The 144179-nt window shown below is 40.9% G+C and overlaps 2 protein-coding genes across 2 annotated transcripts; one reads left to right on the top strand and one right to left on the bottom strand.

Annotated features, from left to right (window-relative positions):
- Nucleotides 1-17699: 17699 nt before the first annotated feature.
- FOXA1 (forkhead box A1) lies at nt 17700-21521 on the bottom strand. The gene is made up of 2 exons (XM_075031096.1): nt 21450-21521; nt 17700-18962 (listed from the first exon to the last, which is right to left on the bottom strand). The coding sequence occupies exons 1-2, from the start codon at nt 21519-21521 to the stop codon at nt 17700-17702; spliced, it is 1335 nt and encodes a 444-aa protein (XP_074887197.1).
- Nucleotides 21522-34376: 12855 nt separating this feature from the next.
- On the top strand, nt 34377-97219 carry TTC6 (tetratricopeptide repeat domain 6). The gene is made up of 28 exons (XM_075031009.1): nt 34377-35189; nt 41331-41399; nt 42105-42197; nt 46490-46620; nt 58622-58781; nt 60389-60502; nt 63442-63869; nt 65563-66046; nt 67678-67807; nt 69253-69428; nt 69859-69995; nt 72641-72810; nt 73853-73973; nt 75301-75451; nt 76862-76944; nt 78049-78130; nt 79029-79172; nt 81232-81366; nt 82681-82830; nt 83093-83233; nt 83875-83988; nt 85532-85651; nt 88125-88198; nt 90062-90272; nt 93556-93708; nt 93912-94082; nt 95514-95739; nt 97083-97219. The coding sequence occupies exons 1-28, from the start codon at nt 34377-34379 to the stop codon at nt 97217-97219; spliced, it is 5118 nt and encodes a 1705-aa protein (XP_074887110.1).
- Nucleotides 97220-144179: the final 46960 nt, after the last annotated feature.

Raw genomic sequence — 144179 nt, 5'->3', positions numbered from 1 at the left:
TCAAAGGATGGTAAGAATAGTGGCTGGGTAGAGGTTAGTGGAATGTGAATGGAAAGAAGTGATTTGGGGGGCAGATCTGATGGGCAGGAATATTGCTGCGCTCCCGGGGAGGGGGTGAGGCTGTTCTTGGCATGAGCATGACAGGGAGCAGTGCCAAGAGGCGGGCAGGGCTGGCAGCGAGGGATGACAGCCGCTGAGCAGGAAGAGTGATACTGTACTGATCATGAAAAGGGGGTGAGAAACACTGCACCGATGCTGGTTAAGAGGGAGGAGGTCAAAAGCGGGACTCAAAGATGTAAGGAAGGATGTCACAGGAACAGAACTGCAGAGCTGAATGCCAGCACTGAGCATCCACCCTCCCTGGCAGGCACTTCACAACATCGACAAGACTGAACCTTGAATTAGCTTGAGGGTTTTTTGCCCTGCCTGACAACAGTGTCTGCCCCTCACGGCTAGAGGGGTATCCAGCTCGTAACTTAGCTTTCACGTCCATCAGTAATGGCTGCATTCAATCATCAGCTGTGGCACTGATGGACCCTAGATTACTGCTGTTTGATTAAGCCATGCTATCAGAGCTGTGTGCTCTGCAACACTTAGATGTTATTTAGGTAGACCGGCATGGAGTAGCAGTAGTTTTTGACCAAAGTATTCCTAGGAATGTTAACACTTCAGTTGAAATACACCTAGCACAGCTACCTTGGACTGCAAAGCCATGTAAGACACATCAAGCAATCATTCTTAAGTCCGTGCTGCAGCCTTCTTATGGTAATGAGGAGCTACTGAGGGTCAATATTAAGAGCACTCATTTTACCCATGGGGCAAAATATTTTATTTTGATGGGGAAAAAGAGACAAAGCTCAGAAAAGAAAGGCTGGGGTTTTGTGTTTCTGTAGGATGTACTGTGTATGTGGCAGACAAGTCTTATTACTAAGGGGGAAATGGCAGTTTGTGCTGGCATATAACATATTTTGATGTCTTGTGTATCTTAAAAGACAAAAGCAGTCGTAGGGATGACGAATGGCCCTAAGCATGGCGGAGCTGACTGCACCCCTCTAGTTAGAGAGCAGTGGGTGGGTGGAGGTCCTGTGGACTCCTTTGAAAGCCAAGAACTCCCTTGTAGCAAACTCGTACTATCTCATGGGATCAAGACCACAGATTTCCCCTTTGATTTTCAAGAGCTCTTGTCATACCAAAGAAAAGCCAGCATTAAATGTGTGCCACCTTTGCCCCTGCACTTTGGGGAGCTCTTATCACAGGAGAGACCGCATGACTGCTTTCAGATTTTGGAAGGACACAGAATCTATTGCACATTCTTACAGTGCCCTGGAACATTGGCTCTAAAGCAGAAAACTAATGATGGACAGGTTGCAAAACAAATTCTATGAAGTTTGCTTTGTGAAGAAGCTGATCCAACATTTTTTTCTTTTTTTTTTCTCCCCCCTGCCCCCCCCCAACAAAAGCAGGTCTCAGAGTAGCTAGCTGGAAGCCTCGTTGCCTTCTTCCTTTAGATACAACACCAAATTTTGTCAATTTAATAGCAAAATTCATATTCTATTTCCTTCTGTTATATACTCACATAGATGAGATTTTAATTTGTCCTTTTTCCAAGGGTAAAGGTATGGATTTCCAAGCCATACAAAGTAAGAACTGTGCCATTTTAGTAAAAATTACTTGAATTCTGTGTATTATTTTCATAATCCCATTTTCCACTCCTATATATCAGCATTTTCTCTGTATAGACTCTGTGGCTTGTATGTGGTCTTGTTTTTTCTACAGCCGTTTCTTGACAGCAGGATCAATCCTGCTCCTGCCAGGTGCTGAAACTGCTGAACTGGCTTTGGCTGAATAAAAGCTGTGGGTGCGACACCAGCAGCTCTTAGCTCCCCTCTGTGGAATGCTACATTTGTATTAACATGTATCTTTCTTTGTGACTTTTTTTTTTTAAACTGAAAATGATGCCCTTCAAAACCTCTTCCTGGAGAAAAAAAAAAAAAAAAAAAAGAAGAAAAAAACCCCCACACTCCCGTTGGAATTTAACCTTAATTTGAACCAAGATCAGTGAAAGAAAAGCACTTTCGTGCATTGTTCACCAGCTCCACCCAGCCAGCCCCTTATCTAACCCGAGCCTCTATTGCTTATAGCTTTGTAACTTTTGCAGTAGTACGCTCCACATGCTCTTACATGCTTTAAACTAACCTGGAGACACTGTGACATTATAATACCAAGAAACACCTAATGATCCTATCTTGCAAGTCCTTAGGCTGCACCGTGCGGCGGCAGCAGGGACTGACTGTCCTTCCACGGGTTTATAAAGGGCCTAGTGCGTACTGCGAATAAACAGCCGTGGTTATTCCTGACCCCTGGCAAAGGTGACAGCAGGTTCTGAAACCCCCGAGTCAGCCGCTCCCTACACCCCAAACCAGGGGATATTTAAACATTACTAACTCTTCATTTTAACCTGATTCCTTGGGTTTCTTTTGCCTTTAGAGGGAAGCAGTCAACCCTTGATTTGCATGACGTCAGCTCGGGGTCAAAATTCAACCTTAAACACACACATAAAAAAGCAAGCTTCCTTGTTTGCTGTTCAGAGGCGGACTTCCACTGTACGTCTCCTATCACCTGCACTGGGGGGAACAGCCAGCAGATTGCTTTCCTATTACTTTTCACTTCCTAGAAAAGGCAGTCAGCTGCTCCAGGTGTGGTCCACCTTCATGCTGTCCCCTATCAGCCACCTGCTCCCTGCAGCCAGCTCCCTTTCCCAGCATCCTCCAGCTTCTCCTGACGTGTGACCACTTGGTCCGCTTTCCCCCGCTTACTGCCGGCTTTATACCCCTTCCTTCCACATCCTCAATCTTCCCTCCAAGCCCTCGTCGCTCGTTATTCCCGTCCCTGCTTCCCTCGCGCTCCACAGCCACAGGCCTTCTCCCTGGTTCTCCGGGGTCTGGCTTCCCCAAGCCCACGGCCCTTTTTGCGAAGCGCTGGCTCCCTTCACCTGCAGGCAGATGTGGCAGACAGCTGGCAGAGGGCAGCCGGTGGTGCCACTCCAGCTAGCAAAAATGGTGTCCGTCACCTGGGGAACAAACTTCTTAAAACTGAAGGCAGGAATCGGCTGTTCACAACGACTGCTCAAAATAAAGACCAAATATCGTGCGGCTCGGAAGGAAAGAGAGGATACTATTAAATGCACCAGTGGCTTGCCGTGTAACCTCCCCTTTTTTAACAACGGCCGGCTGCTTTTCTTTTAAAGAGGTGTTTTGCGAAATGCCATTTATTTTCATTCTAGGTAGCCTAGTAATAAAACCCTTCAAGGAAATACTGCATATAGCATTGTTCTTACACTCCTCGAGTGTTTGAAGGACCCCTTGGAATGAGTGTGCACCAGGAGACAAGAGGGAGGAAGCAGGAAAAATCGAAATAAGAAATATCAAGGAGACACAGTCAAGCATGAATCATTTTGGTCTTTCGGTTGAAGCCGAAGCAAGATCAGATTTCACATCCACCCTCGACGGGGCTGATGTTTTCACACACATTGCAACCCTGATGGCATGGAGGTGGCTTGATTTCATGGTTATTACAGGGCCCGCTGGCATATATTTAGGCCCGACTTAGGGGGGAGGGAGGGTGTTCCAGGTTTTTTTTAAGAAAACCGCAGATGAGAAGAACAGTTACTTGCGCCTAAAAAAATGAATAAAGAAATAACCTTTCGGACAGGTAGGCGGTTTTAGTAGGTGCCCGCCCGGCGGGGAGCTGCGGCCCAGGCGCCTCAGCGGTGGCTGGAAGCGCCACTGACCCCACGGAGGAGTGGAGGCGGCTGCAGCCCCGCCGAGGGATCGCGGGCGCGGGGGGACGGGGCGGCCCTGCGCCCCCGGAGCCGCCGCCGGGTGCCTCTGCCCCAGCTCGCTCCGGGGCTCGGCCGGCAGCAGGAAGAGGGGCAGCAGCAGGAGGAGGAGGCGGAGGAGGAGGAGGAGGGGGAGGAAATCCCCCGACCCGCGGGAGCGCTCCGGCCGCTGCCGGCCCCGCGGGGGCTCCGCGGCCGCCGCCTGCGGCCATGTGCCGGAGCTGGCGCAGCAGCCGGGGCTGGCGGGGCGGGGGGCACGAAGCCCTTGTTTTTAGGAGCTCGGGGGGGGCGGGGGGGGAGTTTTCAGCCCGGTCACAGGCTGACGAATAGGCCAGATCCCCGGCCAGGCCCGGCAGCGGAGAGGCCCCGCCGCCCCCCCCGCCCCTCGCCGCGCAAGGAGAGGCTCCCGGCCCGCTCCCGCTCCCGCGCCCGCGCCCGCTCCCGCTCCCGCTCCCTGTCCGCAGCCTCCCCGCCCCCACCGCTCCGGGACCGATAATCCCTCTGCCGCCGGCGCAGCCCACACACCCGGGACGGCTGCGCGCCTGCGGGGCGGGGCAGGGACGGGGGAAGGGGGAAATCCCCGCGCGGTGCTGGGGTCCCCCCGCCCGGCGCTCCGCGGCCGCGGCCGTGACCGCCTGGGGCGGCGGAGCCGGCGGCAACGCCGGCAGCAGCCGGCCGGGGAGCCCCTCCGCCCCCCGAAGGGAGGCGAAGCCCCGCTGACCGCTCTGAAACCGGCGGGGCGAGGAGGGCGCCGGGCAAACCAGGCTGTTACCGCGGGACGGCTAACGCCTTTCGGCGGCCCGAGCTTTAGTTCCCCCTGCGATCGTCTCGAGGCGCCCCCGTGTTTAGGAAACCGAGCAAGAATTCTGTAGTTAAACCAGTGTTATTTTGGAAAAAACCCTTTCCTTCCCTTTTCTCTTCTCTCTTTTCTCCTTTTTTCTCTTTTCTCTTTTCTTTCCTCTTCTTTTCTTTCCTCTTTTCTTTTCTCTTTCCTTTCCTCTTCTCTTCTCTTTTCTTTTCCTTTCCTTTTCCCTTTCATTTTCCTTTTCCTTTCCTTTCCTTTTCCTTTCCTTTCCTTTTCCTTTCCTTTCTTTTCCTTTCCTTTCCTTTCCTTTCCTTTCCTTTCCTTTCCTTTCCTTTCCTTTCCTTTCCTTTCCTTTCCTTTCCTTTCCTTTCCTTTCCTTTCCTTTCCTTTCCTTTCCTTTCTTCTTCTTTTTTTTTTTTTTCCCACATAGGTCTTTAATTTCTAAGTATCCTGCTCTGCTCATACTGGCTCAGGCGTGTTTCATGTGCCAAACCACAAAGCCTATAGAGCACAGGTCCTTGCAGATGAGGAGAGCTCCAGCTTGTGCCTTTGGTAAATTAAAGAGCTCTGTGTCTTCGTGTGTCTGTATATTGACTATTTTCATAGGGGTTTAGCTGTGGTTAGCAGCTCAATATTGAAAGGCGTTATTGATACTTCCAGGGAAAAACTGAGAAAAAGATTTTATTTTTTTTTTAAGTATAATGACAGCTGATGTTTTCTCTGTGGTTTTCCCGCTTCGATTTTTTTTTCCTTACTAAGGTTAGTGGCATGGGAACAGGACTGTTGTACTTCACGACTTCATTGACACATGCTGCATATTTGCTGCAGTCTGGAGGATCTGACTGTTAAGAAGTATTCGATCCAAAATTTATATATTGATTGTTTGGTCTTAGATTACCCTGCCACAAACAATCTACCTGGTTAAGTATAGTGACATTCCTTCTTCTGAAATTACAAATTTGAAAAGGAACGACTCCTTTTGACGAATGTATTTTCTGATTAATACATACTGTAGCTTTTATTCTATTCCAGTAGTTCTAGAATGGAGACAATATATACAATGGGAACATTCTTATGCCTTAAAAAAACATTTTAATTCATATTAAAGTCTTGCACATCACCGGAAACTTAAAGGTATTGGCAAATCTGCCAGTACATTAGACTGAAATGTTGTCGTTTCTCAGATGAACATGTATTTGCCAAAAAGTTCGGAACTACCATGCGAAGAACCCCTGTTATCAGACAATATGTAAAAAATACTGTATTATTTCTTTATTTTTAGTGAAAGAAACATATTTTCACAGCATCAAGGTGAGTCTGGAAACACATACAGTTTTTCCAAGCTTTAAAAATCCAAACTACTGTTAAAAAATATTGAGTAGCTCTTGCAGTTCCATCCTGCAAAGTGCCGTGCATCTCTTACAGGCACTTAGAATTGCTAGTATTTAATTAGGTCTTATTTATTTATTACATTCCAGTAACCTATGGATTATAACATGCTCTGTAACAGAGTGAAACAACGGTCCTTGTTTTAAAGGGCTGATAACCAAAGGTTGGAAGTACCTCCGAAGGCCCCCTGCTTCTGCCACTAAGGTATTTCCAGCCTGCATTTGGCTTGAGCACGGCAAGGCCCACGCAGTTGGCTCCCCGTGGACCTGCATTAAGCAGCTGACCTCTCAGTGCAGCTCTCCCCTTGGGATGCTTTGAGTCCAGTCCTGTGTGTGTGTGTGTGTGTGTGAGTGAGAGAGACTGAGTAACAATGAGGAAGAAACTCATCAGTAGGTCAGTCTCTCCCAGATTCCTAGAAGCAGCAGCAGGAAACCCATCAGCTAATGTACACTGCTGATAATGGAAGAGTAGAAACTGTCTGCAGCCCACAGTCCTCCCAGCCATCCTTGGGCATCCTTAAACACCTATTTCCCTTGCTTAGTAATGTTAGGCAGGTGATCTCGGATGGCTTCATTCTTGAAGTAGGAGTCAATAAAAGATAGTGTCGATGGAAGGGGAAGCATTTGGAGATTGCTTTCATTCAGCAGGGCTTTGCCATGTATCTCTTGACTCTCTCTCCTATCCATCTTGTTTGTCAAGTGGCTTTGACCTAGTGGCTTGCACTCATACAGGCATGCAAAAGTTTTTTCCTGCATCAACTTCTATGTCCCTCATTTGTAGTTATTTAATTTTTGAGGAGATCGTGGTCTGAGCGAGCCATTCCCACCTTCACTGTTGTCAAAGGGCACCAATAACCAAGAAAGACAAGGGGAAAAACAGGAGCATCTAGGGGTGAAGGAGCCGGGCTGAGGCTGCCCACAAGTCTCTCCACAGTGCCCACCCCCTGAGGGCAGCAGTGGGACCCCACGGGACATCCTCACCCCCCCCAAGCCCCAAGGTTTGAGGCCGCCTGTCACAGACGATGGCCAGACTGGTTTCAGGACAGGCTGAAGCTGGTGGGTCGGAGCTCAGGATCCGTTTGTCACTGGGTTTGTTTCCAAAGCTGAAAATGTTCCGAGTGGCTTCGCCCACCGCATGTGCACAGGTTGTCCCCTCCACTGAAACACCCATGGAAACTCAGAAACAAGGTGTGTGTCCCCTGGCCACCCGCCGTCCTGCAGAGGTGAGGGTTGAGGGTCGGGCCACTGGGATGCTCTGCCTGTGCCCAGCCACTGGACAGGAAAGACGGTCTCCATCTTAAACCTGGTTTGTTTTTACAATTTCTACCTGAACTTGGGATACGCTGGTGATCACAGGGAAAAAAAAATAATCAGCCATCAGTCCAAATGCAAGTGATACTTTTAAATCCAATCACCTTTGTACTGGTTTCACAGGAGATATGGAAGGCTAAAAATTAAATCCACAGAGCTGCCTTCGACTTCTGCCTGTTAAATCATGATTTATTTTTTTTTAATGGAATTCTGTTTAATTTGGCAAATTTCTTCTGTTTATTTTTACTTAGCACTGCATAGCATCACATGCAACTTTTGGCCCTAGAAGGGATGAAGGATGGAAAACCCTGGACAGTTTTAAACCAGAAAGAAATGCAGGGTAACAAATGTCTGACTGGTCCAGTGAGCTGGAGATGGTGCCGTGTCCTGCTTTTTACTAGAAAGAAATCTGGCGTGAAAGCAGGATCTTTGTTGCCTAGGAATTAAGTTGTTGCTGCTGCTTATTCCTTACCTGAACTCCTAATCCTCTGTTTGTGCTACGGCACAAACCAAATTATTTCTCATAGACCAAAGGGCTGCCTTGTAACAATTAAAGTCTATTGTGTAAAAGCATAAATGGCACATTGATCGTTAAGGTAAGCTGACTTGTAAAAAGTAATTCTTGGACATGAAGTATGTGGTCATCTAATGTATACTTTGGAGAAGTCATTATGCACGGGGAGGTAAACTACAAACAGTAAAATGCTCAGCCAGTTAACACGTATGCTCGGTCTGAACAGACCTCAACGTGAGGTTCGCTCCTGCTTCTGCAGAAGACAAGAGTATTTTGATACTGCTTTCCCTGGGAACAACCACCTTATTCTATGCGTTTTTTTAATTTCTTGAACAAATAAGCAGCCCCCTCCCCTCAAATAAAAATAAACCCCTAAAGCACTTTACAAAGTAGGAAATACCCTGAAATCCTTGAACCTCGGACTCTGCTGAGGGTAGCGCAATCTCGGTCCACACATTAGGGAAAGAAAAAAGAAAAAAACCTCCTCCTGCCCAGGGAGTGTTTAAAAGGAGGAGCGTGGATCCACAGAAACCAGTCCCGTCAAGGTCAGCTTTGTCTTGTGAGAGGAAAAGGCGACGGGGTCAGCGTTATTGCACATGAGGAAAGGAACCCCCCCCGGGGGCTGGAAGAGGTCGTCTCTCTCCTGTCTCCCCCGTTGGCCGATGTGTCCCTTGTGGGGGCAACCCTCCCACCGAAGGCGACGGGATTTCTTGTTCCCAGAGGCAATTCCTCCGCTGGCCAGTTTAGGGTTCCCGGCTCCCAGTTTAGGTGGGGTGGGAGGACTCCTGCTCCCCGGCGCGTAGTTTGACTCTGGGGAAGCGGGGTGTCCCCCTGCCCCCCCGGGAACAGCCAGGAGGTCCCTGGGTGACCGATACGCTTTGCTGGGCCCTTTCCGTGTGGCTGCCAACGCCTAAAGGGCATTGTCTCGGAAAAACGGTTCGGAAGACACCGTTGGCAAGGTGTGGCAAACACCCGGGGCGTGAGGCTGCGGCTCCGCGCCTTTCCCTGGGGCCCCCCGGGCGCAGCTCCGGCCGCTCCCCCTTGGTCTTCCGCGCCGGCGGAAACTCCGCGGGGGGCCGTGCCGTGGGCGCTGGGGAGTTGGGGCGGCACAAGGGGGTTCTGCGGTGGGATGGATGAGCGTGTGCGTGCCGGTGCGCGGAGACACGGGAGACACGGAGGTGTGCAGCTCCAGCCCACCTCGCCGCCGCCCCGCGTGCCTGCGGACACGCGTGTGACACGCACCCGCACAGGGGCCCGTAACCGCCCGTCACGCGTGCGATGCCTTTAACCGCTCGTCGCTGTATTTTGCTTGGCTTTGAAAATTAGCCTGTTTGGATAGCACCCGGTAGAAAACATTTACGCTAGGAGCCAAACAGGCAAATATTTTAATCTCTCATATTAACACAGCGGTTTTCCAATCGGTTGATTTTTGTGCTCGAATATTTATTTATTTATGTGTGCGTTATTCATTCATTCGCTCCGTTCGCTCGTTCGTGCGTTCATTCATTCAATCGCTCGACCATTCATTCATTCCTCCCTCTCTTGCCCTCCACCGACGGGACCGAATCCGCGGCATCCCGGGCTGCGCCTGCTGCCACCGGAGGCGGTAACCCCCGGGGGGGTCCGTTTGCACACCCATCGCGACACCCTGGACGGTGCCGGGGTGGGACGGTGCTGAGAGCCCCGGTCCCGAGCCCTGCCAGGAGAGCCTTCTGGGGGTCCCTGGAGGTGGCGGGCGGGCGGCAGGGGAGGGGGGCGTTTGCCTGCTTGGCTGCTCTGTGCTTGCGGCCGTTCCCCATCGCCGCTTCGCCTCCGCCACGCCAGCGTGAGCCCGCGGGGACCGCAGGTGCTGCGGCCGCACCCGGGCAAGGGCCGGCGGCCCAAGGCAGGGAGGCCCCCCCCGCCTGCAGCCCGGCTGCCACGGGGACGGGCGCCGGGGGGCGCCGGGGCAGGTCGCGGAGCGGCGGGGCCCGCCGGCCCCGGGGCCGTCCCGGGGAGGGAAATGTCAAGAAGCTCCACCGCAGCCGGTGCCGGCTCGGCCGGCGGAGGGAGGAATGCGCAGTCAGACCACCAACGCGCCTTGAGCCGTACAATGCGCCACTTAATACACTTCTGTAATTTAAACTTCTGGGGACCCCCTCCTTCCAAGCCGATTTTCGATATAGGTGTTTTCTCATTTCCACCCCCCCCCTTTTCCTTTGAAATGCCCCCACCCCCCTCACCCTCCCGCTCCCTTTCTTCTGAGCCCCGCTCTCTAATTCTAGATGAGTATTACTTTGCTCTTTTCGTTGGCCAAGCACAATTGTGTTATTGGAGATAATGAATTCAATCCCCATCAAAGAGTATTAGGAGCGCCTTGGCCCTGTAGTGCCTTTTTTCAAACCGGGAATGAAAGGCAGAGAGAAAATTCTCTGGGTAGCCTCCGCGATGGCAGCTTTTGAAGTGAAGGGAGGCGGGCATTGTTGTTCACATTTTTGTCCATACGGCTGAAGAAAGACCGGCGGCTTTTGATGAGAAGATGAGAACCGCCTCGTAAGTTGAGCAACAAGTTAGATGGCGAAGTCTTACCGCTGCCTACTGCCTGTGGATAACATATGTCCCGCATTAATAGGGGCTCAAGGGAACAATTGCCCGGGGGGGCGGGGTGGGGGAGAGCTCTGCTCTGCGCCGGCCAGCGGCTCTTTTTTCCCCCGTCCTCTGGACACCGATGCCCCGATGGGGGTGTTTTTAAGGGAGACCCCAGGAGATGCTCCGTGGCTCTTGGCTCGCTCGAGGGTCCGCGGGGCCAAGCGGCGGGAAGGCGGGGTGCGCCCGGCACCCGGGAGGGGGGACAGGGGCAGCCCGGTGGCCGGGTGGGGATGGATGTGCGGGGTCCCCTCCGCTCACAGTTTCTGATGGTTCTGCCAGGGCTCCTGGTGGCCGGGGCCTGATGTTAGGTCGGCTGCCATGTATCTGGAGGCCAGAGCATTCCCCCTCTCTAAACAGAAATCTTTCTCTGTTACTGGTTTTTTTCCACTAAATGTGCGGTCGGGGCTTGGGTTTGTTGGCTTTTTTTTTTTGGTTCCCTTTCCATTTCATATAACGTAATGCCATACCTGAAGTTTGTAAAGTACTTCCTTAGATAGAGCAACCAGGCAAGGAAAAAAAGACGAGGGAAAACGTCTGTTGGTCACATCAGATAACCTTAGAACTAGAAAACTTGTTGCATACATTTGAATAAGTTCAGACATGCTCTTATTCCAATCTCCTGTCCCGCAGTTCAAAGATTCCCCGCCCCCGGGGCTTTATTATGCTAAAGAGGTCATTACTGAGAGTCACTATGGAGAGACCTCGGTTTGCAGAATGAGGCCCACCTCCTAGTTACCAACATGTTTACATTTTCCGCCGGTCATAACCGGAGGAAACGTGTGTTAGCAACCCGCCGGGCAGGCTCGGAGAAGAGAAGGAATAAAGGGGAAAATATATTTCAGCTGCTGCGCAGTAGATCGCAGATGTAGATGATTCATTAGGGAGCACTTAGAGAGAGGTCTCGGGCACAAAGGCGGCGTTTGCCGTAGAAGGGGTTGCTGCGAGAGGGCCAGATCCTGCTGCCGGGGCCGGCGGCTCTGCGCCTCGGTGCCCGGGCTGGCTGGGAGCGAGGTGAGAGCCCGCTGCGGGCCGGCCGGGCCCCCGGAGCGCGCCCGCCCCCCCCGTGCCGTGCCCCGCTAGCGCGGCGTGGGGCGCAGTCACGCGGGCCCCCCTCTCAGCGGCGTGGGGCAGCTCCCGGAGCCCTCCAGGAGCGGGTGCCAGCCCTGGGGGGGGGGGCACCCTGGGACTGCTCACGGCCAAGGGGTGCCCCGTCCGTGAAGGGGATGCCCCCGCCCCAGCTGGCGGGGGTGGGTTTTCCCCCGGACGACGGCGGGCTCGGCCCCCTCTCGCTGCCTAGAGGGGGGCGAACGGGCCCCATTTCGGAAGCAGAAACGCGGCCACCCGAAACACGTCCAGCCGGCCACCCCCGCCCCCCGCTGTTCCCCGCGGGGACCCCAGGAAGGCGAAGGACGGGGGTCGCAAACCCAGAGCTGGGCTGGACCGCAGGTGGGCAACGCCTCCCGCCGGGGAAGGCTCGGGCCACCGGGGCCGGGCGGGAGGCCGGGGCGGTGGGGGAGGGCGCCCGCCCGCGCCCACGCCGCCTCCGCGCCGCTTCCGAGAACCCCCCGCTGCCGGGGGGGACCGCCGAGGAGCGCCCAGGGCAGCGGGGGCACGGCGATGCTCAGGTTCAGCGCGTGTTCCGCCTGCTGGCTGGAATAATAATTAATAACGATGATAATGATAATGTTTCCCATTCTGCCGGTAGCTCCCCCTTGGAATAACGAGCAGGTGTATGAACATTTCATGGGAAAAATTAGATTTCCGACAGTAGAACAGTAGCAGCAAAATAACGACGAGCTTCCCCTAAAATAACCCGCCTGGGCAAAACCCGTTCGAGCAATGCTCCCGCAGCGGAGGCGCCATTCCGGGAAATGATCGTTTCAATGAATTCAACTAAATGTAGGAGTTTTGGGGTGGAGGGAAGAGAGGAGACTGCAATTTTTTCCCCTCGTAGAGACAAATGGATTCTGCCATGAGGCTACATATGTTTTAAATCCTAATGACTGGAGACAAAGGTGAGAGCTGGCAGTTTGATCTGTCCAAAGTTCAAAGATCTGAAATCTCAATGAGTTTCTGTTTGAGGTGAAGGGGAGAAACACAAACACCGTGGCACGGCTTGGGCCAGAAAGTTGCACGGTTTGGGAGTGAAATGAGAGGTTATTTACACTAATCTATCCTTAACTGCTACTTTGTCACAATAGGCAGAATAATTAGTAGAAAATAACCAGAGAGAACAAAGGCAGGTTTTCTTCTTATCGCCTCCCGTTTTCCACTCTTCTCTTCCCTCGATTATTTTCTCCCGCTGAAAAAGACCTTTCCACACTGCAAATCGCAGAAAACGTTCAATCTGGTGAGGGTTTTTTTGTTTTTTTTGGGGTTGTTTGGTTTTTTTTGTTTTTTTTTTTTAGTTATTACTCTGCATTTGCTAGTAGCTGAGAAACCTGGGTTTGCATTAGGAGAAAAAAAAATGACCCATTTTGCAGCACCGCCCTTGACATTTAAATAATCAGACTAATTGCGTTTTTATTTTAGCTATTAACCATTCTCCTATATTTCCTAACACGATATTGTAGCGTGGGAGTTTTGCGAGGACTTACGTGTACATTCCGTATCCCGGTCACTCTGTGTGCACTATTGTGGTGTGATTTTCGCCTGGTCATTGTGTGTTGTGTATATTTCCACTTGTCTCCCCTGGAAACAAATACATATTAATTATATGTATGTTAATATATACAAAGTATGCATCGATATGCCTCCCGAGAGAACTTTCTCTCCCATGTTTATGTGAGGATAATTTGCTTCTTCGCGAATTAAAATCATCACGAAAATGCACGCGAAAAGTAGATGTTTATTGAGTCTCTGGTTTAAAAATATTTTTTGGAAGTGCTTAATCACATATGGTCACACATATATGCCTAGACCCCGTTTTATCATAACAGAAAAGAAATAATAGAAGGTGCATTGTTATCGCAATCAAGCGTTTTATCTACAATACCACTGTAAAATTAAAACCGAGTGAATTGCTCTTTTAAAGGCTAGTTGGCGTTACAGCAAGGGAATTAATTTATTTCGGGCTTCTGTTGACGGACCAGTAACCATTCAACTATTCAATATCTACTCAACATTTCAAAACAATTTTTTGAAGGTATGCCAACGGCTGAAGTGTTTTCTCGCGCCCTTCCTTTACGCTTTACTTGTATTTTATTGACACGACTAAGTTTCAGAGGGAAAAACTGACCGGGAAATATTTTTTCGCATCTTTCAGTCCCGCACATTTCAAATGAATTCCTTCCAATAAACGTACACCCTCCGACTGTTTGCCGATGTAGATGTCAGTGTTGTCCATTCGCACTCGGAAAACAACCCGGGAGGTACTTGTGATTTTATTTCTCCCCCCTGATTTGGGCGGCTGAAGTTGCTTTGATTCCATCGGCTCGTCCCTTCTCCGGGGGGGGAGTGCTGTCCGCAGGTGCTCCGAGGAGGTGCCACGGGTGAGGCCCCCATCCCGCCCGCCTTGCCGGGGGAGGCAGGGCCGCCGGACCCCGCGGCAGAGGAGGGTCCCGCTGTGCCAGGGCAGGACCCGCCGCAGCTCCTCGCCCCCGGCACCGGGGGCTGCCCCTGCCCAGCCCCGCGGAGTGGCGGCCGGACCCGCCGCGCCGCCTCGACGGCCCCTGCCAACGCGCCCGACATCCCCCCCCCGCGACACCCCCCGCTCCCCCCCGCCCCGGGCCGGGCCGGGGGCCTCCTCACCGCCCAAACTCCGCGTAAATCTTTACAGAGATCCCCCGCCGCCCTGAATTACTCCCCGCTTGTATTTAATGACGTTAAATGAGCCGGTTTCGCTCCCTCGCACGTGGCCGGTGGGAGATAATTGCCGTGTAGGAAAAGGCGAAGTTCCCCTATAAATTGCGGCGACGGCCGGAGCCCGCAGCCTGGCGGGCCCCCGCTTCGCCTGTGCCCCGGACGCGGGGCTGAGAGAGCACCTCCGGCACGGGCAAAAAAACCCGCACCCGCCAGCTCCTTCCCTCCCGGCGCAGAGCGAGCGGTCCGCCTGGAAGGAGAGATGCTCGTAAGCTGCCCTCTACACATTGCGGGGCGGGGGGATGCACCCTCTTCCTGCGGAGCCTACTTCTAGTTTATTTTTGCGGTGTGGCTGGGGGCTTCTTGAGCACGGGATTAAAGCAGCAGCAGGGCAGCTGGGAGCGGGACGGAAAAGAGGGGACTCTTCTCCCCTCTGGTGACTTCCAAGTCAGCAGCTCTCTGCGCCGCGTACGCGCATTTTTAACGTGCTCCGCATCCTTGTTATGTCGGTGGACCATTGCCCACCGCAGCCCCCGTTTGCCTACGAGAAGAAAGGGAAGGAGTATAATCCTGATGGCGAGTGGCGAAGGGGCACGGGCTGTAGCGGTGACAGGCTCCGCTCCTTATCTACGAGAGGTTTGGAGCCGCGTCGGTCCGCTTAGACCTTTTTATTACCCACGCCCCGAATATTTCCATTACACACGGTCTGTGCTCCTCAGCTGATATGTGAAACCTGCTGCCTTATCGCTGTCGGTCGATTGATATTTTCTGTGTACAAGCCCAAGGCATTAAATCAATGTCTCCACTCTGCAGTGGCATATTCTCTATAGGCTAGTCTGTGGGAGACAAGTGAAGTCCTGCTGCAAACGGCCTTCGTCCTGTCTCGATCCGCACGAAGCTCCTTTTGGCAGAAGAAGCGGGACTTTAAACAGGAGCCACCTGCCCGGACTCGGTGCCGAGCAACCCCGAGCTTGCAGCCCTCGGTGTCGGCCGGTTCAGGAAACGCAGAGGGCGAAGGGGCCGCACGGCCCGTTCAGGGGGTACCCGGCCGAACCCGGCGTCCCGGGCACGAACCCCCGCTCCCTCCCGCTGCAGGACCCGCATGCGGCAGCCCGGCGGCACCCGCGGTAAATCTCCGCCGGGCCGAGCGCATCCGCGTAGCGCAACGCTGGGAGCGCCGCGCCCGCATCTCGGCCCCTCGCCGCCGGGCTGCCCGCGGCCGGGCCGGCCACACCTGCAAAGCCCAGGGCGGAGGGGCTCCCCGATATTTATTTTTTTTTTTCTCTCGTTTTTCGCTGGGCAGTAGCGCTGGAGGAATTTGGTGAGATTTCTGGTGCGCTGGCTTGGCTTGGCTTTCCTAAATCGACCCTTAAATTTAGGTCGTCGCTGCCGTCCCTAACCCGTCAGGGGCCAATTATGTGACAATTATGAGAATTACACGGTTCTTTTATCCGGCGGCCGTGCACGAAGGGGGCTGAGCACAGCGAAATCTGTTCACGTTTAACACGCACCCCCCACACCACCCCCCCGCGTCGATGCCGCTTGCTGGGGACCAGCGCTCGCCAGCGCGGCTGCTGTTATTACCGATGGGAGCCAGGGCTGCAAAGCGGGAGTCGGGCTGGGAGCCCGGCCCGGCCTTCCCAGAGGCCCGGGCGAGGTGGAGCAGGGCTAGGGATGGTCCCCTCGGGCGCCGTCCCGTCCGGCGGGGAAACGCCGGGTCTGGCTGCCCCTGGCCACAAAGCACCCGGGAGGTTACACCGCCTCGGGTGGCTTTTTCCCTCCCCCTACGTCGTGAACTAAAAAAAAAAAAAAAACAAACCCCAAACAAAACAAAAAACCCCATGCACACCCGCACACGCCGGCGGGACCGCAGCGCGGCACCCCGCACACACACCCTGCGGGCGCTTCCCCTTCCTTCCCTCCGCATGGGCTTGGCCGTACACATCGTTCCTCTTCACGTCCACGCTTTAGCGCTAGGTTTGTTTTTCTGGCGGCTGGCTCCGTCCTCCGTAACCCGCCCCAGAAATTTTGAAAGAAAACAGCAGAAATCTTGCATTGTTAACATTTGATTTATTTAAAGTCCTTAACTGCAAATGATCAAAAACATACTTCACGCATTAAATTCTCAGTTATCGTTTTAAATCAAAATATTTTTTCAATTACAATCACATTTATAAAATTAACAAAATTTCTTAAATTCACGTGTAATTCTTTTTTTACTGTCATTTAAAGCAATTTCCAGCTGTAGAGAAAGAAAAAAAATATAAACCATGCAATAAATTAAGAACATTGAGACAGCGAACAGGAATAATAATAAAACCCGTCTGGCTATGCTAACACCGTGTAAAACTGTGGAAAGTGCATTAACACTGGATGAAACAAGCTGACGATGGCGATAATTAAACGGCCACAAAAAAAAATTGGATGTGGAATTTATTAAACAAGTTGGAAAAGGGGAGAGAGACAGAGCTCTCCTCTTTTCCTTGCATCGGTGTAATAGTCAAAGTTTCCAGGGGAAGGGGGAAAATAACCTTGTTATAGATACACGGTTCTAGCTGGTACACGATGAAGACACTTAAATTAAATAAGCATGTCATCCAAATGTTGATGAGAGTTCCTGATGAACGAGAATCTTCAGTAACAGATGGGAAGGAAAAAAAAAAAATCCGACTGGTTGTGACCTCTTGTAACTTTATATTACATCCCAAGACAGGTAACACTTGGAAAAAAATAAGGGTCGCATCCTGCACTCCAAAGCTCCAGTTGGTCCCCGCGGGAGTGCAGGATCCGGCCCACAGCATCTGGGTGTATGCCGGTTGTACTAGCCGAAGGTTTATTTTGCAAGTATCAAAAGGATGATCCGAGAAAGTAAATAGTCCTCTTGTTGCTTAGAGATTCTCTTAGTGTTTTGCTACTTCACAGCAGTATTGTCCTTCAAAGCCTTTTTAATTAAAAAAAGTCTTAAATGTCTACTCACTTCTTCATCTCCGTATTGTTAAAGTATTGCCACATACCTGTAAACTTACATGAGATTATAGAGCACAGAAGGGGGGAGATGAGGGGGCCAGAAAGCACAAACAAGTAGTTTACAAGCTCAACAATTTTTCTTCTTTTTAATAACACCCTGCAAAGGTTAGGGGGGATCTCCAGGGAGAGGGGCTGGGCGGGGGGGACGGGGAGATGGGAGGGGGTATATGTACAAGCGGGACGCGGCCGGCTTTGCAGGAGGTCATGGTGGATCATAACAACACACAACGCGTTGCGAGACAATTAAAAAGTAACAGTCCTTTGTACGCAGCGGGCGGAAACACCTCGGTTGCTCTCAGGGAGAGGGAAAGGGGGGAGAGAAGCCAGGAAAGGGGCTTGGGGGGGGGGAGAGGGACAGGGGCTCACCCCGGCGGTGGGGGTGCAAAGCTAGGAGGTGTTTAGCACGGGTCTGGAATACACACCTTGGTAGTAGGAAGGCTCTAGGGCCGAGGGCTCGATGCTGCTCCGGCCCGCCATGGAAGCGCTGCCCAGGGGCAGCCCGCCAGGGATGCTGGCCCCGTAGGAGGAATATTGCAGCGCCTGCTCGTAGGCTTTGAAGTCCAGCTTGTGCTGCTGCTCCGAGGAGGACATGAGGTTGTTGATGGAAAAAGGGTGGTTGAAGGAGTAGTGGGGATCGCCCTTGAGGTGGAGCTGGGATTCGTGGGCTAAGGAGTGAGGGGGGTGCGGGACGGAGGCCAAGGCGGGGACGGAGCTGATGGTGGAGGAGGCGGCCGAAGCCGAGGTCTTTAGCTCCGTGCTCGATCCGCTGTGGTCCATAGACTGGGGGCTGGTGGACGGGTTGGAGCTAGAGAGGGAGGTGGCGGTGTCCAGCTGCGCCGGTTTATTGTGGCCTCTGTGCAGGGGGGAGTTGGAGCTGGAACTGGAGGCCCCGGCCTGATCTTTCCTTCCCTCCTGAGGGGCTTTGCTGTTCGCTGGCTTCTCGCACTTGAAGCGCTTTTGCCGGCGGAGGTAGCAGCCGTTTTCAAACATGTTGCCGGAGTCGGGATGCAGGGTCCAGTAGGAGCCCTTGCCAGGCTTGTCAGGGGACCGGGCCACTTTGACGAAGCAGTCGTTGAAGGAGAGCGAGTGGCGGATGCTGTTCTGCCAGCGCTGCTGGTTCTGCCGGTAGTAGGGGAAAAGGTCCATGATCCACTGGTAGATCTCGCTCAGCGTCAGCATCTTGCTGGGTGCCTGCTGGATGGCCATGGTGATGAGGGAGATGTAGGAGTAGGGCGGCTTGGCGTGGGGGTAGCTCCGCTTGAATGTCTTGGCGTCCCGCGTCCTGCTGAGGTTGGACTGGGTGTAGGCCATGGGGCTCATGCAGGGGTTCATGCCGCCGTAGGGGCTCAGCCCATTCATGGGGGCTGGCTGGGCAGACATGGCGTTGATGCCACCGGGGCTCAGCGCCGTGCCCATGGCGGCCACGCTGGCCGGCATGCCGTTCACCGGCCCTGCCGAGCCCGCCGGCATGCCGGCCACGGCGCCAGGGCTCAGCCCGGCCCCCAGCCCCGTGTTGGCGTAGGACATGTTGAAGGAGCTGGAGGTCATGTTGCCACTCGTCGTCATGGTGTTCATGGTCATGTAGGTGTTCATGGTGTTCATGGAGCCCAGCCCCGAGTTCATGTTGCTCACGGGCACCGAGGAATAGGCCTAGGGCAGCGAGACGGAAAGAGGGGGTTAGAGGGGAGAGAGGCGCGGGCAGGACCCCGGCGGGGCCGGATCCACCCGTCCTGCCCGCACTGCCCAGCGAGCCGGGCGACCGTCCCGCCGCGGGACGCCGTCTGCTTCCCCGACCCCCGGGAAAGCGCTTTCCAAAAGCCACACGGAAAGGCCTCCGGCTCGATGAAAAGCTCTAATTCACATTTATACGTGTTTATAAACAGACACGGAAGAGGGGGGGCTCGCTCCCGACGCGCTCCCGTTCTACCGGCGTGCCGTAGCTTGCGCCGGGATCACCGGGGCGCGCGGACCGACGGCCTTCCCGGCGCAGCTCCGCACCCCCGCAGAGCCGGGCTGCGGGCTTTATCTGCCCCGGGAGGAGGTTTTCTCCCGGAGTATTCCCGTGGTTTTGCTGATTTTGTGTCCCGTCTCGCTAGCTAAACATTTAAACTCATCGGATTATTGAAATTTACGGGCGCACGCTGACTGCGCCAAGGAGAAATTCAGCTGCCTGCACTTTCTCAGAATAATCTCATGCATCTCTCCCACCCTGCACTGATTTAAATTTCTATTCTTACATAAGATGCGATAATGTCTTGTCGCAAAAAAAAACCCCACAAAACCCCCAACAACCCAAAAAAACAAACCCCAACCCAAAACCCCCAAACCCAACAGCTCACGTCCACGCATTTTATCTGCAGAAAGCTTCCCCCTTGTCTGCATTTTCTATCAAGTCAGTCTTTAAATTAAAGTTAAAAAAAAAAACAAACCAAACTTTCCCAAAGTACGAAAAGCCTGAACTTTCCCTGCCTGAGATTTTCTACAATTGCCCGACGCGCAGAAATTGTAGCACCCTACCGCATAACACAACTCTTAAAAAAAGAAGAACCGGAGAGCCTGAAATCGTGCTTTCCAGTACGGCATCTGATTTAACAGGAGGGAGAAAGACGTTCCCCGTTTACCTCGAACAAAGGCAATACGGCTAAGAAAAGGAGGTTTGGGCGACGGTTAAATGTATAAAATTCATTACTGTTCACTACGAATTCCACGAGCTTCTAAATGAGCTTTTAATTTAGAGGATCACGTTAATTCTTTGAGATGGTAGAACGCAGATGGGCTCCTCACCTTGCATCCGCGCAGTGATTCAAATTAAATAGCAGGAGAGGAGAAAAGATTGAGGCTAAAAACCAGCAAAAAGCCAAGGTCGCTTAACTTTATGTTTGTGGATAACGAGTAGGGCGAGGATAAACGGAGTCTGGAAACGGCACGTAATTAGGATGACCCTTATTTGCCCTTAGCCGACTTTCCTCTATTAAATGCGATGCCAGCAGGGTGACACGTATCTGCCTGTGCCCGCGTGGCCCTACGGGCGCTGTGTGCCAGCTCCGGGGTGCAGGGACGAGGCGTGGGGACCGCGGAGCCCTGTGTCCGGGTGTGCTGATGCAATGCCCGGCTGCGCACACCTAGGTGCCCGCCTCGCTACCACACTTCCTTAAAGCGGCTCCTTCCCAGGCGGGAATCCGAGGGGCTGCTGGCGGAGCCGCTGGGCGCCGGCGTCTCCCGGAGACGGCCGCTGCAGAGCCGCAGCGGCACGGTGCGACCCGCGGGCCCCCGCAGGGCCGAGGCGCGCCGCGGGGAGGGCTCCGGGCGCTTCCCCGGCTCTCTCCTCCGCCGTAGGTGTCGGCGCTTGGGCCGCCTCTCCCCCTTCCTTTGCACCGTGTTGCCAAACGAGCGCGGGGGGCGGAAGCGCCTCCCGCGGTGCCGCGGGCCGGGCCGGACCGGGCCGGGCCGGGGCGGCGGGGCCGGGTGCGGGCCCCCGCTCCCGCTCCGGCGCCCGGGGCCGCTCTCGGCAGCGCCGCCCGCCGGCCCGCGGCAGCAGCGCACGCCGCAGGCAGCCCCTCTTGCGAAGTACGAACGAACGGCTATCTTCTGCCCCCCCCCCCGCCTTTCTTCTCGCTCGGCTTTAACAGGTGAGGCCCCCGGCGACGGCGAGCGGAGAGGCCGGCGGGGCCGCCGAGGAGCCCGGGGAAGGCGCTGCCCCCGCCCCGGGACGCGCTGGCGGCCGGCTCTCTCGCCCCTGCCATCTGCCGGGAAGGAGCCGGGGGCCGGCAGCGCGGCGAGTCCTCTGCCCCGAGCCAGGAGTTTTCGGGGCGCTTTTGTGCGCGCCGCCAGCGGAGATTACGCCTTTTAGACGAGATCGAGGGCTGCCCCCGGCCCCCCGGCCCTCCCGGCGGGTCCGCAGCCCCCCCGGTGTCCCTCCGAGGCCCGCCGGGGCTCTCGGAAGCCGTGTTTTCCTCGGGGAAGACTGGCCGGCTTCAGCGCCGGAGGGAGGGGGGGAGGCACGTTTGCGCTGGCAGGATCTGGAGCGCAAACCGATTCCTCCGGTTGCTGCCCCCCTCCAGACCCCCAGCCCTCCCCCGGCCCCCCCTCCCCCTTGCAGAGGGGCAGCAGCGGAGCCAGACCCTGGGATTGACTCACCTCCTGAGTGTCGGCGTAGTAGCTGTTCCAGTCGCTGGTTTCATGCCCTTCCATTTTCACAGTCCCTAACATTATGGAGCCAACCTGCCCGGTGTAACCATCCAGCCCTCTTGCAAGTGAGCGACGGGCAGCAGGAAAAGAGCCCGAAAGCCCGACCTAGCAGGAAGCCAGCTCTCAGGAGGGGCGGGGGGTGCTGAATTCTCCTCTATAACCAGCCAAAAAGGAGGCAGGGAGCGGTGTGGGGCGAGACAGTTGAGAAAGTGAGGAAGTGCCGGCTGGGATGTGAGTGGAGTTGAGCTGATGTGTATCTTACGTCGCAGAAGTACCCACCTCCTCCTCCTCCTCTCCCCATTTGTCCGCCGCACAAAGGCGTTCGCACCTACAAAGCCGGAGATGCACCTGCAAACAAGGCAGTTCCCCTCGCCTGCAACTCCCCCCGGGGCGGCACTTTATTTGCAAAGCGGCGTAATTGGTTTAAGCTTGTGGGGAAAGAAGGAGAGACAGAGGTGGGAGAGGGGGAGAGAGCAGGAAAAGGAGGGGGGGACGACCCACCCTTTCAGATGGACAGGACGAATGCTAGGAGGGATGGGTGGAAATGAAATGAGGTAGATAAGGGCAGGGCAGGCCCCTCTGTTTGAAGAGAATGCGAAAGGCCATCCAGCCTTAAACCCCTGAGATTAGGGGCAATATTTACTGAAGTCCAGTAGATGCTCTTTTAACTTGGTGGCCCGGACGTGCTCCAAAGTCCCGAGTCCTGCAGTCCACAGGCTCCCCCCCGCTCCCGCCCCTCACTTCAAAGCTGGTTACCGCGCAGGTACCTCTGCGCCCCCCCCGGCCCGGCCGCGGCCCCCCCCCCGTTCCCAGCGCCCTCGGGGCGGGGGACCGGCCTCGGCGCTCCGGGCTGCGAGCAGGAGGGCTCGGCTCCCCGCTCCCCAAAGCCCCCCGGCCCCCCCCCCCCCCCCGGGCTAAACCTAGACCTTCAAACGGGGCTGCCGTCCTATGTAGGTTGGTGATGGTGATAGTTCTTTTCTGGTGCCTTACGTTTAGAAACCATGTGAGTCACCGCGCTGAGACATAACACTAGAGGCACCCAATAAATGCGGACAGAGGCTTGAATGCGGATCCACCGATATTAACCTCCACTTGGCAAACATCAGGTGAGTCACTGGAACCATTTTATATCTTTACTGTAGAAAGCCTCCAGGCCAGAAGGCTCCCTTGGAAAGCTCCAGGCACCCAGGAGCAGCAATAATAAATAGCGGGTATCTCATTACCGACTTCTTCCCCATTAACCTGATTTCTCGCAAAGAACAGGGGAGGAGGAATCTACACGGGCTGGTAAAAGGTAAAAAAGGGCAACACCGATAAAAAAATTGACATTGGACAACATTATTATGGAGGGAATCTCTCAGTCTCTGCAGACGGATCGAACGTCCTCTGTTTCTGCTCCTGCCCTGTCCGACTCTTCGAGCTTATGTCAAGATCATAGACTTTTCTTGGGTTTCTCTGCTCTATCCTTTATGAAGTTGCTCCTGCCGAGCTACCAGCACTTTATCACCTGATAGTAAAAAAACAGACAACCCCAAAAAACCCCACCCACCAACCAACCAGCCAACCCCCCCCCAAACCCAAATAACTTCTCGGGCAATGGGAATTTGAAGGTGAAATAAAGTTTCTTGGGATTTTGCAAAAGGCTTGCGTATCATACCACACAAACTAAAATACACATCTGGGTCTGAATTTCTGCCTGGCATGTTTATCGTCCAGCAGGATCACAGTTGCTTCCACAGTGATTTGTCCTCGAGTGATCTGCGAAAACATCACCCTCACAAACACGATTTTAAAGTTCCTTATACAGAGACCCAGGATTCAAACGAAGAGGTACAGCATATCTCCACTTCCACAAATACGTTTTAACTTGTCCTCTAAATGTGTTTGCTGTTATCCCTTTCTTTGTTCTTTCCCTCCTCGTCCTTCTTTCTTTAAATCTGGCAACAGAATCAAGTCAAATCCTCGAAACAAACAAAACTCTGGAATCAGCAGACGACAACAAGGGATGAAAATGTGTCTTGAAGGAAATAAAATAGATAAAAGCACTGGATTAAACCCCTACTTTCTCAAACGGTCAAACTGCACCCACGGAAATTGGAACAAACCCCAGTGGAAAACCTAAGAGGTGTTAAAATTGCGGTCTTCATGTATGCACCCTCCCTCTTTCACTAATGGCAGGGGTCTGTACGTCTGAAAACAGAGACCCTTCGGTGGTGGCTTGTTCATTTCAGTGCTTGAGGTCCCCACAGAAGTACGGCTGCGTGCGGCGAGGCCGGGAGGGGTGCCGCGGTCCCAGGGGCCCCGCTGGCGGCACCTCCCCGCCGGATGACCTCGGGGCGGTGCTGTCCCGCTTCCCAGAGCCCAACCCCGCGGGAGCAACACCCGCCGGGACGCCGGGCGGCCCACGCAGGGCTCGCTCCGTCCCTGGAAAAAAAGAGCAGGCACGAAGCCGGCCCCGCTCCTCGGATGCTGCTCCGAACCTTGGAGGCGTTTCGCCGGGCGGAGCAGACGTGGCGCCCGGCACAGCCGCTCTCCGCGCCGGCCGGCCCCTCGGGACGCCCCCGCCGGGATGCCCGCCGGCCGGGCCGGGCCGGGCGGGGAGGGGAGGTCGGGGGTTGTGCAAAGTCGCAGCGCCTCCTGTTGTCCGGTTGCGGCTCGGGCTCGGCTCCCTCTTCCCAAGGGTGCTCCCAGAGGTGAGAGCAGAGGCGGGCTCCTGCCTGCAACCTTAGAGAGCCTTTCGGCTCGGTGTGCAAACCGGCAAGCCCCAGGCAGAGTTAGCCGTTCCTGGAACTCCTTTCAGCCCGGGTTGCTGTGTTGCAGCCCCGGTGGAGAAAAGCCTTCCTTGCGTGAAGAGGAGGGTCATGAGGGCTCTGCCCACCACCACGGGAAAAAGAGGGTATTTCGGTAGTTGCCCTTGCCCTGCACTTGAGCCTCTGCGAAACTCTAGTGTGGGATGCTCCGAGAGTCCAGCGCGATTTGTCCGTACCCTTTGCAGCAGGCTCAGCGGGAAGGGAGAGACTCTCCTAGGATGGATAGCAGCCGGGAGCTCTCCACACGCGTTTAGCTGCTTATGTGTTTTCTAGACTTGACGACGGCAGCCCTGGCCCGATTTACAGAGAGCCTTTCCCCAGCTCTGGTTAGAGTAGCGCCAGTTTCTGATCAAGCTGTACACTGGCTTTTTTCTTTTTTTCTTTTTTTTTTTTTTTTTCGGGGGAGCTGTTTGTGCAGCCTGGAGAAAAGCGCCGGCTGAGGTGAGCTGTATTTTCCCTGCCTAAACGGGAGCAGGGTCTCAGCTCCTGGCTCCACCGGTGCGCGCTGCCAAGGAGGCAAACAGAATAACTGACCTAAAAGAGGAAAGTATGCGTGTGTGGTTTGGGTGTGTGCGGAGCGGGGGGAGGACGTCCACGGGAGCCCGTGTTACCAGCTCTGGCAGTGAGAGCTGGGCCCCGCAGAGGCCATGCAGCAAGCGGCCACTTTTTGGGAAGCGCATCGCTGCGGGGTCCCGGCTGTCAGGCAGGGCCGAGGGGCCTCGCCCGTGGGAAGGGGCCTCCGGCAGCGCCGCCGGTACCGGAGCCGGCACCAGCGCGGCGCTGCCCACGCGGGGAGCCGCCACGGCCCGGGAGCTGCGCCCCTTGCCCAGAGCTGCTCGTGAGCGCCGCCCGCAGGTACTGTCCCACGCGTGGGGCGGGCGGCCGTAGGAATCGGCGGGGGCTTCAATTTTAACTGTGGAGCGCTGTTCCAGTTGGCTCTGGCGTAAGAGCTACTTTTCCCCTGGCAGGGGCAGGGCCTGCCGGCCACCCCTTCGGTTTAATTTGCAGGGTCTAAATTGATTTTGCCCGTCTCCTGGCCGGGAATCTCTGGCAGTGCTTGTGCGGGAAAGCTCGGGAAGGAGCCGCGAGGTTCCCTCTGCATCAGGGTGCCTTCCCTGCTCCTCACTGCACAGCCTTCTTTTCTTTTCCCCCGATCCGTCTCCTGCAGAGGGTCGCTGGTACCCGGCTTTCCGGGAGGGCCCGACCCTGCGCAGCGGGTCACCTCAAACGCCGTGGGACCCCTCAGCCTCTCCCTGTCCTTACTCATCCACCCCTCCCGACGGTGGGAAAACCCTCTTCCCGTCTGCTTCCGACCCGAAATCCTCCCCCACCCAAGCGGGCAAACAGTAACGGGGTGGGAACGTGCCGCTGCCCAGAACCGAGTCCTTCGGACGGGGTGGGAGCCCGGGCAGTCCTGGGCCGCCCCGGGAGCGGGGTCCGTGGCGGGCAGGAGCGCCCCTCGCTCCGAAGGGAGCCCATCGAGAAGGCGGCGGAGTCGGGGGCTCCTTGCCCTCCCTCACACTGGCAGAGCCGCCCCGGCTCTGCGCTCCGGCCGCGGAGCCCTCATCGAGAAGAGCCGGCGGGCCCCCCTCCCACCGCCCCGCCCGGGCTCCCGCTGCCCGGAGGCCCCCCCCGGCCCCGGCCCCCGGAGTTCACCGGCCGGTGCCACGCGATAAGGCGGCGTTTTCCTTCCTCCCTCTCGGGAGCAGCGCCCGGGCAGGTGAGGGCACGGCGTGGGGTCAACACCTGCTTCGGAGCCTTTGCTGCGTGAACTTTTCTTATCTCCGGCCGTGACGGCCAAGCGACCCCCTTCCCCCGACCGACCCGAGGTAGGAGGGGGGCACCCCCTGCCCCAGACTTGCGCGACACTCTTGACATAAAATGTAATACCGCACCCGCCCCAAAATACTCATGTATCAGACCAGCTGAAGAGGCACAAATAACGAAATGAAAAACTACGGATAAGTTAATATCCGATGATTGCAGTGATGAGAGTAAGGAAGCCTCCGTGTTTTTTTGTTTACTTTAGTGTAACAAAATAGTTCTTAACTAGGCAAATCATGACCCATTGTATACAATCACTTTATTTTTGCTAATACGGTTAGATGTGTGTGTGCTGTTCGCAGAACTCCAGCTGGCAGGATGCCCACGCTGCAGTGTGTGATTGGCCAAGTGTGTTTTACTTACTTTATGTAAAAATAAATGCACTTGATATTTCTCATTTGATTCAAGAGCAGCCATGTAGGTATTTATTTCAATTACTGGGTGTTTCATTTACGTTATGATTTACTGAAACATAAACAGAAATGCTTCTGTTGTGCATTTCAATCAGTGTGCCAATTCTTATGCAATTACTCGATATATTTCTGAAAGTTTTGTTTGTTTTAAAGGGTGTTTTGTTTTAAACTAGCTGCACTACTATGGCATGGAAGAAACAGTATCAGATGAGATGGGAATTCGATTATGCACAGAGATAAACACATGTACATCAATGGCACCCACTTTGTAGAATCTCACCCAAATTGCAAAAGTGCTATTTCAGGACATATACAGATTTTTGTAGTACACATATAAGGAAGCAAGAAAGCAAACTAAGGCAGTGAGTGCAGTTAATCTAAATAAACTGGTATAAGAAACAAAGCTTGGTAGGAGAGACACCTTTGCATGAATCCTAGAATTACTTTTTTGTTAAAGTCGCCCAAGTGACTTAATGGACCAAAGTCTGCCCTTCCCCTCCCCCCCAACAATATCTGCTACTTGAACAAAAGGTATTTCCACTCTCCATGAGTCTTGCTTCTCCAAAACCTGCAGTGAGTTCTCTGTGAGAACATCTGTTTTACTGATGTAAACCAAATATTGCAGTATTGGACAACAGATGCAGAGCTGGTCAACTCTTTGTAATCATGTCAGTGTAATACTCCAGTTCCTCTGCAAACTGACCTTCCTATGCAGAAGGTGGACTTGGTTTGGTACCTTGGATTTTGAGTGATGGAGAGTGGAGGAATGCTACTCTTCTTTCACTGCATAGCACCATATTTTCAAATTGTTTGCTCTGTTCCCCTTTACCTGCAAAGAATTATTCATCTCCCTGTCTCTGTCTCTGCAGCAGTTTTACAGAAAAGCATTGGGAGACACCAGCATCCATCATAAATGGCTTTCTTGGCTGGCTTCAGCTCTGAAGAATCAAATGTACAAAATCAAGGCTGGCTTACTTAAACTCCTCCCCAGGGAGCAGTTCCACAGCTTTACCCAGCTTGCCGTTCCTAGAGCATAAATGAATTCAGGCTGCATTAACTGCACATTTTCTTGAGCTGTATCAATATGGACAGTGAGCAATTGTGCGGTATGTGGCAGCATGATCACACATAGAGAAACACTGGCCATTTACTCCATCAGAGGACATACACTAACCTGCATATAGGAAAATGATGTTTGTCCTGGAAGAGGATGCCCAGAGGCCCTATGTAACACGTCCTGTAGTTTTACATTGAAATATGAGAATGTGAGTATCAACTGGTAACACCCTAAAATCATAAACAAGACCCATAAAATAGGATAGACAACTAGGGTCTATGGGAAAGAAGAGGAAGGTCTGGATTTGGTAACATTTTAGGACTCCTCAGGGGCAGCAGCTGTTCAGTATTTTGGAGAGTGGTTGGTCCTCCCAGCAGTTGGCCTAAGCTTCTGCTGCTGCTTTAAGCATTTCAAGGGTGAATCTCCCTGCTGAGCAGTTTTAAGGGAATGACATCAGAAAGGTCACTTAGGTCACCATGTGCCTTCCCTTCTGCCATCACGTGGGCTCAGTTCCTTGTGCAGCTACTGGTGAGACAAGGAAGAATCAGATTTAATTCATTCCTCCTCCACCCCTCCCCAGCCAACAAGGCAGCTGCCTAGGTACTTCTGCAGTGCATGTAGTTTCAGGTTTACTCTTTAGGTAGTGACTTAAGTTGAGATGATTGGGAGAGAATCCAACACCTGACCTTTCCTTCAGTTCCTCCAAAAGACAGAGATCCTCTCTTCCATCCCAACAATTTCATAGCTCATCAGGTGGCTTTCCTACTACCCATTGAACAAAAAATCATTTTCCCCTTTTCAGGATCAATATCTAGGAATATTTACTTCACCATCCATCCTATGCCAGAAATCCTTTAATCTTTTTTAACATTACCCTTAGAGGTAGCTGGAACTTCAGCCTCTGGAGATGCCTTTCCTCACCCTTTGCAGGGCATTTCCTTTTGCTGAAGAAACTGATCAGATGTGAAGATTTTTCTTGTGATTAAATGAGATTCCTGTGTCCCCCAACACTGAGTCTTCAGCTGTGAAACCTATGAGATCTACAAAAACACACATATATATCTACATCTATATATCCACAGTCAAGCTGTTGTCCTAAGAGAACAGAAGAGTTGAACTGGAATAGCTGACTGGAAAATCTGCTGTATTAACTGAAAGACAACGGAGAGCAGAGATAATATGATCAAATTTTAAAACTAAAGCAAGTAAAGGGCTGAGCCCAGCAAAGACTTTGGCAGGTGTTTAGCTATAATTTCTCCATTTATTGCTCACAGCCTTCTTCAAAGACAGGAGTGTCTCTGACCTTGTGGCTATAATAAAGGCTATGTGTGATAGGCTTCAAGAAGTAACTAACGTTATTTCTCTTGGGCTATGTAATAAAATGGCACATATCTGGAAATGTGACAGTTACATCATACTAAAAAATAAATCTGGCATTCATGATCACTCAAAATGACCAAATGATTCTCTCCTTGTAATGATTTTCTTATTATAAATATGGTTTTAAATAAAAGGGCTCCACCTTGTTTCCAACTTTTAATTTATTTTTATCTTGAATTATAAAGGAAATGCCATTATTTAAATAATGTGTTTCAATTGGGAGAGGAAAAAAAAGCAAAGCCCAAAATCATAGGAGGAAGAAAAATTTTAACTATTTCTGCTGGCATAGTAGTGGCAAATGCAGATATCTCACAATCATAATGGAGATTAGTAGACCTGGGTGTGCATATTTGTTATGGATCAAAGATAGGATATAGTGATTAGAAGAATGACAATGCTTTCAACACTCACAAAGGGATTGAATGTGTGATTTACAATACTAATTCCACAAAACCTTTCTATGGCTGCTTACTGCACAAAGCATTCAATACGGATTGATCACCAAAAAAACCCCAAAAACGTATTTCCTTCAGCTCAGCTGGATCAAACCCTTGCAACTAACCAAAAAGCTTTTCATTATTGACACTCTCAGATTTAAGAGATTATTTCCCCCCTACCTGTTTACTCCACTTTTCTGCTACAGATTACTGGCCCCACAGTGTAACTGTCAGAGAAGTTTGTGTGCTACATTCCCAGCAGCCATACTTCACAGTTCAGTATTTTAGCTTATAATTAATTGATTTTCTCTGAGAATTTATGGCCATTTTATATATATTTATATGTGGCAGGCATATTAAACCAAAGATGTTGATGCCCTGAAAGAGCAAACAATAGCCTGTAGCCTGAAGATAAATACCTTTGATTTTCTATTTACTAGCAGTCAGAAGCACAAACTCAGTTACGAATCTGCCGCTTGTTCTACTAGGGGACTTTGGAAAGTCATTCAGACTCTCTTTGTTCTAGCTCCTGGCCTCTAAAATGGGATAATGCTACTTGGGCACCATGGTAAAACTATTTGCAAATACGCTGTTACTCTTGCTAGAGCTATTGCATTGGTGAATAGTTTTGAGCAAGTGTACTTGCCATTTTGAGGCAGACTAGACTAGTGCTTTGGCTGTAGCACACCAAAAGGGAAAGAGTAGTATCCCCCAGCAGGGCTGGGGGGGCCTTTGGACTATTTTATGGGAAAAGAGTTTCACAGCCAGATGGAAAAGGATACCAAGGTGAGGCTTAGCATCTAGTGGCAAACTAGACGTAAGCCACAGAAGAACTAGCAAAGTAGTTATGCTCTTACTTTTCTTTTTCCTTTAAGTAATTGCTATTCAACTCTCAAAGGACTCCTTCTGGCATTTTCTGGAGAGCCCATACCAGGCTGTACATATTTTTGTATGTACCACACTGTCCTCATTCCTGATTGCCTAGATGAAGGTGACTATTGGCATCACCATTAATTCCTCCTGACTGTGCCCCAGTTTCTACCCAAAGCCTGTGGGGGCACTATGTGCATCTTGGTCTCATTCCAGCATGAACTTGGATCATGGCAACAATGTGCGCTGGGGGTGGGACAATTTAGAAGAAAAGAAACTGCATATTTTACTTTCTTCAACCAACTGAACAATTTTTTAATTTTCTTTCTTTCTAAAAAGGAAAAAACCCTTCCTTGTAACATTAATAGGCTAATAACTTAGATGATACAATTTATGTGATATTAGAAAGCTTAGTGCTCTGGTGAGGCCTAATTAAGAAAAATGATAATGTGTACCCAGGGACTGAACTTGCACAAGGTTTTCCAAATCTAGATCCATTTGCTAAGTATAAGGATTCATCTACTGATTAAATTTTAGACTTTGCAAGCTACAGAGATAGGGCTTAACCTGTTTAACTAAATACTTAATAAAAAAACACCTTCAGGCTTCAAGCATCACTGTGATCATTAAGAGAGGGGCACATGCTAATAATACATGGGGAAAGAGGAAAAAGCTTTCCCTGTTTTCCTGTGTATCAGAGACAAGAATCTCTGCAGCTGTCATCTCTGGAGCTCAAGCTGAGGATCTAGAGGATGTATCAGCAACACTTACTCCTGGAATGACTGCTAAGCAATGTGTGTGGCTTAGTAGGGGAAAAATACAGCATTTGGGATTTAGCTTGACATCAGGTCTCCTTGGGTGCTTACTCCCTTTGCTTACAAGACCTAGTGTCTAAATGCTGTAAACCAGGAAACATTTATGAACCAAGGCTTGAACCTTTCTTGCAAGCTAACTACATTCTCCAGGAGTCATCCCCTGGTCTGCTGCAAGCAGAACTGACAGACAACAGATGCAGGAAGATAACACAGCATACTCATTTTCCATTTTACCACAACTATTAACCTAAAGAAGAAACCCATGTCTAAGGATTTTTTCCTTCTTCCTAAGATTTTTTTGATGCAAATCCTTCTTGCCATTCAGCAGCTTCTTACTGGAACTTCCTGATGCAAATACCTCTTCACATGCAGGGCCTTTTCTTCCACATCCCACTGTGACTCCTGCAGAGAGGAACTGTTCTAGGTAAACACAATTGTTGAGGCTTTACTTACTGTTTAACTATTTTGAAATGAATCTGTTCTCTAGGCTTACAACTGCATTAAACTGCTAATGGGATTCATCTTCAATGAGGCAATCGAACACTTCATTCCTGTTCTGAACTGCTGTAATGGCCTGGACAGCTGACGGGAATCCTTCAACACAGATCAACTACTTCATATTTCACCTTCTGCTCCTCCAACTACTCTCGGATTCCTGCTAGAGAGAGGAAGAAGCAAATTAGACACCAAATAGATAGGCTTCCTAGGGCGCATTGCAGGGCTTTAATCAGTTATCTTGCTATCAGAAGAAGAAAACCTGCTATTGATTGGGATGTAATGCGACCCGTAATGAATTTTTCATCTTCACCAAGTTTTTCATTGCATTAGAAGTTGGCCATCTAGCCTGGCGTAAGAAGCACTGTTTGCAAGAAGTACACTGGCTACCTCTTTGAACTCCAGGAATACAATTAGGTGGGAAAAAAAAAGCTACAAAGCTGTAGCTGAAAGCTACAAAGAAAGGAGAGGATAATAGAAGACATTTGCCTGTGAGATCAGTGGAGCCTTTAAATCAGTCGAGTGTCATATTTGAATCCAATATGTGCAGTTAGGACCCTACAGTTCCTTGTTATCACATGGGTGTTTGGGGACCCAAACTGAAAAAAACCTTTATTTTTACCCACCATAAGAGACTTCAGTGGATTACAGCTGTAATTTTGTAAACTGCTGCAGCCCAGAGATTCATGGAAATTCCAGTGCTCTGAGTTCAGATGATATACAGGACACCCCCCCCTTACTGCTATAACCTGCTTCTCTTTGCCTGTGTTCTAGACAACCAGCCTTCTTGGGATCCTGGTCAATGTGACCTTGCGGGTTTCTGCCATAGTTATGACCATCTTGATAGATTCACTTTGACTTTTCACATATTCTTTTAATTTATATGTTCATTTTTTTATTTATTTCCTGAAGTTTGATGATTTTTGGCACATGTTATCATCCCTACATTTGCTGGCCACTGAAATGGTCATGTATTTTCTTGGTCCACTTATACTTCATGCTTCATGTGTGAAAAGAACTACTGTTAAAATTTAACTTTCACCAGGCAGCTGTCACATATATTTGACGCCTCTGTTCTCTGAAGGTCAGGCTAGTAAAACTCCAAGACACGGGGTCAGGACTCCTCTTGAGAGAATTGTTTCCAGGCTCTGCTCGTGTTAATACTGCAAAGCTGGTTGGTTTATGGGGTCCGAGATGGAGTCTGTCCCGTTGCAGGCAATCCCTAGTACTGCACATAACAGAAACTTTATTGACGGTGATAAACGTGTCACACACTGCTGGGTCGGGCTTTCCTCTCCAAGCTGACTCTCCGACCATTAGGAAAATCAGACTGGAAAACCGCACCTGTAGTTAGGGCTCGCAGCGGCTGCGCGGCAGGCCGCACCGATCCCCCGCAGCGCCGCTCGTCCGTCTGGCCTTCAGGGCCAAACTGCGACGAGCCGCTGACTGACAGCGGAAGGAGGGGGGCCACGCGCGGGGGGCAGACGAGGCTAAAGCGGCGCCACCGAGCCGGCCCGTCCGGCGGCCCGCGGTGCCCGCGGTGCGGCTCCGACCTTCCCAGCCACGTCTCGGCCTGACGCGACGCCTGCGGGCCCCCGCGCGCGAGCTCACTCGACGCAGTGAACGCGCCCGCCCCCGTCGCGGACCTCGCGCCCCCGCCGCCCGCGCGCAAGGAGGGTGGGCGGGCGCTGCCCGCCTGCGGCGCGCGCGGGCTGGCCCCGACCGAGCCCTCCCCGCCGGCAGGGGGCGCTCGCTAGGGGCCGGCAGCCGGCGCTCTCCGCTCTCTCCCCCAGGGGGAGCCTCGTCGCTGGGTTACGGAGCGCGTCCTTCCCCCGCCCGCCTCCTCAAGTGGGAGCGGCGGCGGCGGCTCCTTCTGCTCCTGCTGCTGCTCCTGGGGCTGCGGGCCCGGCTCGTTGTCGTCCCCGAGGCCGTGCGGGGGGACACTAGTAGGCCTCCTGCGCGGGGCCTGTGTCCGTGCGTGGCGGGGTCGCTGGCCCGTGCCGTGCCTCTCCTGCCGGCGGCCCGGCTGTGGGCGCTGTCGGGCTGTGAGGTACTTTTCTGAGAGGAGGGAGGAGGACCTTTGCCTGCTCGAGGGGGAGAAAGGGGGCTTGGAGGGGCTCGAGGTCACTGTTTTTTGTAGGTGGAAAGCTTCTTGTGGTTACTTCGAGAAAGTGTTGAGCTTTATCCTTTCTCTTTTTTTTTTTTTTCTCGGGAGCTTCTGTCCAGCTCCCAGTTTATGCTCCCAGAGATAGAAATGGTTCACTTGTTTCCTCAAGTAAAATGCTGATAGCCATTGCCAGTGCTTAATTATACATGTTCAGAACAGTCTTGTTAAAATCAATGGGACCCTTAGCAAAATGAAGTAGTCTTTGTAAGACTGGGTTCTGTGTTGGTATATGAAATACAAAAACTCATTTCTGTTTGAATTTACAGGTTGCATACAGTAGCAGAAAATTGCTAGAAAGCATGAGCACTTTGGACTGAGTTATGTGGAAGAGCTGAATATGATTAAGGAACATGACACTATATGCACGGAATCTCAGTGGGATAGTCTGAAGATCAAATAAGCAATAGTTACTGCTCCTAGAAACGTGAGCATTTAGCCCTTATTGGAAGATTTAACGCTGGATCAATCGCACCAGTTAAGAACATTATCCTCCCCAGAGGTCAAAGAGTCCACATAAGCCTGTCATGAATATAAATAAAAATATTCGTAATTAATTCATTGGGTGTTCTGAAGTTCACAGAAAGTAAGGATCTTCTGAAATAAGAGACATGAAAAAGCAAACTCCTGATCTCAGGGTGATGACTCAAAGAAATAAATCTGTGGAAGAAGATATTACTGACAAAAATCAGAGAAGTTGCTCTGAAAAAGTTAACAGAGAAAATGCCACTTGTAGTCATGAAAGTACAGTTGTAAAACTGCCAGTAATAGCATCATTTGCAGGTACCACTAAAAAAATTGTAATGCTCAAGCACCCAGCACCACCTCAGAAGCCAAGTTACTGCAGGTCTAATTTTCATGTTAATAGCTCCCCAATCCCATTAGAAAAGACAAAAGCTGTTAGTAAAGTAAAGGATAGAGTGTGTATGCTAAAGATGGATCTCCAGAATTTAAACAGAGATAAAACTGAAGAAATAGGTACTGTGATTAAAGGTAGTGATGAATTTTGCTCTACAGATTCTGATAAAACCAAAAGTATTTCAAGAAAGGGAAAAATAACCAGGGAAAGCTGTAAGAAGAGAAGCAGAGTGATTTCAAAAGCAAAGCAACAAGATTTAGGTGTTGAATCGGGAAGAGTGCTGAGAAAAGGAAGCAAGCAGCCAAGTGTGAGGTCTGCTCGAGAACAGTTGGAGGAGGCAAGAGATGTGACTAGACCAGACACTTCAAAAATATATGAGAAGAACTTCCAGCAGAGCAAACCTGAAGAGCCTATTTCCACACCAGCATTGCCTGTGAAAGTGGTTGCAAGGTCTATTGGTGAAATAATTGCTTCCCTGCAGTCTACTTCTCCATCTCCCTCAGACCAGACGATCAAAGAACTCCTGGAGAGTGTTCTTGGCCAGAACTACAACATAAAAATGGAAGTAGGTGAACCAGAACAAGAGCAATATTTTTCTCTTGGGTAAATATTACTTTTATAAGAGTTGTATATTTTTTTTCCAGCTCCTACAATGTGTTACAACACGGAAGCCAGACAAAACAAATGGATAAAGACACTAATGTATCACAGAATATTCTTCACTGTTTCTTCTGCCGGTTTTTTTTTGATGTCCCTTAAAAATGAAAATGAGCCAGTATAAAAATATATTAAAACATAAACTCTTGTGGGATATTATTTTTATTATACTGCTTATAGTTTAATACACCTTTTTCTTTACTCTCCTTTCCCTTTTTTAAGGTTACATATTCCAGTCTGACAGATGAAAAAGTGCATTAAATGCATTTGGGATATTGTTGGAAGTATTGCTTCTTTTAGTTATTGTTTAGGTTGTGAAGTCTTGATAAGACAAATTCTTTATTTTCACAGTTAGGTAGATTGTGTAAGCAGCTGTAAGAGAGTCCCTTCAATTAATTACAGCAGTAGATATCAGTAGTAGTAGGCATCAGGTAGATGCTACAGAAAACTTTCCCACACTTTCACCAGAGGGTTGCTGATTAATTTGTTAACAAGACTAGTAACTTACTATCAGATGGCTCTGTGAACTCTCTTAGCAAGACTGATAGTTTTGTTCTAGTTCCAAGAGGGCTGAAACTTATGTCACAAAAATCACTATCACGCTTGGTATTCATGCTAGCACTTGTTAGGGATGCCATGGAATGAATAGACCCATGGAGGGTGAACTACTCCTTTTCAGCAGCAACTGCCTCTGCAAGGAAGTGTGGAAGACTGATGAAAAGCATATGAACCTGTGTTTTAGGAGGTGATAACATTATTTCCCACAACTATCAAAATGCTACCTTTTATGATCATAGAGTATCTCTCGTAGAAAGTAAGTGTAGTACCTTATATTACCTTAATGTGAGATTGACTGTCTTTTGATTAAATACAAAAATTAGGAGAAAAAAGAATCCTGAACTGAGTTAATTTAAATGTGTAAGTCCATGAGCAGCAATAGTCTGAAACTGCATTTCTACTAGATTTATGTCCTCTGATTTGATTTTCTTCTGAGAGCTGTTTGTGTGGTTGAGGCATTCACAGTGTGTCCCACTCTCTGTATATTTTCTGGTGTATTTCAATTGGGATTGAAATCAGAGAAGACTTTCCTCAGTGTGGCAGCATTGAGATGACCCCTCTTCATTGCTTGACTTGTATTTTAGGAATGTAATTATTTGGGACTATTCTCTTTGGCTGAAATTCGCCATTTGGTTACAAAAATACTTCAGGCAGATGGGAAGAGGGCTAGAGAAGAACCTGGACCTGGAAAACCATTTCTTGTTCAACTTGCCAGAAATAATTATTAGTGGTCGGTAATGTGCTGAGTTGCATGGTTTTTCTTACTCTTTTATAAACATGTCTTATGTTCTAGGTAAGATTTTTCAAAATTTGGCCTTTAGCAAGTCCTGATATTCTAAAATTGAAGAGAACTGATTTTCTGTTGTTTGTAGTGGGAGCTCCTGGGCTCTGAGCTTTGAAAATCTGACCTCTGGAGTACTGTGATGTTTAATTCTTTATTTCTAAAACTTACATCAATCAGGTTCAAAGTAAAATGAAAATTTGAACTTGGTGATGACTTTCTGGTCTGGTTGTTTGTTGTTTAATGTTTTTTTTAGGTGTGGACATATGGACATCAGTGAGGATGAATGAGACCCTTGCTGATTACATTTTTTTTTTTAATCCAAGGCATTTGCAGCAGGTGTCTTTTGAACTTCTGTGACCTCATAAATAGGATGAAGACGCTAGCAATTCTTTATTATTATTATGCATGGTTTATTTACTTTACACTGAGCTTCAAGGCTTGCCTTCTCTAATGAAGTAAGAAATGCATTCTTTTAAATGAAATAGAAATACCTAGGAAAAGAACAGAACTACTAAAATGAAAAAAGCTCTCAGAATTAAATGTGTTTTTCATTTCTTACAAAAAAAATATTCTGTTCTCGTTATCTTATTCTTGAACTTGCATTAATGACTTGTTAGCACTGATAGCTTATGATATTGCTGTGGAGGCTGAGCGCTGTTTCCCCCTCCCCATTGAAAAGAGCATTATCTGGGGAATGGAATGCCAGCTCGGTGGGACGTTAGTACTTAGCCCTGTTTCCTTTGTGGGAAATCAGTTATGAATAATGATTCCTACCACATTTTCTGTTAAAAAGTAGAATTTTTATTATAAGTATAATATAATTTCCAATGCCCGGAGTAATTTAGTTGCCTTGAGGCTTGTTGCTACCCCTGAAGTATATTGAGTTATTAAGTTACATGTTGGATTTAGTATCCGTAGGAGGGTGTTTATATTCATTTCGGAAATGCATTTTCTTGGTATTCAGCTTGATGTGCAGCTTTCTTGGTGATGAACCTGCAGCTCATCTTTAGTTAGTTACTGTTTTCAGCAGATCAGTTCTTTGGTACCTCAGATGAGCTTGTGAGGGTGGTAACTAAATGAACAACATTTTTGTTCACAAAAAATAACATCAAATTTGAATACTTCTATTAAACAAGGACTACACAGTGCACCATACTAGCAGCAAGCCAACATAAAATGTACTGTACTGTTAAAAAAACATTTCTAGCTCTTGTCAGTTAATCTCAATAGTGAGGCCTTGAGAAGATTTTCTCTGTAATGCATTAATACTCTCCCTAAAGTGGTTTGATGGAGACTAATTACTGTTAAAATTCAGGAAGAGATAGACTTGTATTTGCTTTCTATCTATCGGCAAATACAAACAAGTATTTGCTCATAACTTTGCAGTATCTCACTTATTATTTGCTCTATATGTTCTTTATATTTTAGCTAATATGAAAATTATGCAACAGATCATCTACTGCTTTCTGATAAACAGGTTATCTACTGCTTTCTGATAAAACTAGTTTTAAGAGGCTTATTGAAAATATTTATTTTTTTTTCCCCTTAGGTGCTATAAGGTGTATTCTTAGTGTCATGGAAATGAACAAGAGACTTCAATTTATTTCATTTAGTTATCTTTAAGTGGTGAAAACCTTAAGTCTTCCTATTGTTTTTCTTATTTTCTGCTTACAGGTGGCTTGTGGAATGTTCTTCTCACAGTCTTAGCATCCATTAAAATGTAGCTAAATCAAGACCATGATGCTTTTTATTATTAGTTTGCTATTACATTGCTATTTCAGGAAGTACACGTTATAAGGTTAGTCATGGCAAAGGCTATGGCACTTCCTGCCACTTGCTGAAGGGAGCTGCTCAGTCTTCAGGAGTGGACACTACCACTCCTGGATACATTAAAATTTTTTTCTAGAACAGTTAACTTGTATTACTTTAGATTTATTTTTTTTTAAGATGTTTTATTTTCATAATGTTGCAAGAAACTGCCTAGAGAGAGATGTTGGGTAGATGGTTTACATGTGTGGACTTCTAAAATCTCTATTTCTTCAAAGTTACCAGTGCAACTAATTAAGAACAATCCAGTTGCGCAGTTTGTTACATTTTATCAACAATCACTTTCCAGTTCCTTATGATCTTTAGGCCCACATCATTTATACTTGTCTTAAAAAATGCTACAGGCTTTATGGGGCAAGGACTATCTTGCCCTGAAGTCTAACAAAATGGGAGACTAATCTTCAGTAGATCAGTAAGCTGCTGTATAATATGAGAACAAATTGTTTTTTATCGGATAGATTGTAATCTCCCAGAATTTCAAGCTTTGTCAAAGGGGTACAGGGTGATTAGCTATGTTTGTGTATAAATAACTTGTATAAATTCACCATGTTAAAACAATGTTTTAAAATATTTGTATGTTCACACATGTAGATTGACTTTGTTTTGTCATTTGTCAGGGTCTTTTCTGCACTGATGATAGAGACTTGTCAGAACAGAGAGGAAAATAATTTATTCTAATAGCATGTAACTATCAAATGAGGAATCAAAGAAATACCAGATGAAAATATTTAAATACAACAACAACAACAACTTAATTTTCTGTATGTCAGGACTCGCAATGAATCTTTTCAGCTACAAAGGATACCACAGACATACCAAAATGACTGAAAATGTTAAAATAGTTTCTAGTGAATTATCAAGGTGCTTGGGTACCTAAATAGTTTTCTACACCTGCAGGAGGAAGCCTATGGCTAATAAAGCTTTAAAAAGGCACAGTAGAATTTTCCATCACAAGGTTAAAATATCAGTGCAGGAAACAGCTTCCTCAAGAATGGGCAGAACACTCAAGAACAGATTTCCACTGGAATTAAGAGTTGCCACAGTTCTCAAAACTTTTGTTTTCCAAAGTTAGATCACACCTCTTTGGCATTGTTTTTGTTAATGCAAACACACAGCCCACAGTACATATATAGACAGTACACATAATTTTATTAAAATAACAGAATGGCATTGTGCCTGTGATTCTCCCTTGGAGAGTGGACAAAAGAGAAAACACTGCACCCAACAAAGGAAAGCAATCACATAACATGTACAGATGTCTAAAATGAAATTAAGATAATATTTGCTCATATAATTCTGTTGGTTTTGACAGAACAGGAAAATTAGTATGTAAAATTGTAATTTACATATTATGCAATAGTTTAGAAAAGTAAGTTGATCCAGTCTGGTTCAATGAAAGGCTTTGTGAAAATTTCTCTCTGATTCCATGAATTGGATAATAAATTGCATGGGAAAAGAATTACAGGTGACTAAGATGGACTGTAATAATTAATAGTGCATGGTAATCACCATGTTTGAAAATATGCACGTGTTGCAAAGAGGAGGAAGGTTGTTTGGTATAGCTTGAGAAGATAATGCTGAATCTGTTCCTTTTAGTCTCAGTTGTTACTACATTCCTCTATTTTAGTTCCTTGCTGTCATGGTGATGAAAAAAAAATGTAATATGAATTGTATTTTTCTTAAGCTGTCTTTTCTGTCAAAGGTAAATAAATTACTAAGGCTTTGGTTAAAAGCAAAACATCAACATGTACAATCTTCTGCAAGGCTGTAGCTTTTTATTGCTTTATAGTTTACATTTTTGCGGTAGTATGTACATTTATCACTTTGTGTTGTCCTGGAGACTCCTTTTTTTTTCCCTTTTAATTTTCTAATATGTAAGGAAAAAATTGTTGCAGCTCAGAGTATGCTTCTTACGTGGTATTAAAGTTAAATGCAAAAAGTCCTAGGCATTAAAAAAAATTAATATTTTTAGATTGTTAGGTGGACAATACACTCAAAGGAATAAAAATTCTACTGTGTAGAAGATTCTTACATTAAAAGAGCAAATGGACATTTGCAGTGCCAGCAAAGGATTTTTTTCATGACGTGACAGACTGTTTCTAACACGTATTCAACTGATACCTTTAATCCATTCTTGCATCAACTTGTGGCTCTGAAATATTTTCCCTAGAAATATTTAACATTTCTGTACCAGTTTTAAAGAACTCTATTCTAAAGTGAAATGTACTTTAGATGTGATACTTCTGTTTATTAGTGTTTTATTTAAAACTTGGTTCCTCAAGCCAGTGTGTGGCACATATGGTAAAGTACATGTGTGCTGGATTACGTACATGTATGCTAACTAGGTGCTTAGAAAGCACACTGTCCTTAAAACTACCATCTATTTAGAGAGTTGTTGCTGCGTTTTATTTCTGCTTTTTTTTTTGTATGGATATACTGTAACCAAAGGGGACTTGTTGAACTGTTCCTTTGACGAGGAAGAATAGTATGTCTGGGAACTAAGAACGATTTCAAATTTTGCAGTAACTTTTCTGCAAGTGAAGCAATTATAATTTTCTCCTGTGAAGAAAATGATTAACTGAAAATTGCACTCAGCTGTTAAACTTCTCTACTATAAGTAGTTCCATGGAGAAGTTATTTATAGTAAAGAGTTAAGCATGTGCGTAAATGTTTGCGTAAAAAAAGATGAGCCTAAGATCATTTGTCTCTGAATGTACTTGTTGCTCTCAGACTAATTTGTGTAATGAAGACCCAAACTTTAATTTATGCATATATATTGTTTTGATGTTGTTTTGTTCTGTAAGGTAGTATGAATAATTTTTTTTCTTTTTTTTTGCATTCTTGTTTGACACTAGTTTTCTTCTCTTGCTTATACAACAGGCACCAATTGAACATGAGGAAATAAAAACTGAATCTCAAGTCTTGCCAAGTTTTCACCAAGCAAGCCTGGTAACATTCTGCATTATCTAGGAATGTTAAAATATAATAAGTTAATAGTGCTTCTATTTGCTTGCAGAGTTGTTAAGATAGGTAGTTCATATTTTAAACTGATAAAACTGGGAAGGAAATGAAATAGTCCTTAAAAACATTTTGGTACTTCATAAATCACAAGTATACCTTTATTTTTCTCTTTTTCCCTTTTGTGTCTTATTCATTCCTTTTCTTATGGGATTTGATTCTCCAACTGTTGGATATAATAAATTTAACTTTTGTTAAGTAGCATGCTGATTAGGGCAATGGAATTGTAAGACATTGATCTATAGTCACATGTATTAGTGCCCATCATTCTATGCCTTTCATTCAAACTGATTTTAAAATTTAAATATTTAAACTTAGATATGTTTGGGGGATTGCTTAATGTTTAGAGGCATTAATGATTTATTTGCTTTAAAGGCTCATAGATCTCTTGATATAAATTTCTGAGGTCCTTTGCCTATTACTATATTTATTTTTGGAAATGTAGTTAGCTGTTGAGGAAATATTTGGCTTAAGAGAAAATTGATACAGTGTTCTAGGTGCTTCATAAAATGCATGGATGATGAAAGAATAATTGCATATAATAAATATTGTACTGAATTACCTTTCAGGGAGCACAAAAGTGTCTAAAAAAATGTTGTACATTCACCTTTTACATTTTTTCCCTCTTTCCCTCAGAAGACACCAGTAGTTCAGGAAGAATCTCAAGCAGCAAAAAATGAATCTCAGCCTAAAGATGAGCTGTTAACATATAATAAGCAGGTGAAGCAGGTAAGCAGGTTTAGTACTATTGTGAGATAGTATTAGTTTTCCCATGCTTAAGGTTTTGATGCTTTAGAGCATACAGAGGTCTGCAAGCTGCTTCTTTACCACCTGCCCTTTAAAAGAAGATTTTCTATAAAACAGGTCTTCATACTGGTCTTGCAGCTTAAGGTTAGAGGAAAAAACAAATTAAGGTTCATTCGGTCAGATGTTGGGTTAGGCTTTTCTTTATGAGATTGGAAAGAAGATTACAAAGGAAACAATGTATAAATAGAATCCTAATCTACATTTAACAAGTGGATGCCTTCCTGGAAAATGGCATAATGCTCAATATCCTTTTGGTTTTGTGATATTTCACACATGACAAAAACTGTCATTAAAATATCAACTCTATAAAGCTTAGATTTTCAATAGTGAACATGTATCGAGTTTATAGAGACTACCACAGAGGAAAAATTTGTTGCTAAGACCAAATAATGTCTTTTCCCATATGTTGTCAGTTTCTAGCATTCTGGTATTGCAAGGCTATAACCAGATACTGAAATAAAATGCTAACCTTGTTCCTTCTGCAGCTTCAATGTAAATGATTACTTTGCCTTAAAGTTATTATATATGCTTATCATAAAACAGAATAACACTATTTGTGTTTACAATGGTATAATGAGAAGGACAACCAAAAATGGGATATATTTCCACGAGGCAGTGTTATGTGCAGAGGTACCAGATAGCCTTGGCCTAAACTTGAATAAAGGAGATCATCTTAAGGTTGGATAAGCTGCATGGGAAGACAGATACAGGTGTTGAAAATAAGGAGTTAAAGCGACTGAAATGAAAAGAGAATGAGAGACACCCATTGAGATGTTTGTTGATGGCCCGATATTTGCGAGTATGTTACTTCAAGGTCTAGTCATCATAACCCAGAGGTCTAGCCAAAATAAGAAACCTTCTGAATGTCTAAGGGCCTTGCTTCAGCTGCTTCTTCAGCTCCTCCTACTAACTGTAGTTTGGCCCTGATTGTGTCCCTTCAAGCTGCATGGAGAAAGGAATAGAGAGAGGTAGGCACACGCCTAGAATTCCAGAACATTAGCAACCAACTTTCCTGATCAATTTTAGGATAGCCAAGAACCAAAGATGCACACAGCTTACCCTGAAGGGCTAAGGGACAGGGGATCTCTGGGAATGAGTCACAGGGAGGTGACAGAAACTCCCCATCAGTCCTCGCACTGCATTCTGCAATGGGTCTACAGTGGACGTGAAGTAGAGCCCTAAGTGGCCTGGTGATGCTGGCCTGAGCAGTTCCAGTTGGCAGGCATTCTTCTATGGCTAAGAATTCATATTTCCTAGCAACTTTTGTGGTAGCAAAATGATTTCTGTTAGATGGGTTAGAGTTCTGTTGAAGAAAATGGATGAAAATGAAATTATATTACTTTTTAAAAATTCTGCTAAATTAGAAAAAATATTGTGTTTTGAATTTTTCCTTATGATATTTGTCTGTCTGTAGTTTAGAAATATTTCTAATCCTTTGGTAACTGAAATCTCATGTGCCATCTGTACTTGGCTATAATGTTTTATATAATTAATATTAATAATGGTGTTTGCAGGTAGTTTTAAGAGTATACTCTGCAACATCAGTTGATCTGTTGGTTACTAAACTAAATATGCTAAATGATGTGTAAACAATACACAGCACAATGTCACTGATGGTAATTTTTATAATGTTCCAGAATATAGTAAGATTATTTATTACTTCTAATTTATATACTATTTCCAACAGTTTCCCAGTTATTTAAACAGTACTGGGGTACTGTGATGATGTTTTTTAGATATTTTAGTATTATTTTGGGCGGCATGCCATTTCTGTAATGCACTGGTGGTATTGTTGCAATGACACCCATCAGTGGTGTTCAGTGATCTTACCACAAAGTAGTTTGCAAGACTGGCACCTGAAAAGCTAACATATATTTGGTTCCATTTAACACATGTACTACGCAATTTAAATATATTTAATTTGAAAGTGCATGCTTTCACTTTTACACATGGAAAAAATAATGGAGACAAAATTTTAGAAAAGGAAAGAGGAATGGTTTTAAGAACCCATATGTATTAGCTAAATGCTCTATCACATCCTTAGCAGAAGTATTTCTATACAGAGTAACAGCAATGTACTGTATATTAGTATTTCTATAGAACACTATTCTTTGGCATGTTTTTGTGACAACTTTTGCTTTGCTTAGTGGGCTGCAGGGCCCATGCAACTTCAAGATAAATTGATTGACCGGGCAGATGAACTTGCAAATTTGGTGACACACAAAGCAGTTAGATGAAAAAAAAGTGTTGTTGAGTATCTTCTGTTACTTTGGATATCATTTACATGGCATTTTTTCCAAATTATTCGAGTATCTGGGCATTCCAAAAGCTGGTAATGGCAATGCATCCAATCAGGCTACTTTTTTTCTTTAAACTGGACAAGAGATCATGCCAGAAACATTTACCTGACATTCAAAAGCAAAAAATCATAGTCTTACATTTGACTCATTTTAATGGTACATTTTCAGGTAGACATATTACTTTCAGACTTTTCTGTATTCCTTATTTTTGTTAGCCTATTTCCTCTATGTAAAATTTTGATTGACTTCCAGTTTCTTTGGTAAATATCAAATTTACCATATTTTTTCATGGATGTGCTGATATAAAGAGTGGTGTTGGTTTCAAAAATAAACTAACAATATATGAAACCATTTTAATTTTGAGTAAGCCTTTTTGGAAGGTAGTGACTCATGTAGGTATCTTCTGCAGTTCTTAGTATCTTTTACTTGATGATTAATATGCTTGTTGATGAACTATAAACTTCCATGATTTTTTTATGCAGTGATTTTTTCTAAGAACTTAAATACTGCTGAAGTTATCAATAGACATAAACATTGTGCCCACTTATATTCTGGGATAAATAAAGCATGTGAGTGAACAAAGAAGAGTAAAATCTTATGCCTTTGTGATTCATTTAACCAGATATGTGATGGAAAATCTTAATTAGAAAAGCATTTGGTTACAACAATTGTATTATTTGGGTTCCTATAAACTAAGCTAGCCAGTCTTACAGAAGTAATTACCATGCTGTATCAGGAAGAGCTGGGCAAAAAAGTGGACTTACTTTTCATATTTAGAGAGAAAATTTTTTCAAGACAAAGCACTTTAAAATTTGTTTTCCCCACTGTGTTGTTCTGTTTCTGTCTGTGTTATGTTGTGATTATACTTTAATTTGTGGAACGTGCTTTGTTGTGTTATGTATGCAAGCTTTTAAGTGGAGTTCAGAAGAATCCTTTTTGTTGATGGCACTTCTAGTCTGTTTTAGGAAGATGTTTAACAGTTTCCAGGAAACAGAATTGTGGAATGGTTGAGGTTGGAAGGGACCTCTGGAGGTCATCGCGGTATGGAAAACGCAGCACAAGGGTATAGATTCTGAAGCTGAGTTTGTGAAGCAGATGCAGACACTTTGGCAGCAATGATGACTTTGGTAGTTCCTTTTCCTTGCTGTTTGCTCACTCCTGGATTACAGTGAGCTGTGCCCGACAAGATTTCTATGTAGGAACTCTCTACAAAGGGAATCGGAGATCTAGATTAATTTCTACCTTCCCTCCATGCATTTTTTTAACTTTTTTTTCAATGTGGATCAGTTTTCTGATCTATTTCGCAGTGTGAAAAACAATTTTTGGCACAACTAAGCAGGTGGTGCTCTAATAAATAGGAATGAGCAGCTGTGCTTGGAAACAGTAGGAATTCCTTACATTTGTATTCCTGCTGAAGTTCCTGTATTTAATAAACATAGCCTTGAAGAAACTTTTGTAAAAATGTCATCCTTTAAACTATATGTATCTGTTAGAATTTGCTTAAAAATACAATACAAATTTTAGATGTATTCATGCTCTTCTAAGTTTAATAGTTCTGAATAGTAATATGATTTTTATGCTTTTTTGATTATTCTCTTTGTAATATATTGACATACACTTATCTTATACACTATTCAGAAATGCAGCTTAGGTAGGGCACATTGGAAATTTATTTTTATCACACTTTTCTGCTTATTCTATATCCTGAATAGCTGTGGGCGCTGCTGTGATCTGTGTAGTGACAGCAGTTCTAAAGTACTCTAGTTTAATTGAATTGTTTTCTGGTGGTCAGAGTTGCTTGTGTGCCATTGCTCCTTGTTCTACTCTAGAGTGGGATATCCATATAACAATAATATCCATATAATTTATCAGTTTGTAACACTGTGTTTATCTTCTGTTCATTAACATTTTCAGGCTCCAGCCTCGGATGCGCTACAGGTGGAAGGAAAAGCAATATCAAAAATTAAACCAGATGAAGTTCAGAAAGAGCTACAAGAGGAACACGACTTGCAACAATCTTTGCTTCCTCAGGCCTCAAATGTCAAGTAATTTTTTAATCTTCTTTCACTATTATAAGAAAAGTACTGAAAATATATTATTAGTGCATAGCATGAGAGGTAAGTTTGGAGAAGAAATAATGCCATCCCCCCAAATTTGGATCTGAACACTTGCAATTTCTCATCTAAATTATCAAGTTTAGTTTGGTATCTCTAGTTTTAATTTTCTATTTATCTCCTTGAAATAGTTCTGATTTATGGTTTTTAAAATCTAGAGGGCCTATTCAGTCCTGCTGTATGCAGATGAAACTTCTCTTGACTGCAGCAGAAACTGAAGTTGCTTATGTGGGGGTTGAATTTGTCCATGCAATTCCAAGCATAATCTAATCAAAATAATTAAAAACAAACAATGGAAAATACCACAAATTTAATATAAGCAATGCCAGCTGTAAGTCATCATCTTTAAATAGAGAAGATGTATTAAAAATTCATTAACTTGAATTTGTATTACAGTCAGTGCTTGTCTGAAATTCAGGAGATTTTACATGGAGAGCTGTAATTTAAGGACAACTGCTTATTACCTTGCTCTTGTCATAGATTGTATCTGTCATTCTGTAGTAGAAGTGCAGATTACAAAAGTAGTACAGACTGTGTCCTAATTTAACTGATCTTGTCCATCCCATGTGAAGTGAGACTCTTCAGTTTTATGGTCTTCACTGCTAATAAGATCTTTATAGATAGCTTTGTTTAGATGTACCATAGGTTGCTTCTTCACTTCTCTATTGAGAAAAGGGGGGAAAAAAAAGAAGCTTTAATTATTAGCTTTTGTTGTTCTTAGGGTCCTGAAAGGTCTATTGGATACAGAAGAGAGCCTTTTTATGGCAGGCCTAAAGTTTGTAAATGGATAATACTTTCAATTAAGTAGCTGAGAATAGTCATGGGAAAAGAATGCTTAAGTTTATGAAACAGTCAAATTGGCATTTAAGTGACCCTTTGCATGCCATTGCTTATCTGCATTGCTTAAAGATCATTTGGTTAGCAAGATTATATATTAAAACAAATAGTGTCAACAGACAATGAGTGTTTTACCTTCAATAAATACTTACTGTCAGATTATCAATGGTGCAGAAACTGCACGATTTTCTAAAACCCCCATATTTAGTGCATTAAGTGAAGGTAATGTAGGCCACACACATAGTATTGTTTTTTCATGTCCCCTTTTTTCAAAGAATGATAAATAGTCTGTTTTAGGAGAGTGTGTGCTGTAAAAACATTCACCTTTACCTGCAGCATGCCCCAAATATTTCAGTTTACATTGATAAAGCATTCAGTTAGTTCATTCAATGAAATGATAAACGTCTATACAAGAGCAGTAATGATAATGCAATAAAAATAACATTCAAATTGTTTTTATTTATTTAAATTAAATGACAAACTTAAGAAAAAAGTTCCTACAGAATTTTAGAATTATTTTGCCTGCCATCATTTACAGAAATCACTCCAAAAGTTGTAAGTTCAAAGTTAAGCTGTTTGCCCTCTATTTTTGTTTGTTTGTTTGTTTTAATTGTGTGGTAATTGCATTGCAGAGAAAGTGAACTGTATTAGAGCATCCTGAGGTAAACTACTAAGAACATTTATGAAGATTATATACTCTCTATCAAGTTAAAAAGCAGTGTGAAATATTTATTTCTAATTTTAAATTAATGTGATCTACTTATTAAAGCACTGATCTCTGATTTGACACTCCAAAACAGTTACTTACTTCCATTTATGCTGTAAATATATTCAATTAGTTAAAAAAAAAATAATCCTTTGCATTAAATGGGGTTGCTGTAAGCATGCCTTAAATCCTAATCTGTCTCATGGATTGTGTGACTGAGTTGCTTTTCAAACTGGATATTTAATTTTTATGTTTAACTTTCACTTTTTATTTCATTGACCCTGTTCTCATTCAGGCAAAAATGCCACTGATTTCAGTAGAGACTGGATTGTAAGATCTGGTGAAACTGTTTTGTTGAAGCATGAATTAACTAGGCTCTTTTCTGTATATTAAAGTTGTATGACTTGAAAAAAATTATTTTGACCAGTTTTAATTAAAATAAAGATTTATTGGCACTCTTTCCTGTTGGGTTGTCATGTGCCTATAAACTTAGGGACTCAAACTATATTAATGCAACAGAGATATATCTGGTATATACTTGATGTGATAATTTCTTGAATGTTAGTCAAATTTCTGTTATATTACACTTATTTTCATTTTTTTTCTTTACATGTGTGATTTTTATAATTTACTTTTTTGCTGTCATTATTTTTCAGAAAACTTAAGCAAATATAAAATACTATTTTTGTAACTTGAATATGTATTGCATGATGAATCAATCTTGTGTTTTTCCTTACTTCATTTTGTAGTTCTCGCTGATTTCCCCTTTATAATATCTGTTCATACAGTAAGGCATAGTTCTCAGTAAAACAAAAAACCAAGTTGTTGAAAGTGTCATTGTCTCATGAAAACATCAGAAAAATAGTTAAACCTGAAAACTATTCAGTGTAATTTCAAAGTGGAATTTTAAGTATTTTAATTTGGGATTTTCTCTTAAAATATGAAGGCACTTATGAACTTTAATTAAAAGTAGCATATATTTGGGGAGCCATTTCTGAGTTTTTTACTTCTCAGACGTTTTCCGTATACTGCTCTTCACGTTGTAACTGTCTGCCCGTTAGACATTTATTAACTTTTTAAAGCTCATACAGTAGCTGGAGACTGTTTTTAGAATTTGATCCATGGCCTATGGAAATCAGTAGTCTTTCATTATCTTCAGTACAACTTAGATGGGAGGGTCAAATGGTAGAATTTTTAGTTTTCAAACATAGTCAAAGACCCGGTGTTTCCTCTAAATCAACAGCTGAATTGAAAAGCTAGGAAGAAGTTCAACTGATAGCATATCATAAAACTAATTCAAAGTTTCAAGGGTATTTACAAGGTACTCTGTCATGGGAGAGAATTTGCAGATGAACATGTGTAACATTTTAACATAACATTTATTCACATACCCAATTTAAGCTGTAAATCTTCATTACTTGGTTTAAGTCTTCAGTGCACCAAGTGAAAGCTCTACTTAAATTGGGAAAGTAAAATTGTGACTACGGTACTTATTTTTTACTTCAAAATTATTACCAACATTTTAGCTTTTACCTGTTTTTCTTTTCTAAATAATGTGATCTCTACTTTTAGTAGAAATCACCAGGCACTTTATACCAAGTATTTATGCTAGCAATTTATACACTATGGTCTGATGTATGTCATGATGTAGTATTTGATAAACTATGTACTTTAGTATATAGAGAATGGATATTAAGGTTCTTGATTTCTTTGTTTTCCTTTCTAGAGGTCAACATTATCCAAGCATTCATCGTCTATGTACAGCTTTTCCTAGTTTTATATTGCCTCCTTATTTACAACTGGTTTCTTGAGTTTATCATACGTTAGACAGAAGAGGTCACAATATCTTATTTACAGCAGAGGACACGGACAATAAGGAGGAAGAACCAATGTGTTCCAAATGTATTTATTTGAAAGAGCAAGCTGAAAGGAAAAGGTATGAACTTACTTATTTTCAGTTACTATGGTTTAATTAATTTTGTAAGTTAAAGGATTATATGTTGAGAAATAACTCATGGTGTTTCAGTATTTAGTAGTTTTAAAGAGGTGGCAAAGAAAAAGATTTGAAAAAAATTGCCTTATTTGGTAGATGTGTTTTAAAATAATTAGAACAAGGGTACTAAAAGGCTTGTAGCTTGCTTAGACTGTAAAATGTATTATTTGCTTTTAAAATAAATTGCATTTTACAGACTTCTTTTAAGTTATATGTCACAATTCAGGTTATAAATATATGAAGTTTTATACTTCATTCTACTCACGAGAGGTCCCATTGAAATAACAAGAAACACTGAGCAAATAGAGTAGGCTGTGAATATAAAATTCTGCAACAGTAAAAGGTTTAAAGTACACACCCACTAGCCCTTTATCACAGAGTCAATCTTACCTCAGTCCTGATTCTACAAGGAACAAACATAACTTTAAGTAATGGAGTGTAGTTCTGTTGAGCTCAACACATGCACAAAGTTAAGCACATACAGAACTGGGACCTAGATAAACTTGTAGTCAAAAGTATTCATTGCATATGTAAAAGGTAGTCATGTGATAACTGCAGGATTCTGCATCTTTAATGAATGAGGAGCTGAAGTAGAACAAAATGCATAATAGTTAATTTTTCTGAGGTTGATGCAGCATGTAAAAAGAGATCTGTCAAAAAAAAGTTGTTCTATAAGAAGTAGTGAGGACATGTAGATGGATTTTGCAATAAGCCTACTGAGTTTTATCATGTTATTATATTACCAATTTTTATATTTAATGGTAGTGAATTCCTAAATCTTTGGTTTTTTCTTTTTTTTTTTTTTTTGACGTGTTTTGCACTAAAATATTGTGCATAGGAATGAATATGAAGCGTATTCTTTTTTTCATTGCTTATTACTTTGGTTACATTTTTGCTTTTTTGTGCTTTTCTAGTTTATATAGTAACATCAGAAAATTCAGAATTGGAGCCTTAATACTCCAAGTTTTCTCTGATGGTTTTTCAGACTGGCCATTTGCTACTTGTAGTTTCTGTGTATCACCAGCTCCAGAAATATAAAATTATTGCTCATAAAGTCTGTAGTGATCTAAAGAATGGTAGAGTGGTAAATAAGGATAAGGCTAGGTCAGTTTTACAGGGCAATTTGTGTAGCTTGTTAACCTGGGCTCACTTGAAAAACATGCGTTTTAGTGCAGCCAAATGCAAGGTCATAAGGATAAGAATAGAGAATTAGGGTCATCCTTTGTAGGAGGGGAGATTGCATCCTGAAAAGCAGTAACTCTGAAAGGAGCTTTACAGTCTTGAAAGATAAGCAACAGAAGATGGCTGTGTAATACTCTCTGAACTTTAAATTAAACATGTTTACCTTAAAATAAAGAAGGTGAGACCTTAGCAATAATATAGAAAAAAAGTTTTGGGATTAGAAATATTATACAGAGCTTTTCTGTTCCAAGTTAGGTGCTCTAACAACTGAGATAGTCATGTCACCACTTGTTCTGTCTCTTGGCTGCATGACTTTTGCATTCTTTTCTGCTCAACGGCTCAACTTCCTGTACTCAGAATGGTCATATAATCTAATGGTGAGTGAGGTTTGAATCCTCAGATAAGCAATGAATTTTCATTTCCTGGCTCTCTGTTTCAGTAATGAATTATCATAGAGAGGTGGAAATCACCACTCTGGTTTTTTTCCCTGTCTTATAAAAAAAAAAAATAAAAAATCACCTTGCCCTTCCTTGAAAGAATGGATGCATCCACCCTTAGAAGAAGGCTCTGTATTCTCGATTTGAAATGGAGGGAAAATTCTGCCTGCAGCCCCTGAAAAAAATCTAAGTTCCAGAGAGGGCCAGCAGATTTCCTGTTGGCTAAATCCGTGATTCTTCTTCCATATGAAGGTTTGTAGGAATGTTGTGCACTTAATGCACTTAACAGAGTGTTCCAAATACCATTCTAGGGGAGCAACCACAAGTGTTGATTCTTGTATGTGATCTCTCTTTTTCTTGAATACCAGTTCTGTATTAAGACATTTTAAAAGATCATCATGTTGGTTTTACACAAGAGATGGTTTGAATATGTTACCTGCATGGTATAGTTTCTGACGCAAAAGGATTTGCTGAACAAAAACATAACAGATCCAGTAGTTGACGTTTCAGTCTAGACAAATTGAGAGTAGCTATAAGATTTCAGTGTATAGCAATGAAAGTAGGAGGTGATAAAATTATCCATTACTTACAGCCTTTAAATCAAAGCTGGATTTCTTTCTGAGGTATATCCTGAGTTTCATCCAGCAAATTGTGAGCTTGATGCAGGAGTACTGATGAAATTTTATTATCTGTATTATTTAGAAGGTTGGGTTGGGTAATCATGATGCTTCTTTTCTGACCTTAAAATGTGAATCCATAGATTACCTTATGAAAATTTTTAGTCATTGAATTCTTTTGATGTAGTCAAGATTATCCTAACCATCAAGGATGGCATTATTTCAGTGTATACGATTAGGCCCTGATGTTTTCCTTTGGTTTTTGTGAGCTTCTGCTTCTGTCAGGAATTTGGGTAGCATATGAATATCATTCATGGCCATAACTGAAGTCTTTGCTTTTGATTCAGCAGCATTTTCTGTCTGTTGGACAGATACAGACAGAGAATATAAGGACTCCGTGAGAATAAGAACACTGATCAGCATTGTAAGCAGGGGTTTCAGCATACCAGTAACCCAGCCATTAACTGTTTTGCAGGTCATGGTGGAAGAGGATTTAAGGAAACTTTGAGAGAATAAATCGATGGCTGTAGTGAGCTTTTCTCAGGTGTGAGAGGCAACAAGAGGGTGGGCAAAAAGGTTTTCAAAAAGGAAAAAACCTCAAACTTAGGAAACTGGCGATGGAGTCAGAAGTCAGTGTTGGAGTTAGAAGTCACAAAAACAGAAGTTATCGCTTTACTGATCTAGAGAGAAAAAAGGAAAGGCTGTGAAAGCTTTGAAAGCAGAGGAGCATCTTATATTTGAATGAGCTTCTCTTTTTCTATTACTTCAAAGAATGGGATAACGTTCAAAGCAAGCAACTATGATCTTTGCAGTAGTGCTTTGAATGAATGTGAACAGAACAAGGTGATGCTTGTATAGGCTAAAGAAATGGATGCTGCAGCAAGCAAGATATGAAATTAGATACCAGACTTTAGCTTTGTAGAGAGATTAGAAAAATACTTTTAGAATGCTGTGAATGATACCTGTGTTCTGAGTCTGTGTAAATGATGGGATTCTAGTGATAGTGATGAAGAAAGTAAGTCGTGGGGAGGCCATGAAGGTTGAAAAGGGAAAGGCTCATAAGATTCTTATCTTTCAGCGTTGCTGAACTAGCACTGGCAGCTTCACATCCCTAAGAGGAAGATCATCTGATTTTTTGTTGGTGCAGAACACAGTGACGAATCACGCTCTGATTCATTACCATGGAGAGGAAACTGCACATGGTCTTTGACTAGAACATTACTAGAAATAGAGGAAGAAGAGAAGAGAGTAAGGGACAGAACCTCTTGAAATACTCTGGAAGTGTAAGGAATTAGATGGGAGTGGGACCAGGAGAGATGAACTGTAGAAACTGGGAGGATGGGATTTGAAGAAGAGGAAGGTTTGGTTTTCAAAGAAGTAGCCAACAGGTTGAGGAAATTGAGGGTGAGTCTGAGCTTTATGAATCAGTAGAAGTTTTTGGGAAGAAATTTTTACATTGAGAGCTACATTCCCTGGAGATGAAGAGAGTTAAAGTTTAAAAAGAAGCCCATACCAAAATTCCTTGCTGAATTTGTTTAGTCCTCGAAATCTAGAAAACTAAATTCTTTGGAGCACTGCCATCTAGTGGCACCATCCTCTACCATCCTCTTCTGTTTTTAATTTTTAAACCTCGTTGCCTTATGTGAGCCTTGAAGGTCAAAGGTGTCATTTACCTGACACTAATTTAGGTCCGTTTAAGCTGTTCACATTTCACTACTGACCTATTCCCTGCATTTAGCTAATTTCACAAATGCAAATGATCTATGTAGGGGTAAGCATGTGTCCTAGTTTCAGCTGGGATAGAGTTAACTGTCTTCCTAGTAGCTGGTACAGTGCTATGTTTTGAGTTCAGTATATGAAGTATGTTGATAACGCTGATGTTTTCAGTTGTTGCTCAGTAGTGTTTAGACTAATGTCAAGGATTTTTCAGCTTCTCATGCCCAGCCAGCGAGAAAGCTGGAGGGGCACAAGAAGTTGGCACAGGACACAGCCAGGGCACCTGACCCAAACTGGCCAATGGGGTATTCCATACCATGGGACGTCCCATCTAGTATAGGAACTGGGGAGTGGGGGCGGGGAATCGCTGCTTAGGGACTAGCTGGGTGTTGGTCGGCAGGTGGTGAGCAATTGCACTGTGCATCATTTGTACGTTCCAATCCTTTATTATTGCTGTTGTCATCTTATTAGTGTTATCATTATCATTATTAGTTTCTTCTTTTCTGTTCTATTAAACTGTTCTTATCTCAACCCAAGGGTTTTGCTTCTTTTTCCCGATTTTCTCCCCCATCCCACTGGGCGGCGGGGGGAGTGAGTAAGCAGCTGCATGGTGCTTAGTTGCTGGCTGGGGTTAAACCACGACAGCATGATTTCTGTGTTGTGGATAGTAAAACTCAAATGACTGTCAACTGTTTAAATAGCAATAGATCTATCTTTATTTTTTTTTACTAGTTCTTAGTTCTTCTGTGAAAGAATCTTGTTTGACTGTAACAAAGTCCAAAGAAGCCTACAGTGGTAGGGTTTTATGGTAGATCAGATCAAGAAAGCAATAATTTTCTTGCTTTAAAGTCTTGTCTTCACTATGAAAAATATCTACAGGCTTAAAAATAGATATAACTTTTCATTGATGTCTGCAAAAAACGTCTTGTGGAGCAGGATGTATCAATTTATCAAGATGTAAACTTCCCAAGGTCAGGTACAACTCTCTCCTGGGACTGACTGTATTAAGTTTATTTCATCAGAGAGCAAAAATGCCTTGCTTTTGCACTCCTGTTTAATCTTGGTATACTTGGCAGGCATTAGTTATCTGAGAATTAAAAAAGCTACTTTTCTAGCCATGAAGACAAGTATTAAGCTAAATATATTTTTATGAAAGGTATATATGGATAGTCAAACCTGTTCCTGGCAGATATCCTACAAAAAATTTAACAGGATTTGTAGCTTCATGTTATGTTTGTTAAGATTCCTTCATTCAGGAATGCCTGCATCTCCCTGAGACATTCTGATTTTACAGTTTTTTACCAGCAGATGGAAACATAACGATTATATCAGTATTATTATTACTTGGAGCTTTCCTCCATGATGCATCTCTCTTCCAGAAATGAAAAGTCTGAATGTTGTTTTGCATCAAATCACAGTTGATTACTTAGTTTTCAATTCAAGGAGTTTATACTATTTATGGCAAAAGTGCCCTAAAAGAGGGCTCTTTTTATGTTTTTCACTTAAAACACTCTTAACCACCAAATGTTAAGGAATATTTTGATTGCTTTACCTTTTTGTATCTTGTATAACTTCACTTGACATTCCTGTGTGGAGACACCCACCTTGAAGAGTCAGAACCACCTGGGGTGGGTTGACCCTCTCTGGATGCCAGGTGCCCACCAAAGCCTCTCTATCACTGCCCCTCCTTGGCTGGACAGGGGAGAGAAAATAGAATGAAAGGCTCGTGAGTCGAGATAAGGACAAGGAGAGATCATTGACCAATTACTATCACAGGCAAAACAGGCTCGACTTGGGGAAATTAATTTATTACCAGTCAAATCAGAGTAGGATAATGAGAAATAAAACCAAATGGTAAAAACACATTCCCTTCACGCCTCTCTTCTTCCCGGGCTTAACTTCACTCCTTAATTCTCTACCTCCCCCCCCCCCCAGCAGCACAGGGGGGACGGGGAATGGGGCTTGTGGTCAGTTCATCACACGTCTCTGCCACTCCTTCCTCCTCAGGGGGAGGACTCCTCACGCTCTTCCCCTGCTCCAGCATGGAGTCCCTCCCACGGGATACAGTCCTCCATGAACTTCTTCAATGTGGGTCCTTCCCACAGGTTGCTGTTCTTCATGAACTGCTCCAGCATGGGTCCTTTCCATGGAGTGCAGTCCTTCAGGAACAGACTGCTCCAATGTGGGTCACCTGCGGGGTCACAAGTCCTGCCAGCAAACCTGCTCCAGCGTGGGCTCCTCTCTCCACAGATCCATGGGTCCTGCCAGGAGCCTTCTCCAGTGCAGGCTTCCCACAGGTTCACAGCCTCCTTCGGGCACCCACTTGCTCCGGCCTGGGGTCCTCCACGGGCTGCTGGTGTGTATCTGTTCCACTGTGAACCTCCCTGGGCTGCAGGGGGACAGCCTGCCTCACCAGGGTCTTCCCCACGGGCTGCAGGGGAATCTCTGTTCCGGCACCTGGAGCACCTCCTCCCCCTCCTTCTTCACGGACCTTGGTGTCTGCAGGTTTGTTTTTCTCAGATATTCCCACTCGTCTCTCTCTTTGGTTGCAGTTGCGCAGTTTCCACCCCCCCCGCCCCAAGAGGCACTATTACTGTCACTGATGGGCTCGGTCTTGGCCAGTGGTGAGTCCGTCTTGGAGCCGGCTGGCATTGGCTCCATGGGACATAGGGGAAGCTCCTCGCAGCTTCTCACAGAAGTCACCCCTGTAGCCCCCCCACTACCAAAACCTTGCCATGGAAGCCCAATTCACCACCAAATACTTAGATGTAAAGAAAAACTAGGAAGGCTAAACACTTGTCAAAAGTTAGGTTTTCAGTTCCTGTTTTTCTTCTCTTTAAGAAATAGTTTTTTTGTCAAAGCTTCCACTTGAAGAAAGGAACATTCCAGAAAGAGTTCAAGAACTACTCCCAGATCTATAATCTTTCTCTCTGTATGAGAACTACAGCTTCTGGGCTAGTGCTACTTTTTAAGGATTCCTTTTTAACCTCCAAATGTACTTCAGAAGGCATTTTGTTTGCTAAATCAAACGGCTGGTTCTCAGTTATGTTGAGACACCCCCCCCCTCCCCCCCCCCCCGTTTATACAGTATTCTGATAATTTACATAGGTCTTAAAATGGAAGTACATTGAAATTAGCATAAATGAGAATCAGTATAGCAGATATACGTCTGACAGTGAAATTGCAAGTAACAGAAGTTACACACTTTAGTTCCATGAATGCACAGAGAAACTTCATTGTTTAGTGTTTGCAGAAAAACTACCCCAAACCTGACTAACACCAGTAGATGTCAGTGTTGACATATGCCAATGTGTTGAGAAAAGTGTGTTCCATGTAATGTGCATTTTAATTTACATACTTATATGGATACCTGAATATATGAAATTAAGTGTTTTTTCTTGTTCTTTTGTATATACATTACATATTTCACCATTTATTGCATTTTGTGCTTGTAATTGGTAGTACAGTAAGAACTATATAAGTGAGAACTTAATTCTTGTATTATAAAACAAGCTACAAGAAGAATAGCAAAAAATATAAATGTAACCTTCTCTCCGTTAAATAAAAACATTCATTTATAATTTTATATATAAATCCTATAAAATATCTGTTCAAGTGATAATGTTAATAGTTGTTGCTACTAATACCTAAAATAGTTTTGCCAGCTTGGTAGTAGTAATAGATCCTTCAAATCTGAATTTCCCTTTAGAGGTGTCAGGAGCAAAGGAAATAGAGGTAGAACAGTTATTACAGGATTTTTATATATATATATATATGCACATGCATATATAAACATACTTATGAGTTACTGTGTTGTATAAAAGTGTTCACTGTTTTTGGAAATTGAAACTGTAGATAGATAGGAAATTGGGATGTATAATTACTTCAAACTACAGCTTTCTGAAGTGAAATATTCCTTTTGTGAGGTGTTTGCCATAGGTAGATTTATTTAAAAAAAGGACAAAAAAAAAAAATCAGAATCCAATCCCCAAGTAATCACATAAGGTGCTGTTCAAAACCAGCCAGACATTCCTGGTGAAATCAGTTCTTTTTGGCATTTAAGTATATCTGAGTTTAAGCACAGAACTTGTGTGGTGTATTTGCCATGCATGAAGTTATGCATGTAATGCATTTTGTACTAATTTAGAGCTTAGTGTTATATTTTTCTTGTGACTTCTATAATACACACCATGGACCTGATCATGAAAGTCTTCTTAAAATTATTTGGTGTGTGACTAAAAAAATTACAAGCTTGGCACCAGGTTTCCATTGTATAGTATGTAATTTCAATCTTTAGTTTATAAAACAAAGTTTTATTCATAATTTATTTCTAATTTGATTTAAACTTTACCTAATTTTTTTTGTATTTAACAACTAAGCTATTTCTGTACTGTTATTATCTCACATAATCAGAGTAATTTATTCATCTTTTATGTTCCTGCAGAATTTGTTATGAAGGAGTTCCTATTTCAGAGCAATTCCAGAATAATCGGACAGATGGGATTCACTTTCTTCCCCCTCATATATCAAAAAGTCTAACGGAATGCCCAAAAATTGCTGAATATTGTCTTAAAAAGCCACAACTGCAACTGTTAGGAGAGAAAGTAAGAAATAATTTTAATAAATGTGTGCTGTATATGCACAGTCCTACAAATGAAGACACAAAATCTAGGGGAAAAAAAATTATGTTTTTTTTTTTTAATTGTCATGCAACAAAAGAACAGAACACCTTGGAAATAAAGTTCTGCTGATTTTTTAACATTTGACAATATGCAATATTAAAATGTATATGGAGTTTTTTATCAATGAGGAGGTTTGTTCTGAAATCTCATGTCTCAGTTCTTAATTCCTTCTCTGAAGTAATAGAAATAGAATATGCTAATGTGCTGATTAATAACAAACAAAAACACTAAAAGAGCAAACCAGGTAGTTAATTCAGGCTGTGGAGCCCTATACCTCATAGGATTTCATTATATTTGGTGGGGTTGTTTTTGACAAAACCATGTTTAGCAGAAAACAGCATTTCATCACCTAATAGTTCAGATTCAGTACAGACATTTATAAACTGGGTTTATGTTAGTTGATAACTGCATTGTATTGGTTTTGAAGGTTTCCATTTATCCAGAAGCTTTAAAAATGTTTTGGGCTCCAGCTCCACCAAAATTCTCTGCTCCAATTTCTTCATTAAAGGAAATTTTATTTCCTACGTATAAGGTAAATATTTAAAAGTATTTTTAGTGTTCCCATCTTTTGCAGAAATATACATCTTTTTCTAACATTATATTTGTTAACTGTAACAGTTGTATTTTATGCTGCTATCTTATTAGCACTCTTGTGTTTGTGTATTGTAATCACAGTATATAAGTCATTGTACAATTTGTAATAGTATGTATTGATTAGTATTGTTTCATTTTCTGCAATAATAAAGTTTCTGGTAGTAATTATTCTTAATTACCATGTGCTATTATGTTATCTTGCTTAATGTCTTTACATTTATGTTGAAAGATACTTTTGCATAGTTTTTCTTCTGCTATGCTATGCTGGCAGTGATTTCTATTAAAATGTAATAAAATATTTGTTATATTTAACAAAGTCCATTTTAGAAAATGCCAACAATTTTGAGTTTTGAAATGTTTTGAATGTAAAATCTCCACTGTGATTACATTATTGCGAGAGATGAGCCATTCATGTAAAAGAGCATGCCTATTGTGTGCCTGTATTTGTAGCACTCTGCACCTTCATATGGCAAAGGTTACAGAGAAACTAGCATTTCATGACCAGTTCACACTCCTGTGCAAGAGATAAAGCACACTTATGCATGGATTAATTGATGGCAGGAATAGACCTGATATAGTTCCCCATCTCTTAGCCTTACAATGACCAAATTGAGAGCTGTGGTTATTACTGTATGGACTACTGCGACCTGACATAAATTACCAAAGCTAAAGATAAAAACTTTAGAGAATCAGGTAGCAATAATCAGTTTCCTCAGGTCTCTGCCCCTTTTGCACCATGTAATTCTTGATCACATTAAAGAATGTGTTCCATCAGAAGCCTAGGATAAATGGCTTCTGTGATGTTGGTCTTGCTCATCATTAATCTTTAGCTCAAATACGTTATAGGCTTTATTTATCTGTTACTATGTTTTCTATAGCTGACTAAAATAATAGTATTGCACATACTCAAATATGCAAATATATTAATATTTCAGAGCAATGCTATTGAGGATGTTGTATTTGAAGGCTTTTTCACTGATCATGATGAAGAGTTAGAAGCTGAGCAAGATGATCATGATTTCTATGATTATGGGCTGGTGTGTATTATGGTACAATTTTTTTTAATGTAGTACTGAAAAATAAGATTAGCAAAACAATTCATAGTTTGAAGATCTAGTCATAAGACAAAACATTTCTATGTAGTTGACTTCTAGAAACAATTTTATGTTAGGTATGGTATTTGGTCATTTTTTAATAGTTAGAAAATGCTAAATCTCACTTTCTGAAACTTGAAACTGTGCTTGGAAGGCGTCATTGCATATTTTAAAGATGCTTCTTATTTTGCATTATTATAGCACTAGGTGATGATTTAGGGGAGGGCCTGTGATTATAAATAACAGGTTTTGAGTAATATGACATATCTCAATGAAGCGGCTTACGGGATGTTCCACTATGCCCAGACATCTAAAAAGCTGCAAAAGTCAAGAAGCAGAATAGGGGTAAAGAGATGTTTCCAAGTGTGTGATTTTTTTTTAATCTAGAATTTCTCTGAATGTAATATTAAAGGATAGGCAAACAATTCTATGCAGGTGATTTGCAAGTGAAAGATTGAAGTGTGGCTCTAAGTTGCAGTGTGGGTCTTTCCAGTTACAGAATGTTCATTGGAAAGACCTCTCCATACAGGCAGTAAATTCACAAGGTGTTCAACAGTATGGCATGTTCACAGTGTGTTCTGAGATTGGAGCATCTACAGCACTGGACCATCTATGTCCACTGACTGCTTGCTCTTTAGCATTAATTTATATGAGCATGTTGAATGTGTCTCAGATTTTTGGCCATCTGGCAGTGGAATGGTCTTAAGATATCCAGAAATCCAGGAAAATGCAGTCCTCACTTCACTCTGGCAAAGGCGGGGTTGTTTTTTTTGGTGAAAATACAGATTTGTTTGGACATTAGCTCTATTTTCATCAGTCCCTGCTTTTAAAAGCAGAATGTATCTGAAAGCTTTATTCATATTAGGCTCAGGCTAATTCAGACTTATTTTGCTTTTTGTTTTATCTATAGACAAAAAGTTTATTGAGAAGATGCCAATCCTTGCCTGACTTTTCTGACAGTGAGAGCTCAGAGGTATTATTTTATATTTACTTGTATTTGTTCCTGAACTGTGATTTTGTGGAAGAAATTCTTCCACTGAACTGAATTGAACTTAATATTTTCCTACTAAATGCAAAAGTGAAAGTCTCAGAGGTCTTTTTCAGGTGGATTGGTTACATTAAATAGGAGAACGTAGCTCTGCAATGAGAACCCCTGTTAACTTTACAGGCATTTGGATAGAGATAAGTGTGAGTACTCTGTACTCTAGCTAACCTGAAATGAGTGGGACAACATATCTGAGTAAAGATTTGCAGTATCAGGTCCTTGGATTTCAGATGTATCAGGGCATCAATGTTGTCAAGTTTCCAATCTGTAAAGTGCTATGTACTTTTATGGCTATTGAAGTTATGTTAGCTGTTTCACAAAATACATAAAGCAGCAATAAACCATGTAAATTTTACAGCTATGCAAAGATGACCTTGGTAGCATTATACAAGTAATATTTTATTAACAAATTTGATTTTGAGTAAGAATTTGAGGAGTATGTATTTATTTAAAACTTCTATATAGTCCATAAAGTCCTGCTTAAAATGTTGTGACCATGTTGTTTTAAAGACGGACATGAAGCATGGCAGCAGTTTATATGCAATGATAAATACAATTATGATTTAAACACCAGATTTGCAACTTGAACTAAGCATTGATGCTTGATTTTTAAAATACTAGTTTCATGTTCAAATAGAAGTAGTCTTGTTGAATTCAGCTAGCCATCCTTTAGCAAAACTATGCATAGTTCATGAAAAGAATTTATCAAGTAACAATTCAATATTTATGCAATTTGCAATCAAACTATTTGATTTGGTGGTGACAGCTAATGATGGATACATGTAGTGATAAATGATAGCTTTACATTGAGTTAGCTTTTAAATAGATCAGTATGAAGCTTAGATTTAAAATATATATAATTTTCCTAAACAAAAGTGGCACACTTGTGACATTATTTTTTTTTATCTTTTCAAAACTCCACAGCGTATAATGCATTACCACAAGGCTGATGCGGTGTCTTTCTAATGAATATACAAATTAAATAATTCTTAGCAGATGTCTGTAACCAAGCATTGAAAAAGTGCTTCTTTGAGTCTAATTAAAAATTATTCAACATTTTTAATGCTTCATTTATTTTTTCATTTATTTTATTTATTACTAACAAGTGTTTCTCTCTGTAAATTTCAGGCAGTGGACATCAAATTGCATTTTATTTTCTCTGACAAAGATGTGTTATGCCTAGTATTATAGTGCAAGTTAGTGAACTGGAATTAACAGAAAGACTAAGCAGCAATACATTTGTTATCGCAGATAGTATTTGCTTAGTAATTAATAACAATTAAACACCAGAGGATCATAGTTATTCTTTTGGTTTTGATTTCATCAGACAATTCAGGGATGGGGGCACAAGGTATGAGGGTGCATAATTCCGTTCAGATATTAACTGTGTTTCCATGTAATACAGTTGTATTTCCAAACATTATACAGAGTCCTCCTGTCTTTTCTTCTGAGTTCATGAATATGTCTCAGTTCATCTTTTTGTAAATGTCACCACCAGTGACATATGTTTTTGATTTTAAAATTTAACTTTCCTACAAGGACTAGGGGTATTTAATTCAAATTTCTTGTGATACTTTTTAGAGAAGATTGATTTTAGCCCTTCATGAGCTTCAAATAACTTTGGATTAATATTTCAGATCTCTTTGCTTTGACACATATCCTGAGATATGCAGATCTTTTTTCCCATTAAATACTATAATTTTTTTCAGCAGTGTAGTCCCCGTGTTGCTCTTTTTTTTCCTTTCAATTTTATACAAAATAAAATCCAGTCTGTTACAACTAAGGAAATGTGCTATATAAATCTTATTTCAAGTGAACATCTAAATAAATTGTTTCCTTTTTTTAACAGACAAGTTTGATTAAAAGATCAGTCTCAGCTCTGGAGATGACTCCTTTCAAAGATGAAACTACATTAAATATGTCAGCTAATTTCAAAACCAGCATGAAAGAGTTGAAAGTTATGAAGCAACAGATAGCTGAGTCAGAGGCTGAGACAGAGATCGGGAAAAGGTCCCCTACCAAGCATCTGTTGAATGAAATCTGTGACGATCCTCAGTCAATGCAGACAGACATGCCAGGAGAAAAAACGCCTGCTTTGACTGGACAAGAGGATAATGAGAATGACATTGTTCTTGTGGAGCGGTCTCAAAAGGCTGGGATTAAATACACTGTTTTCCCAAGAAGAAAGAAAACAAAGAAATCAAAGAAAATAATAAACCCTAGAAAATTAGAAGCTGTGATTAAGAAATTAAGTCAACCCCCAAAGATTCTTAAAAGGTTTTCTTTAATTAGCATATTGCCTTTTTAAAGAATGTATTTTAATTTGTAGCCGTATTATCTAATTACAGGTTTTATCTTTTTTTTTAATATTAAATATTGCTCTGAAATTAAGTAATAATAGTTTAATTATTTAGGAATAATATACTTTTTTTAATGCAAAGGAAAAATACTGCTCAGGTATCTTTAGAACATTTAGTATGTATTATACTTTAAATGGAAATGGTGTTGCTTCATGCAACAACAGAAAAAGTTTTATCTAAGTATAAATGCATGATTAAATTGTCAAGCTTCTGAAAAACAAGTGGAAAATTCTAAGTTCTTAGGAAACCAAAATGCTAGGCTGGACTAACCTCCTTTGTACCATGAAATTTGTAGATTACATCAAACAAGTAGTTTGCTTTTTACCTTTTGTTTTCGTGTATCACTCTAAATATTTTCCTAGTGAATGTTTACTATTTACATACTTCAGATATGGGTTGCCTTAGAAAATATTCAAGTATTTAAAAAAAAAGAAAAGAAATTAATATTCTTGCTAGATTTTTGATATTTCTTAAATACTTATGCTTGAAGTGTGACCTGCAAAAAAACCCCAAATGTTGTCTATTTTTGTGTACAGTCATATGTGTCCACATTGTACTTACACTGATGCTCAGGCCTGGTCCTTCAGGCCAGCTTTCTATTCAGCTGCTTCTTTTTTCAGCTTTTAGGCACCTTTCAGTAGGTTTATTCTTAAGAAAATCAAAGATACTTAAATGGTGTGAAATACTTTTATAGTGAGCTGTGACTAAGGCAGAAGGTATCCTCTTTCCAAAGTCTTGTTTTAGACTGGGGTACTGTATGTTCTTTGCTGTCTAAGGCTTTGATATCAGTTTTGCTAAACCAAGGAGATTTCATCTTTGTACTATTTTGCATGTCTCTCATGCATGGACCTGCTACATTTTTTATTTAATTTCCTTTATTTTCTGGTAGGATCCTTATGTGCAAAATATTATAAATATTAGGTACACAATATTATAAATATATATATATGTATAAAATATTTTCTCTGTATTCCCTTCTGGTATTCTCTCTGTGTTAGCAAGGCTAGTATTGTTGGTGATAAAGATTTAGTGTTTCTGTTAAAGTCTTCAGTTTCTTTCACTTTGATATCTCAGAGCAGATGTTGATACTGAACATTTGTGAAGGTTCTCATCTTGGAAGCTACGAATTTTCCCAGATTATAATTTTGGAAATGTCCTTGTAAACTCAAGTGCTTGCTTTCACCTCTGGGTAGTGCTTCTGCTTATATTCTCATGGCCTCTTCCTAATATCATTGGGATCTGTCATTGATATATTCATCCATCTAGGATTTATCATCATTTAGCCAGGCTGATAACTGTCCACTATGAAATATCATCCTTTCTTAGGTTTAGTATTGTCCTCGTAAACCTAAATTAGAAGCTTTTGGAGGAAATAAGCATGCAACTGCAAATAAGTGCTGAACATTCTGGGGACATGAGTGATTCAGAACAATTCTGCTTACCTGCGGCTTCAGTAATGGTTTTTGATAAATGGCTGAAAAGTTAAAATATTATCATTAACAAGAGAGCTAGCAACAGGTTTTTGAATAGTTGTTGACTGGCAGATTGCAATTTGATATCGTTAGTATATCTGGGAAACTTTAGTTAATTGTTAATATATTTTTCCCTAGATCCGTGTCTCTGGGAAGGCTTTCTATTCGTGATAAATTCAGTACCAAGGTGTCTTCAGCAATCAAACAATATCAGAGCCCCAGCATCCCTTGTTTGTTAGATTTTGAAAAGTTTGCAAAAGTGAGGGGTGGAATTCCAGAAGAAACTTCTGCTCGCATGTGGGTCAGTGGAATATGGAACTGCTGGTTTGATGAAACTTTCCCTCCTAGTGGGACTGCTTCTGAGGAGAAGGATACTGAATTACTAAAAGGAACTGAGATGGTGGACTCTCAAGAAGCAAATGTACAAATAGAACTAGTTGACTCAATACAGCCTGTTCTTGAAGGAGCAACAGTTAGTATTGAAGATTTAGAAAAAGAAGTAACAAGACTGTCTGAGCTAATAGAAAAGGAAGAGCATCCTTCAGCTTTTCACCACTGCAGGCGTGGAGCAATACAAAGAAAGTTAGGCAAGTTAAAGTCAGCTATGGATGACTTGGAAAAAGTAAGTTTAATGCCAAGTTTTACTTCTATCAAGCACTTTTTTTTTTTAAATTGAGTTTCTGAGTCCTTCAACAGGTGAAGAACTAGAAGCAGGAGAGCTGATAACTAGCCGAATGCTGCCACCTTTTACCTCTGTATGATAGCATGATCCAAGTTTAGTCCCACAAGAATGAAGGCTCTTAATAAACTGTGTTTATTTACCCCAGTATTCTCCAAGCACCATAATGTTTCTTTGGAGACCCTTGCTCAGGATACAACAGTCCTAAATAGAGTTGTAGGTAGGATAGATAAAAAGGACAGAAAGTCTTTTGCTTCAAGTTTTGTTGCTGGCAAAGCTGACAAATATTTTTTTTAATATCTGCAAAAGCATAGTAAGCAAATAAATTTGAAAGTTGTGTATTTCCTGTTTAAATTATCATTTGACAATAAGATTTTATACAATACTACTAGTGTTTTTCTATGTATGCTTATTTTTTCAACACTTTTAAGTTCCCTTTATAGTGCTACAAACCTGCCATTACTTCCACCCAATACCCTGCACAACTAGAAAGAAACAACCAAAACAATAAAAATGTTGCTGAGAAAAACAGAAATAAAAAGAAGATTTTTAAAGTCTATAATTTAAACTTGGAAGCTGTAAAAGCTTTCAAAGGCATTCTTTAAGCAAAGGTATAGTTCTGTATGTTTGTGAAACCTGGGTAGAGAAGTCATGTGTTGTACTTTCGGTATAGTATTTTCATTGTCATTTAACATTTTTATTACACACAGCTAGTCATAAGCAGATTGGGACGCCAAAGTACTTTGTCCTATATATAATGTTGTAGAGCAAAAGGTGTGCTTCTTTCCTTAACCAACATCTCGGCTTTTAACATAGCATTTGATGTTTGGAGAGGCAGTCCTCAGCAGCTGCTTTGGGGTTCAGAATCCTTGTACTGGAGTGCTTGATAATGCAAGATTTAACCAGATCTTTCATGTTGATATTACTCTGTGGGAGTTATTACTGCTCGGGAACTAACTGGGCATTGGTTGGTGAGTGGTGAGCAATTGCATTATGCATCGCTTGTTTTGTATATTCCAATCCTTTCATTATTACTGTAATTTTATTATTGTTATTACTATCATTATTATTTTCTTCCTTTCAGTCCTATTAAACTGTTCTTATCTCAACCCATGAGTTTTACCTTTTTCCTTCTGATTCTTTCCCCCATCCCACTGGGTGGGGGGGAGTGAGTGAGCAGCTGCGTGGTGCTTAGTTGCTGGCTGGGGTTAAACCACCACACTTTCAAATAGAAGAATTCTGATTTCTAGAAATAGTTCAGATAACTATTTTAAAGAAATCATCAAACATGGTAATATCCCAGCTGATTAATATTTTGTGCTGAATATTCTGGTAGCTTGGACTCTGATTCTGCATATGCGTAAGTACATGATTCTTTTAAAGAAACAAGTGACATTAGTAAAATTTTTCAGATTTTTAGGTTAAATTAAAGTTTGTCAGTCTAGAAATTTTCTTAAAAAATAGTAATAACAATTTCAGTGCAAAAATTTTCTCATTTCCTATGTACTGTTGTTAGCACATTTGACAAGTTCCTTATGCAATATAAAAAAAATATTTACTTATTTTGTTTATAGGCTATAAGCCTAGAACCACTGCTGCTTGATGCTTACTGGCATAGACATTTGATTTACCTCTTTCAAGACAGAATTTCTGCTGCTTTTGATGACCTGAATTTTATAACTAAATGGAGCAAAAATAAAGCAGGTAAGTAGCTACTGAAGTGTAACTTAACAGTTAATTTTTCATAGTGTTTTTTCTCTAGTTGCATTTGGCCTTAGTTCTGCAAATGTTTTTGTATGTCTTTAACCTTGTCAGTTGTTTTATCCATGTTATATAAAGCAGACATGAATCTTCAAAGGCTTGGAACATAAGTTGGGTTTCTAAGGCAAAAAAAAGTACTTAATTTTAGTGTGTTTTTAAAAAATGCAAAAACAAAAAGAAAAAAGGAAGACTGATGAAAATTGTATCCATTAATTTAATGGGGAAAGCTGATAACAAGCCTGTAATGGAGACAGTGTGCTGATGTGCTTCAGGTCAGCCCAGTTCTGCCATACTCTTTAAAGTGGGAAGGAGGAGCTTAAAAGGGGAAGATACCACCTGGTTGACAGAGCAGACCCTGCAGGTCGGGAAAGTGCTTCCCAGGTTGTGATGCTGCACCTCCAATACTTGTCCAGTTTTGGAACCCCTGGTACGAGAGAGGCAAGCTGGAGAGAGTCCATTAGAAATCCATTAAGATGGTCAGTGGTCTGGAGCCTAAGTTCTATAAGGAAAGGCTGAGGGAGAGGAGTTACTTAGCCGGGAGAAGGTAAGGCTAAGAGGGAAATCTGTTCTCAGCTGCATAATTCATGGTAACAGAGAAGACAGAGTCAGACTCTTCAGAGGGATGCACAGCTAAACAGGAGGCAATGGTCATAGGTTGCAACAACGGAAATTTTGATTGGACATGGACTTGGAAGAAACCTTCCCCCACCCCCCTTCTTCCTTTTTTTTTTTTTTTTTTTTTTATGCTGAGCATGATGTTATATGGTATGGAATATCCCTTTGGCCTACTTAGGTCAGCTATCTCAGCTGTGTCCCCTCCCATCTTCTTGCCCACCCCCAGCTTACTTGCTGGGGAGAGGGCAGAGTGGGGGAAAAAGAAAAAGAAAGCCTTGCTACTGTGCAAGCTTTGTTCAGCAAGAACTAAAACGTTGTATAATCAACACTATTTTAGTCACAAATCTGGAACACAGCACCTTATGGGTGGTTATAAAGAAAGTTAACTCTATCCTGACCAGACCCAATACAGCGGGATAAGTATTGCGTGGGCCCATTTAAGCTAAATCTCTTTATATTTGTTTGTGGTCAACACTAAATGGCTTGATGGGCCATTTCTACAGAGCTCTACAGAGAGCAAAGATTTTTAGTACCCATGAATCTAGCAAGAGCTATCAGTTTACAGCTGCACAGGCTCCACAATTGAGTACACAGCTATAGCTCTAAACTTCTGAGTTCTGTTGCTCAGATTAAAGCAGGGCTTCTTTTTTTTCTTTTTTTTATAATCTACTGTTCTATTTCTACTGCTTGTGTTAATTACCCTGTAAAGAAGAAATGACTTATTGTTCTGGACTGCTGAATAGTGCCTTTTATATTTTGGGTGGTTGTTTCAGATACATACCTGTCAATGGCTGAAATTTACAGGAAACAAGGTGATAATACATTGGCAATCATCAGTTATAGCTCTGCAATACAATGCAGCCCTACAGATGATGACATTTATTTTAGGAGAGCTGAGTTGTATTTTGAGGAAAATCAATTGTTATTGGCCATGGATGATTATGCCAAAGTAAGTTCACTTTTTGTGTTGTTACAATAATGTAGTAACTTTGTGTAGCCTTAGTAAAAGTAAACTGTATTTGGATATATCTGGTAAGTAGCTTGAAGAACAGATATCCTTTCAAATAAATTATGTTTAAAAAAAATCAGTGCTATGGAAATAAATAAATAATTTCTGTTACTCCTGCCAGCTAATTCAATAAATTACTGAATGTCTACAAATTATCAGCCATTAATAAGCTTGCATCACTACTTTTTTATTTCACTTTACAGCTAATGGAAATGAAAATAGACATTAAAGGACAAAGGCATAAAAAAAGAAAATCTGAGAATAAAATCATATGTTATTTTTATGCTTGGTTAAGACTTCTAGTCATTAGAAATAAGAAGGAGGAGGAGTAACATAATGTACTATTTTTCATTATAATTTTTCATTATAGTGTTTTCAGTGTAACCCTAAAAGAACAGATGCACTTATGAAACATGGAATACATTTCTTTCACTGTTCAGTTTTGCCTACAGCTATTCAGGATTTTACAGCTGTGATCAAGGAAGACCCCAGCAATGCTCAGGCAAGGTAGAATATATAGTTTGACAAAAGTATTTGAATTTTAAGTGGATTATTAAAAGAATATAAATATGTAAAAGACTGAATATGCATTAAACAATAATAAAGCACTTGCATTTCCGAAGAGGTGTCTAATAGAAATAGAATAAGACTTCTAGGCCATGATATTCATTGGGGAATCTTTGTATTGCTTTTAATGACTTTGGATTAGTCCCTAGACCTTAATTTAACTAGGCACAGAACCATGTGCTTAGATCTCACTGGAGTAATGCAAATATAGAGTAAGTTGGACTTAAGCACGTGCATATGTGCTTTGCTCTAAAGAACTGGATTGAAATACATGCTCAAAGTGAAGAATGTCCTTAAGAATTATGTAGTTCTATGCCTAATTTCCATCGGTTGCCTTGACACTTCTAGTTTTAGCATTATGCTGAATTAATGTTTTCTGTGAAAAAAATTGAACTATCGATGAGAAGCATCTTTATTTTTGAATTATAACAATGATTTTGAGGTTTGACTTACTGTCGTGGTTTAACCCCAGCCAGCAACTAAGCACCACGCAGCCGCTCACTCACTCCCCCCTATCCCGCTGGATGGGGGAGAAAATCGGGAAAAGAAGTAAAACTCATGGGTTGAGATAAGAACGGTTTAATAGAACAGAAAAGAAGAAACTAATAATGATAATAATAACACTAATGAAATGACAACAGTAGTAATAAAAGGATTGGAATGTACAAATGATGCGCAGGGCAATTGCTCACCACCCGCTGACCGACACCCAGCCAGTCCCCGAGCGGTGATTCCCTGTCCCCCCTTCCCAGTTCCTAAACTAGATGGGACGTCCCATGGTATGGAATACCCTGTTGGCCAGTTTGGGTCAGGTGCCCTGGCTGGGCATGAGAAGCTGAAAAATCCTTGACTATAGTCTAAACACTACTAAGCAACAACTGAAAACATCAGTATTATCAACATTCTTCACATACTGAACTCAAAACATAGCACCATACCAGCTACTAGGAAGACAGTTAACTCTATCCCAGCTGAAACCAGGACACTTACAAAGACCAAAAAAAAATTATATGATTTCCCTACTAGAAAATGTGACTTCTACTTAATACCATTCCTGCAAAGATCTACATTCTTTTTATACTCTATTCTGGATTCATGAAAATAGAGGTAAAATAAAAATAAAAGCAGATATTCAATGCCAGATTATGATACCAGAATTTAGGTGTCAGCTTGCTGTATCCATGGGATGTAGGTGTCTAAGCAGCCATTATCACCAAGGAGTGTAATCAATACAGTTAGTAGACTTTAGGTAGACTGAATATAGACTCTTCTATAAGGCCTGGAGATCTGTTCAGCTAAACAGAGAGTAAGTGTATATTTTTGGATGAACTGAACTGCTCTCATCTCCTTGGATTGTATTGACTAGATCTCTGTCAACTGTAGTGGAAAGTCAGACACCTAACATATGTTGCAGACATCTACAAATTGACACCTAAGTTCAGATGTCTTATTCTGGAACTGATCCCCATCCAAACTGAATAGAAATGGCTAGGGGAGCATTCCCCCATGTGTATCTTCTACCTGTCAGCACGTTTCCTTCATCACAGGGAACCACAGCATCATGCAAAGCTTTCTTATGACATTAGGTTCCTGTGCTACTAAAGTAATTTACAGATGTTCCTTAAGACTCTGACTTTGAAATAAAATCTTGAAGCAACATAAAGCTGCATTTGGCTTCCTGAAATCCACTAGTTCATTGAGGCTTACATGTTGATGTGTGGGCTCTGTGAATAGTCCTAGTGAGTATAAGTGCCTTGTGTTTGTGTTAAACACGTCATTTAAATTCTTGAGGAACTGACTTTACTGTGTTAGATTGAAAAAGGATTAGTATATATTTTGCAAGATAACTCTACATAGAAGTGGGATGTGGCATAAGACCTGCTTAATATGTGAAAGCTATCTTCAGTAATACAAAAAGATAAGTTTTATATATTACATTTTGCAATGATAAAATAATTTGACAGCCATTGCTGTCTATTCACACTTTTTCACCTGTACTTGTGATTTATCTTGTTTAAATATATTGCTAGCTTCCTGAATTTGAGGGATGAATAGTGTAAAATAGTAGGATCTGATTTTGTTAACTTGTCTGTTTGAAAGAAATATTGAAGAATAGAGTGGATGTTTTCAGAAAGCTTTAAGAGTAATGAGGGCAGGTTTTTTTTTTCTTTTAAATCAGATTTAACAAAATCTGATATTTCCCATACAGGAACTGCTGCATGAATAGACCATGGAACTTGGAGAGTTCCATTCAACTCTGTGATGTCCAAAGCTGATACAGGGTTCTATTATATTGAACTTGGTTTATGCAAGTGCAGTGATCTGCCTATACGGTATAGATTACCAGGGTTTGTTACTTCAGACTTGCTTTATTAAATTCAGAAATAAAATTGAATGTTTATTCTATATTTCTACAGTTTTTTCCTGAATAATTACTTGAAGGTAGCATGACAAAAACAGTGGAAGAAATCTTGATATTAAGTTGACTCAACCTGTTAATATTACAAATAATAGTCTATGACTTCACATTGTGACTTAATTTCTAAGGGAAATTATATTTAAAGAGAAACTTTCTTCCTTATTAGGCTTTATCGAGGAAGAGCATATGCTAAGCAGCAACAGTACAGAAATGCAATACAGGACTTAGCAGCAGCGGTTCATCTAGACCCTTCTTGTTGGTTAGCATTCTACTATAGAGGTTGCATACTACGACAAATTGATCCAAAAAAAGCTGTGCAGGACTTCAGTGTTTCTGGTATTGTTTGTTTCTTTTAATGGTGTGTATGTTTATCATTAAAAAGAAGAATGACAATTCACTAGTAGTTACTGTACTGCAATGTAACACAGGTATTTCATGTTGCAAACATTGAAATGTATGGTTGTCATTCAGTGTTTGGTAATAACTTGCTCTTCGTCATTTCTATTAAGTTTGCTCTTAGACATTGTGGTAGGTTGACCCTGGCTGGGTGCCAGGTGCCCACCAAAGCTGCTCTATCACTCCCCCTCCTCAGCTGGACAGGGGAGAGAAAATATAACAAAGAGCTTGTGGGTCAAGATAAGGACAGTTTAATAAAGTGAAAGCAAAGAAAAACAAATGATGTTATTCTCTACTTCCCATCAGCAGGCAATGTCTGGCCGCTTCCTGGGAAGCGGGGCTTCAGTACGCGTAGTGGTTGCTCCAGAAAACAAAAATGGCTCCTTTCTGTCTCCCTTTACTTAGCTTTTATATCTGAGCTGACGTCATATGGTATAGAATATCTGTTTGGTTAGTTTAGGTCAGCTGTCCTGGCTATGTCCCCTCCCAAGATCTTGCCCAGCCCCAGCCTGCCATTGAGGGGGGCAAAAATGTTGGAGAGACAGCCTTGATGCTGTGCCAGCACTGCTCAGAAGTAGCCAAAACACTGGTGTGTTACCGACATCTTTCTAGCTACGGATGCAGAGTACAGCACTATGAGGGCTGCTGTGGGGAGAATTAACTCCATCTCAGCCAGACCCAATACAGACATTGACTCTTGCTGCTTGTTTTTCTTCAGTTATTTTGCCTCTGCTTCCTAAGCTTTCCTGCTTCACTTGTAACAATTCAAGTGGGTGTAACTAAGAATTACAAATATGTCTTGAAGGTATTTCGTGCCACAGTTTCTGTTGTGATCTAATATGTTTTGTTATGGTTTATCTATGATATTTTATAAAACTCTAGGAAAACTAGAGTAAGAAGTAATGTGCAAATAAGTTGCATGGAGTAACTGAAATATATGTGAATATCTGAACAGCTGATTTTTATTCTCCCTCTCCCACAGTACTCATCAATGACACTCAGGAAAATTTCTGTTCTTTTCTTCATCGTGGGATTGTTTACTCAGAACAGTGTCAATGGTCCCTGGCAATCTGTGACTTTGAAAGTGTCCTAGCTTTGGACAGGTGATTGGACTTGAGAATTTTAATATATGTTGTTTGTATTCTGATTATCTGGGGGGCATAAAAGTACTAGTAAAGGAAAGTAGAATCAGAACCATTATTCAGCAAATAGACTGGAATTAAACCACACAAAACCATAATGTCTGCTTTTAGTATCTTTTGCCTCATTTACTATGGTCCGAGTATAATAAAAATAATTATTAATATATTTAAAAATTAAATTTTATTTTGCCTTACATGGCAACTTGCCAAATAAATTATTCAGGTCTGGCAGACAAAAGATGAAACTGAAGTCCTAAGTAAAGTTGACTACTCATGCCAATAATAATTTCGTTAGTCTTTTGGGACGGAATATGTCTACAATGCAGGTAAAAAGTCAAACTACTTTTTTTTTCCCAAAAGAAAATGCCACAATGTTTTCTTTAGCAAAAGCTAGTAAATGGTGTCCCTGAACTAAAATTTTTAAAAATGCTGTTTGTTGTCCTTGATAGTTGATGACTGAAGCTGATGTTGTTTGTCTGAATTGTATTTCTTCCTACCACTTAAAAATACTTCAGAAACAGATTATATCTGTAGCAGCCCTGCCATGCAAATGGCATTACAATATGCAACAAGCCTCCCATACCAGTTAGCTGCATTAATTGCCTTACTCTGAAGGTACTGAGTTCTTGTTCAGTCTTGGGCAACCTCAACAGTCCTGTCTTGAGCAAAGGCTTCCATTCTAATCTGTGGCAGGCCTAAAGACTCCTCAGCTCTTCCTTTGTCTTGGTTCTGCTATAGGAAGTCTTGAACTTTGCCTAAAAACAGTCTGCAAGAGTGGGCTGCACAAGATATTGCAGATCTTGGAAACCCAGGTCTCCCTAGCAGCTAGCCAAGTGAAATGATAGAAAATAAGGGACAGGCTAGATGGCAAATGTGTAAGCTTTGTCAGTCTTTTAAAACTACAATGTGTTTTTAGTGTTGAAGAATTCAGTATTTCTCGGTCTATTCAGTATATACAAAATTACCAGCTAGCTCTATTTCTAGTCCAGCTTCTACGACAGAGACTTGTCATCATTTCTTCACAATTCACATTTGGAATGCTTTTTTTGGTGATCAGGGAGCCTCTACTGAAGCTTTCAAGCTTTCTAGCTTTCAAGCTACTAAAATGGTGGTTTTTTTTTAATGAGCTATCATCTCCTCTGCTGGCAATTACAGTTCTTTAGCTCAGTGTGATCACAAAATAGATGTGTGGTAAATGTCATAAAAGTAGATGAAGCTGGTGTAAGCTGTGGTTAATACAATGACATATTTTGTGCAATAACAAAAGGAAAGAAAATTCTGTTTTTAGGTCTGTCATCTTTGCTTACCTAAATATTGGTTTGATACTGCTGTTGCATCTTGATCAATGCTATGAAGCTATTCGACAGTTTACTAATGCCATTGAAATTGATCCTCTCAATGTTCAAGCCTATGTATGCAGAGCGCAAGCATATCATAAGGTAATAAATTCCTTTTGCTTTTGTTTGCCACTTAATATAGCTTTATTTATATTTATTGTTGTTGTGGGGATTTTAATACTCATGCCTTGGTGTTATACAGGTGTTAGAACCTGCTTATAGCTATATGTTTCAAGTAGTCCTTGTCAGCATAATGGAATTACATGCATTGCAATTGTAGAATATTGTTGCCATGTAATGCAATGACACAAAATATTTCAAGTGTCATTTTATCTTTTCTACATCAGTGTACATCTAATCTGAGCTTTAATAAATTTTTTTGAAATAGATTTCAAAACTTTTTTTTTTTAAAATATAACCCCCCACATTTTGAAATACGGTGTTTTCTAAACAGAATTTTCTTGAGAATACTTATTTTTCAGGAAACTCAAATTTTCTTCCCCATAAATGGGAGTGAAAACATCTTCAGTATTTTAATTTACTGTGAAACAGAGTGTATTCTACTTCTGAATGGGATGTGAGAATAATTTGTGCTAGCAGTTGGGTTTTTGAGACCCTCTCAGGAGTACAAGGAATGGAGTATTCAATGTGACCTAAGTTGTGTAGATTTCATTGGCAGAATTCAAACAACTGTTGTATCTCACAGTGCTTAGTTTGTGTTCAAAATGTTTTGAGAAATTGCTCATACTGTTCTTTTTCTCCCACAACTAAAGGAAACGGCTTTTAACTCAGAGTCTAAGTGGATTAATGATATTCTTTTTTTTGATATTGTCTTTTAAGAACTTGTGCCTGGTAGTTTATATTGGAGGTCATCCACTAATGCTTAGGTTGCTTTTGTAGGGTTTTATTTTTGTGTGTGGTTTTTTTTTTTGTGGGGGTTTTTTTTGGCTTTTTTTTTTTTCTTTTTAAATTTCAATGTAAAGCAGTAAATTAAAGCTCAGTACATGCCTTCCATCAATGCTGTTCTTTAATGAGAGTTTGAGTTAGCAGCTATCCTAGCTGGATGAATCAGTCCTTGGGATCTTCACTGTAATGATCTCCTTTCTCCTCAGCTTCTGATGCATGCTGAATGGGACCACATGCACAGACACTTGAAAAAATAAATACAAATTCATTACAGCAATGAAGATTCATCAGGACATATGTGCATGTGGATCTCATGACCTAGTCTCCTTCCCAATAGTCCAGACTCTTCTTTGGATTTTGGAAAAGTAAAGAAACTGTCTGGAGTTTGGATTTACGCTGTGGGAAAGTATGGAAATTTGTAGCGTAAATGTTTCAGACCTTTATTAAAAACATGTTGAGCTCCTTTATATAGGGCATATGTGCCTTGTGAGTTGTTACTATGTGAGCATTGCATCCTGCAGAACTACATTTATATAAATAGTAATTGTGTTTCCGAATTGTGTTCATATTAGCAATTGAATTGCTGTTTGTTTTTATAAATTGCAGATTCATAATTTACCAAATGCTGTGAAGGATATAAACCGAGCCATTCATCTTTATCCAAATAAATCACAACTTTGCATATTAAGGTAGGAAAGTGATTAGCTGAGAACTGCACGGATACCTCACTTCTAAAAAAAAATTCCATTTAGAATGCTCTTGGGACATACCCTTGTATTCTTTGAAACCTGCTCTGAATGGGTTTAAAAAAATGTAGTATTTTCATAGCATTTCCAGACCTGAAGAACTTAAGCTGCATAGTGTCACCCAACTATCGTAATCGTTACCTTGGAGGGAGGAACCTTGTTTCATATACAGGATTCTGCTCTTTGAGGTACATGTAGTTTCTGGGGAAAAAGAAGTAAATAGGTGTTGTGACAAAAAAAGCAAGTCTGAACCTTTAAAAATTTAATAATTTTAAATGTTTTCCCCAAGTGGATGGGTCCTTCACTGATTTGTCTGCAGAATCCACCTAATGGAAAGAATGTGGAGGATTAAATTCAGGCCAATTTAGGTTTGAACTATTCTTCTTCCCCATCTTCAGCCCAGTGAGAAGTAGTGACCTTTACCAAGACTAAAAAATAAATTACTAGATAAACCTGTTTCCTCCCCTGAAAAGCTGTAAGAACTAAGGAGGAAATGCTAGGATATTATTCCTCAGGTGTATTAGGAGAATTAGTTACTATGTTCCAGTCAATAATACTGTATTTTCCCAGTTTTAAGAGTGGGTTTGCTCAGCTTGTCTCTCAGTGTGGTTTGGCTAGCATAACCTCTTATACTGATGCCGATATCTGAAGAGACAAAAAATTGTCCTTGAAAACAGAATGTATCTATCAGCTATCAGTCTGTGGTGGATTTTACAAACAGTATTATTAAGATTATTATTGCCATTCTTGAGATTGTAAGGACTACTATCTGTGGAATCCAAAGAAAATGTATTTTTTATCTCCTATAGTCTGAAGAGAGGTAAGCATATAATTTCTTGGTACTGTGATGTGAGAGAAAAAATTAAATTTTTTTCAGATATTTCTGATTAAAAAAAGGGAAAAACTTTGGATGTTTTTATTGGAAGGCATTATTTTTCCTTTTTCTCTTTTTATACTAGTGAAAACATATTTCAGTAGTATTTGCACTTTGAAAGAAATGCCTCGAAATAGTTTTACTAATTACATCCAACAAATATTGCATTGCAGGGGACAATATTTAATGGAGTTGAAGAAAGATGAGCTGGCAAGTTTATGTATTCACCAACTTGCAGAAATGGATGAAGGTAATGTCAATTTCCATCAATTTTCTTAGGTAGTTGTGAACCATGGCAACAGTCTGTAACCAAGGAATTGTTCAAAAAAATTAAGTTCAAGCATGCAAATAGGTTAGTTACTATGAATCAGCTAAAATATAGGAACTTATTATCTAGAGTATTTCGTTTGCATGTCTGAAGCCTTTAAAGGTAATAATGGTGTACACTATTGCCTGTGTTATCACCTGTGATTTCAGAATTTCCTTTATCTTTTGAGTTCGTGGTTTTTATTTCTACCTTTCAATATTGGTAATTTCTGCTTTAAAGGAATATTGAGTAAGGATTCTGTTCTGTTGTTATGTACAGTCTTTCCTAACAAAATATCAAATAGCTTTGGAACTGAACCTTCCCAACGTGTTTGAACAGTAATAATGTTGCAGTATAGTAGTTTCTTGTTATGTTCTGGGCATAAAATGGCAGTGTTCAGTGCATCCCGAAGCTCTTGGTGATCCATATGAATAGCCATACTGTATAAGATTAATTTCCTGTCTCTGGTAGTGACCAAGAGTGGATACACAGGGCACACAAGAATATAAAAACAAAGCAGGCATATGGTGATACTTCCGCAGAGCAAAGCCTTCTTAGATGTGGGGAAAGGGAGGTAAATATTTGCAGATGTTTAGCAATCAAACTACACTCGTTGATAAACTTGATAAACATTGATAAACTTCAACTTCAGACTTTTGTAGGAATTTTGTTTACATTTGTATTTTTATGGATGTTAAAACAATCTTTGATACTCCAAATATTTTAATAGTATTTTAAAGTTTGCATATCATTTAAAGGTATTTTATACTGGAAAACATATAGGTTGAAGTAAAAGAGATTATTGTTTTTCATGGTGGTTTCCTTCCAGAATCCTTTATGTCTCAGCCTGTTCAGCAAGCACTCATTCAGTCATTTTGTCAAAATCACAATAAGGCCATAGAGTGCTTACATGAAGCTGCTGCAACTCAACCTGAGCCTTCGATGTTTGTTATTTTAGGAAAAATACAAATGAAAGCCAAGAAAACTAAGGTTAGAAAAGTTTACATTATATATATGCCAAGCAAGACAATGTTTTTCTTTCTGTATTCTTTTAAGATTTTATGAAATGTGCTAATAGATAAATAAACCTTCAGAGTACCTCATTGTTTAAATTATAAGAAGACCTGAGTAAGAATTTTCAACAACAGCACTAATAGTTCAGCATAAATTAGACAATTTTAGTTTTAAAACATTTAAGGTGATCAATTAAAAGATACAATTATGTAGATTGAGGTCCATTATATGTAATGATTTTGCTTCTTTTGAAATAAAATAATACAGAAATATGTCTAGCACTTTTTGTCTAATAAAATGCAGTACAAAAGTTTAATTCAGGTATGTGAACTGAATGTATAATGTATAGTTACAGGTGTTTTCTCAGCTTTGTGAATATTCATATGTTGTAGGGTTTAACCAATATTGTCGCTACTCTGAGTCCTGCAGTTAACCAATATTTGAGGCCTGCAGAATAGTTGAAATTGGGAGTATGGATTAGCTGTTTCTTTTTGTACAGTCCTATTTGTTTATACAAAATGTCCAGAGTCCTGTTTCCCTAAACACAATAACAGCAAGCAACAGGTAGATTCATAAAACCTTGAATCTACCTTTCTATTGAGTTCTGTGTTTGAAAGGCATAGTCCTTCTGTTTCCTCTTAGCCTCATGTTTGCAGGTTCTTTTTAAGTGAAAAGGCGTTCACTTTGCAAAAATTATGCTCCTGCTCCCTGGGCTTGTACTAGATAAAACCTCTTGATCCATTCAGCTTTTTTCATTAGGCATGGGTTTTTTATTTGTCTGAAACCATAATGGGACATTACTAGTTTTGCTGTTACAGAAAGAATGCTAAGTCAAAGACAGTGATCATGAGTACGCTCCAATACAACCCATTTCAGTTGTCGTGGTTAAGAGGATGTGTGTTAGAGTCATTCCCTGATTTCTCAGAGTGCTTCACCCAGAGGTGAGGACTTGCATTGCTACCTCTTCTGGAGAGGAATAACACAATACTCTCAATATAGGAAAATGATCAGACTTCAGGCTATAGTGCCCTGCTGTGCCTTTAGAATAATATGTGAGTGAGTTCAAGTATCTGCAGTTCCTTTTCCTTTTAAAATATGAGTATTTTTGGATGTAGGTATAGAGAAAAAATGATTTTTAAATAGCAGTGAATGCAGACCTGTTTCGTTTAAAACTTCTACTACCCTGACAACTTAGGGAGACAGGTGTAGTATTTGCAGACAGCCCTATGGGCACTGGTATTTCATACTGATTTTTCTAAACAAATACTTCTTCAGCTCGAAAGACTCGCTTAAGAAACAAAATGCTGTAATTCTTTTACTCTCCTTGATATTGAAACTTTCAACTGTGGTCCCTTCATAATCCTCAAAGGCTAAGGAATGTCTTATCTTGAACTGTTCTTAATTTTTTTGATTGTTCTCCTTACACTCTTCTTTAAACCAAAACATTATTAAATATGCATAAATTACTGCCCAGATCTATGAGACATGGTAAAATTCTGAGAGGCTATTCACTTAAGTTCCTTCAATACCTATACAGGATTGATCCTTTTGATATATTTCTTAATGGTTATTAAATTTAGTGTGTTGTCTATGGAATAAATAGTTTGTCATTATTTACATAAAGAAACCTGTAACAAGTACTTCATTATTGTCAGACTCCATCAAAGGGTATACCTCTTCTTCCCGAGGAAATAAATATAAGTAAAATTAATAAATAATTATAATTAAATATGTACCTAAATAATGGTATAAATGAACTGGATGTTATTTCTAGATCATGTACATTAGCTACTTTGTCATATATAAATAAAACTCAGCAATATTTCTGTTTTTCTAATCAGTTATTAATATGAACCATTCAGAGATCAAGAGTGTGTCCAACTCCAGCAACATCAAACAACACTAGACTAGTCATTTTTACCATAACGTTCCAAAGAAAGACTAAAAAAAAAAATAAAAAAATTTAAAATGTCTAAAAAATCTTGCAGATTTTCAGTTAAGTGCTTTACAACTATTAATGTTCTCTGTATTGCAGGATGCTGTGAGGAGTTTTAAAAAAGCTATGAAGCTCCTGATGACCTCAGCAAAAATCCTGCCTAATACATTTGAGACTGCAGAAATCTATTATCTCACAGGCCTGTGTTACATGGAGCAAAAAAGTTTATTACGGGTTGGTGTTAATTATATAGAATACATTAGTCTTTGACTCCACTGCTTGTAAACAACCACCATGATAACTGAGCGAATTATTTCAATATTTTTAAACAGCCTCCACTGCCTTTAGCAATTTTCTTTTGAATTCATGATGTACATTAGACGTTGTCTTGCAAACTTGTGAGTCATTTTTCCAGCACTAATGTTATGATCTTTTTTAATGTATGTCATTAATTGCCATTCTGATGGAATAAAGAACGTGAATTTCTTTTGTGTTTATCAATGTCTTCACAGATCTTACAGACAAACAACACTCATGTAGGAGTATTGGTGGCTTAGTGAATTGGTAGAAAACTTGGACAAAGGAATTCCTAGTTTATTGTATTATGGAGTTGTTTGTAATTTGTTAATGGTTTTCTATATTACTGTAGCTCATAACACCCCTAACTAACTGGTTCTCTTTGGCACTTACGTATGACACTTAAGAAATAAACTACATTACCTAAGAAAAATATACTTCCCTTCTTTCAACAAATCAATACTTTTAACTGTATTAGAGACTTTGTTGAAAACTATTGAAAACTTACCAGTGAGCTTTGTGGCAGGCCTAGTGTGAGTTCATGCAAATGTTTTCTGTGTTGATATTTTAATAAATGTTTCAGTTTTTGATTTGCAAAAAGGCTCAAGAAAGAAACTAGAAACATTTGAAATAAAATTTCACAGGGAAGAGAACAATTTCTTGCCTTGTCTGCTTCCAACCCCATTTGTCAAAAGTGATATTCTTTTGGAAGAAGGCTGTCAAAATTGTCTGAAATATCTAATGTGGTAATACATGACAATTGCAAAATGTGACTTTCTGTGTCAACGTACATCTGATATTACAGCTGTAGATCCTGGAAAAGCCCATGACTTTGTAACCTAATGTAAAATGTAGAGGAAAAAAGTATCTGGATGTATTTTAAAGGAGTTGCATGCTAGCCATGTTAATCCATTGTCCATCAAAATAAACAACTTCACTACTTCATCTCTTAGAGACAGAAGACTATGTGCGTGGTTAAACTTTCGCAGTCTCACTGAAGAAATGAGATTATTAAATGAGTTAGATTGTGCCTCCTTGAGGTTATGATTGCATTAGGTAGGGTGTTAAATGTTACAAAATTTTAAGTAGCAGTAAATGGATGAAAGTGATAAAAAACAATGCAGGTACACGGTGGGTTCCAACTGCAAAAATAGGTCATATCTAGCTGTAAAAAAGAATCAGGTAGTTAGGCTATGGTTTCAGCTGAACAAACAGACCGTATTTAACCCTGATGATATGTCATCCTTTTAGGCCCGTGATGCTTTTAGTATGGCTATCAGACTACATTCAAGTTACCCTGATGCTTTTTATCAGCGAGGGCTGTGTAGAATGCAGCTCAGACAAGCTACGTGCATCCGAGATTTCAATCGAGCACTTGCTCTTTGTCCATCACATTTCCAGGTAATATAAAGACTCCTGATAGTTTGGTTCTGTGGGAGATTTTTTGGATGGGTTCAAAGACTGAAAGGTTTTGCATTTATGGGTGTATTGCCTTGTAATCTGCCAGCAAGCACATGGCAAGCATTGAATAAAAGAAATTACAAGCTTTGTAAAATGTATGTTTTTATAAACTTGTAATTTCTGTCTTCTATTTAACCTTTGTTTTATAATGCTAAACAAATCTGTTTTCTACCATGTCGTCATTCTGTCTTCATCTCTACAGGCTTATATGAGTCGTGCTGCTTACTATGGAAGTAAAGGTAGATACTCTAAGGCAATTCTGAATTGCAATGAGGCGATCAAAATTCTGCCTAGCAGTGTGCGAGCTTATTTTTACCGAGGAACTTTAAAGTATCAGAATAAGGTGGGACTGTCTTTGTTGTTGTACCTTTGAATTCTCCCTTAAAACCTATAATGTGCCTTACTTGACACTTGACAATGGTGAAATAATGGTAGAAGTGTTGCTAATGGAAACCAGGAATTCCACCTGATTATTATACTTCCCATTCCCCATTGAAGCTACTCTCTGGTTGTTCTGTGTAACTGAAAATGATTGATGGGTTGGAGAAGCTACTGGAAATCTATCTGGTTATTCTCCTCTTAAGTTCCATGGAATAGATTCTTACTTAGTGATAGACAGAAGTACCAAAACTCCACAAAAGATACCTTCTATGTTAGGTTAAGATATAAAATGTAAGCTAGTAAAATTAAGGATCGATTATGTATTGCAGTATATGGATGTGATGTAAGAAAACACTAAGAATGTTTGTTTGCCCAGTCTTTGCACAAATAGAGCTTCTGAAGAAGTACTCCCACTGCCGTAAGGACTGCAGTAAGTAGTCCATAGAAGACATGGTGAAATGGTTGGATGCCTTCCAGTACTAATGAAGAACCAAAATGTAGAACTATGAAATAAAATTTTACAATATGCTATTATTTGAGGAAGCATATGTAGTACCATGAACTCTGAATTACAATTTATTCATAGTGTTTTTTCATTTGCAGACCTTTAAAGCTGCAATTGAAGATCTTTCAAAAACTATTGACCTCAACAAAACCTGCATTTTGGCATATTATAACAGAGCCGTCTGTTATCATCAAATAAAGGACTTCAAAAAAGTATGGTATTAATTTTTTTCAACATCACATGAGCACTCAATTGTTCATATTAGCTAGTAACATGTTATTGACCATTAGTCTAAATTTATGACCTCTTGCAATGTCTTCCTGAATGATTGTGCTCTTCAGGAAATTGTTTAAAATAAATGTTTTTTTGGTCTCTACTATCATATTAATTGCATTTGATATCCCTTTGAAAATGCAAGAACTATATCCAGAAGAAGACTACCTCAAAATGGGGATTTGGACTACATCCAACCCTCTTTCACAGTCCTGTTTTTCTGGACATGTTGATACTTCTGTCAACTTGCCTGTGAGCTGCCTTTGAGCGTTTCTGCTTTCTACCTTTGTTATAAAGCAAAGGCACAACAGGGTGCACAAAGGCACTGTGAAGCATCAGACTGAGAACACAATGGTGTTGAACTGTATTTTTGATGAGGCCTGTTTTCCAAGACAGAGTGAGTTCTGAAGTATTTAAGCTCAGATGTCTCAAGTCAAGTCGACCTTGGGCAAAGGCCACTTGTGCTTAGAGGTTAATTGGCCAAGAATGATGCAGATGGGTAAAGAAAAATAGGTGATTACAGTAACTGAAGGTAGAAGTTTAAGATGTGAAAATGATAGTTCCTTCATAAATAAGGTATTATGAAAGTTCTTTGCTATCACTCTCCAGAAAAGCCACTTAAAGTACAAGGGAAGTTGCAGGAAAAATGTAGTATATTATTGACAGAAGACATTTACAAGATCTAACAAGAACTGGATTGTTTTCTTTAAAGCTGTTTCTAATATCTAGCTTAGTTTAGAAGTGACAAAGAATAGAACTTCTCTTAAGTGGCTAGTAGATGGAATAATGCAATCAAGGACATTTTTGTCATATTACCTCTAAACTGTCTAGTTATTCTTAAGTATACTATATGAGTTCAATCTTCATGTGAAAAAAGAGTTGGGCTAGAACTTCTTCAGATCAAGCATTGTTAAAATAGTGTTCAGTTTTGATAAATTTGAGAATTGAGGCTTCTTCAGTCTACCTAATCATATCACTATTTGCTCTTTTACAAAATTTACACCCAAATTTAGTTAATACAACTAGTGTTTAGATTTCTCAATAACAATAATTTATATTTGAAGATGCTTAATTTTAAAAGTACCTTACTTTGACATTAATTAACGATGAATTAATCTATAATAATTTGTTGTGTATTTTTTAATAAGAATTTGGACATAAAATTTAGCAGTAGAAGTAATTAAGATTTATTTCTAACTCTGAAATTTATATAATGGCAAAATAAGTTTTAATTATGTCTATTTAATATATTTGCATTATCTTTGCTTCTGTTCTTTAGGAATGGGTATCTATGTAATTACAGGAGGCTCCAAATTCAGTTAAATTCAATGTGGAAACAGTGAAACATTGGAATAGCCACACTGAAGTCTGTGCTTAAGCACATGATTTGCAGGAATTTGAAAGCGTGTCTTTTAAATTTTGAAGTATCATCGTATCCCTCTGAATAAATTATGGTTTAAAATACATTTTATGTTTTTGTAGGCCTTGAAAGATTATGGAATTCTTCTTCTGCTTGAATTGAGTAAGGAAATAGCTTTCAAAGTGTTAATTAATCGTGGACTAGTCTACGTGGAACTTGATGATTATGCTAATGCATGTGAGGTACAAAATCCTTCTTTGAGTAAAGGAAATTTAGAGTTTTCTGTTAAACAAAAGCCATTGCTGATATAAAGAGCAGCTTGACAGTTTTTATATTCTTCTGAAATAGTTTGTGCCCAGTTCTCATTTGCTCAACACCTAATACCAGCCTGGCTGTGAAGATGCAAATAAAATGCAGTTTTACTTGTTTTACAGTTTTATGCTACTAAACGTGGGAGTTGCACAAAATTTAATAATCAAGAACCTGATTTTTCCTTCTCTTTTAATCTTGAAGTAATTTATGTTGAGTCCAAATGAGTACTAATTCATTGCAGAAGCCTAAACAAATTGAGGTTCTCATTGAGTGGGCTTGTTTTGTTCCTCTGTGTACGTGTGTGTGTGTGTAACTGACCATTTTTGTTGAAAGGGCAGGAAGGGTGCAACCTCAGTATAATTTTCTTAAATGTAAAAAAATAGTATGTGTTTCTGATGCTGACTCACAGTGCAGATGACTCTCATTCCGTGGGACTCCATCTGGTATAGCAATAGCAGGCTTGAAACCTAACAGTGTTAAACGTTACTCTTTCAAACACATGGATTTTCATTTTTTAATTTTAAATAGTTTTAAAGTTTTCTAAAAGTTTTATTTTTTTAAAAAAGCATTGCTATTTATTTTTAGTGTAACTGGTGCATTCATTGCTTCCATCGCGGACTAGTGACTTTAAAATGTGTTACCTTCTTTATGTGATAGCAACAATTTCAGTATAGGCATTCTAAAAATTGAGTAATATTTCTTATTTGCAAATAAAAAATGAAGAATGAATATGAATGCTGTTCCAATGACCTGGAAGTGTCCTACCGGAAGTGCACAACAAAAGCTCTTTACAGTTGGTAGACCTTGCACAGAAATAATTTAAGTAGAAATATTGTGTTATTGGTCTTTTATGCTTCAAGGTGCAGTTGATCAGAATAGTTCAGAAAAGAGGCTGAGGTGGTACAAACTGATACGTAAGGCCAGTTGAAAGAGACTGGGGCAGAACCAGCAGGATGAGCAAGAAATTCTTTGAATGGATTGTAGTGAAGGCAAATATACAGAATGGCAATTGAACAACAGACACAAAAAATAACAGCTTATTTAAGAAAAACATTAGTGATTACAAATATGCTTGAGACCTTCTTATGTGTCAGTTCTGATAATATTTTACTGCAAGGAGTACATCTGTATACACATATAGTGCTGGTTGAATTAGGATGTAATTACTTAAGTACAGATACATACTACTTGAAGTGAGTGTATTCCTGAATTGAGTACACTGGAAGAAAAAGGAAAAGTTAAAATTCAGTCTATATAAGGTCTGAATTGCTACATAGAAGTGTCTTTTCCTGTTGATTCTGTGAAATGTGCAGTTACCTGTAAGGATAGCACCTTTGGTTTAAGTAAACCAAACCTGGTCCTTGGAACTCTGACCCTGATTTTGCTCTGCTCCATACACAGAGCAGAGTGTGTACTCCAAATTGTGCACATGAAGAATCCCATTAGCTTTGCTGGGTATTCTTTGAAAGGCTTTGCTGGATGGGAACAGTGTGTCTCAGTAGTTTTTTAAAAACAGACCTATAATTTTATGATAGCATGTTCACCAAAAGAGAGGTTTTATTTTAACAAAATATTAACATATACATATATATATATGCATATCATTATTTTGCCACTTTTGCAATTCCAAAAGTACTAAAATCTTCCACATAATTTTATTTTTACAATTTGAACAAGTAAATGCTTTCTAAGTTGTAGTTCAGTGGATGCATCAGCTAAACCACTCCTACTACATACTGATTGCTTTCCCATGCAGAAGCCTAAAGTGCTTCCTTACATCATAATTGAAATGATTGTATTTGATTTTAAAAGCACCTGTACAGTTTTTACAGTTGAACCACGTATATCAAAACCACAAGCATTTTGAAAAATGTTCTGAATGTTAGTAAAAGGCAAAAGTCAGAAGCCCTATGAAGTCTTTCAGTGGAACGTTGTGCATAGAGTGTCCCAATGCAAATATGAGTTTGGTTTACTCCATTTGTCAAAGTAATAACAGAAAGTAACTACATAATTTTATTATTGGGATAATTCTATTGAAATTGAATATAGCAAAATATATTTTCAATATATATGTATTTAATAATAGCAGCTGAGGTACAGTATTTCCATTAAAAACAAACAAAAAATATCTTTCTGGAAGGTTTTGTTTCTGGAAATGTTGCCTCCAGCTTTGTAGGAAATACCATGATACCACATAACTTTGAAGATTTTTATTCTTTCAAAGTCTGGGACAAGAAGTATAAAAGCAGTTAAATACATCTCCAGTACTTCTGAATGTATAATGCCTTTGTCAGATGTCATCTCTGTTTTTATATAGAAGTATAAAATTGTTTAGCTAAAACTACAGTTGTAGGTGAAGTGAAACAGTATCAGTTTGCATGGTTTGATATCTGTTCTTTTCAGGACTTTAAAGAAGCAACGTTGCTTAGTCCATATGATAGCCAGGTCTTTCAAGCTATTGGAATCTGCTATCATAGGTAAGATATGTAGTTTTGTCTGATGGAGAGTAGAAAAATGAAATAATTCCTGAGCTTTATATTCCCTTTCACCTTTTCGTATAGAGTATGCTGAGAACTGTGGGAGGGGAAAATGGTAAAGAGGAATGGAAAAAAAGAAAATTAGATACTTTGCAAGTTTAACAACTGGTATTAAAATCTTCTGGAATCAAGCTACTATGTGTTCATGACAGCATCAGGAGGAAATACTAGGATGATAAAATAGAACCAAGAGAAGGAATGAAGAACAAAGAATTCTGAGATAAAGAGTTGGGTTGGTTTGTTCAGAATTAGTTAGGGTGCAATTTCTGTTTAAATATGCATTTTTGTCCTTTAAAGAAAAGCAAAAGCCTCAATGGTCTTCCTTGCCTGGATTTTTTATTTGGAAATTCTAAACTGTAGTTTCATCAAGATGAGGTTTATTTAGAAAGACTAAATTAAATCTGTTAATCACTTAAAATAGATATACATTGGAAGAAATAAGATGTACAGTAGTATCTTAGTCTTCTTATCCTAGTGGCATTTGGAGTTGATAGCTCCTATTTCACACAAATATCACCTATAATAAAAAGGAAATTTTAAGTGCTGTCTACCTATTGGTTTAGTCTAATCTATTTTATTCTGCAGTTATTCTGCCATTGATCACTGCTTAACCTTGTTGCTGCTAAGGCAGTGTGGAGGTGGACATACTCAGGACTGTAGCATCAAAACCTTTTGTGTTACTATGCCTGGACTCAGGGCATAACTGACTCCATCTTTCAATGTCTGGATGATGTAGAACTCATACAGCAATGTTGAATCCTGCTTCTTAGAACTGAGCCTATGATTTTGGTGCCCATGTCTGTATTCAGCTGGCAAAAGGAGTCCCTAGTAACTATATAACTCACTATATAACCCATTTTAAGATGCATTTGGGATTCATCCTGTAGTCTCTAACCTCATGACTGCCTATCAAAAAAATTTGGAATGAAGCCCTCAGTTGTTGTTGCAACTTTTAAAAAGCATTTAGTTTACAACCCTTAAAGTTATTTGTTAGCTAAATATATTTAATCTTTCCTCTTTTGGTAAAGAAGTCAGGCTGTGCTTCAGGTAGACACGGGTAGCTTATATTTGAACAATACCTTATCTTTCAGTATCTTCTTGGTAAAACAATTTTGTACTTTGACATGTTAAAGTTTTTGCTTTATGTGTAAAGATACTTACTAGCATTCATTGACATTTCAGGTATTTAGTCCTTTTTACTCCTACTTGGTATACCTCAGATGCATCAAGTTTTATCTAAGAATGGAGTTCTACATTTGGCTTACTCTTAGACCAGCATGGTCTTTGCTTAGAACCCTGAATATCGTCCCTTTACCCTGCAAGTTTAGCATTGTTTGGATAAGTTCAAGAATTGGAATGAGAAAAAAACAGAGAGAAGGCTTGTATTAGAAGTAAATTATTTATGGCTGAAACATCTGTGTCTGAACAGACTACCAAAAACATGTTTGGTCATGACATTTGGACAGCATGAATGACTCAGATAAAGTCTCTCTGTTGAATGCAACTGTTGGAAAAGTGAAATCTTGGCCCAGCAAAAGTTAATGAGATTATAGCTGTTTTCTTTCTCAGGCCAAGGAATTCAAACTGAAGTCTGCAAGGTCATACACAGACTACCTTCAATGTTATAAACAGCAGGGAGCACATACAGAAAGCAAACTTAAGGAAAAAAGAAAAGTGTCCCTTTCAGTCAGAATTGAACTACTTTCAATGGGCATTATGGGGTAGTATTTGCTGATTATTCATAAATGATGAATTTTATTTATAGAAACTTTAAACAGCAAACATTAATATCTCTATTTTTAGACTTAATGACTTTGAAGAAGCTGTGAGGTCATTTGACCAGGCTCTCAAACTAGATCCTGTTTCTGTGGATGCCTATGTTGGACGAGGAAATTCGTACATGGAAAATGGACATGAGGCTGGTTGTAAACAAGCACAGAAAGATTTCTTGAGAGCAATTCACCTGAATCCAAAGTGTATAAAAGCCAGAATTTGCTTAGGATACAACTTTAAGGTAACACCAAAATTCATTGTCAATGTTATGTTTAATCAAACAAAATAACATCAATCTCATATGCATACATTTATATAATACATAAAATAATCATAATAAACATAAAATCATCCATGTACTTTAGACAAACCTTATGGCATCTTCTGTCTTTTTAAGTAAATGGATAGACCATTATTCTTTTCACTTTTGTGCCCAATCTTGTTGGAGTTCTGCTCTTGAATAATGGAATATCAAGTAACCTTACACTTGTTTGATTTGCGTATATGGTTCTCTGATAAACTAACATTAAGAACTGGCATGTTTTGTGTGTATGAGTTCTTTACTGAAGTAAAAAGCAGCCAAAGTGTTGACAAATCTGTGTAAAACAAAATCTTGTATGTAATTATCAAAACTACACTGTTAGCACATCTGCTAAAATCCCTTGGTAAAGGCCTTATATATAATGATCTCTGAAAACTGCTTACCTACATAGAAAATGAACTTCTATATTAGCAAAGGGATATATGATATGACTTGGCAGGTTTTGTCTCTGTCTAATTTCTGTCATTGAGTTACTGTGCTTCATTATATCCAGTTGTCTGAAATGTCTTGAATTGTCATGGTTCTTGTTGCCAATTATTTTTTGCCAGTGTAAATGAGGGATTAATGTTAGTAGCCTGTGTCAGGTAGTCTTGCATAGGTGTCATGCAAATTTCCTTTTACAGCTTTGCCAATTCACTTAAATTCTAACTAATGCTTTCATAGTGCTTTGGGAAGTACTGTGCAAGAGAAAAATCTGGAGTGACTACATTGGTGAGTAGGTAGGAATAAAACGTGGGTAAGAATTAGACATCTTAGGTGCAGGAGGCAACCCAGAAAGTTCACATAGTGGCAGGTGCTTAATTTCTGAGAGGCCTAATTCTCACTAGATGCCTTCTCTTAAGCCTTATACCTTTTGGGACTTAAACATAGACATATGTGGAGAAGTATTTTGATGTGAGGAAATAGATGATTCGCCTTCCACCTTTGCTTAATTAATACATATATTAGGCAAAAGGTTTACATTTTGCCTGTGGTCCCAAGTGGCCTACTTGCCCAGAATTAAGCACTTTCTTGATTGTGATAAGTCCTTCACAATGTACAGTATACCAGAATTCCATTTGACCATCCAGGGGAGGTACTTTTGCTGAACAGCCTAGTGGTTTAATTTTATTGTCATGTGAAGTCTTCAGGTCACAAGCTAATATATAGCCCATCAAGAGTTAAATCTGGTGAGGGACATGAAGGTCAACAAGAAAGGCTTCTACAAGTATATTAGTAGCAAAAGGAGAATTAGGGAAAATATGGGCCTGCTGCTGAATGTGACTAGAGGTGCGGTGATAAAGGACATGCAGAGGTACTCAATGCCTTCTTCACTTTGGTCTTTACTGGTAAGACTGACTTTCAGGAATCCCAAGTCCCTGTGACCAGACCTTCCTTCCAGAGCAAGGAAGACTTGGCCTTGGTGGACGAGGATCAGGTTAGGGAATATTTAAACAAAATAGACATACGCAAGCCCATGGGACTTAATAGAATATACCCACAAGTGCTGAGGAGCTAGCCAACATCACTATGAGGCCACTCTCAATTATCTTTGAAAGGTCATAGCAATCGGTAAACATTCCTGAAGACCGGAAGAAAGTAGATGTTACTCCTGTCTTCAAGAATGGCAAGAAGTAGGATCTGGGGAACTACAGGCAGGTCAGCCTCACTTCAGTCCCTGGAAGGGTGATGAAGCAAATAATTCTGGAAACTATTTTTAAACACATGAAGGACAAGGTCATTGGGAGTAGTCCACATGAGTTTATGAAGGAGAAATTTTGCTTAATCAACCTGATAGCCTTCTATGATGAGATGAATAGCTTGGTGAATGAGAGGTGAGCAGTGAATGTTGTTAATCTCGACATTAGCAAAGCTTTCAGTAGTCTTTCATAAGGTCTTCATAGAAAACCTGGTGAAGTATGGTCTAGATAAGTGGACAGTGAGGTGAAATGAAAACTGGTTGAACTGTCAGGCTCAAAGGGTCATTATTAGTGCAATAAAGTCCAGCTGGAGGCCAGTCACTAGTGAGGTACCCTCAGCAGGCAGTAGGAAGTCCAATACTGTTTAACATCTTAATTAAAGACCTGGATGATGGAGTAGAGTGCACCTTCAGCAAGTTTGCAAATGATACAAAATTGGGAGGACTGGTTGATACACAAAATGGTTGTGCTGCCATTTTTAGAGGGATGACGTGCTAGACAGCTGGGAAAAATGACAGACAGGAACCTCATGAAGTACAACAAAGGAGAGTGAGTTCTACATCTAGGGAGAAAGAACCTCATGCACCGTTACAAGCTGGTAGCTGACTGGCTTAAAAGCAGCTTTGCAGAAAAGGACTTGGGGGTCCTGAGGGACACCAAGCTGAAGTTGTCAGTGATGTGCGCTTGCAGTAAAGAAGGCAAGTGATACCCTGGGCTATATTAGAAGCAACATTGCCAGAAGGTCAAGGGAGATGATCTTTCTCCTCTACTCAGTATTGGTGAGGCCACATCTGGAGTATTGTGTCCAGTTCTGGGCTCTCCAATACAAGAGAGACATGAACATACTGGCCACTAAGATGATTAAGGCCTTGAAGCATCTGTCATACAAGAAGGGAAAGAGAGATGAAGGCTCAAGGGGGAAATCTTATAAATAGGTATAAATATCTGATGAAGGACTATAAATAAAGTGGAGCCAGGCTCTTCTTAATGATGCACAGTGACAGGACAGGAGGCAATGGGTACAAACTGAAATACAGGAAATTCCATTTAAACATCAGAAAACTTTTTTTTTGCTGTGAGGCTGATTGAACACCGGAACAGATTACACATAGAGGTTGTGGAGTCTCCATCCTTGAAGATATTCAAAATCTAACTGTACATGGTCCTGGGCAACCTGCTCCAGCTGGTCCTGCTTTGAGCAGGGGGTTGGCCTAGACAATCTCCAGAGATCCCTTCCAAACTCAACCATTCTGTGATTCTGTGATGTAGAAGAGGTAATATTTGCAGTTAAAACAGTTGTGACAGGTACATGACATAGTTGCAAAGACAATGAGTATTGCATAATTAACAAGATATTTGAAAATTAACAAGGTATTTGAACTAATTTTAAAAAAAAAATTAGTTAACTGCATTTGAAAATATAACTATGCTTCCATTCTCTGCTGTAATTTTTTAAGTGGGACCATTAGTATGCTTTACATTTCTTATGTTTCTTATTATGGACATATTACAATTCATTTTAGGCCCTTGGAAAGCTTCAGAGAGCATGGAGCCAATTTACAGTTGCCATTTGCATTGATTCAAAATGCCATGCTGCATATGATGGACGAGCTTCAGTCTGTCTTCAAATGGGTGAAACTTTTGCTGCATTTCAAGATATAAATGCTGCACTAAAGGTAGATGTTAACTTAAAGTGATATTACTAAAATCAACCTGTTGCTATGAAGCCAGTCAATACTGACATTAATAGTTGCCAATTTGGATTAGAAGGTGAAATTCAAATCTTTTTAAAAGTAAATGTATCTTTGAAAGCCAGAATAAATTACTGCAAAAGTGTAAATTTTCCCTGAGTAAGAATGTATCTATGTTTTCCTTTCAGCTCACTACCACTGCTCCACTGCTAACAAATCGGGGTGTCATCAGTCAGTTAATGGGATATCTACCCTGTGCCATGAAGGACTATCAACAAGCAATTTCTGTTGACCCAAACTATGCATTAGCCTATTTCAATGCAGCAAATATCTACTTCCATAATCGACAGTTTTCACAGGTAAGTCTACACTCTGTCTTTATACTCTCTTCAGAACTTTTTTACTTGAATAAATACTGTTGGTATAAAGCTGTCTTTAAGTATAACTAACGTGAGGCTTTTTTACTTTGAATTTCATGGTCCTTCACCAGCAGATGATTGATCTGTAGTAATTAATAACAAATAGTTGCCCTACTACTCTGTATTTTATCATTGATATGAATGAACTAAGATTCATGACACCTAGGATACACGTCACAAAAATTTGTAAATAGTTGAGATACCAAAATGTCACTAAAGTTCAGTAACTTCCCCCCCAGCCTAATTCCTGCACATTAAATAACTTACCCAGATTCACTATAGCACCATGACAAGGAGAATGAAAAGAATCTCCTGCTGATGACTGTCAATCAAGACATCAGATCTTCCTGCTGTTACCACAGTAACTTTGGAGTTTTAAATCACCTAATTCTGCTTGAATACAGTGGGTATATTCAAATACAGAAGAGTTGGATACTGAAATTCCTCTTGTGAGAGAATCTGAAATCTGCTTGAAGGCAAGGGTCATTTATTTTTCTCTGCGTGAGGAGGCCTGTGCCATGATTTTTATTTGGTTTTCCAGTCACATTTCCTGGGCATAGGCTCAGGCTTTTGTTTGATTGGAGCTTTGTGGTCCAGCAGCTGTGGAAACCCAGAACCAGCACGGATGCTTTGGCACATTTCATCTACTTGAATTAATTCTCTCCTAGAGTTGCATCTGTAAACACTTCAGCTTGTAAGGAATTTGTCATGTATAGTACAGACTTGGCATACGATGTTAAACCTAGATTGTTCTTCATAAAGCACAAGAAATAGGTCATGTAAGAAAAAAATTTAATGCTCTTGTGTGTTTCTCTGAGTTAGATTCCTTGTTGCTCTTCAGCATTAGTTAGACTTGGATCAGAAATTCCTTAGGAGTCCAAGGTCAGTGCCCTGCATATGGCTTCTTCTGTGATCATATAATCTCTTTTCATATGCATCTGATATCATTCTTCCATGACTGGTCTTGTGTAGGCTGTTCTTCCTTTTTACTGTGTTTCTGTGACTCCTTACTGTCTCACAGAGGCTGTCTAATTATGAAGAAAGGAGTTCAAGAATAGGTGTTGCATTATAAACTATTTTCTGTGTTAATTCAAGTTGGCCTTAGTGTGTAGCTTATTTCTTCTGCTACAATTACAATTCAGCATAAACAGCTGTTACTTTTCAAAAGTCTGTCTGGATGGTGATCGACCTATTTGTGGATAAACATGCTGGTGCTGTGTCTCTTCTGTGCACAAAGAATGCTGAATAGAATGAGTAAAGACTTAAGAATACTAACGGCTAAAAGAAACAAACTGGAATTTACAAGTTGTACATAAGCCATTTCCCCAAATTTTAACAGTGTACTTTGTCTCCAATTCATGTGTTTTGCAGGCCTATTGCTATTATTCAAAGATATTACAACTTGACCCAAGAAATGAATCTGCTGTTATGAATCGTGCTATTACGAATGCATTACTAAACAATATTGAAGAAGCAAAAGAAGACTTTGAGAAGACAATTTGTCTCTGCCCATTCTCTGCAGCAGTGTATTTTAACAGGGCAAATTTCTATTATGGATTGAAGCAATATGAACTAGCTGAGAAAGACATTTCAACAGGTAATCTTTATTTACCTGTCATGATTATGTTTGGTAGCATACTAACAATTATGACGATAAATTACTTGGCTTTATTTCATGATTCAGAAAGTGTGTGTCTATTTTGGCTGGTATGTTTTCTACCTAATTTGATCAGATATTATGATGTGATGAAAAAGAGGAATTGAAAGTAAACATGCTAATTAATTGTGGGTTTTTTCCATTCTCAAAATTGGAAGAATATGTAAATTAGAAGATAAACTGTTTCATATAATATGTGTCATTAGCAGCTGAACAGAGCCCCATTCTAAATGAAATTGTGGCAAGAAGTTAATGGGAAAATATTATATTTACCACGTCTGAAAAATTTTTGTGAGTTTTTGTGTGTGTGTATGTGTTAAGATATGTAGGTGCCTAGAAAATGGCATTCAAGTAGCTTATTTTATATATAAACATGAAATTTAATGAACATGCTCTTTGTAGAATAAGTTTTGAAACAGTGTTTGGCTTCCATAAGCTTTTCTGTTGGGAATAGACATGTTTCATAGAGAAGAGGAACTGAATCAAACTTTCATCTTGATCTTAGTAAAAACCAAAGCTTTTGTTCAGGTTCAAAACAGCTGAACTGTATTACTCCATTGCTGCTTTTGTCATTGCTACTAACATGAGTTTCAGCAACTCTGGATACACAGGCAAACTTCTTCCAGTAACTAAAGCTATGTTTAGTTTGTATTAAATTCACTGAAACAAAATTTAGTAATGTGACTTTGATTTGACAACACTTGATTGCACAGGTAATCATCTTTCCTGAAAGGATAACTCTCTTCAGATTTTTTTTTTTTTTTTTTAAGAAATTAGTTTACTTTTACAGTGAAATTTGTCAAAATAGTGTTTTTACTTCATGGCTTTCATGACTAATGTTTTCATAGTGTTAGGTGGTGAACATTGACTAGACCAGGGAGCTGATTGAGCTTTCCAACAAGTACCTGAATCCTTTTCATACAATGGAGAAACTGAATAAGATACTGGGTTCATTGCCATATTCCAGAAGTTGGATGGTAGTAGTTCTCTAAGATTTTGCTTGTATTTCAGAGGAAAGCATAGTTTCTGCTGTTGGGGCAAAGTTAAAGTGGGGTTCATAAATGGCATCAAAACCAGAAAAAAACCCCCAAAGTATAAATAACATAACAAAGTTGCCTACCCCTTGATGTAAACTTAATGTATGTAATACATTTTCTCTTGTGAAAACGTGTCTGGAGGAGAATTTGAGCACTGACAAAAGTTTTTGGATGATGCTTCTCTTTATAATCATGCGATAATGTTAAAAAAAAAAAAGCCTAACATTCTATTTCTTATTTTTACAGCATTGTCAATTCAACCTAATGATGCCTTGATGTATAAATTTAGAGCTGATATTCGTGGTAAATTGGGTTTCTATAAAGAGGCTGTAGAAGACTACAAACAAGCAATCAGCATTCAAGAACAGATTGATTCCATGTGAAAAGATACCAGTTCTCATACTACTTGGGTCCTATTTACAGATTTCTCAGACCTATAATTAAAAAAGTCCGACATGCAATAAAAATTTATAATTTATCTTCATTTTTATATATTCTACACACATTTTATTCTCCTAAATAAGTACCTTGATTGTGCAAAACTAGTGAGTTGTTTAAGAATAGAATGCCACATTTAATTTTTATGAGTTATATAGATTGTTCTTTATTTGTTAGTGTCAAGAGATAATTGATTGCGTTGTTTGCAAAATGAAGGACAGAGAAGAGGAATTTATAGGCAAAAGACCTCAACTGTATTGGTTATAGAAGGATAAAAGAGAGTACACTCTCCCTTCCCCCCCAGATATAAATGCTTACAGTGATGCTAATTATATGTCACCTGGACCATCTGGGAAATAAATATTCTAAGATGGCTACCAAATGCTTGTGACTGCTAACTAGGTCTCACTTTCTTCCTGATCTTTCTTCTATACCTCTTCATAAGGTTTCCTATTCCCTGTCACTCACATGGTTGGGGGAAGCCATTGTGCAAGGTCTATCTGTTACAGTGCGTGAGAACTACACCAAGAACTGAAATTTGAAAAGGACATGATTCAGTTTGTGAGTAAATAGTTGAGGCTACTTGCTTCCAATTAAATATATTACGCTGTGCCAGCTTGAAGAGACAGGTAAAAATGCATAAATAATAGATCATAGTTTTGTGTTCTAAGCTGTAAGAATGGGCTTAAGAACAGGCTCTCACCTAAACGTGGAGATTGAAATGTAAATCTATGTGACCAAAATTTAAAAATTGTCAGGCCCTACCCATGTACTAAATTAAACCCCCAAGTTTGGCATAGTATGGTGCAGATAGCAAAAGGATGAAGCAAAACAGATGCCTTTGTCTCAGAAAAAAGAAGAAAGAGGAATGTTAAGGTCTTATTCAGCATGCAAGCAGTCCTGTGGTTTCATACAGTGAAAAGATTTCTAAAGGCACAAATGGCACTTCAATGCATAATCCCAGTGGTATAGGAATTGTACGTGTAATTTCAGGTTAGGTTTATATGTAAAATGCTATCAATTTTCCTCTTAAAAAAAGGCCAAAGGGAAAGGTGAGAGGGACCTTCACAAAACAATAGACCTAACACATGCTGATATGTGCCTGTAATTACTTAATGTTCTGTATGTGGAATAATCCCTAGATAGTAGAGAATAATTCAGAATAAAATAAAAATTAAATCATCTAATTTATATAAAATCAGTATTAAAGAGTTACGTTGGTCCATTTAACTTTATAACTGACCTTTTTTTGTACTCCTGGAGTTAAGTGATTTTTTCATTTATGTGCTATGGAGATGAAAGTAAAAAATGTTGTCGTTGCTTTGTCTCAAAGAATTGCATTTTATTGTCTCTGAGTACTTAACACATTGCTATAGGCTCTGTAAAAATATCTGTTCTTGCATATCTATGCAGTGTATGTTTAGTCAAGGCGATAGACAATGACTGGAATTCTAGCTTTGTTCTGGTATCTAAATTTTGCATTTCTAATATCACATTACATTGTAAAAATTTCTATGCTTGTCACCTTATGATATCTGGGTTGAAAAAAAAAATACTGTGGAAAGGAAATTCAGACTATCACAGCTAAAAGCAGTTAACTCAGTAATGCATTTGACTTCATCCCTACTCTCCTTGACTATCCTCTTGTCTTGTTTAATATCTAGCATGATGAGACTATGCACCTGCAAGGTCTGTGGTGATAAGGTTGACTGGAATAGATGCATCATAGTTAAGATGTATAAAAGCTAGAACAAGTTCAAAAAAATTTGTATTTAATTTTTGTTTATTCATGATGAGTGTCTCTGATGTTTAAAAATGAATGTTTATAGATATAATCAATAAATTATTTCTAGACATTGTAGGATGTTGCATATTAATATTTTTTTCTAGTATTATACATTAGAGCATTACTTATTAGAAATATATTTGCAATGACAGTTTTTCTTAAAATTAAATTAAAACACATGACCATGGGATGATCAAAAAACAATTTCTGCTTTTCTGTTCTCCAGTAATTTGAAATATAAAATGCTAGTAATAGGTTTTAGAAGTATTAGTTTTACCACACTACAATAATAAAAAAAATCTGGTAGACTGCAACACAAAATAGGAAGAATTCTTTGTGACTATTACAGAATTCAAGAATCAGAATAACTATGTCAGGTCTGATTAGACCATTGTAGCTACATGTTTCTGTAAAGAGTTTTACTCTTCAGAGGTTTTGCTTTTGTGCCTTTAATGTTGACTGTTACTGAAGATAAGTTTGTGAAGTCCAAGGTGATTGAATAATTATTCACTACTTCTCCCCTCTTGTTCTTTTTTATTTATTTACTTTATTTATTTTTGCGGTATCATTACCTACTGTCCTGGTTTCGGCTGGGATAGAGTTAATTTTCTTCCTAGTACCTGATGTAGTGCTGTGTTTTGGATTTAGGGTGAGAATAATGTTGGTAACACACCGATGTTTTAGTTGTTGCTGAGCAGTGTTTATACTGAGTCAAGGACTTTTCAGCTTCTCTCACTGCCCTGCCTGTGAGGGCGCTGGGGATGCACAAGAAGTTGGGAGGGGACACAGCTAGGACAGCTGACCCCAACTGGCCAAGGGGATATTCCAGACCATATGATGTCATGCTGAACAAGAAAACCTGGGAAGAGTTGGCCGGGGGATGGAGACCCATTGCTCGGGGACTGGCTGAGCATCAGTCAGTGGGTAGTGAGGAACTACATTGTGCATCACTTGTTTTATATCTTCTTTTATCATTATTATCATTTTCCCTTCCTTTTCTGTCCTACTAAACTGCCTTTATCTCAACCCACAAGTTTTGCCTTTTTTCCGATTCTTTTCCCCATCCCACTGAGGGGGGTGAGCAAACGGCTGCGTGGTGTTTAGCTGGCTGCTGGGTTAAACCACAACACTTACCCAAGTGGATCAAGTGTAATGTACAAAGTATAAATATACGTGTGTCTGTATTTCCATGCGTGATTATCATGGTGGTTGATGCAAATTGGGAGATTATTTACCTAGTTTCCTATAGGCACACAAAATCGAAGTTTGCTTGCAAGATGGTGTTGGTGGTATTTTTGTTCCCTTTCTCCTTCTCCACATGCCTCTTTTTTATTATCTGAAGAATTGTTTATTGATGAAATTGCTAAATTATGCATGATTCTATGGCCTTTTCCTTTCTTTGACCTCCTTACAAATTACCTGCTGATGGGTTGTGAGATAGTGGTACCCTCATCATGTACAGTGCATCATCAAACTTAACTCAGAATGAAGAGAAGTTGAGCCTTTTCCTTGGATCCTTTTCTTGTGATATTCAATGTAAATTTTCTTTAGTTTAACCTCTCTTGAACATCAAACAGAAATGGACACATAAAAGATTTTTATCTTCACATTTAAAAACTGAAACCAGATGCAATCATGATGATCCAGTTATGCAATCATTCACTATTGGTAGAGTGACTTGACTTAAATAATACGGGCTATTGTAATCTATCTTCTGCTTGTAATTTTTTTTATTCTGAATGGTGTAGGTCTATTTTTTAATACTTAAAAACTGAATATTTATTAATTCTATGGTTGGCTGCATGGAGTTAAATTTTTAGAGCTTTTCATCTATTACACAATGCTTAGGAAATGGCTAGTGTTCCATTGTATTTCCAATTTCATCATTTAGCATCACTGTCATTCACAATTCCGGGACCATGTTAGATGGTTTTTAAAGAAAGTGGATGGAGAATTTATTTGCACAATAGAACATGAAAATTTCAAGTTGCATGATCAAAGCTTACTGCATTCTTTGAAAAATAGATTATCAGCTCCTTTTTCCTTCAAATCTTTGTTTTATTTTTCCTTTCTGACCTAAAAGAAATTTTATTTTTTCTAAAGGCTTTTAAAAGTAGGTAGGAATATTTTGTATAATAGCACTTCTTTTATGTCTTTTTTAAAAAAATTGATTAATAGAGTCATTAGTGACTCTAAGAATCACTGTTCCACTGATAAATTGCAGTTGTATTTTGCAGGCTGAACAGTTGCACTTGAACTTCCCTGTTGGTAGGGACTACGGTAGATTTGTGGCATTCTGAATTTTGCCGAACCCAGTATGGGACAGGTGTTAAACTCTGAGGTTACTTCCATTGCTAATAATATATTCAGTAAATTTTCATACTGGGGGTTATCAAAGTGATTTTGATTCACAAATGCAGTTTAAGAGAAGCTCTTGTCCTTTGCTATGTGATCATATTAGTTCTTTTTGGATTTAAAATTATAATCTGAGCTTCATTGTTTCTGCATTTATTTCCTTTCATTCTCTTTTTCTAGAAAATCCTTTTGATAGACTGTAGTTAGAAAAAAACAGTTACTAAGGAACCTCAGTTGCATTCAGGTTTTTCCTCCCTCTTTAAAATACTGATAATACATGCATTACTGGGAAACAGGTAACACTGTTTGATTAATGGAGAATGAAGTACATGACTTGTTATAAAAAAAGGACCAAAGCAAATATTTCCATTTGAAGCCCAATAAGGGAATGGGAAGTTTTGAATAACCTTTCACAGAATAGTAAGTTACCTACATACATCTATCAACTGAATGTTAAAGCATTTTCCTTCAATATTTTAAAATTTACACTCTTGGATGGGATGCACCACCAAAATGATGATGAAGCAGATCTTTTGTTACCTCCATTGAAAAGCAAAGGAAAGTGGTACTTCTTGAAACAAAGTGGGAAACTAGTTTATTTATAAATTTGGGGAAGTTGTTTTGGTTTTTGCAGTTGTTTTGCAGCAGATCTTTGCCTAAAGTTATTGATCAGGCTTTAGTTTATATGAGACAATCTAATTTATTTACAACTCAAGTCAAAAAACCATTTGCATAGCAAGAGTATATCTCCACTTTAATAATCTAGTCTGAGAGAGAATGTGACAATCAGTGGCAGTGAGATGGGTAGCCGGTGAGAGAAAAGTAAGGGGCTCAAATTTTGCAGTTTGTTATTTCGCGAATTTGAGATGATGAATGTCATTGATTTCCTTATGTCTTCAAGATCTCCACCTTTGTAAAATAAGTAGATAAAATTTACTTTAAAATAATCTTTTGAAATCATTGCTGAAAAATATTTAGGTTCACCTTGGAGTTAGCATGAACAAGTACATAGCCTTTTGTAGCTTACAGAGAAGGACAATAATAAAGAAAATTGACATTAAAGTGACAAACTGAAAACTTCAATAACAGTAAATAAAACAGAACAGAAGCAAATAAAAACATTGTGTTCTCAGCTGAACTCCAGTGTCGGCCACTCTTCTGAGTTTCAGATAGTTTGGGTGTATGTGTGGGATTGTTTTTAATTGAGAAGCAAGTCTTTGGGAAGGATACCTGTCAAAAAAATACAAGTCCTTCCCAACTGGCCACATATGAGAAGTGCAGTCAATTCAGAAAATAAATTTGTAGCTGAAGCTGAAGACTGTATGGCTGAGATAGCAGATTGACAAGATTGCTGTAACAGTGAAAGTGAAAAATGTGTGAAAGTGAACCAAACTCTGCACTGCTATAGTAGAAAACAAGCCTTGCAGGAAAGATGCTAGTCTTTAGAAGAAAACCCGGGAGTTTTAAAAGGTAATTTGGGAAATCTCTTTGTCAAAATATAATGAATGCAAGTGGTCTATCATTATATCTAAGCTTGTAGTGTTTTCAGTTTACTTTTCTTGGGCCTGAAATAATGCAGTAAATTATAATGCACTGCTGGCTTTGTTCATTTAAGTGGGGGAAGACTGGCAACTACATTTCATAGAGAAGGATAATCTTACTGCTGCTGCTATGGGCTTTTCACTAGTCTGTAGTTTTAGAGCAGAGCAATCAGGTTTTAGTCTTGCCTTTCTGGGTGTGCATATGAAAGTGAATTTTCTTTTTGAGTGGTTAGGGAGATGAATCGAATCTTAGTTTCTGTGTTATTTTTATCTCAACATTTTTTCCCTAAGAAACATGTTTCAGAAACATATTTTGTTTTGAAGGCTGTGCCAAATGATAGCAGATTTGTCATTTTCAACAAATTAAAACAAATGCAATACACCCTAGTGGAAGGGAGTAAGAAAACTGTGGGTAATGCATTTCTAATTTCAATGGGAAATATGTCAATTTTTTCACATTATTTATGCATATGCTACACCTGTACTGCATTTTATAAGGCTGAGCCAAAACCAGGTTCCAGCTCAACTATAAAACTGCCTGAACTTTCTATGCGCACACTGTGAGAAGTAGGATGCAGGATGGGTATAATGCCCACGCAGTGCTATATAGGCATTGCTGAGCAAAGGCTGCCTATGACTCAACACAAAAGATGTTTCTTACTATGGGACACTCTGACTGTCTTCTTTTTGTAACACCATCTGTATACCGTTGCCACAAGGGCAGATGGAACACCAGATGGTCTAGGCTGGTATGGTGAGCCCTTTGGTAAGCCATGGTATACCTGGGCCATCTACTATGCTTAAGGTAGGAGCATCCCTGGGTAGAAAGAATATTAGCTCAAGTTACCTGTTATGTCTTCAAACCCATGGCTCAAGCCAGTGCTTGAGCACGGGCTCATGTGGACACAAATTGAATTTGGATTTGATTTGGCAACAGACCAAACCTTGAAAAGTGATATGAATGCAACCTGAGCCATTCCGTGGGATATCAGGAAAAAAATATAGTGGAAAAAATGGGCTTGCAAAATGTGCTCTGAAGAAGTCAGTGTGAATAAAGGTGGTGTTTTAAGTCACCTTACTCAAAAGACGACTGTCTTACAAAGTGTGACTTTAAGACAGACCACCAGAAGATGGCAGTCTGCAATCTTGAGTGGAACAGCTCTACTCCCCGGTAACAAACCGGCTACACCAGCAGCCTCTGGCTCTCGTAACCCTTGTGTGGTTAGAATTGTGCTATATCGGTGTTTTCTAATGCCTCGGGTTTAACTGACAGTGTTGTTCTCTCACTTCCTTTTTGATATGCTACATACAGTTCTGTTAGAATAAAACGATAACTGAGATTATCATACCTCACAAGCACTTGCGTAACATAAAACTGTAATATGATAATGTAAACACATGTATATGAACATGTGCACAAGCATACCCCCATGTATATATGTATACACACATGCAATAATAGCTGCCCCTTTCCTGTCCTGATTTTTTTTCTCTCTTGCTTTTGAGGTACTTTTCGTCAAAATGAGGCATTCAGAAAAGGAACGCAAATGGTGTGGAACCTCTTAACTGCTCCCAGCAGCTATATTTTACAGCATGTTTCTTTTTAGTCAGTAAATTCTTTTTGTTGCAAAATGAAAAGGCTTATCATTGCTATCTGTTGGAATTCAAACAGAAAAGCTAGAAGGTGGCCACACCTTGCTTCATGAGGCATTCCTCCTCTCTGGCCTTTTTTGCCCCCTTCTCAAAATGGACACAGTGCTTTGTTTGCAAAGAGTGAAAAAGGTAAAGTGCTTTCGCTCTGAGGAAAACCCCCCCCGACCCCAAGCTTAGAGTAGCAAGCAGAGGTTGTGACCTTCCAGAGCAAGTCTTTGTCAGCTCTAATAAAAGAAAAGCAGGTATCAGACATTTTCAGAGCTGCAACCCTGGTTTCTCTGCTGGGTGAGACTCTTAACTGAGTTGCAGTCTTCTGTTTTTTTTGTGAATACGTGCATATGTGCATATAATGGACATTAAAATCTGTATTCAGAATTCATTAAATTCAGTGAAAGGAGCTTGACTAAATTTTGAGTCAAAGCTATAGAATGATGAATACTCACTCCCTTGCCATTCCTTTTTCCCATGTTTATGAAAACTAGAATAGTGTGACTGACCTGTTACTGGAAAAGCGATCCTATTTATCAGCTTTTCCTGATCTGTTTGATAGTGATACAGTGTGCCAAAGAGCTTATTTACAATTCCTAAAATGTAAATTTATAACATATGAACAACTTTGCAGTGAAGTGGTTTTGTCAAGTAGTATGTGCAACTTCATTTAGTGGTCTCATAAGTGTACTGTTTACTAAGGCTGTTCTCATGGGGAGAAAATACAAAACAAAAAAATGCACTGGAAACTCATATGCTGTTTTACTTCAGAGTAACTTCCCCAGATAGACCTGTGTGGTGTAGATGAGCTCTCCATCTACAGAGGTTCATCTCTAATAGCAGGATGTTTCATCTACTATTTTTCAACAGAAATGTCTGGTATAAAGGGAGGAAAAAGCTGTCTGAAGGGCAGGGCAGAGCAGGGTTCTGCTCCTCTCTGTTGTCCCTCTTCCCCAAAAATGTCAGGTGGCTATGAATGTTGGAGAGATACTCTAAGCTCTCTGGGTGGGGATGAGCCTTTGTGCTTGTCCCCACTGCAAAGGCCGGGCGGTGCTCCTTCCTGAGATGATGCACACGAGGATCCTTGTACCCGACATGTTGGTTCCGTTCTTCTTTCCCACCTCACCTAAAAGAGAAGGAAATGGCCCAAGGGCCCCCAGCCAGGCTGTTCCCAAGGAAAGGGGCTGCCTGGAGGAGAGGAGGAGACAGGCCCGCTGGCAGGGGTGCCACAAACCCTGCCCCAGCTCCAGGAGGGGTGCTTGCTGAGCAAAGGCAGGGCTGGGGGAGGCTCACGTCTTTTCCTTCCTTCTCTTGCAGGAAGCCAGCTTGGGAGGAGAAGGAGGAAGAAGCACTGCAGCAAAAGTATATCTGGGCTGCGATGCCAGCTGGTGTCTGCACTGGGGAGGCAGGGAGCGGTGGGAAGAAGAGGGGTAAGTCTGCAAAGGAGCAATTCCCCACATCCTTGGTGGAGGTGAATGCCTGGGCAGGGTCTGCCCAGGTGTCTGAAAGCGTTGCAAAGAGGTGGAGGCGGGGGTGTTGAGGGAAGACGCAGAGCTCTCCTGCAGGGACACTGAGCTTCCAGGGGATGAGGGATGCCCCAGATCTGATGGCACTGACCAAGGGCTCCTCCAAGCAGTGGAGAGGGCTGCTGGGGCTCTGCCCAGGCCCATTTGTCTCAGCAAAGGACTTCAGGAATCACGACCCATACGGCTGGCTACAAACACCTCTGGCAATGGTGCTGATGCCCAGCCCTGGCACGTGTCCTGGCCCTGCTGGCTCCCAGGAGGCTGCGTGGGCTGAGCCGGAGGTGAGGGCCGATGTCCTGGGAGCTGAAGCCCATGGATGAGAAGGGGAGAGCAGATTGCTGGTGCCTGAGTGGCTTGCACGTGGCCCTGGCACCCAGGTGGGGAGCAGGGCTTGGGCTAATTCTGCCAGGCTCTGGCATATCAGTCTGTTCCTGGCCTGGCCTGGGACAAGTTTGAGTGCCCGGGAAAGCCCTTGGGGATGGAGCAGAGCGAGCGCCCGCTCCCTGTCCACGCTCCTCCAGCTCACCCAGGTGCTGCCCAGAGCTTGGTGCGGGCAAGGAGGCTGGGGAGGGCTGGGGAAGATGAGGACATGGAGACAGTGGGAGCTATGGAAGCTGGAGGGAGCCTTGCTTTGGGCCAGAGCGTGGGGCTAGAGTCGGCCCGGTGACGCCATTTCAGCAGGAGTGGGATGTGTTGTGGAGTGGACAGGCGCTGGCTGTGACAGCAAATCCTCAAGGACTGTGCAGGCGCACTTTGACTTGTGAGCCCTGGGGACACCCTTCCCCAGCCAGCCTGTCTCCTCCTGCTCGTCACCGTCCTGGGGAGTCCCTTGAGGAGACTTTCCCAGGCTCCTTGAGAGGTGCTGGAGTCACGCCCTGCTCCTGCTCTTCCCTCAGGGTTGGCAGAGGAGCTGTCGGCACCAATTTACAGCATGACTGCCATGAAGAGGAAGGCCTCCCAGTCAAGGGAAGATGGTGAGAGCAACTATCCCCACAGCTCCCTGAAACCAGAGAGTAGGGCAGGGCAGGGGCTGTAGGGGCAGGGTGGAGGGAGGGAGGCAGGAGCTCCCCAAGGCCACCGGTGCAGAGCCTGTCTTGTGCTCAGCAAGGGAGGCTTGTGGTATGGGGAGGGATGACCTCCCCAGGCCTCTCCGGAGGTGCTTAGCAGGGATGATGCTTGCCGCCCATTGCTCCCTCCCTGCCTGCCTCCACAGTGCGTGCTGTGCTGCTGTGCGGACTCTGACCTGGATGCTGGCGGGCTGACGCACCAGGACGATGGTCTTCTGCATGGTGAGCTGCCTGGGGGCTGCCCTCAGCTTTCCCCAAAGGGGCACCCAAAGTCTGCAGCTGTGAAACCCTGATGTTGGCCACTTGGCAGATGTCACCTCCTCCCCCATCGATCCCAGCACAGCCTCCCCATGGTAGTGCTGCTGAGCGACCCCATTCCCTGTGTGCGGGAGATCCAGCCCTCCCCATCTGGTCCTTCCAAGTGCATCCTCCAACCCAGGGGAACTCAAGGGTTTGCTCTCCTGAGCTCTCTTCTGGTTCTCCACTGTGGCCACCCAAGCATGGCATCTGTATAGCTCTAGAAGCCATAGTAGCCACCTCTGCGGGGCTGGTCCCCGGCCCTTCTCCATGGCCCCGGTCAAATGCTTGAGGAGCCACAGCACACCTGGGGTGCAGCTCTTCTGCTCTTTGTGCTTCTTGCTCAGGATCAGGTCTGAGATGAGGACTATTGCATCTCACCCAGCCTGCAGTTCAGCACTGCCTGTCCATACATGGTCTTAACTCTCAGCAAGTTTAACTTCTGCAGATTTTGTGCTGGCCCCTGTCTCGCTGCCCTGATGAGCTCCTGGGCTTTTCTGTCTTCCAGTATCCATCCAAGGGCCAGTGGACATTGTGGAAGGTGATGGGTGTTTTCATAGAAACATCTGCTGAGACCATGCTGAGACCTTTTGGTGTCTCATGCTTTTGGGTGGGGGGCATACTGGGAGAAAAGGAGTAGCAAGAGGGACATGTACCCAATGTCCCAGGGAGGCAGTAGCCTCTCCAGCATTTGGGGAAGCCTTGACCAGAGCTGTGGATGGCCTCCTGTAAACCTTGGCCTTGCTCATGTTTTCCATCTCTTCCCTCAGCTCATTCTGCTGGGAGCACCACCCGCAGCAGACCGTGGAGGTGCTTCAGGAGGACGATACCACATGCATTATCTTCATGCAACTGGTGGAGAACAGGACCTCCTAAACCACCATGGTGTGCCCCTTCTGCAAGCATGCCTGGTTCCACCGTGGCTGCATCCAGGTAGGAGGCCCTTCCCTCGCCCACGTCTCATGGATGTGGTGTGCCCAGCAGCTGTGTCCTGCTCACACTGTTATACTCTCTTCCGCAGGGACAAGCTCTCCAGGCAGGGATGAGCTTTTTGGCCTGTCTCCAGTGCAAGGAGACATTTCTTCCTGAGGTGATGCACACGAATATCCTCATAACTGGCATGTAGGTTCCTTTTCCCCTCCCACCATGCCTAAAGCCGAGGGGAATGGCCCGAGAGCTTTGCCAGGCTGGCCCATGGTCCCTCCAGCCCAGCTGTCCCTTGAGCTCCTATTGTCGGGGCCTTGATGGCACCTCCAGGTCTTATTGCCCCTGGCCAGCCCTGGGGGCCTCCCGGTGCGAGCAGCCATAATGGTGGCCTGGTTAGAAGGGGAAAATTACTGAACGGAAGAAATGGATGTATTCCTCATCCCTATCTCTAGTCACTGATCCTTTTGGAATGATCTTCCTCCATCCTAACTGGGTAAACCACTGATACAATAAGTGATAAAGCTTTTAAAGAATTATCTTTCAGGTTGATGCTGCCGCTTTTAAAATCCATGTAGAAAACAGTAGGTGTGTTTAGTGTAGCTCATTTTGTTGCATCTTCCCAGACTTTGTAACCGATTTTTTCTCTCATAAAGCTTGATGAGAAATTCTTCTAAGATCAGCTTTATGTACCGAACATTGCCCTTACTGATTGCCTTGCTCATGGTGAGATAAATTACAATTTCTTGTTTGCAGAAACGAAACTCAGAATACACTCTTCCATGACTTCACTAGTGTCCTTATTTTATGGAATTATGGCAGCAAATGTATAATATTAACTGCAGCTGTAGGAGGTGGTGTCCTGCATAATCTTCATAGCCAGTCTCTATCAGGACAGAGTTGAAAAGTATGAATAAGAAACCATTTGTACTTACTTAAAAACCACAAATGGTATCTTATCTGTGCTTTTTAAACTTTTTGCCTGGCCCTAGTTTACATGCTGATGACTCTGACAAGCTTGGTGTCCATGCAGTTACCAACTATAGACTCTGATTTAATGAGAAATTCATACACTAGTCTTTAAATAACCAGTTATCTCAGAAAACTGGTAATTATTTAGCTAGAGGCTTTCCAAATAGTACTGGAATTCTAATTAGAGCTATTCAGAAGCTATGAAGTAAAGAAAGAAAACCTGCATCATTGAAGACTAGCTCTTTAGTAACTAAACTGTGTATCAAGCAGAACAAATGTGTTAAGGTAGTCTCAATAGGGAGCTAATTAGTACAAGAACCATTAGCCTTGTTTTCTAATAATAACATTATCTAATATTCCATGCTTCTCTCCTGGTTGTTTTCAGGAGCTCGCAAGGAAAAAGTACATTTTATTTTCCTGCAATATTGAAAACTTGCTGACTTACCTAATCTCATTAAGTATCGCAGTGTTTATTTCCATATCAAGGGACACTGCAAATAGTCTGTCAGATTTTAAAACGTAAATGTGAAACTTCTGGTGAATATATTTAATAAAAAAAAAAAGTAAATGGGACATGTATATAGGAAAAGGGCAGGAGATAGAGGATTGTTTTTCTGGAGATATAAATCCAAGCAATGTGGGTATGACTATGCTGTATTTATACAGTCAACTTTTTTCAGCTCTTGCTCTCCATCTCAGGATGGGGTTCTTGCTCTCACAGCTTTGCAGAGGTTTGTGTAAAAGGGCTGGGTCAGTGCAAGGGGGCCTAACAGCCCTGTTCCTGATCAGGAGAGGCCATCCTTTGGAGTGGATATGGTAGAAGAGAGCAGGCAACTATCTTCTGAAGGCTTACAAAGACTGCAACTCTTGGGGTAGCAGCTGTGCTAAAATAGAGCTGGAGGTGGTTGCAGCAAGTCATAGAAGAGGCTGGGTCTGCAGCACTGCTGAGATCCCAGGTGGCACTGTGTCGCTTGCTTGCTTCCAGCGGTTGCTGTGGTATTGATGGCTTTTACCACCTAAGTTATACCTTACCATCTTTGTCTGACAAACTGCAGACTCTTTTCTCTCTTTGCTGCCATTATCTGGGATTTGGGAGTGTGAGCATTTGCAATGTTGAGCCATACCGATGTAGCTGCATTCATAAAGGAACTGCAGTTAGGCACTATTTCAGGACTTGAAATCCTGAGCTCTTAGTACTTCTCTTAGCAGCCCTTCTCTGTGAAGCATTTCAGGGTGCATTCTGTGAGAACATCTGTCCATTTCTGGCCCATGTACAGAAGTGCTTTTAACACATCAGCTTGGTAAACTAAAGCACATCTTGCATGACACCCTCCACGTGGCAGCTCACAGATTCTCCCCCAGATAGAAGGGAGGCACAGAGCCCACTCAAGATTTGTTGCAGTTGCTGGTGACCATATAACTCTTATTTTGAGAAAGGCAAGTGAATGCAAATGAAAGAACACAAGTAGCTTGTTGTCTTGAAGAGGTGATAACGTGTCTCTGGTGAGATTGTGCAGGCTGCATGCAGAAATGTTGGGTTACAATGGCTGGGACAGCTGTTAGTAGGTGTACTGATTTGACTGTCTGAAACAAAATTGGAAACACTGAATGGTGGAGATGCGCCAGAATGAAAATGAAATGTGAACAACATGGCTGACTTATGTACTGAGATATACAGGTCAGTGAGGTAAATCAAGCCTGTCCATACGCAGGTGGCTATTTCTTCTGGAAACTTGGAAGAAATAGTTTTATACCCACCCTCTTTCTTTTTCCTCTGCTGCTTTGTTCTGTTTCAATTTCTCTGGTATTCTTTATACTATAGCAAAGTGTAGAATAACATACTCTTGCTGCATTCAAAAAATATTGAGGTGGTCTGAAATATTGCAGCAATGAAAGCTACACTTAGATAGATGAAGAGAGCTGGTTATTTTAGAAACGCTAGCAGTGTTTTCTGTTAGTTGCTGGGAATTGGGATAACATGTAGAGCAGCCAGCTTAGTCCAGCCAGGAGGTTTGTGGCAACTGCAGCTCCCTAGCTCTGGTTATTTGTTCCTCCTCTACATTTTGGAAAATAACAACAGATGGATTACTTGTTTAGACCAAACAAGGCAGCCAAGAGTAGAGCAGAGCCAACTGTGCTGATATTCCAATCCTTCCCTAATGATCCATTAGTCCAGCTACTGATGTGACTCTGTGTTGTCAAGTAGGAATGACAAAACACAGTCCAACATGAATTGTGAATCTTTCCTACCTTCTGTTCTGGGAAATAGTTGCCAGGATTTCCCAAAACAATCTTTATTTAAACAAAATATAATTAAAAAATTAAATTGTTGAACTTAAACTGAGAATTTTCTGCATATTCTCTGAGAAAGAAGGAAACAAGGATAGTTCAAAATGGGATAGCAAAATCAGATTTAAATTAATTTCTCAAAAGTATCTGAAAGGATTAGAAGGCTAATTCTCATTTTCAAAAGGAATGTATACATTTACATACTTTAAAATATTCCAGCTGGGGACTATCTATATACTCAGGTGTCTATATAAATCTGAAAATCTGCGATGTAGCTGATTGCTAATCTGACTTTCATTTAAAGACAGTATGATTAGTGTTAATCAGAAATTTTTGGACAAAAGCTTTTTTTTATCAAAAATGTTGTTTTTGTTAAACCCAGACGTTTTGTGGAAGCATGCCCATGTCAGTGAATTCTTGTTTAGACAAAAGCCCAGCAAAATAAAAGAATTCATTTGCATTCTATTTTGATGTTTACAGAACAGGATACTTTGACTTTGCTTTGAAACAGCTCTTTTCTGTTTTGAGAAGTTGTGTTTTACTTTACTCAAAAAGCTGAAAGGAGTTTAAATGAGATAATAACATTTTAATTAGGTTAAAATAAAATCTCAGTCCATTAAAAACAAAATTTCATTTGGAATATCACTTCTCAAGGGTGTTTAAATTTCCTGTTTACTCTCTGAACTGTAGAAAGCTTTCAGATTAATTTTATTCTCTGTAAAAACAAAAAGTCCAGTTCTCCTCAGTGTGGGAGTATTCTCTTTTGAAAATTTTACTCAAACTTGTGATTTTTCTGGTGCCATACTGCCAGTGAGTGATGAATGCTTTAGTTTTCCTGGCTCAGTATTCTGAATGTAGGGTTTTTTTGTGTACTTGGAGTTATATCTAGAACCTATTAGTAATTTTTAGAAGTACATGATTTTACCATTTCTGTTTTCCTGTGAGTGCTTCGTTTTACTGCAACAAAACATAGCCGTGGTGAAAGAGAGAAATTAAAGCAAAATGCTGTCTGAAGTTTGAGAAAGTTCCTTCCTTTTTCCCCTCTCATCCTCATGCTTCAGTTCTCCAGGCATGTGATCCAGATGGTTCTCTTCAGATTTAAGCATGAGCTCAAATTCTAAGCTAACAAAGAAAATTAACTATAATGAGTAGGAAAAAAATTCCTAATTGAGTTTATATGGAAAAAAAAAAGTAACAAGAACAAATAAAACAGTAAGAACCTTACTTCATGGGGGAAATGTCTATGGAGTATGAAAATAAACTGAGTTGTGATAAACACACTGGATTTTTATGTTGATGAAAATATTTTTATTTATGGACATTAGTAAATAAAACTCCTTCAGAATCTAGCATTATTATTTTCCCTGGTAATTGAATTTTGCAGGCATTTTTTCAGCTACAGTTGGTATTAAGATTTAATAAAGTTCATTGGCAACGAGCAAGTTTTTTTTGTAATGCTTTTATGTAGCTTTCATTTCTTGAATGCAAGATATTTTCATTTAAATTAATGAAAGTCTAAGATTGATACATTCCTACATGATAACTGCAAAAAAGACCAATGTCATTGCATGCTGTAGGTTGCACTGAACATTGGTGTTTGCATCCCATCTTTTTATGCCATAATTTAATATGTTTTCTAATGAGGAGATAATGCATTCAGCTTTGGAAACAACCAAGGGAAGGATTACTGCTTTATTCTTCCATTCCCTATGGTTGGCATTAAGGTGTGTATGGTCGCTGTAAAAGGGAGTCCTTTGTCTATGGTACTGTAATGGTGAATACTCAGGTGTTTCAGCTGTAGTGAAAACTGGGGAAATGGCAAACAAAATGGAAGTAGGATGTCCGATGTCCAAAAATGGCCATACTGAAGTGAGTAGTTTGATAAACTGATGCAGACAAAGAGCATAACTGTGAAAGTTCTCATAAAACCAGGTGTCGATTTACTTAGGAGAGTTACTGGTGCAGACACAAATGGCCAACTCAGGCCCACGCTTGAGTCAAGCAAATAAACCCTCCTACAACAGTGGTGTCCCCACAGCCTGGTTCAGATCCAGTGCAGCATAAGCTGCACTACTTGTAGGCTGGCACCTGTATAGCTATATCAAGTATCTCCTTTTCCTCTGCTCCTCAGTGCTCTCAAAGAGAAGTGTGAAGGCAGAAGCAATGAACACAAGGTGGATCTCTGCACTGTTGTGTGACTGCACCTCCTTTAGTGAACTCTTGGACCTGGAGTTGCGAAGGAGCAAGTTGAAGGAACAGGCTTCAGGGAGGTTTTGGAACCCACCACCTGAGAGATGGCATGGCTGATTTTCGAAATCCCAGCGGACCTCAGTCACCTCATGCAGAGCTTCCCCACACTGTGCCTCCTGGCACTTTTGATGGTAAGAATGGGGTGCAGAAGTCTGCATGAAGTCCCTGGGATCCCCGCTGGTTCTGCCTCATGCAAGGGGATCTGAGCCTACTGTTGAAGCAGCAAAAGTGTATTTGCAAAGCAGTGTGCCTGAATTAAGCTCCACTCACCTAAACTGCTTTATTTCTAAGGTTGTGTGCTGCTTAAAAATGATACCATCCCTCCTCACACTTGTGAGGTGCATTGGAAGTGTTCATAGCTTTGCTAGTAGAAGTAGATGGTGGGAGCACTTCCTCCGCTACTTTAGGTAAACGTAGTCACTTCAGCTATACCATTCTGACTTGCACAGTTTAAGAGTGGCACACCATGTCCCCTTTTCAAACAAAGCTGAGGACATAACATTAGTGAGGGCGGGAATGGTTTAATCCAGCTTGGCTGCATCTGGATGAGGGTGTCTGGCCATGCTATGAAATTAGAAACAATAAGAAAAACGAGAGCCTGAGCTACATCAGCCAATGCTGTAAGGGTGGTTTGGCTGTTCTGACAGAAAGTGCTCCTGGATTGTTCAGCTTATTTGATCTTCATATTTATTGTTCTGGGAAATTTAAAACACACTAAATTAGACATAGATGATGTTAAGTAGTCTTTTAATCAAATAACAGTTTTGTAAATGATGTTATGTAAAATGAGAGGTCATGTTTTAACCTTTCCCTCAGTGAAATAGGGCATTATCATTTTTATGTGCAACTCTGTGTATATTATGCATTCTGTATAATGATTGTCAAGGGTCACTTTTTCAAAGCCATTTAGGAGGCATTAATTTTGATGAGTGAGTGGCTCTTGCCCTAGGTAGCTATTCAAATCTGTCAGGTTCCTTTTAGATGCTATACACTTTGTGAGAGGCAGAATCAATGATGCTTTGCTGATCAATGGAGATTTTTCTTCCTTTAATAAACTGGGTGCAGGCACTGGATGTTGAGTTGATATCAGGATTATTAACTTTTTCTCTGCCATTCTTTCCAACGTTCGCTTTTCACATTATTATAGGTCTACAATATTACAATTTCTGGGTCGTCCAACTATTCATGACTACTAGCATGAAGACTCATGCCAAAAGAACCTCTGCAGGAATTTTTATAAATGTTTTTATTTCCTAAGTGTTAGTTTTTTCAAGTAACTATGAATGTCTGTGGATAACTTTAAAAAGACTCAGAGCAGAAACAATACCAGATAATAAGCTTCTTTTAGGTTACTCTTTACAAAATAACTCATCAAATAACATAACATGGCAATTGTCCTTCAGATGTTTAACATAGTTACATAAATAAAATCAGCATCAAGTCTCTTTTTCTGAAGTTTGTCAAAATATTTTCAGACAATAATTTCAGTAAGTACTATTTAATATTCAATGCATATATGGTGGAAAAAAAGTAATGTATGCTTTAAGAATTTCCATACCCATTCTTAAATCTTGCTTATTTTTACAAACATGTTACTGTTTATTCTGTGAATGGTTTTCACAAAAGGTTAAGAAAGATATTTCTCCAACAATACCTAATTAACTTTTTCAAATACATTAACTCCTTTGCTCTCTGTTAGTTCCACTAACGTAAGGGGGCAATTTTCAATGTAATGACAGAGCTACCACCTCTAGACTGGAGGTTTCTTGAAAGTGTAAATGTGCATCCTGGTTTCAGCTGGAATAGAGTTAATTTTCTTTCTAGTAGCTGGCATAGTGTTATGTTTTGGGTTCAGTATGAGAATAATGTTGATAACACACTGATGTTTTCAGTTGTTGCTAAGTAGCGTTTAGACTAAGTCAAGGATTTTTCAGCTTTTTGTGCCCAGCCAGCAAGAAGGCTGGAGGGGCACAAGAAGTTGGGAGGGGACACAGCCAGGGCGGCTGACGCAAACTGGCCAAAGGGGTATTCCATACCACGTGATGTCATGCCCAGTATATAAACGGGGGGGACTTGACTGGGGTGGGGCAGATCGCTGCTCAGGAACTAACTGGACATTGGTCGGCAAACGATGAGCAACTGCATTGTGCGTCACTTGTTTTGTATATTCCAATTCTTTTATTATTATTATTGTAATTTTATTATTGTTATTATTATCATTATTATTTTTTTCCTTTCTGTCCTATTAAACTGTTCTTACCTCGACGCACAAGTTTTACTTTTTTTTCTTTCCCAATTCTCTCCCCCATCCCACTGGGTGGCGGGGGAAGTGTGTGAGCAGCTGCGTGGTGCTTAGTTGCTGGCTGGGGTTAAACTACGACAATGTGTCTGGATGACCCAAAAAGGGCAGGCATGCAAAATCTCAGCACAGGGTAAAACTAATGAATTTACCGAAGCATTTATCTATTTGTGGGCTCTTCCTTTCACAGGTTTTACAGGTATTTTGGATTCCCTATGCTCATGCCATGAGGTGTAGCAAAAATTCCTTCTATAGCTTATTTCTGTTCTTCATTAAGCTGTTGCATTACCTGGCAACTACTTAAATATTAGTGAGGGTTTGGACAAATTGGCTAGTGCACTAATTAGGTGGAAATTGGAGGCCTTATCAATTAAGACTTCTGCCATAAACAGTGTTTGGGGCGTTACTAATTTAGAAGAGTCCCAGAGTCTCTTATATGCAGTCTTGCAATGAGAGAGTTAACTGCCTTTGCAAAGAACAGAAAAAAACCTTAGGGAAGTGCAGCTGTATACACAACTCAATGAACATTTTATTTATGTACTGTACAAAATGAAATCTTGACTTTGGAGGGTGAATGCGGTATTCTTCCAAATTTTCCAACTTTGAAGATTTTACAAGTAGACACAATGTAACAGACTTTCTTTGAAATGTTTCCTTCCTTTGACATTTCATTAAGATGTTATGGCATATTTTGTAGCTAAGGTACTCAATAGCTGATCGTTTGTTGATTGTAGTTGCTTTTCTGATACAAAGCTTGCATATTTTATAGCTATAGAGGGTCAAACATCAGAATGATTTATCAAAACTCTGCAAACTTTGAGAGCTTTTCTGTCCCTCTTTTTCAGTCTCATGAACAAAGCAGTGATCGCAACCACATTCAAATACTACGTGCAGATTAAAGTATGGCAGTGACCTGGAGGATCAACCTGCCTGGAAAAAACCGAGAAAACACGGGTGAGAGAGCCTGCCTTTATACTGTGCCTTGTTCTCAACTGAATCCAGAGGGTTGCTGGATCAAGCTCTGGGTCTCAGGGGCATTCTCTTTTCCTCTGCAAATACAGACCTGTCAAGTTTTGTGCAGTCTGTGCGAAATGCACGCCACCTTCTCCTTCTCCCTTGCCCTGCACGTCGCCTGCTTTCCCTGCTGGTGCAGCGCTCCCAGGGCCGGCTGCTCCTGGCTGGCGGCTGCCTCCTCGCCCCCTCCCTGGAGACAGACCCCTCCAGAAGGGGCTGCTCCAGGGGAAGCCCACACTCACAGCCCCGTGGCAGTCACAGGAATAACAGCGGGGTAAATATTTAAAACCAGCTGTAAAAGTTATTTTACCAGAGACTGTGTAAGCGCTCGTGAAAATGTGTGAGCTAATTTTCCCTTAGAGTGTAAACTTTTGGGACGGATTTCTCTTTTCTGTACGCTTATAGGAGAGCATATAGGGAGCCTATTGCAATTACTGCCTGGCTTTAGAAGCTGCTGTAATACAACCAGCAGTAAGAATACCTGTCTGCAATAAAAGGCTTGATGAAAATGTTTGTTCATAGTGTATGTTGTAGGAACAGTTACTATTTTGTTTCTATAAGGAATTGCTCACTAGGTGTCCTCGCAGGATCAGAACTCACTGAATAATTTTAGAATCACGTTTGGAAATGGTTATATTTGCCCAATCCTGAATGATTATGAGCTATAAAGGGAAACTAATGATGTATATCTGTCTCTGACTCAGCTGGGAGATTAAGATGGACAGATGGAGATGGCCAACTTTATATCCATTTTCACACTTCAGGTTTAAAACTGTTACAGTTTTTGCTGGCTTTGTACAGAATCCATGCAGGATACTGAGCCAGTACAAATAATAAGTTAATATATAAGTAAAAGTTAATGTAATCATTTTCTGACAGAAGAGAAAGCAGCGTGGAATAATTAACAGTACACAAACAAGGACTTAAACAAGAATTTGAAAGCCTTACTGTTGCTCGAACATACTTCAGATAATCACATAGAATGTAAGAATGATGGTAGTCTCAAATTAAACTTGTTAGATCTCCAGGAAAATGTTTTATGTTCCTCAGAGGTAAGTGCAACAGATTTACTTGATATTGAATGAATACTTGTTTCTGTATATCTGTGTCTTCTGGTTATTGATTATTTGTCATCAGTATAACTAAAACAACTCCCACTATAAGCCTGTCTTTTACTTGACTTTATGTCATTAGTTATCCTTCTTGGGAGGCTAGGAAACTGTCTTTTCTAAGCTACTTTGTTAACATAGATTTTTTTTTCAATTATAACACCCAAACTGACCATGACGTCAATTAATTTAACCTCCTCTGTAACATAGGCCATAGATGTTCAATAAAAAATATAAGCAGCTATAACTGCGCATCTAGAGCTGCTGCTTTTGGAAAGTGTGGAACATACCTCAGGCAGATTTTTGGCTCCAGCATGTTGCAGCCAGCTAAAGACTAATTTTATCCTTCGTACAGATTCATGCTGAATAGGTCCTTTTTCCCTGCACAGGACCTAGGAAGAGGGTTGCTATGGAGCTGCTAGGCTGGCTCAGTACTATACGAATTAACACATTGTTTCCATTTTATTTGCATTTCTAAAACAGGGACCAGAACTGTGCTTTGAATGATGACTTCTTATTGGGGATCATCTATTCATACAAGAGTGAGGGGTAATGCAGTAGAATTGCCTTTACTCATGTTTTTAATTATTTAAACTGATCAAATTATTTTGACATTTAGCACCTAGAAGTGTCATTAGTAAAACATAACACGCAAACATCTTTTAATGGAACAGAATTTTGACATAGTGGAGTAGCAAATCAATTGGTCCTTCAAAAGATGTAACTATACCAAAGATGGTTTTGGCTGGGAAAAAAAGACAGAAGTTGATGGAAAACACAAAGCAGCAGGTATTTTGGAACTCAGTAAACAAATCCAGCTCAGGGTAGTGAAAAACTAATACTTTACTGAGAGATAAGCTATCAGATAAACTTAGCATGTGAACTACTTTGAGGTAATCGCTTTTTAGATATGCTCATTTGTCTTTTCCTTTAAGAGTTAATTCACAGATATACCTCATGTAAAAACACCTGGCAAGTGAAATCAATTATGTAAAGTCTTGTACAGAAATAGAAGTGGCAAATGGAGGTATATACTGCTTGGAAAATGTACTCACTGAAAAATATCAGGATGCACAGTGAAACAGCAGTACCTGGAAGGCAGTTATGCTAAAGTAAAACTAGAATTCATAATGCCTGATAATTTAATGGTGAATATGAGTAAAAGGGAAAAGCAGTGGCAAATCTGAGGTGTAAATACTGAAACATCCTATCATAGACCGACACAGGCAGTACCACCTGCATTTCTCAGCAATAAAGAGGTTTTTAGGTACAGTCAAAGCTTGTGGAACAATAACGGAAAAGATCAAAGGTCAGGCAGAGCTAATTTATATAGAAAATTATTTTTTAAAAAGGCAATTGTACATAAGCTGACTATGAAGATCTCTAGGAAATATGGACTATATTCACAGAAAGTATTTTAGGTTAGGAAGCCTAATCTACCTAGGATCTTACTATAGTCAAAAGGAGGAGATGAACTTTTGCAGAGTCCAGTCAGATTAGACTCATGTGCTTACTACTTGCCTGGGGAAGTTTATCTTCATTCACCAGAGGAGACGCCTATCTTCCCTAGCATTTGTGACTATCTCTCTGTGTGATGACAACCAACCTGGTGCACATAAACTTAAATTCATTGTCTAAATTAATGGAGGAGAAAATAATCAGTAAAAATAATCACCAAAAGCCCCAAGAACAACCCTCAAAAGAAATTTGGGCACACTGTTATGAATAATGTTGCATTGGTAATGGCTGCTTGCAGATGAGATGCTTTTGAGAAGTAATGGATGGAACTCATACCTTCTGAACCCCTTAAAACTCTACAGAGGGTAAGGGCTTTGAGACTGAACTACAGGGAAATGTCCTGCACTGACAAGAGAATAGACTTACTTGATACAGTGTTGTTGGGTCTTTTCTAACAGTCCTCTATAACTTTAAGCATATTTAGTGCCATGCAGTGAGTGTATATAAATGACAAAAGAAAGCAGGTTTTCTAATGAAGGGCATTGGCAGAGACCCAAATTCTCCTCTGACGAGACTGTGCTTATATCCCAACCAATATTTTCCAAAATTTGGAATGAAATGTTAAGAATTTGGCTGGAAGGAATGAATGTGGCACACATTTCCATTACTGGACTCCTAAGTGAGTTTGGGAAGAGGGGAAACTGTTATCTATGAAGAGTTAAGTCAGTGTGTGGGATCTCTAAATTACTCTGGGAATGGGGACAGCAGAAGCCTGGTCTAGAGAAAGGCCAAGATATTATCTGCAATACCCTCCTAGAACGGCAGTGTTTTCAAAGCAGAAAAGGAAGCAAAAGGAAGCAGTAGGTACATAGCAGCACTCTACAATATGCCTGTCTGAGAAATAAACATGGGAGTTGTAGTGATTTGAAAAAGAAATTAGAGTTCACAGTGGAGAAGCTGAAAGGCTCAGAGAGGAGACTTCAGGTAGATGCAGACTGAAGAAGTAGTGTTTGGAAGGCCAAGCATAAACTGACAGATTTAAAAAGAGAGAAGAATAAAAGTTTTCCAAGCATGCCTATATTGCTACGTCAGTAAATACAGGTGAAAGAAAGAAGCTGAGTAGTTGCTGGAGCAGCTCTGCTTTGAGTGTGTGTTAGCAGTGTACTGCAGAAAAGGTAGAAGAGAAGACAAATTAATTCTGTCGTATGTTCTGCATAACTCAAGGACTCTAAGAAAGCAAGCACTGGGATCTCTCACTAGTGCACATCTGTGCTGCTCTATTCATGTCAGTGTTCTCAGGGGTTTTAAAATGCATTAGTACCTTCAAGGCAGTAGAAGCAGAATTTTACCTAAACATCCAGGCTCCTGTTCAAAAACCGGTGCATTTATAAGAGGTAACTCTGCTATTTTCTGTTCTGTATCGTGCCCAAATGTTGTGCCTGCAGGCGCAGCATCTTTGTTATCTGCTACGGTGAAAACACGACCCAGTAGCTGCCTTTTCAAACAGAAGCTAATCAAGTAATTTATTTTCTGTAGATAGCAGTATTTGTGGGTAATTGCTTGAATATCATAGAAACTTCTCCACAGGATTTCTTTTCATGGTATTTTGATTTCTAAAGTACGCTTTCATTAGTGTCTTCTGAACAATATGGTTAGGTCAGCTCTGCTTAAGAGAACCAAAGGAGAGGCTGGATGCAAGCCTCATGTGTGTTCATGATTGCTGACACTGCAAGGGGCTGGTTCAGTCTCCACCATAATCTGGGGGTGTCTCCAGAGCTTCTCTAAATCATAGATGGCCGCACACCTATTACAGTGTCAATTTACAAATGAAAATTGCCAGAATGGAACATCTGTGTGATTTCCAGTACCTCCTGTGTGGGAAATCCTGGTAGAAGGTGGCAGAAGGAATCAAGTACCCAGTTGCCTGACTATGAATACAAAGTGTTATTTCTAAACCTTTCTTCCAGCAATCTTCCTTGTTATCTAGTCAGCATTTCAAATCTGTCTGATAGCTAATTGAATTACAATTTTCAATACCTATATTTTCCTTACCAATGCACTGTGCCTGAGTTAGGGCATGGAGGATGCTGTGCAATTTTGGGTCAAACCCAGAAAATGTATGAGAAGTTGTGGTCTTGGTCTAGTTAGTAAAAAAACTAACATTTATTATAACACATGATTTGGCATTTGTAATCCCTTGAAATCTCCCAAAATGAACTTTGTGGGCAAAAAATTCTGTAGATAGAGGACTGCTAGAGACTTTAGTGGTCTGAAACAGCTGCAATGAACCCACCTATGATAAGATAATAAAAAACACCAGTTCAGGCTGGACTTTCCCTGTTTTATGTGGAGTAGCATTTGATTCCAGCCCTTCTTTCCTCTGCAGCCTTTTCATCTCAGCTTTGGAGCATACCTGGGCTATCCCTTTATCTGCTCGTATTTAACTCACACTGTCTTAGGTAAAACATTGATTTCGTCAGTCTGTTTTCATCATATTGAGCACCACTGCTGCCTCCACTCCCCATCTCTCACCTGTTTAGACCAGGACTGTGGCTGCCTGTAATTCTGTTGGGACAGTGTCCAGCACTGTGTAAGAAGGCAAGTGATCAGCATGGAGAAACAGGTGCAATAAATGTAATTAAGCATATAACATTGAAATAGGAGAAACTGGTTCATATGAGTCTGTCAGTAAGATAGAAGTCTTACTTTTGTTTCCAAAAGCATAACCAGACATTAAAAAAATAAACAGTATTCAGTTGTAGCATTACATTATTTTGCATCTTCTCTCCAGTTGCCTCTGCTGAAAAGTACCTTCCAGTTTGGTGCTGAGACTTAGCCAGCCAGCAAGGTTGTCTAAACTTCAGGTATCAGCAGTAAGTTGAAATGACAGGTGAAAACCTGAAATAGCTCTTCAGGTATGAATTGGCATGAGGAATTAGTCTGAGGTTTATTTGTAAAACTGTTACCGTGCTTATGCTTCTCTTTTATGATGCTGTAAAGGTCCACCATCACACCAGATGTGAAGCTTGTACGATCTTTGCTGGTTATGCACTGGACATGGCTCAGGGACTTCCTGAACAACCTAGGTGAGACCACAAAGTGCACCATAGACAATGGTGATGTGAGAAAATGAGATTGCTTATGTGTTACCTCAACTATGTCCTTTTCCATTGGGCATGCGTGGGTATGTCAGAATTGGGGTGTGGTGTGAGGGCATCAGTATGCAGCCTAGGTCCTACAGACCTTTTTTTTATTTCTTTCCAAATAAGGCTAGATGGAAGTTGTTAATCTAACAAATATCATATCTGTTGGTGTATTTTTTCCACTGGGAAATACACTTAGCAGAAGATATGGTATTGCAAATAATTTAAATTACCACTCTAATGACCGCATTAATGCTGTGTCAGATAGAATGATCTTTCCTCAGGGTCTCAGTGTGAAGCTTCCCATAACACTGATGTTTTGATACATTATTTCTGTTTAGGGTTTTGGTCTTTTTGTCATCATCGATATAATTATCATTAAACCATCAGTTTCTCAGCCAACACAACAGATCTTTTAGCATCTACTACACTATGTTCAGTGTAAAAGCAGAGACACTAAGATTAAAAAATTACTTTTCGAGTGGATGGGCTTGAACTTTAGACTTCTAAACGTGTATTTGAGGTGTCAAAATGCAGTGACTATTAGATGTGCAGAAGTATTAACTCTGGTGAAACTGTGACATTTAATGCACAGATATGAGCATCCAAATTAAAAAAATGTTGGTCCATTTGAGTTGTCCAAAGCTATTCAAGACGTCTGTAGCCAAGCTGAATTGTGAACTTGAATCTCTCAGGTCCACTTCTTGTAGTTTATTTACTATGGATGCCCCTTCCTGCATTGATGTTTTCTAAGTAGTTATTTCCAACTGATTTCTGATTCACACCATTGCTCCCAGTCCGGTATTTTGCTAATTAGTCACCATTTTTTCTCTGTAGTAGTCTTTCACAGACAGTCTGAACGAGTCTGTCATTCCACTGCAGTCCTGATATATGGGATACATTTTGGGCCACACGCTGGGAATAGGCTTTGGTGCTCTGCACATCACATCACAGACAAAGGAAAACTGGGGAGCTGGAGAGAAGCAAGAGGGTAGCAGTGCCAATGTTTAAGGCTTGAAAGGACAGCTTTGTATTATTCATTTATATTTGCCAGTATATCAAGTACATTCCAATTCCATGGATTAAAGTCACAGGCAGTTTATCACATCTTCCAAATTACCAATAAAGGTAGTAATCTGGTCAGTCCAGAATAGAAATCCTTTCCTTCCCTTTTCATATGCTGCTTACAGGAAGAAAATAAGACAGAAACAGTGAACAAAAAATATTACTAAGCTCTTTCTGCCTTGGAAGAAGGAATAAATTAAACAGTGACCTGGCTGTCAGAAGTACTTCTGGTAGGTCTTTCACGTGTTGAAAAATCAGGTCAGCTTGCTCAGCTTTCTGTCAGGTTACTGTGACACTGGAAAGAAAGTATGAGCATAGTATACAACTGGTACTAGAAAACTGTAGATGTAGCATACCCACAGCATTTAACGTGTAACTTGCTTAGAACATAGCATACTCTAGGCATGGATGCACTTAGAAATCAGCTGTACTGGTACTTGCCATGAGAACCAAAATAGTACTAAACCCCTCATCAACCTGCCTGCATAATTTCTTTCCTTTCCAAAACATGTTTGTAGCTACTCTACCTAAGCTGCATATAGCTTTGGGCTAATGAGTTGTTGAAGAAATCAGTTTATCTGTGAGTTTTGATTAAGACCATCTTGGTTACAATGAAAACATTTTGTCTTTGCATTGCATCCTTGTTGTGGTTTAATCCCAGCAAGCAACTAAGCACCATGCAGCTGCTTACTCACTCCCTCCCCTGCCCCAGTGGGATGGGGGAGAAAATTGGGAAAAAAAGCAAAACTCATGGGTTGAGAGAAGAATGGTTTAATAGAACAGAAAAGAAGAAACTAATAATGATAATGATAACACTAATAAGATGACAACAGCAATAATAAAGGATTGGAATGTACAAATGATGCACAGGGCAATTGCTCACCACCCACCGACCGACACCTAGCCAGTCCCTGAGTCGTGTTCCCACCCCCCCACTCCCCCCAGTTCCTATACTAGATGGGACGTCCCATGGTATGGAATACACCGTTGGCCACTTTGGGTCAGCTGCCCTGGCTCTGTCCTGAGCCAACTTCTTGTGCTCCCCCAGCCTTCTCCCTGGCTGGGCATCAGAAGCTGAAAAATCCTTGACTTAGTCTAAACACTACTGAGCAACAACTGAAAACATCAGCGTTATCAACATTCTTCACATACTGAACTCAAAACATAGCACTGCACCAGCTACTAGGAAGACAGTTAACTCTATCCTAGCTGAAACCAGCACAATCCTTCATGTAGAAGAAAGGTGGAACATTAGGCAAAGGCACTACTACCATGAACTGACATTTCTTCTTCTGAGGGGTACAACTGTTGGGTTAAAGAACATTTTACACCAAGAGATGAAACCTTTAAAAAGACTAAAGAGAAATAATTTGCAGAGAGGAAAATCGGACAGAACATTGGTGTACACCATATCTAGTCTTGCAAAAATTGCACTGAAATCTTTTATGGTTGCAGAGAGTCGCAAGGTGTACCGTCACTGCTGAAAAAGCACAGGAGATAGTAATGCTATCTTGTGACATTAGAAGAAAGATTGCCAATTCCAAATATGCAGCATCTTGCGGTTTCCAAATAGCAGTTGACACTAGTGTTTGTTTGTGTTATCTGACAAGGTCAAATTCTGAAATGGTGAATAATTTGGGAGAAAATTCCATGAGCTCTGTAGGCAAATGGAAAGATAAAATAATTTTTTTATGTTTTCTGCAATATATCTGTTCAAATGCTTAAACAATGTAGTTTTGGAAGCAGTAATGACATAAACTGCAATGCTGAAATCTGAAATGAACACTTAGCAAATTATCAATATCATTGTCACTGTGCTTGGATACAGTGACCTGTTTTTTCCTCTGTTGCTCTTACTATTAATTTATTACTGTTTCAGAGTACTTTTATTTCCTCTTAGCCCTGCAGCGTTTCACAAAACGGTACCACTTACTCCTCAACCTGGCTGTACAGTAGCCTATCTGTGAGAAAAGGAAAACAATCGCTCTGACGCACCTCTGAACTGGCCCTTTATGCTTTGCTGTAGGCTGCGTATTTCGCCATACCTCACTGGACCTGTTTGAATGTGTCCTGGTTTCCTAATGAGACTAAAGAACTTAGATATTTTTGCAGGCTGAGGCATGGCTACATGCTGTGATGCTAACAAATGTTTTTTAATTGATTATGTGGGAGGAGGAAGGAGGTGCTTTCTTTTTCTTTTTTTTTTTCTTTTCTTTTCTAGAAGTAGTAGTCTTTTTTTGTTTGCCTTTTGGATAAACTATTCCTGATTCACTGTAAAATACATCTGTCCTCATATGTTCTGCAAGGCTTTCTGAAGCTCTGTGATATCTTTTGATACACTAAATCTCTGAGGAAACAGCTCTCCATGCCAGCATCCATGCTTTGATCTAAGTTCAGTGTCAGTAGTTTGGTGCTTTAACCTATAGTGTACAAGGACCAGTTGTGTAGTATATAGAGAAACTTTAATCACAGCAGTTCACTTACCTTTCTTTTAAGGGGAATAACTATTTTTTGCACAGAAGAATATCTAATATTATGCAAGAGACATGATCCAAAACCTCCATCCACTTGTGATAACATTAGTGATTTCAAGTGATTTTTTTTATTTCCGAACACCACAATTTCACTAAAAATCAAGTATAAAATCCTCTGAGAGTTTAGGTTACTTGAAAAGAACCAAAGGACCCAATTTTAGTTGATGTAGTATGTTGTTATTTCCCAGTATAGATGGTATTGCAAAATCTCATTGGGGTGATGCTGGTTCTTGTTTCAGGAGAGGTACCCTACCTACATACATCACTTTCTCTGTCATTTCTCTGTACCAGTATAATTCTTGTCATTGGACTAAGGAGGAGTTTTAGTGGAAACATCTGTGTACATCTGCAGTACACTTCTGGGTAACATTCATGATCTTTTATTTTTCCAGTTCAATGAATTTTGTAGTTGGGAACCCAGTAAAAATTTGTTGAATTGTTTATTATGGAAGGGATGTTTTCCTATATACTACAGGAGATGTTCTTTCCTTCCAGGAAGAATTTTCAGCTAGGCGTTTCCTTTCTATGTTACAGTCAATAGAAATAGGTGTGATTTAATTTATTTTGGTTTTGTGTTTGCTGTTGACTTTGCAAATGAATCACTGATTTATTTCAGTAATAAATATCCAAATTTGGATTTTGCATGGACAGCTGGTGAGGAAAGGCAGGGTTTAACTGCTGTGCAACTGTGAGCATGTAGGGGAAGTGCCAGGATGGTCATGGCTGCTTCTTGGACTAATTGAACATTTTATGAAATCAAGGGCAACATATTTGTTGACTTAGAGATGGAACTGACTCATACTTTGATGGATTCGAGTTTCCTGTCACTAGGGTTTCCTTACTGGCTTAGTTTATGTTTGTCTGGAGGTCAAACACTGAGGATATAGCCTTAAAAAAATACAAACAAACAAGGACCAGATGAGGACAAGAAATACCAAGTCTGTATTTGGGAAGATCTGGCACAGGCAAGGACAGGACATAATTTCTGATATTTACTATTTTTCTGTGACTTGTGAATCATCTATGTAAATTGTATTTATAAATAAAAGGCAAATAATTTTTAATGGATAGCAGTTGATTGATCCCTCGAGTTGTTCCAGACAGGCCCCAAAGATATTAGAGCCTGTGGCTGGCAAAATGATAAACAATGATTGCTTAAAATTCTATTTAGAAATTACCTTTGTGCTGTACTTTGTCTAGCTCTACTTATTGACTGTCTGGGCAATGTACTTTACATCTTCAGTAGCCCAATGAATCACAGCATGTTATTAAAAATCAGTGTTGGCTCTTACCATCTCTCATCTCCTAATTGTTTTGTGCTATGTGGCAGGTATCATGCTTCTGAGAGGCTTAAGTAGTTTCTATGCTGCTGCTACACTGCATCCACCCTTGGTTTTTGATGTATTTTTCTACAGAAGACAAGGCAATATAGAGCGTGGCATCCCTGTGTATTTCACACACAGCTCAGGCAGGGGAGAGGAAGAGAGGAAGATGATGATGAAGGCACTGTTCTAGCTATTTCAGCATCAACTTTTCTTTCAGTATTGGGATGAAAAAGAGGGAAATTCCTCAGTAGCTAAGGTGTGTGAAGTATGTAAGAGAAAATTCCAGGTATACAGATGAGCCAAATTTAAGAAAGGCATGGGAAATGGATATATGTACATATATATGGAAATATATATACATATATGTAAAATACATATATAAAATAAATATATAAATAAAACAAATGTATATGTGTGTATGTAATAATATATTTATATTCAGAAAGTATTTGCAATAAGGGATAATGATAAAAAGGATCAGCTCACATACTCTCAAATTTTTAAAAATCTTTTTAGGTGAAACATTTCTCAGGTTCTGAAAATTTACCAAAGGGAGGAAGCTTTGTGGGTCAAGATGGTAGGATTAGATAGTGACATATAGATCTTTTCATCTGTGGGATCAAGAAATTAAGCCATGAGCACAAAAGAGCAAAGTCTTTTCGCACAAGTAATTCTATCCCTCTCAGGAAAGCTTTAATCCTGTGCCTAAGTCCCTGTGAAGTCTGTGAGATCTGTCTGATAATGATGATGCAGTTTCTGATTATATTGTAGCACAGAATAAACACAGTGAAATATTCAGCATTGTGCTGTGGAGAGGAGGCTTCCTAATTTAAATATGTTTGAAGAGGTATCAGAGACACTGGTGAATATTACTCATTAAATCCATGATTAACTAAAATGTAGTTAGTCAATAACATTCCTGAAGCCTTAATGCACACTGTCAAAAAATTTCTAGCGTTTGTTCCAGTTTTGTGTTCAAAATTAGAAAAATTGACCCAGTGATAAGTAGTAAAAATATGTACAGAGCACATCAGCATGGGTATATCTACATAAACAGAGGAATCCGTTAAGTGAATATAGAAGGATATCATGTGCATGTACAAGTTTTCTGTTCGGTACCACAAACAATGAAGTTTGGGACATGAATGGTTTGTTCTGGAGAATTCCCCCAAAAAAGGCATTCATGGCTGAAACCTGACCCTTTTGCCATAACTCTGCATATAAGACTCAAGGAGAAGTATAAAGTAACTTTCACATGGCTTTCAAATCTAGCTGAAAATTCCTCTATATTAAAAAATCCTAACTGGAGCAGTGCGAATATGACTGTGTATATCCTGAAGCACTTTTGCAAGCCATGAGAAGAGACATCTCTTGATATCTCTAGGGGAACCAATTGCTGGAATGAGAATTTTGTCTTGCGGTACTTAGTGGTAATTCTTGCTTCTTTTTATGCACTTTTTTGCTTCCTTTTGAAATAGAAAAATTGAAAGTGACACATCAGTCAATTGAAAAAAAAAGACTTGTATGTGAAAATTGATATTATAACACTCATCTGGAATTATTTTACATGTGTTCAACCTTACAAGGTCAACCTAAGTGACAGTTGTGTTTTAAACCCTCTTATATACTTGATTTTATTAATATCTTCCTACAAACGCTTTTAAAGCTGTTTTTTGAAGTAAGACAGTCCCACAGAGAGACACAATGCATCTCCATGATTTACACAGGTATTCTTGTTTTTATGGCATTGTCCCTGCCCATCCCTTAGTGAGTTAATGTCATGTAGCAGGCAGATGGGTTAAGAAAATAATTTCATACTATAAATGGCCTCAATCTGAATATTCCACTGGAGCAAAGTTTCAAGAATTAGCCTTTCACTTCATCGTGATGATGATGGCTCGCTGATGCTTTGGAGGGTTACTCCAAGATCAGACTCTCTATCTATTGGGATCTACAGGTAATCATGTAAAGCATACAAAATACAGTGGGAATCCTTTCCATTGAATTATGTTGATTTTTACCGGGTTCAGAATGAATCACACAAGATAGTAACTTAAACATTGTTCTGTAAATTTATGCCCTTTGATGCAATCAAGTGTTAGAACTTTCCATCTTTGAATGAGGTTTAAAAGGGAAAGTTATTTGAGAAAGAGAAGTAGATGACCAGCATACTTCTGCCACTAGAAAATTCCAGTTTACTCACTAGCGTATTGCTGTACCTTCCACGATAAAACACAGAATACGAAATATTCTGCACATTACAATTATTGTTATACTAATGCTGACTACCTTATTATCCTATAATCTTCCTTAAATAATTTGATTTTACACTTGGCTGGTTTGCGTCAACAAATTAAGTAAATGCACTAAGAATGCAGATGGGTAATAAACTGTTCTCCACACATGAAACAAAAATTAACTGATATTCTGAGGTAAATTGTAATTATAGCACTCCTTTGTAAAGATGTCCTCTGAGTTTGGTAAATTTGGGAAAGACTCTGTCCTGGTTTCAGCTGGGATAGAGTTAATTGTCTTCCTAGTAGCTGGTACAGTGCTTTGTTTTGGGTTCAGTATAAGAAGAATGTTGATAACACTGATGTTTTCAGATGTTGCTAAGTAGTGTTTAGACTAAAGTCAAGGATTTTTCAGCTTCTGATGCCCAGCCAGGGAGAAGGCTGGAGGGGCACAAGAAGTTGGCTCAGGACAGAGCCAGGGCAGCTGACCCAAAGTGGCCAACGGTGTATTCCATACCATGGGACGTCCCGTCTGGTATAGAAACTGGGGGGAGTGGCGGGGGGGGGATCGCCGCTTAGGGACTGGCTGGGTGTCGGTCGGCGGGTGGTGAGCAATTGCCCTGCGCATCATTTGTACGTTCCAATCCTTTTATCATTACTGCTGTCACTTTATTAGTGTTATCATTATCATTATTTGTTTTCTTCTTTTTATATTATATTAAACCGTTCTTATCTCAACCCATGAGTTTTACTTCTTTTCCCAATTTTCTCCCCTATCCCACTGGGTGGGAGGGAGTAAGTGAGCGGCTGCGTGGTGCTTAGTTGCTGACGGGGGTTAAACCACAACAGACTCACAAAGACAGGTCAGAGGACCTGAAAATGTAGGTAACAATGCACCACAGGCTACTTTCTGGACTTCTATGTGGACTGTGCTTGTGTAGAAGGTCTTTCTTTTAAATGCATGGAAATTGTACAGATTGGGAAAAGGCAGAGAAAAAGAAGTAAAAAGAAGAAAAGAAAAGGAGAGCAAAAAGACATGACTTCTTGAAAGTTTTTTGAAAGCCAAGTTCTTGCAGAGGATTTTCTCAGTGATCCACCTGTGCATTTTTGTATGAGAGAAACATTATTACAAAAGACACGTTGATATGTCTGACAGGATGGTAGATACTTTTTTTTTTTCATTTTTATTTTTAATGACCAGTTTGATTTTAAATGAGATTCAGAGCCCTCAGGATAGCCTGAGATATGACATAAACATGAGGTCACATCTTGCACTTTCAATGCAGCCCATCAGAGGAACTGTAGCATGTCATACTGCTGTCTTTCTAAAACAATCTTTTGATCAAAAGTGCAATAATCCATCACTTCTGCATAGGCAAGGATCATAACCCAATTCAGAGCATTGCTAGTGAGATGAATGCTTTTTATGTCCCCATATTTGATTTGTGGGGTGAAGGTGAATTAGCGAGAAGCTGATGAATATGATTCCAGACTATGGGACAGGAATGGAGGTGCAGTGACAGTGTCTATTCTGTCCATCAGCAGTCAATGTCCCCTTCACAGAAACACCACCTCAGTTAGAAGTATTGCTTGTTTGTTTGTTTGTTTTGAATTTTGTGAGTTTTTTAATGGGTGCTTGGGGGTTTTTTGTTTGGTTGGTGATTTTTTTGTTGTTTTTTTTTTGAGGAGGGGGCAACAAAAGAGACTAAGGCAATAGAAGTCCTTTGAGTCTGCAGCCTTAAGAAGGATTTTTTTGCCAACAGTTTCAGTGACTGCATGCCAGGCAGCAGCGGGGTCTTGCAGTACAGCTTCCTCTGCGGTTGGCAGGCCGGAGGCTTACATTTCTGTTGTGGACACATTTTGACTAAAGCTGTGACTGAAATGAATGAAGTAGCCCTAGGACAAGGAGCTTCTGGACTGAAGCATGGAGATTACTGCTCCTGGTACTTTCCAAGAGCAAATGATCAGGTAGCCCTGGAAAAGAACAACGTGCCCAAGAAAATCTGAGCACTGCAATGGAGGTAAAACGAGCCCGGTTAGGGCAGAGGTGACAGCCTGAAGGGAAGGGTACCATCTTTTGTGCATCACTCTTCTCTGTTGAGTTTTGGGCAGCAAGGAAAAGTCTTTGATTCTTCTTCTGTGTGTCCATGACCTAAGTCAATATTAAATTGGAACATTACTCAAATATAGCTGACTTACAGGACTAGGTTATACCCAAGGCCAAGAAGGGGAGGAAATTGATCGTTAGGAACAGAAACGTAGCAGCTTATGTTTCCTTTCTGATATACTTGGCATCGTTATAACAGAATGAGGTTTTCAATATGAACTCCAATTTAGGCAATAAGTTTCAGACTCCAGGGTCCTGAAAAGACAGTTTTATGTGTATCTGCTGTTTTACTAAAGGGTGGCTTATTTGAATTCATGGAGGTATATTTTGAAACAATCCATAGTAGACATATACCTGAATTTTTGTTATTGTATAGCAATACTTTTGTCAGCAAGTTTTAATATATTAGTAAACAATAGGAGGTGCTATGAACATCTTGGGGAGTGCTTTTTCTGTGAAACTGCCTTCTGTATCATGTTATTTGGCCGCATTTTCTATCCCTTTAGGAAACAAAACTATAAAATTATTTTCATAACACGATTGTAATTATAATGTTATTTCTCTCATTGTTGAAATATGACATTTAGAAATCTTATTTTTACATAAGAGAGTAAGAAAACATGTTTTATTGAAGAAATAGTTAAGACTGGGTATATCATGATCGAGTTAAAATTTATAGCAGTTGAGAGGTTTTGGAACACGACAGCTGAAACATACAGTTTCCTGCAGAGAAGGATTTATGAAATGCTACAGGGGGCAGGGAAGGATGCATTACAATATGGCCTTTCCCACAGAGAGGGACCTTAAAGAAATCTAACCTAAAATTGCCTCACCTTTATAGGCATCTAAAATGAAGCATACCTCATTTACCTGTAGCAAGTGTCTGGACTCTTTGCTTTTTCCCAGAGAAACAACAGTGGAAACCTGAAAGAATCCTGTAAGCTTCATATATGACTGGCTACTTTAGAATCTACTAAATTAAGCCAAGACTTTCAAGTGGAAATCCTATCCTCTGCTCTATTTTTAGTTGGTCTTTTTCTGAAAGACCTTGTAGATAGTTGCTTCCTCTGTGCCTATTTAACCAAACAGTTAGCTTTATGTGACCATCACATTAGCTTTTCCTGAAGCAGCTGAGGAAGCAATGCTCTTTCTCACAGGGAAAGCAGAACTGGAAAACCATTGAAGTGGTAAGATATTACCAGACTTTTAGGCCAACTTCATTTACATCTAAATTATTTTAAAAGAGCATTTGAGGGGAAAAAAAAGCTTATAGGTAGGGTACTGTAATGACCCTTTCCAGGTGCATATAGTAGATTGCTCCTATGATTGCCAGAAATATTATTGCTACATTAAGACCTTCTCATTATTCCTGGTACTGTCTACATGTTAGGGGACTCCTCACTGTGGTTTCAGCCCAGTTTTGAGCTTTAGACTCAGATCTCTTAAGTCTGTTGACCTGCTGCAGTTGTGTTCAAAGTGGAGACAGTGCAGTATGTACCCAGGTGAAATACTTGCATGATTTGAGTCTTTTACCTCCTTGTCTCTGGGTGCTGGTGTCAATTGAACATGGGTGACTGGCAGAGAGAAAGGGCTAGGAGCTGCTCAGTCTGCCCTTCTGCTGTAACTTGCCTCTGTCTTAAACCCATAGTAGAGGTGACCCAGCCTGCAGCAGAAAGCTCACTGCAAAGGAGCCTTGAGGATTTCTGGCAGGACAAGGCTCTATTGTTAGGAGTAGCAATTTGCACAGATGATGACCACCTGCTCCAGTGGTTATCCCATCATCTGGGACTTGCATTTGACATACTGGGCTTGAATGTGCTGGTTTCAGTCATCTTCAAGTAAGAGGAAGCAGCTAATCTTCAAATATTTCTTCAGTGCTTCATTGTGCAACACTGCAAAACCACAGCTTTGAAGACAGAAAGTAAACTCTGTAAAGATGGTTACTTTTTTCAGGACAGAGAGGGGGATATGTGGCTGTGGGGGACATTAGGAAGGCATATTGTACACACTTTCTCAAGTGTATTAGGGCAAACAAATAAGGTTTTGCATAACCATCTGGTGTCAACCACTTTACAAGTTTGAGATAAAGTTAGAAGGGGCAAAAGAGGACACTCGAAAAGTCAAAATAAGTCAAAGAAAGATTTCTTCTTAAACATCAATGCTGACACTCTGAAACAGATGGGTGCCTCAAAAGACTGTTATGATTTTCTTTTGCCACTTGGCATAACGTGCCTGCAAGCATAAATAAATACCTATGAATTTATACATACCTGCATGTGTACAGAGATACCACTGTTGCTGCAGAGCAAGAAACATACTGTTTATGCCACTTGTAGCAGTGGCACCTCGGAGTAGCCCAGGAGACTGTTACATGAAGGATGTTGAGACAGGTTCATTTACGAAAAGGTTTATGAGTGAGGTCGGTCCACAGCTGATGAATCTTCTAGTTAAAGTTGCTCTTGGGGACAAATAAATCAAAAGAAGAGAAAGGTAGAAAATAAAAAAATTCCACCTGGGAATAGCAGGGACAGGATCCCAGACAAGTATCCTTCTCTGGGGGCTCTCTCCAGTGCAGCAGGTTGCAATGATGATGATGATGATGATTCTGATGAGCTTTTGATATCTTTCCCCTAATGCTATATATATTTTTCATTAGGACCCACACAAACTCCCTCTGGGTTGTTCCCAATTAGATTGTTATTAGTGCTGAGTGGAGTGTGCTGATTAGGTGCCAGTGTTGCACACTGATTGGTTGTTATGCTTCTGTGCACATAAATTATTGGATAATATTTGCTGAGGATTTAAATGGCTCTGAACTGCTTCCTTGTGTGCTGTACTTTGGATTTTTCTAATATACATATATATATAAATCTAAAAAAGGGAATGAAGGGGGGGGAGCAAGGAGAGGGGGGATTCTCATGCCAGTGGTGCCCATGGTACTTGAACATGAGAACCTGCCATAACAACACTGTCAGTATTTGCAAAAGCAAGGCTGTGAAAGCAACAATAAGAGTACAATAGGATGGGAAGAATAAGGGAAAAATATTGGCACAGAGGCCCTGGAAATGCTGCCTCAGTGGCTTAGGTAAAAGGTTACAGAGTTGTAAATAGTAAGCTCTTAGCATTACTAAGACTAAAGCACTAAAGCACCTAAGACATAGTGAAACAAGACAGATTTGGCTTTTATTACATCTGCATCCTTGAAAGTAAACAGATGTGCTTGAGAGGCAGGTCTGGGGAGTCTAAGGACATTTGTCAAGACTCAATTCAGCAAAGCATTGAAGTGCAGGGGTGCTTTAATCCATATACTCAGCTGTTTTTCCAGTGCTCTGCGAGGATGCTCTGTGTTCGTGGGAGGAAAGAGAGCCATCAGTGACAGCCAGTATGCCTGTTGGTTTCTATCACAAATCTGTTGGTGGTGTTTTCCTGTCATATCAGGCTTCTGCAAGCAGAGGTGCCTGAAAGGGCCACCTCTTTAGTGGCTCTGTAGCAACAGATTTGGATACTGTAAAATGGCATGTGTAGTTATAATCGCAGTAGATGAACCTTCATTATGCCTCCTTTACAGGTAGATTAGTCATAAGCAGCAAGGATGATGATACAAGCATGAATTTTGCCTGGAGATTGCAGGGACGACCCAGAGACACAGCACAATGTTACTGACAGGACAAGAGCACTAAATTTGCACTTCCTGAATGTCTAATATTCTTGTTGCTACACAGGTGTTCAGGCACTTGGATAGCATGTAATTGCCTGTAGCTTCAATACCAGATTACCCTGGTGTTTGCGTAGGACTGGAATAGAAATACAGAACAGAGAAGTGAAGGACACAAGCTGTCAAGGCCTGGAGTTGGATAAAAAAATTGTTAGTGTGCCATGCACCGACATTTCCAGTTTTAGAACAGACGACTCTGACTCAGCGAAGTGTGAGGTAGAGCAGGGTCTGTGACCGACTTAGCCGTGCTGAAATGTGTGGGGAATTCACAGTGACTCACCGTCAGTTTTAACAATTACAGATGTCATCTTGCTTTGGGTAACTCCTCTCATACAGCTGATCTTAAGGTATTAAGGCGACCCTTAAGGCCGTGTGAAAACGCTCACTATCCTTTTGTGCATCTTTGTATTTAGGCTCAGAATTTTCCATAAGGTGAGGTGAGATTCTGAGCATTGAGTTCCTTTTTTCCTGAATGCTGAATGAAATTATGTTGTGTGATCTCCACAGTGTCTCGACCAACACTGAATGAATTTTATAACAGCAAAACAAAATGTTTTTCCAGTTCAGTTATGGATGCTTAGTAATAACCAGTATTTTGTCTGTGCTGCCTTTCCCCTACAGGAGCCCTGGTTTATAGCAGTGCTCTGTAAGTGTCACAGCAAGCGCTACCGGTTCTGTATGTGGAGATGGGGACAGTATCAGCTGTCTGCAGGAATGTGGCAGCACACCAGCTGTACAGCTCTTCTTGCTCTCCTCATTTGCACACAACGCTTCCAGCCTGCAAAATACAGAAGACGGGGGAAGATGATGGATCTGAAGGTACTAGTACCTCTCTCCTGTTGTCTTTGAAGCTGCTGAGAATGATTGCTTCTGTGAATAAGTGATTTTAGCTGAGCATTTCTACTCTTTCTGTTATTTTCCTTGCACTGGTATGGCTTTGATTTCCCGTGGGGAATGGGTCATAGTTGTTTTTATTTTTTTAGTACTTAGTTCAGTAGGTATTGGCCCATGACAGGGGCTCCCATCTGCTGTTAACCTTGGAAGATTTGGCTACACTTTGGACTAACTAAGAATGAAGGGCTACAAAGAGCCAATCTGCCACCATGGAGCCTCACTCGGAATGGCAGGATATACTAGCTCTTGTCCACAAAGTACTTACATTGCTCTAGATACAGAGTAAATCTCAACCCTGGACTTGTGTCAGACACTGATGTCTTGGGGAAAGGATTTTGTGGAAGTAAAGAGGACATTAGCCTCTGTGTCTTGATTTTTGCCCCAAATCAGTGGCAATTCACATCCTTTGCAGCTGCAGCACAGCACCATAGTTTCTCTTCAGCTCCTCCAGCATGTCCTGCCGTGGGGACAAACCTCTGTCTTCAGGCTCAGGAACATGAAGGAGACACTCCTGTGCAGACTCTTCCCCTTGACTAACATTGGGGTTATTCCTGCCCCTGGTTTCCAGGACTGGGAACATCTAGAAAGACCTAGATCTAGGAAGATCTAGAAAGCACACAAATTCACAGAATAAACTCAGGTCTGAGATTGCTCTTGAATGAGTAAGTCCTCGCAGGTGCAGACTGTTGGGGGACCTGTGGGCTCAGATGACTCAGAGCTGGTTCAAGTCAGGTGAAATCAGAGGGACACTTTCTTGGCTACCTCAGTGCAGAGACATCTGCATCTTTCTCTGCTGGATTGCCCAGCTATTTCCCAGACTCCACAGTGTCAGAATTTCTCATCATTGGTTTCCCTCTTCTGGAACAGTAAAGACTTCAGAGTATTTGGCTTTTTTTAATGGTGACTGTATTAGAGCTAGAAAGCAACTGCCCAGATTTAAATTTAAATTTATTGGAGCAGTCTAAGAATGTAGAATAATATTTCTATTTTCATTTGGAAGTCTGAGGTGACTCTAGCCATTGTGCTTTAGAAAGGCACACTGAAATATTTAATTTAGCAAATAGGTATTTACAAGGACAAAAATTAAACAACCAACTTGTTTTTCTACATAAGTAGCAAGTAAATATGTCAAGGGATTAAATTTCTCATATTTTATGTTAATGCATAAAAGCCTCGTTCCTAAGCTGTGTTCCCAGCCATAAACTGAACATTAAGTAGAAATTTCACAGAACAATTCTAAGCATGTAAAGAAGGTAAGTTCATAATCCCAATATAAAATAATCAAAGCATTACACCACCTGGCAAATGTTACTGAAATGAAGCTGGATTTCATTTAGGTGGATCCACCGTAATAGAAGATTTCAAGGCTGTGTGATACATTAGCATCCATCTGTTTAAGAAAAGTTAATTGTCGTAAAACAAAAACACAGTCCAGCAAATTATGTAAAGCAACTGGTAGTTAATCAGAGCATGTTTTAGAGCGAAAAGCAATTGGAAATTATTCTAAGAACTATTCTTCCAGGCACACAATAGAGACAAGTTTTATTAAAGGCCAGAGAAAGAGATCAAGTAATAACTACATCTGAGTAACTGTAAAACTGAGGTGAAAGGAAAAGGTTTGCATACTTTATCAAAGCATGCAGCTCCATTTTAAACTTTTTTTAATAGAGTCACCTTATTTTCAACTTGACCTAAAGTAACATGTTTAAATAACCCATGAGAAGCACAGAGAGTAACACTAAAAATGCATACTTCGCCAGGGGCTGCAAGAAGGTATAATGATTAGGAAGTGCCTATATAAAAAACCAAAACAAAAAGCCCTTCCAATTCCTTCATAGTTGGGTAGTTTGCTTTAAAAAATGGATTTAAAAGTCAGTTAATTAAGGAATCAGATAGAATACCAGAATGTTAGTGACATAAAGAGGTTAGTCAGGTTTGTAACAGGGAATATTTCTTGCATAAAGCACAGATGTATAGAGAGGTGTCAAAAAGGCTTTAAGGCATGCCATTCTGACTTTGCTTCTGCACAGTTCTCCTTGCAGAAAATTAATTCCACATGAGACGTTAAGACAAGAATGAAGAGAAGACTCAAATCAGAGTTCTTTTTTGGTAATTTATAATGTTTCATCTGCCTGACCACCTGCAGGGAAAACTTTACACTATTTTTGACATATCATTAGCATAGATCTCAGGTTCCCAGCTACTAACTGTGGCTGTTTTATCTCTGCTGTCAAACTTGTTCACAATGTAAGCAATCTCTTTTGGATCTTCAAGGATACCTGGGAAGTGTTTTATTGTCCCTGCAGAGCTCAGCATCGGCTCTTGTGTTGCTTAGGGTTTATATGCTAGCTAGAATACACTAACAAGTCAGCATAAGGGTATCTAAATGTTGGAAACAACACAAGCAATTTAATTTCTGTGTGCATGTTCTCCATTTTCTATGAACTTAATCTACTCCAGGCAAATGATAAAGAGGCAGAAAAGGAACCAGTAAAACAACTCTTTCTACCTCTTTAGTTTTTCTCTTCTTCCTCTAAAGCAAAAGCCAAGTTTCTCAAGAACAGGTGTAAACCTATTACTCCTCCTATATCCACACTGAGAAGTCTATGAAGCAGAACAGATGCATTAGCTATAAGAAATGGTATAGCCAAGCAAAAGTTTTGTTCATAAAACTTTCCAGCTGTGAATGCTGCTTCTTAGCAAAGAACTTCAGAAAAGTGCTTTACTATTCACTTAGTTCTTCAATTTCTTTTCAGTTTTATTAGGCAGTGAAGTGGATTTGTTTCCAAACAGAAAACTTCTTTTAGAAGCCAAGAACCTGCAGCTGTGCAGAGTTCATGGGTTGTAAATGGGTTTTCAGTGTGTTTGTTTCCTGTATGGAACACTAGAGTCTGAGTGCTCATTTTACATTGCTGTTGGGGTATTTCCATAACTGTGGCATACTTTCATAATGGGATACTTTTGAGACAAGTGGATACAGAGGATGAGTCTTTCTCCGAATTTAGGATCTTATTCCTCAAATGGTGCATGATTGACTGCATGGCAGTCAGCCAGCTACCAACCTTGTGGCAAATAAATCTCCCTCTTTTCTGCTTTTAACTTTTAACTCTGTAAAAATTTTCTTGGAAACAGTCTTAGATTCAGTATAGGTGAACAGTTCTTTTGCGGGGTGTGTGTGTGTGTGTTGTTTTTGTCTTTTTAATCTTTCAGTCTTGGAAGAACTTGAAAGTTAGAGTAAAAATAAAGGATCTCACCTCTCACACACTGCAGGACTGTGATATCATGAATTTGAAAACCCTGGAGCGTGGTTTTACTGAGGATTTTATAGAGTTGTTTGTAATTCATGAAGCATAATAACTCTTACTGATTTTGCAAGGAAATTCATTGCAGAACCCTGGAACTGTAGAATCTGCACAGTAGTTCTTTGTAAAATGGCTGCAAAATTCTTGTTTATGGGCATAAGACCCCTGCAGGGTTAGACCGATAGTTCATGTAGCCCTTTATTCTGCCTGTGACAGAGGCAGAATGTCCATGGCAAGGGCTTGTCCTTCTCAGGAGGAGTGCTCCTTTTGCAGGGTTTGTCTGCTTATAACTGCAAACTGCACTGAGAAGGACCACTGGCCATGCTGTCAACAGCAGGGTCTGAGTCTCCTTTTTATTTGTCCTCTTTGGCAGCTCTGTGCTGTGTGAGCAAATGTTACGTGTACACAAAGTTAGAAGCTTTGGCTTACATCAGAATGCCAGTATAGATGTAGAAGTTCCCCTGAGGTGTTTTTAAAAGTTAGTTGTTGTGTGCTAAATTCCATTATCTAGTACAGGATCTATATCTAAACTAACTGCTCTGCCATAATGTGATAGCTGTAGAACTGAAAGGGATCTCTTTCCTTACTGAGTCAAGTCCTCTGCTACTGTAGCTAAATTATAAAATCAGTTCCTAAACAAATCAAATTATTATTTATATGCATATATTTGATAATATCTAGATCTAACAGTATCTTTGTTCTCACAGCTCCTGCCAACAGGGTCTTTTATAGCTAATGCTCATCAGTCTCTGTTTTTGAGCCTGTGTTTAGTCACAAACAATTTATACCTATGGGTGCCCGAGATGACGTTCCTTCAATAAAACAGCCAAATTATTTCTGGTTTCCTCCTGTTAAAAATCCTCTACACTCTCCTGATTATCCTATGAATCCATTTCTACAGCTGTTCTTCTCTAGATTCATCTATCTTAAACAGAAGTTGCTTATGTCTAGTGGAAACACTTCATCTGATGTATTTCAAAATTGCATTTCCCTTTTTTCACAACATCATCATATTGGTGGCTTATGAACATCCTACAACCAAGCAAAACACACAAGTTTGCTTTCCATTATTCCAAATCAATAAACCCCAGAATTTCTTGTTAAGTTGTTAAGTCCATTACACATGCTGTAAAACAAGAGTGTAATGTCCAGTTCTGTATGGTCCCATTAAAAAGTGCTTCTAACAACCATAAATAGCCTCCACCAGGAAACGGGAAAGTGGGTTGTGCAATATAAAAGTAGTGTCTCATGTTCCACATTAATCTGGGTGTATCTGTTTGCAACAGCAATATGTGGGTTATTACTGCATGTCAGAGGAGTTATCTGTAACTAGGGACAGTACAGGCGAGCAACTGTCATGTAGATGAATATTATGCATAGTCAGTTAGATAGCTTCACGGTACAAATTGAAGTCCTGCTAGTATACATAGCAACAGCAGTGTTCTGTAACTTCCGTGACCTCTTTTGGTGTCACTTTCATAGCTTACCCTGAAGGTTTCAGACATCTTTTGTAGCTTTAGAAAAAACAAGATTTCTGAACGGCTTTAATTACTTCACACATATTTTGTCAGGCATTGGAACGGGCTGCCCAAGGAAGTGGTGGAGTCACCATCCCTGGAGGTGTTCAAAAAAACGCGTAAACGTGGCACTTCAGGACATGGTTTAGTGGGCGTGGTGGTGTTGGGTTGATGGTTGGACTTGATGATCACAAAGGTCTTTTCCAACGTAAATGATCCTATGAGTCTATGATTTTCTGGATTCTTTAACTTGCAACTGGTATTTGCTATGGCTTTCAGTGGTGCTAAAAGGGATCATCAGACACAATCAATGATTAATATATATGGTATTTGTACAATAACAGTGGCTTGAAGTCTATCCTTTCAATTTTAATGGTTCTTGCAATTCTATGTTTAGAAGAGTCATAGACAATGTTTTGCACTGTACTACAGGAACACTAAAGCAGAATTGATTGCTGAAATCTGCATCACACTGACATGTCTAGGTCTGCAGAATGGTTTGTGACAGAAAAAGGCTCTGCAAGGTTCATCATCATCATCTTTGCAGTATGATGGGTATTTCCCAGTCACTGTATCAATCAAGAGCTCTGCCTTCAAGCTCTCCAATTTTCTTTCCAGGGTCCCAGGAGATAGCAGGGTCAGCCAGGACAGGAGCAGCAGTATCCTGAGAGATGCCTGTGGGGTGTGGCTGCCTGATATTCACATTTCAGAACTTGTCTCCTCTTACCAAGAGCCACCCAAATATTAAGCGCACTTTGTGAATTAATGCAACCTGGGGCTATATCTCTCCTGAAACTATTATTACTGAGAACTGCTGGCTTCACTGTTGCTCACTTGTCTCTGAAAAGGAGTTGGTTATTCCAGAGCAGTGGTTAATTCCCTTTTTACACTCCTTTCCCCACTCAGATTTTCAGAGGACCTTGAAGAAACACTGCACCAGGCCTTCATGACTACAGAAAGCATGACTTCTTGAGTGCTTCCTGGTCTATGGTGGATGGCTTAGAGTGCCTTTGGCTCCTCTACCACCCAGCTCTGCCAGTAGATTCAGAGGAGAATGTCACCAGTGTGACACCCTTCCTCCAAGAGGTACATGGCAAGACCACATGGCAGCTGGCATTTAGTATGATGTAAAGTGTAGGAGAGATCCCTTACTATAGCCAGACTCCACCTCTGAAAAATAGTTTTGTTGGTGATAAAGTATTTGGCATTTCCTCTGACTCAAAAAGCTAAGTTAAAAAATACTGGTATTCTGGCATTTTGCCTCTGTAGTTGCTATACTTGTACAGAAGAGGGCCTGATTTTAAAACACACATAGTGACAAGGAAGTAACTACAGCCCACAGTGAGTGACCTTTGCAGAGCGGGGTCTGCTGGGTAGCGATGTATTCATGGCTGATCAAAACTGGACGCGTTATGTGAATAGACCTGTTGTGGTTAGTGCTGGTACCTTTCCTCGTCCAGCTTTGGAAGGAAGTCAGAGGCAGTAAGGTGGTCCAGAAAGTACTTAGACCAGCCTAAATATGCCATTACTTCCATGTCAGAACACCATGCATGTAGGAAGCTTTTTGCAAGGGATTTAAAATTTTGTCACTACTCCTTATCCAGGCATTCTCATTAAATTACTTTCCCATGCCTGTGGGGCTGAGGATGAACAGGAAACCTGAACATACTAGGAAACGTGCTAAGCCTTTGCTGACATACTGAATTCAAGCTGCTCTGAGAGTGGAGATGGAAGGAGAAATTCCTGGTCACAGAAGGGGTCTGTGAGTAAGATAACTGTACCCTACCTTTTCTCATTCCGATGGGTAGTCACCGACTCTCTTGCTGTGCAGGAGCATAACATCTAAAAATTAGTAGATAAAATAGTCTACTTCAGCCACATGCCAGGTTTTGAAGTTCTTAACTAAGGAAAAAATCTGGGCAGTTTGGAGACTAGGCAGGCCAATGGAAGAAAATAAATGCCCCCCTGAACAAGCCCATTTCTCTGCAGTATGGGAACCCAGCTTTAACATAAGTACTCTCTCATTCTGATATTCACAGGAATCTAGGTGAAATCCCATGGTAGGTAAAAGCACTTCTTTCTTACCTCAGGTCTTGGAAATAGGACAGAAATCAGGAAACTGGGTAGAATTATTTGTAACTATATTTTAGCAGATAGTTAAAAGTGTGCCATTTATGAACAAATACTTACCTTTTAAAAAGCTTGGCTCTGATGACTCATTCTTTCATAATTGGTTTGAAAGAAGTGTTGAAAAGCTACTGTGTGAAGTCCTGTATATTCACTACTGTTGCATTTTAAAATGCCTCTGTGTGTGTTTATGGAACATGAAGGTCTTACTAAATATCTTGCCAGTTGTCTCTGTGAGACCTCAGTGCAGAGGCCTTTAGGCTGAGAACGTACATTTACAGGCAGGACACCTCCCATACTCTCTGAAGATACCACTGGGTTAGACAGGGTACTTAATCATGTGCTAGATTTTCAGCAATGGCCCACGTTCCCCTGAAATTGCTGACGTGCTCGGGCACTATTTGGAAATCTGTG

This window comes from Buteo buteo, chromosome 6, assembly GCF_964188355.1.
Source record: "Buteo buteo chromosome 6, bButBut1.hap1.1, whole genome shotgun sequence".
NCBI lineage: Eukaryota > Metazoa > Chordata > Aves > Accipitriformes > Accipitridae > Buteo > Buteo buteo.
The sequence above is the reverse complement of the archived record's forward strand: the minus strand, read 5'-3'. Positions and strand labels throughout refer to the sequence as shown.

Coding starts and splice junctions, on each gene's coding strand:
- TTC6 (XM_075031009.1), top strand. CDS start 34,377: ATGAAAAAGCAAACTCCTGATCTCAGGGTGATGACTCAAAGAAATAAA. Junction 82,831..83,092: donor TTTGTCCATCACATTTCCAG/GTAATATAAAGA, acceptor TCATCTCTACAG/GCTTATATGAGTCGTGCTGC. Junction 88,199..90,061: donor ATTGGAATCTGCTATCATAG/GTAAGATATGTA, acceptor CTCTATTTTTAG/ACTTAATGACTTTGAAGAAG.
- FOXA1 (XM_075031096.1), bottom strand. CDS start 21,521: ATGTTAGGGACTGTGAAAATGGAAGGGCATGAAACCAGCGACTGGAAC. Junction 18,963..21,449: donor ACTACGCCGACACTCAGGAG/GTGAGTCAATCC, acceptor TCGCTGCCCTAG/GCCTATTCCTCGGTGCCCGT.